Raw genomic sequence first — 121896 nt, 5'->3', positions numbered from 1 at the left:
CATGTAAAATTTTTATTGATAATTTCTCTGCAACCTCCCAGTGCTCGAGCCCACCCTTCCAGGGACCAATGGCACATCAGCATCATCTCCTGAGCAGTGAGCTCACCCCTGCTGAAACCTGCCAACTGAAAAAAAAAACGCACAATGTAAAAGTTAAAAGTTATATTTTATTCGGGGACCTTACTGAGGACTACAGCCCGGGAGACGGACTGTCAGGATAGCTCTGAGAAGCTGTTCCAAAGAGGTAAGGGAGGAGCCAGGATATATAGGAGTTTTTGCTGAAAAAAAAAAATGTAGTTGAACATCAAAAGGTTACTATTAGGGGACTTCCCTGGGGGTACAGTGGGTAAGACTCCACACTCCCAATGCAGGGGGCCCTGGTTCGATCCCTGGTCGGGGAACTAGATCCCGCATGCATGCCACAACTGAGGATCCCCCATGCCGCGATGAAGGTCCCACGTGCCACAACTAAGACCCGGAGCAGCAAAAATAAATACATAAATAAATAATATAATTAATTAAAACAAGACTACTGCTAATCACAAAAAAGAGACATCTCAAGGTAATGATTTTAGTGCTTGTCTGTGTATGGGAAAATGCAAGAGTCTGGGCTCCTTGGAATTATTCCTTAGATATGCATCTTAATTATCTAGGGCCGGTATCCTCTTTTTCTCTATCCTGAATTCCCCTCAGGGTGCACCATGGGGTGGCTGCGCGGCTGATGGCTTGATGGTGGCAGTATTTGTTGTTTACTGAAATGGCAGGCGACATTTTTTTTGTCAGCAAACCATTGGTATTTTCTACTCACTGCCCTTACTTTTTAAATTTTTTTTAATTTGGTGGGAGGGAGCATATTGGGTTTTCAAAAGCCCTGTTGGGTGAGCTTGCACTAGTCCAGTTAAATTTATAGCACTTTCTCTAGCTCCTCTTCCCCATCCCCCCATAAGCATGAGTGACCAGCTGGGCTATTAGTAAGACTGGTTGAAATATGGTGGCTTTGGTGGAAACTTCAGGAGAGTGAAGTCTCTGCTTTCCAGAAAAATAATTGTCACTCAAAGTGAATTTTTTCTTTGAAACAACTTTTTTAAAAAAGAAAAGAAACAGCTCTCAGCCTTAGTGCCATCTCCTGAGAAACCTCCGTGCCATGAGAGCGAAGTAGAGGAAGAAGCAAAGGTGCAGGCTCAAGCACAAAAGAAGAAAGATGAGGCAGAGGTCCCAGTAAAATCGTACACCCATGGAGGCCACAGGAGCAGAAACAAGGGAAGCCAGAGGCCAGGGATGCTGGTAGAAATTGTTGGGCTGCATACCTACTGTCTAGAACTTGTCTCAGTGGATCTGGAACATGTATGCCCATTCTGATTGCCTCGACAACCTTTGAGAGACTCACCTTGCTCACATCAAAACGACCCCTTTTGGTCCTTTGCCCTGGACCTGTGTCATTCTGTACTAGTTCTGTTCTCAGTTGCGGCTGAATGTAATGTGTACAGTAAATCATCTCTTTTGCTGTCTTAGCTGAAGAAAAAAAAAGAAAAGAAAAGAAGCATACACTTGGCCCTTGAACAACACGAGTTAGAACTGCAGGGTCTCCATATACTCAGATTTTTTTTTAATAGCAAATACTGCCTTACTACATGAATCCACAGATACGCGTCCAGAGGGTCAACTGTAGAGTTGTAGCTGGTTTTCTACTGCACAGAGGGTTGGCGCCCTTAAGCCCCACAGTGTTGGAGGACCAACTGTCTAATGCTAATTAGAATATGCATAAGGTCAGAATTCTACTCATAAGAGGGCCTGGCTCAAGGAAAAGATGAGCTCATAGGGAGCCTCAGCCCCCAGAGGACCTGCTGGAATACCAGACAGCAGAGCGTCTTTACAGCAGTAAATCTTCACTTGGCTTCAGAGGCATTTGTCTGCTGATAATTTTTTAGTTCAGCTTGTTTGGAAACATTAGACGGCTCTGCACTGTCCTATCCAATAGCCATTAGCCACATGTAACTTTACATTTAAATTAATTAGAATTAAATGAAATTTAAAATTCAGTTCCTCAGTCATACAACCACGTTTCAAGTGCTTGATAGCCACGTATGGCTCGTATCACATTGGACAGCACAGGTGTGGAACATTTCCATCACCACAGAAAGTTCAACTGGACATTGCTGTATTAGAAGGTTGTTACTGGGAAGACCTAGTCTATAAGCATCAATCCTTCCATGTTCTTGCGGAATCTCAAAACTTCTCCCTTTTATTTTACTTATTTATTTAGTTTAGTTTAAAGAAGGACTAGACACTTCCACTTCAGGTAGTATGACAGACTAGATATTCTAAAAACAATCAGCTAAAAACACCTAAACATTCTGGATGCAAAATTTAAAACATCCCTTTAGTTACACTCCTGTGCTCCCAAGAAAATAAAATTTTCAGAAACAAAAAATGTGGGAGCACAAATCTATAGAATAGTAAGTGGGTATTGAAGCTGAAGTTCTAAGGGTGATGGCTTGTTTCTAGAAATCCAGAGCCTCGGGCTTTAAAATGTGATGTTTAAGGCGCAGATCTGGGCTCATGCAAGCGAGGAGTTGGAAGAGAAAACTTCCCAGCGAGCCAAGATCTCTAAAGGGCACCCACCTCAATGAAAGGGCCAACTACTTAAAAAGTAAAAGAAAAGCTGCCCTACTAAAGGAGACAAGATGTTTAGGAAACTTATCTGCCTCAACATCTGGCTCCGGAGGGGAGAAGAAAAAAAAAAGACAAAAAACTCTGAAAATTTGTAATCACAGGCCAATCTCCATGCAGGTTTAGAATTCAGATTCATACTGCCTACATGATCCGGGAATTCAAACTGAAAAATCTATTTCAGCCAGTTTTGTATTCTTCACTGTTTACGCCAAATTGACTCCAGAAGAAATGAAAAATCTAAATAGATCTATAGCTCTTTAAGATACAGAAATTGGAGTTTTAAATCCGCCCCACTGCCCCCCTTGCAAAACACGCTAGGTCCCACTGCATTTACAGATTAGTCTTACTAAACATTCGAGGAGCAATTAATTCCAAGCTTTAACTCATCCATGAATAGAAAAAAGGGACCACTCCCCAATTATTTTAGAAAGCTGATATAACCTTGGTAACAGAGACAGAAAAGGATAATACAAGAAAGGATAATTATGGGCCAATCTTACATACGGATATACATGTAAAATCATAAAGAAAATATTAGCAATCTGAATCCTGCAATTTAAACAAAGGTAATAATACATCACGATCAAGATAAGTTTACCCCAGGAATATAAGACCAGCTTAACATTAGAAAATCTAATGTTATTCACTGCATTACCATTTAAAAGGGGGAAAAAAACATCATTTCAGTAGATGTGGAAATTTTAGAATATATTTCAAACCCATTCAACATAAGTAAAGCTCATAATCAACTAGAAACAACAGGAAACTTACAGCTTGTTAAAAAATATGTACCAAACCCAAAACGTACAACAGATACCACATATAACGGTGAAATGTTTGAAGCATTCCCTTTGAAATCATAATTTAGACAAAGTTGTCACTCTCAATATATTACTGGTGGTCCTAGGCAGCAGAGAAAGACAAGTTTTTGTTTTGTCTTGCAAATTATATGATTGTCTTTATAGAAACCCAACAAAGTCTATAGTCTTATAGAATAAATAATTCAGTAGTTTGCTTATGTTAAATCAATATGGGGGACTTTCCTGGTGGTCCAGTGGTTAAGACTCCACGCTCCCAATGCAACGGGCCCGGGGTTCAATCCCTGGTTGGGGAACTAGATCCCACATGCATGCTGCAACTAAGAGTTCACATGCCGCAACTAAAAAAAAAGGATCCCGCATGCCGCAACTAACACCCGGTGCACGTAATGAGAAGCCCACGCATCGCAACGAAGAGCAGCCCTCACTCAGCGTAACTAGCGAAAGCCCGCGCGCAGCAACGAAGACCCAACGCAGCCAAAAACAAATAAATTTATATAAAAAAAAAGACCCAGTGCAGCCAGAATAAATGAATGAATGAATAAATAAATAAATATATTTTTTTAAAAAAAACCTTTTACAGTAGCAACAGAAAATATGACATACTAAGGAATAAATCTCATAAAAAATGTGACTGACCAATATGGAAAAGATTTATAAAGTTTTTATTGAAATACATTTAAAGACATGAATAAATGGAGACATGCCATTTTTATTAGGAGAAAGATTCAATATAATTAAAACATCTATCCTTTCCAAATTAATCTCTCAACTCAATGTAAGTCCAACAAAAATATTAACTGGCCTTTTCCTGGAATCTGACAAACTGAATGAACAATTTACATGAAAGAGTAAAGGAACAGGAAGGGTGGAAGTGATTTTCATGATTAAGAGGAATGGGAAGAGCTGACTATTAAGTTATCCAGGTTTACTAACAACAACAGTACATAAGCCACGGTGCCACTGACACAGGGATACATCAACAAAGGGAGGAGGCTGGAGAACCCAGGAGCAGACCCTCACGTATGACAACGTATAACAGCAGTGACATCACAATCAGTGGGGAAAGGATGGACTAGTCAGTAAATAATGGCTATTCAAATAAAAAAAAAAAAAGTATCTCTAACTTATAAACCAAGAGCTACAAAAACAAACCCAAACAAAACATCCAGGTGGATTAAAGACCTAAATGTGAAATACTTCCAGAAGAAACTACAGGAGTAGGGAAGATTTCCTAAAGAAGACACAAAAAGCACAGACTACAAAGTAATAGATAAAAGTTTTCACATTAAAAAATAAAGCTTCTGTTCTTTAAAAGATACTGTTACATGGTGGTCATTTATTTTAAAACTCCTAATAATTTAGAGAGACATACTTAACTATTTAGAATAAAATAATACCTGCGATTTGCTTCAAAATGATCTTCGGGTGACTAATGGGTAAGGTTATTGTTAATAAAAGCTTATCTCTGAGTTGGTAATTGTTGAAAGTGGGTGATAGGTATATGGGGGCTCATCAAACTTCCTCCTTCCTTTTAGTGTATGATATATATATTTTTTTATAAAAAAGGCAAAAGGAAAAAAAGAATGTTATGACAATGGGATACCAGTGTTCATCCACCAGCTTATTAAACACTTAAAACACTGATAAGTCTAGGGAATTTCTTGGCGGTCCAGTGGTTAGGACTCGGTGCTCTCACTGCCAAGGCCCGGGTTGAATCCCTGGTCGGGGAACTAAGATCGCACAAGCCGTGCAGCGTGGCAAAAAAATAAAATTTAAAAAATCTGATAATTCTCAATGTTAGCAAGAACATGCAAAAGTGGCAACTCTTATGCACAAATGGCAGGAACATAAATTGCCCAACCAATCTGGAAGAAAATTTGGTATCTTCTACCAAACCTGAAAGTGCGCACTCTTCACTACCCAGCCGTTCCCCATCTAGGTTAAGTCCTAGAAAACCTTGCTCTTGGAAACATACACAAGAATGAAAATGCTCACAGGCTCATTGTTTTCAACAGCAAAGAAACTGGAAACAACCAGATGTCCACTTGTAAAAACACGTGCGACCGAACAGTGGTATATTTACATAACGGAATGAAAGTGAATTTACTGCAGCTCCATGAATCGATATGGACACATCTTACAAACAGGGCAAAAAAAAAAAAAAGAGGAATTTGCAGAATATAACACCATTTATGTAAAGTGTAAAACCATGTAAAAGTTAATATATTGTCAGGGATGCATACATATGTAATAAATTTCTAGAGAAAAGCTAAGAATGATCAATTCAAAATTCAGAATAGTGGTTACTTCTGGCGGGAGTAGGGAAGAGAATGTAAGGGCACAAAGGGAGCAACATGGGGATTGTGAGGTTTGGCTTCTAAGCTGGGTGTTGAGTACGTGAGTGTGCACTGCATTATTCTTTAGTCCTTTTGTATGTAATAAGATAATTTGTAATTAAAAATAAAATTTTTTCACAATATATACAAATAGAGAATCATGTACAGTTAAAACTAATATATGTCAATTATATCTCAATTTAATATATATATATATATATATATATATATACATTTTTTTCAGTAAAAGGAGGAGATGTGGTGGGGGAAGAGGGAGAAGAGACACAAAAGTACACATCAGGGGAATCATAAATTCATTTCAGTTCAACAGCCAAGTTTTACTAAGAACGGATGAATGAAACTCTGCCTGTCCTACAAAGTAGACAATCAATCTGCCAGAAGAAATGCTCTGATTCCTCTGAGTGCAGAGGTGAAGGAACTACTGTAAAAGCAGGAGTTCTAGCCAGATGCCTGATGAGGCCCCCATATGTCAGAGCATTGGTGGGTGGGCTTTTGATCCCAGCTAAAGGGTCTGAGCTTTCCTCCTCTTCACCCCACCTGCTCCCTCCCCTCTTCTGTCCCCTCTTCAGACTCATTTCTAGGTGTGAGTCTTTAATGACAGGCATGCAGTGAAAACAAATACAGGACAGTATCTGCCTGTAGACGTGCTGAGGGCATCTTCCACGCAGCTTTCGGAAGTGAACGACTCACTGGGAGACGCCGGCAAGAGTGTGAGTGTGAAAGACGCTATACCTGTTGTTCTCTCCTGACACCTGTTCAGGGCTTCCCCAGGCAACTGGGAAAACCACCCAGCTGAGGCGTGCAGTCCAGGCTTCCAGCTCCTTACTCAGGTGAGTCACCTCTTCAGGAGGAAGGCACCTAGACACCAGTGCCCGATTCCAGGGGAAGAAGACATGGGCACGATGTGCCAGGCTTCACGTCCAGTCACGCAGGAGGCAACGCGTGGGTGATGTCTTGGTATCATGCTTCCTTCCACCTCCACTTTCTGGCTTCCCCAGGCCTTCTTGGGGGAGTCCCCAGCTCCCTCACAGCCTTCCTGGGGGAGTCCCCAGCTTCCCCAGGCCTTCCTGGGGAGTCCCCAGCTTCCCCGGGGCCTTCCTGGGAGCCCACGGTTATGGAGGCCACGGACAATCTGATCCCAGGGTCACATACAAAGTGCGGCAAACTTACTCCTCACAACTTGGCACATCTATGGAACCCAGGGTCCTAGGCCCTCTCACTCCATTTCCAGCTTTGCTCCAACTGTCTGCATCCGTGTTGATGTAAGAAGTGTCAGCTGAGGGTCTGCAGATCTGAAAGGGACGAAAGAGAATCACATGGCTTGTCACCCTCCTCAAATCCCAGCATCTCTGTTTCCCCCACATGTCCCTGTCTTCGCTACCTTTAAATCTATTTTACTTCTAAACCCACTGTAATATAACGCCCCTCCCTGGATGCGCTTATGGTAGGCAATTCTTTCCTATTATTTTGTACCTGTTTGTGTTACTAAACCAGGGTCCCTCCTGGCATCTTCCCAGCTCTTGGTGGCCATCTCCAACCTGACCTCAGTGAGAGAAACCTAATACTATTAATACTAATAATGATAATAATGACTTATATTTATTGAGGACTTGATAATGAGCTAGGCCCGGCCTGTCACAAGTACTTTACGTGTGCCAGGCCATGTTCTGAATTTACTTAGTGTACATACTTATTTAGGTATATACTTATTTAGGTATTTAGGTATATAGTTAGGTATATAGCCTGCATTCTGAACTACAGGCAGACCTCAGAAATACTGCAGGTTCAGTTCGAGACCACCACGATAAAGCAAATATTGCAATAAAATGAGTCACACAAATTTTCTGGCTTCCCAGCGCGTATAAAAGTTATGTTCACACTTTTTTGTAGTCTATTAAGTGTGTAATAGCATTATGTTTTTAAAAACAATGTACGTGCCTTCGCAGAGAACTATATTCAATATCCTATGATAAGCCATAATGGAAAAGAATATGAAAAAGACTGTGTGTACATGTATCTATATATATCTATGTCTGAGTCACTTTGCTGTGCAACAGAAATTGACACAAACCTATTTGTGCCTGCTAAGTGCCCTAAACTGAAGCCTGTACTAGGCCACATTGGGTGTCTCCTAAAAGCCCAAGTAGAGCAGGCGCTATGGCTGAAGCCCCTTCCCCTTCTCCCTTCCCCGTAACTTACACCGCGTGACAGCCTCCTTGACTTGGCGAAAGCCACCGTCGGGACCCCAGCCGTTCACGAAGTACATGAATCGGAGCTCGGCGGGGTAGGCGGCTCGGCTGAGGCCTGACATCAGGGGGATGGTGCGGCCCTCCGCCCCGGGGGCCTCGCTCAGCGCCTGCAGCATCTGGTACCTGCACCACGGGTCCCGGAGGAAGCCCGGTGTGATGAGCAGCACGCGACAGTGGCTGTTGCTCAGCGCCTGGCACAGCTCGGACACTATGGCGCCGCCGGGGGCTGCGTCGCGAAGCTGCAAGAAGCAGCGCAGGCCGGCAGCGCTGCCCTCCAGGTAGGAGACCAGCTCCTGGGCGGCCGCCAGGTCCTCCTCGCTGTGGCACACGCACACATCATAGTCCTTGCTCCAGCGGCCGCTGCTGCTGCTACTGCTGCCGTGGGCGCCCAAGTGTGTCGGTGGCGGGGTGGGAGACACCTCTGAGCTGGGGCCCAGGGGTGGGGGCCTGTCCGAGGAGCTCGGCTGTGAACCGTCACTGCGGGTGTTTTCTGGGGAGACGGGCGTCTTTGTGGGCTTTCTCGACAGGGCCTGCCTGAACCAGTCTGCGGGGAAGAAGCACTGCTCAGGCCTGGAGTTTTCAGCAGGGGTCTCCTGGCGACCCCGCAGAGAGGAGCCACCGCGGGGAGGAGGTCAGCCCATCTCCCCTGTCCACCTTCTTCTCACTACTGCTGCTCTGCTACTGTGTACATCCCTCAGGACTTGCCCCAAAGTCTCCCTTATCTTTAAAGGTTTCGGGAACACATAAAAACTCTGGCAGCTTTATAAGTCGGCAGGGATGTAATGCGGCCTGTCTTACCATACCGCATATTCTGAAGGTGCCAAGAGAATAGATCTTAAAAGTTCTCATCCCAAGAAGAAAATAAATCTGTAACTATGTATGGTGATGGATGTTAACTAGACTTGTTGTAATGATTACTTCACAATGTATACGCATGTTGCATCATTATGCTGTACACCTGAAACCGATAGAATGTTGTATGTCAATTATACCTCAATCATTTTTTGTAAAGCTTTTGGTATAACAACAATATGAGGGGGAAAAAAGGAAGAAAGGAAAGGAGGGAGGGAGGGAGGGAGGAAGGAAGGAAGAAAGAAAAGAACTCTGGCTGTTTCACAAGCCTGATTGGGAAAGATGGCTTTGCTCCACACCCTTCGATTGCTAGTACCCCCCTAGCCTATCCTAACCAGAACTTCCCACAAGCTGACTAGTCAACCATCCGTGAGTCAGGAAGTAGAGCTACGTTAAGCTGGTACAGATCAATTAGGCCCCAAACCCACTTTCAGCATTGAGGGGAGGTGGGTTTAGATTAAGCGGCTACCCACTATGGGAGGGAGAGAGCCAGGGATTGTCATCTGTTTGGCCCTGAGAAATCCTAGCTTGTTGCTAAATGGGTAAAATGGAAATGTGCAAGAGGACCACTCACTGCCCAGGGTACCTGAAGACCTTAGAGCTGAGTGATCCGGGGCCACACTTTGGAGTGGGGCACACAGATTTGATTGTGGACCTGCTACTTGCTTTCTATACGACCATAAGCAAGTCAGTCTATGTCTCCACTTCCTCTTCTGTAAAATGGGTTCATTTTAGTTGTTGAAGATCAGCAGAGATAATGCAGTATCTGGCATATTGTGAGTACTCCAAATGGTTTCAGCTCAGCTTCCCCAGTTTTGACCGGGACAGAGAGTGTGGTGTCCTGGAGGTTGATTTGTTTTTTTTCTCTCTGCTTGGCTCCTACCTCTGAATGGTTCAGGGCGATTTAGTTAAAAAGAGACACCGTGTTAAGCACTCAGCACAGTGGTTTCCAGGCGGGGAAGACTAGCTGAGCACACTTGGGAAACCTGTGAGCCAAAAGGACTGAAGGCTCCCTGATGCACGCCCCCTCACTCCCCACAGAGCCTGTGGGCACTGAGGTCAAAGCAGGACCCCCCCACGCCCACCCCATCAGCCTCCCTGCGTCTCTCCAGGGCCTGTGTTTGGGGACCAGGCAGCCTCCTGGAATTAGGAGTCTGTGTCCACTCACCAGCCATTTTGCCCAGAGGCTTCTTGGACCTGGAACGAGGAGCTGGCACGGAGGTTGATGATGCCATAGTGGTGGGCTCCAAACTAACCCCATGAGATCAGGCATTGGTAAAGTGGGAGAAGGGAGGGGACCCAGTCTTGACCTCATCCAACATCCATCCTACAAGAGACGGAGAGAAAGGATCACAAAAGCTGTACTTAACCTTACTCCCAGTCCCAGTGGGTGGGCTCTGGCATTTCTTTCTCTCTTGGTGCCTGACAGAGGCTCAGTCTCTAAATCGGTCCCTCATCCCTTAGGGGATTAGGGACAGACACCACTGGGATCAGGGCTGGTTGCTAGCTGGACCCCGATCTGTGCAGCCGTCAGACTTACAGAGTATGAGCTCAGCATGACCAGCAGAGTGGCTGTTCTCTGTGCCAACTGGCCGGGGTCGCATTCGGGATCTGGGGAAGGGCGGCTGGCAGGTCGCGCGCTGTAAGAACTTCCTGTGTAAATGCTGAAATCAGAGAAGAAGGTCTGTTACTATTTGGACAAATAATTATGTATCAAGGTAGACAGATGTTGAGCAGTAGAGAGAGAGCACGTGTAAGAAACCTTGGGGAAGTTTTCCTCCAGGTCTGCCTTCCCCTGAATAACTCCCTCCCTCCATCCACCCACCCATCCTCCCTCCACTCCCTCCCTCCCTTCCTCTCTCCCTCCCTCCCTCAGCTGTACATAGTGGTAAAGGCCGCAGACTCTGCAGGCAGAGGTCCTAGATCTCATCTCTTATGAACTGTGACCTCTGGTAAACTACTTTACTCTTGCTAAACTTTAGCTTTTTTGTTTTTTTTAAATTTATTTTATTTATTTATTTTTGGCTGCATTGGGTGCTCGTTGCTTGCTGCATGCAAGCTTTCTCTAGTTGTGGTGAGCGGGGGCTACTCTTTGTTGCAGTGCACGGGCTTCTCTTCGCGGTGGCTTCTCTTGTTGCCGAGCACGGGCTCTACGGTGCGTGGGCTTCAGTAGTTGTAGCACGCGGGCTCAGTAGTTGTGGCTCGTGGGCTCTAGAGCGCAGGCTCAGTAGTTGTGGCACATGGGCTTAGTTGCTCCGCGGCATGTGGGATCTTCCCGGACCAGGGCTCGAACTCGTGTCCCCTGCATTGGCAGGTGGATTCTTAACCACTGCACCCCAGGGAAACCCTAAACTTTAGCTTTTCCATCTGTGAAATGGAAATAATACTACAGCCTGCTCAGCATTACTGTGAAGATTACATGAGATGATTTATGTAAAATGCATGGCTCAGAAAATAGTGTGGGTTAGTATGTATTTAAAATAATCTAGATATTGGAGGGATCTATTCAATGTTATTCCAAATTCTGGAAGGTTTTTGGTTTGGTTTTCTTTTTTTGGTGGTGGGGGGAGAGAAGGGATTGTCAAACGGCGTCTAAATTTATATGGAAATGCAAAGGACCATTAGACGGGCAACTCGCCATGGCCATGTTCTCTTCCCACCACAATGACCTGATGTCCCTGATGGTGGAGGCTCTTTCTGCCTAGGTTTCTGGGAGGACATTGTGTGGAGCAGAGCCCACCCTGGTCCAAGATGGAGCCACTGTGTTCTAGTGGTTTCTGAAGATGAACGGCTGGTGGAGAACTTGGTTCTAGAGCAAGGACTGCTTTCTCACTATTTGATGGATCTACAGAGGTCAAAACAACGCCCTCCCACATCCGGGAACTCACAGAGAAAATGGCTTGTCTGAATAGACGTGCTGAGATAAGAGTTTTCAAAATTTAAAGAATGTCCTTCAATGTTGGACAAAAATGCTTCATTCTGCTAAATGCTGAACACCCTTATGCCAAGCTGATGAAGAGAAGACAAGAGATACTGATGATTCATGAAAATATATCAAAGTTCAGAAAAAAGGAGAACTTCAGCTGCAGCAGCAGCAGGTGCAGGGGTGCGGGAGCAGAAGCAGGAGTGAGACGGACTCGGGACCAGAAGCACATTTGAAAGAGCAAAGCAGAGAGCTGCTAAGCGAGCCAAAAAGACGTGAAAAGGGGAACATTAACAAGGACATGCGTTTCTTTTCCTACCTAATATTCTTTGGATTTCAGCCCCTAAGTGGTGAGATTGAGGCAGTGCCTGATTAACCACTGTTAGGTTTTGAAATCCTTTTCCTGGTCAGGAGTCGCTGTTTCTTGACATCTTCATTTCAACCATTCAAGATGTCCTTCCCCTCCCCACCCCGCCCCCAGCAGTAGACACAATGTTACTTGCTTTTTATATTATTTAAATCTTTTTTTCAATTGTGTTTTAATCTGAAAATTCATCATTTGGCCTTGATACACTTAAAAACTGGAGAATCATTTGATATTTTTAATGACAGCCTAAAGGTTCAAAATTAACATAACACTTTACTTAACAGATGTAGATAGATCTAAGTTTCAGTTTCTCATTTTATCAAATGACGTGCCCTTTTGGCGATACATGCTGATTTGGGGTACTTGCCATTTTTCATTGCTTGTTTAAGAAGATATCCAATTGCCCAACAGCCACTGGAAGTGGATTGGTATAAGCCCTAGTGACTGATGTTATGGAAAAGTTCAAACACAGGAAATAGCATCTTTGACAAAGGATAATTGAGTAAGAATGCAGACCAGTTCCATTAACTGTACACACGGTCTACTTCCTAGAGTCTAAACCATACCGCATTTTCCTTGTTACTTTTTCAGTTCTGTACAGCTGAGGCTGTGGAGCAATCACATTCAAATACGATTAATCTTTACAAGATTTAATAACAGTCTATATCGAGATATGGTCGATATGGGAGACATAGTTGTCAGGCAGGTGAGAAGATAATGAACCCAAATCTCCAACTGGAAGCTCGCATCCCTCACTCTGTCTATTCTCTGATTTGTTATGTAGTCACTTTTCCCTGTGCTTTGAAGACATTCATCCAGTAGAATGATATAGACCTAAATACCTACTTTGTAGATAATTACAAAGACTTGATAGAAGATTAGTAAAGAGCTTCTTCAAAAGAAAAAGAGGGCTTCCCTGGTGGCGCAGTGGTTGAGAGTCCACCTGCCGATGCAGGGGACACGGGTTCGTGCCCCGGTCCGGGAAGATCCCACATGCCGCAGAGCGGCTGGGCCCGTGAGCCATGGCCACTGAGCCTGCGCATCTGGAGCCTGTGCTCCGCAACGGGAGAGGCCACAGCAGTGAGAGGCCCGTGTACTGAAAAAAAAAAAAAAAAAAAAAAAGCAGTAGCCTGTTACCATCATTGTTTTTAATGCTTTTTCAATATTACATGAAGGAACTTAATATGTGAGGTAAATACTGTAAAGTTTCACTGTATAAAATCCAAAGTGTATTAAGTATTATTCACTATCTAACTGGTCTCCAATATCTATTATATGGGGAATGTTCTGAAACCTGTGAAGGCGTATGAGTATGTATCTTATATAATTCGTATCCCATTTCTGTTAAGCTGGAATCACCGTCCGTGGTGACAGCACAGTGGTCCCTAAAGACACACACATCTTAATCCTCAGAACCAGTGAAAATAAGCTGCCTTACTTGGCAGAAGCTGACTTTGCAGATGTCATTAAGGGTCTGGAGATGGGAAGATTAGCCTGGATTATCCAGGGGGGCCAAATGTAATCCCAAAGATCTTAGAAAAGGAAGACAGGAGGGTCAGAGTGAGAGAAGAGATGTGACAACGGAAGCAGAGGTGGGTGTAGCGTGGGGCTGTGAGCAAGGAAGGTGGCAGCCTCTAGAAGGCGGAAAAGGCAAGGACCTGGATTCCTCCCTAGAGCCTCCAGAAGGGATGCAGCCCCGCTGATCCACTTCAGACTGTGACTGCCACAACTATAAGATAATCAATGCGTGTGGTATGAATCCACTACGTTTGTGGTACTTTATTACAGAAGCAATAGGAAACTACTACACCATGTTTGATTGCATGTGAGGCTAATGAATGGGGAAAGCATTGAATCTGAGTGCTAAAAACTGGTCTGCTTGGGACTTCCCTGGCGGTCCAGCAGTTGAGGCTCTGCGCTTCCACTGCAGGGCGGGGCGCAGATTCGATCCCAGGTCGGGGAACTAAGATCCCTGCATGTCATGTGGTGCGGCCAGAAAGTAAACAAACAAACAAAAACCGGGCCTGCTTAAAGATTTAAATTGTTTGAGGGAGTTTTTCACTTCTTTGATGGATAAATTATTATCTACTCTTCATGTGATTTTTGACTTTAAGAACACCGGTTTCAAAGGCTCCAACACTGGCTTCTCAAACATTTGCTGAAACACTTGTCAGGGCGGAGGCGTTAGAACTTGCAGGACAATGTCTGTAAACGTGCTGCAATTAACTGTTAATAGCTAGAGAGGTACAATACAGTGTTTCTGAGGAGTTACGGACTGTGGTGGATAGACCCTAAGGTAGTCCCGTGTTCATACCTGTGAGTGTTGGGCAGGACCCATGACTTCTTACCAATAGAATATGGCAAAGGTTGTAGTATGTCACTCACATGATTGTGTTATTCTGTAGGGTGTGTGTGTTTGCATATGTATATAAATGTATATACACATCATATATATGATAACAATTGTGTGTGTGTATATGTGTATATACATACAATACATACATATGGTATGTATATTTGCTATATAAGATGTGTGTAGGGCTTCCCTGGTGGCGCAGTGGTTGGGAGTCCGCCTGCCGATGCGGGGGACGCAGGTTCGTGCCCCGGTCCGGGAGGATCCCACATGCTGCGGAGCGGCTGGGCCCGTGAGCCATGGCCACTGAGCCTGCGCGTCTGGAGCCTGCGCTCCGCAAAGGGAGAGGCCACAACAGTGAGAGGCCCGTGTAACGCAAAAAAAAAAAAAAAAGGATGTGTATATATAAATATAACATATAAATGAATATTATGTACATATGTACGTATGTGCATGGGTGTAGGTGTGGGTGTAAAAATTCATCTTAGCAGACTGGAGAGAGACTCCCTTGCTGACTTGGAAGAATTTCCCATGTCATGAGAGGGCAAAGTGTCAAGGAACTTCAGGCAGCCTCAAGAAGCCAAGAGTGGTGTCCCGCTGATGGCCAGCAAGAAAGCAGACCTCAGTCCTACAACTTCAAGGAGGTGAATTCTGCCAACAAACAACAACCTGAGGGGGCTTAGTAGTGGGTCTTTTCCCATTTGCATCTGTGATGGCACCGCAGCCCTAGCTAACACCTGGACTGCGGCCGGGTGAGACTCCAGCTGAAGACTCAGCCAAGCCTTTCACGGGCCCTTGACCCACAGAAACTATGAGATAACAAATAGATGTTGGTTTAAGTTGCTAAATTTGTAGTATTTGTCATGCAGCACAGAAAATGAATACAGGGACCAAACAAAATGATGGGTTAAAATGCCAGTTCCCGGGCCCCATCCCAAATCTACCGAATCAAATCTCTGGGCGTAAGGCTTGGGAATGTGATTTTTAAACAAGTACCCCAGGAATTCCCTGGCAGTCCAGTGGTTAGGACTCAGCTGTCTCACTGCCGGGGCCCTGGGTTTGACCCCTGGTTGGGGAACTAAGATCCTACAAGCCGCGCAGTGTGTCACAAAAAACAAAAAAAAACCCCCAAAAAGCACAAAAGCCACAAAACAAAAAACAAGTACCCCAGGATTCTGACGTAACTAAGGATTGATCTAGTGGGCTGCAGCCGTGGCTCCTAAACTAAGCTGTATATCATTATCACCTAGAGGGCTTTTAAAAATATAGCTGCCCCTGTAAATTCTTATTCAATAGTTCAGAAGTAGGGCCCCCAAATCTGTATTTTTTAAGAGCTCTCCAGGTAACTCTGACACAAGGAACCACTCGTCTCGATTTATATAAGCAGTGGAATAATTGAAAATTCCTGGCAAATCTTGGGATTTGATTTTGTGAAATAAATTTCAAACTACTAATTTTGCTATAAAGTCAGATTTAAGATGGGACTCTAGCAGGCAGAAAACTGAAGTCTTATAGCCTGTATTAAAGTAAATCATTGTGCTGAAGTTTTGCTAAATATCTAACAAAGCACATATGCTTTCAGCACTACATTTTGTAAATTTTGAAGACTTTTAAACATGTCAAAAATTTCAAATATATGTGTGAGTGTGTGTGTGTATGTGTATATAAAAGCACCCACTACTTTATTTTTATTTAATATTTTGGCTGCGAGGCTTGCAGGATCTCAGTCCCGGGGCCAGGGATCACACCCCGGTCACAGCAGTGACAGCGCTGAATCTTAACCACTAGGCCACTAGGGAACTCCCTCAAGTTAATTATATATCAAAAGTATTGTTACTTTGGTTGTTAAAATCTAAAACCTTAGCTGTATTTTAGTCACATAGGAATATATCTTACTGACCAAACACGGAATGTGAAGCATTTTAATTAGTGTTGCTGTATTTTGCAAAACGTAGCAAATTGGTCTTTGGAAAACAGTTCCTTAGTTTTAAAAAACTGTCTTAGTTTTGAAACTATGCCACATGCGTACTAAAGGTCATTTTAAACTGAAATGGTGTGAACTTATTTTGTATTTACTTTGCTGTAGGTCTCAAGTAAATATGCAGGCATTGAATGTAATATAGATTGTGCCAGCAGTGAATTTAATGACGGATACAGTTTACAAATTATGCCTTTATACATTAGTTCCCTTTTGAGCTTACAAAATGACTGCTCTTTATATATTTTTGAAAAAGGCTTTGTGGGGGAGGGCGGTTAGATTTTTTTAAAAAACTAAGATTTTTAAAGAGGAACTTTAAGAGGACTTCCACTACCAGAATAATAAAAATTTACTATAAAGCAACAGTAGGTTTAAGATCCTAGTGGGATATCTGCATGGAGACACATGCCAAGCCATATGTTTAAAATGAGTCTGGAGTTGGAAGAAGGCGGCAGGGCCAGAATTATAGATGCGGTAGTCATCAGCCTGTATGTGACAATTCAAATCATCTGGGGAAAGCGTAGCATGGAAAGAGACAAAGCATTAAGGAATACCTACAGTTGAAAGACGGAGAGGAGCAAGTTTTACAAGCAGTCACATCAGGAGAACGCAATGTTATGATAGGCAAGGAAAGAGAGTTTTGAAAATGAGATGGTGTTTACAATGGTGTTGGTGAAAAATGTCAAATGGCCAGTGAGGATTAAGAAGAAGCATTTGAATTTGAAAATTAGGAGATGACCAACTGCCTACACAAAACCCCACTTTCATTTAGAACAGAAACTAGATTATGAAGAACAAATGATATGCCTGCCAGAAAATGAAGACAGTAATTATACACTTTTAAAGTTTTGCCTGTGAAGTGAAGGGAAGATGTAACATCATAGTATAAACAGAAAACAAGATTTACTGTTTTTTTTTCTTTTTCAGGAGATTTGAGTATGTTTATAACACTTTTAACTAAATAGGCTGACTACAAAATAGGTTGACTATCACACATAATTACTTATTGAAATACCATCCCAAGTTAAAGCGCAATGATTACGTCACATGCTTAAAAATTTAACAGAAGACTGGCATTATTTTCCAAAGAATCATGTCAGAGAACATGAATTGTAGGAATTGATTCATGAATAGTTGTCTTATTAGAGCAAATGAATCAGCAATGTTTAGCTTTAAGAGTCTGTTCCCTAACTTTTTATAATATCTTCATCTTTCATTAGCAAATACTTCATTAATATCTAATTCTGTTCATATTTAACCATAATCAGACAGAAAGTCTTAGTAATGTCTGGGGACCAAAGAAAGATGAAAATTTGCAATCTGTATCTTCCTAACAGAGAATAATTTCAAATAACTTAAAAGCATGTGTTCAGAAGTATTTACCAGAAGGAAATAATAGTAACTCTAGGCTATACAAGTCTATATTCTTATTGGAATACCTGCATTATTACTGCTATTTGTGCTATTTTAAAGCCAGACATTTTATTATTTTCACTGGGCCTTTCTTCTTTGTTAAAATCTACCTTCAACTTGGTTTCTTAGTAAGGACAGTGAAAGGCAATCTCCTGAGAGAAAGAAGATATTTTAAAAATACATATCCAATATGTCTCATATCCAGAATATTTAAGAACTCTTACAAACTGGTAAGAAAAAGAGAGACAACCTATTGGAAAAATGGGCACAAGAATTGAACAGACACTTCACAAAAGGATATCCAAAGGCCCAACAGATGTATGAAAAGATGCACAGTTCATTAGTCACCAGAGGAATGCAAATTAAAACCTCAGTGCAACCCCACTTCCCACTCACTCAGCAGAATGGCTACAATGAAAAAGAGAGACAATATCAAGTATTGGTAAGCATGTGGAGAAACAGAACTCATATACTGCCTGTGGGAGTGCAAATTGGTAGGAGGACTTTGAAAAACTGTCTGGCGCTATATTCCACTTCTAGGAATGGACCCAACAGCAGTGCTAACATATGCTCACCAAAACACAAACATAAGAATGCCCCAGCAGCACTATTTACAATAACCCCAAACTGGAAACAACAGCATCCATCAATCCTAGTATCCGGTAGAATATGTAGAAACAAATTGTGGTCTATCCGTACAGTGAAAAGTTACACATCAATGAGAATAAATGAACGAGTGCTAAATGCAACGGGGTTCAATCTATACATTGAGTATAAAACACCATACACAAAAGTACATAAGTAGGATCCCAAGTATCCAAAATTCAAAACCAAATAAAACTATTTTATGATGTTAGAAACCAGGATAGCAGTTACCCATGTGTGAAAGTAGTGACTGGAAGTGGGCATAAGAAGGCATCTGAGGAGTTCCCTGGTGGCCTAGGGGTTAGGATTCCAGGCTTTCACTACTGGGTGCCAGGGTTCAATCCCTGGTCAGGGCCTGAGATCCCACGAGCTGTTTGGTGCGGTCAAAAAAACTCTGGAGTGCGAGTAATGTTTTATTTATTCTGGGTGCGGGCTGCACGGGAATGCCACAGGAATGTGACACTGGGGAAGCTGTACACTTAAGATCTGTGCACTTTTCTGTGTGTGGGTTGTATTTCAATTTTTAAAAAAGGTTTTAAAAATAACTAGATGTGACTTCCTCTGACAATGGGTCATTCCTGACCCTCCGTGGCCCCTGGGTTAGATGCATCAGCTTGGGGAGTGTGTACTCCATCCTCCCCTCTCTTAGCTGCACTTGTCAGGGTGTGTGTGGTTCTAGTGTCGCCAGGTAGAGGACGAGGGCTGACTCTGTCCTGTTCAGTGCTGTCACACGATGCCCAGCCCATCGTAGAGGTTCGTGAAATGACTGTGGAAGGGATGGCTCCGTAGGCCTGTAACCCTAAGTAAAGCCCTGTTCTTGCTGAAACACTGTCAGAAAGGCCATCAGAAGAGCAGAGGGAGAGGCTGCGACAGAGCAGAGAAGGACGCTAGAGCCTGGAAGAAAAAGAATCTACAGTTCAAGACCGAAGCCACCTGAACCAGGCAGGCTCCTCAAGCTCAAGGAGGGCTCCCTGCACGAACTTCTTGGCGACAGAGAAGGTGACAGCTCTCTCCGGGGGCCTTTTCACCCGTTTCCGCGTTGTGGGTGCTACGAGCGGCCAGGTGAAGGGGCGCAGAGGGGACGGCGGTGAACCAGACGGAGGTGCCGCAGGGAGGGGGCAAATCCGGGACCGGGGACCGGGGACCGGGGACCGGGCCGCTAACGGGGCCGAACGCAGGGGTCCACTGCCCGCGGGAGTCCTGCCGGCCCAGCCGCCTGCCCGCCCCGCCCGTTCCCCTGCTCGCCCCTGCCGCGGGGCCCCGCCGCTCCCGCTCCCGCCCGCGCCTCCCCGAGCGCTCACCTGCGCCGGGGTGCGCGGGGCGCTACCTCGGTGCGGCCGGTGTGGGGCACGGGCTCCGAAGCCCGGCGGGCCGCTCGCCCACGGGAAGTGCAGCCGGCCGCCCGCTGCCCCGGAAGCGCCGAGGCTCCCGGCCCGCGGCTCCTCCTCCGGCCGCCGCTCCCACGCCCCAAGCCCGACCCGAGGGGGCGGCGGCCGGGCCCTCCGCGCCCGCTTCCCCGGTCTCGCAGGGAGGTTCGTGGGCATCTGCGCAGCTAAGGACCGGGCGGAAGCTTGGAAATAAGTCTTTCCTCCCGAGTTCCCCAAAAGCCACCAGGAGAACCTGCAGCCTCGGCCGTGTTCTCTGTCGCGGACACGGAAAGAAACTCCTTACTTCATTCATTGAGTCTTCTCGACGGCTTGCCAGGGAAGCGTTTAGACCTTTTTTCTTTTTAGGCAAGTGAGCAAGATGATGCCGGACTTTCCCAATGGCCACACACAGTCAGTGGTGAGGCGGAGAGGCCGGCGGCCTTGGCAGCCGTGAGGGCAGCCCCCGGGGCCGGGGCGCCTGGCACGCTCCCCTGAAGTTCATGGCCCAGCGGGCACGGCTCCGCGAGCACTAACGCCTGGCCGAGTGTGACGGGCAAACGGTGGCGAGGCCTGGCTTAGACAGAGTGAAGGGACTTCTTAGCGTCCTCGGGATGTTGATGAGCAGCGTGAAGCACCCAGGCGGGGATATAGCACCTGGCATTTCCCAAGCTTGTTTCACCCCAGAGGGAATGTCAGTATCTTCCTGAGAAGTGTTCCTCGCATGCCGGTTTGGGAAACACGCCTACTGCTGTGCAGGTGAAATGCTGGAGCGTGGAGGTGGTTTAATAGGGCCGATCTAAGATTCATGATCTCCCTTTCAATCTGATTTCCTGCTTTTCTCACCAGCCAGCGAAAAGGAATTAGTGCTACTCCTGGGAGGGAGTGTGGGGGGTGTAAGGCCATACCTGGGGAGCTCAGGAGTCACATGGCTGGGGTTCATATCCAGGGCGCATCATGTTAGAGGTGAGACCTTGGGGAAGTGCGGGGCTTGTCGAGGTTCACTTTCGTCATGGAAATGATACCTGGTTCCTAGTGTTGTGGGAAGGAGTAGATGAGATAAAGTCTGTCAGACAGCTAGCCTAGTGCCCAGGTGCTCAGAGTAAAAGGGTTCCTTTTACTCTGCATGGAGTATACCTCCGTTTTCCCTGCCCTGTGCCTGTGCTCTGAGGTCCCCTCCACCCAAGGTGTCCTCTCTTTTCCCAACTCTGCTCTTCAAAAACCCCCATCTTCTGACAAGGGTCATTTTTGCAGCTTATGCAGGAAAACTTTTCTTAACCCTGCCCTTCCCACCTTCTTCGCTGAGATCCCCTCTAGGACCTTAAGGTATTTGGAACTTGTTCTCAAGCAGCTTACCTCTGTTACAGTGAAAATTCCCTGAGGCCAGGGATCAATCTGGCTCCAGTGGAAGCAAAGAGGAACTCAGGTAAACACACTGAGAGCCAAGGATAGGACAAGCATAGGACAGCCAAGCTCAGTGCTGGGGCAAAGGTGAAGGCTAGGCCCCAGTGTCCCTCGCACAGGGAAGACAGGTGCAAGGGTAAGTGCTGTCCTGTAGCCTGAATAAAGCCCTGTGGGAGTGCAGAGGGTTCATTACCGCCTTCCTAACAAGTGCAGCATTTGTTGTCCTGGAGGAAGCAGCTTCTGGGGGAGGAGCCAGATGAAGGCCTTTTCCCTCCGGACCAGTAGGTAGGGGCATCTGTGCTGAAGGAAGGGTGAGTGGATACTGGGCACCAAAGGAGGCTGCCTTCAGGGTTAACACGGACGTTGGGTTTAGCCAGCTTCATCCTGGCCCCTGGCCCCTGGCAAGTTCCTGCCTCTCTTTCAGCATGAGTTCATTGAGTTCATTCCGCATTCAGATGGCTCCTCCTCTTTTGCTCACCGAACTAGTCCTGGTTCTTCCCCACCCATCCTCACCCCCCCAACTCAGGGGCTTCTACTGTTCCCAACTGATGATCGGGAGGTCCACCTCCATCTTTTGTTTCATTCTTCTCCCCACAGGCCACTTAGGGAGGGAGTGGGCACTTTACTAGCTGTCTCTACTCCCACTCACTTCTCCCTCCGAACAAGTATCCACACTCAACCCCACCGGGTGCATTTCTCCCTGGGGCTGCCCTCCGTAAGGTCCCCAGGGACCCTCTTGATACTGAATCCAGCCCTCATGTGTGTGTTTATACCACTGACACTTCCTCCCAGGCTCTGCAGACGCCTCACTTTCTGGGCTTTTCTCCTGCCTCTGGCCACCTCTTCAGCGTCCTCATCTCTTAAATATGGCAGGAGCCCCTCCAGCTTCCCCCCGCCCCACACCAGTCCCCTATTCTTCTCCCCTCCCAGGGTGATGCCGTCATTCTCCTTGACGCCCACATCTCTACCTACAGCCCACATCCCCCTCAGTGCAACCGTGAGTCAACCCCTATTAGATATTTCTACCAGACGTCCTGCAGGCAGAGCCTTAACATGTCCCAAACTGTCCCACTCACTGTCCCTCACACTGCTCATCTCTGCGAGAGGCATGACATCCATCCAGTTGTCCAAGCCAGAACGCCTGGAGTCTTACTTGACCCCCTTTACTCGCTGCTACTGTTGCCTCTCGGGTCTGTGCACCTCTTGCCGTGATGGTGCAGGCCTGGCTGTCTCTGCCACGTGGACTATAGTGACAGCCTGCTGTCTGGTCTCCTGCTTTGGCATCATTCTCTTCTCCACAAGGCAGGCAGGCTGATTTCTCTAAAAGGAGAATCTGATCATGTGGCTTCCCTTTTGAAAGCCCTTCAGTGGCCCCTGTGCACAGAAAAGCCAAGGTCCACAGCCGGCTCTTCAGACCCCGGGCCCGCTGTGCCCCTCACTACCTCTCTGTGACCCAGCGGGGACACACCACCTGAGTCCCTTGAATTTTGCTAATTCTTGCCCCCAGGCCTTTGTATATGCTTTTCCCTCAGCCTGGGATCACCCTGTGTTCACTGTGTTAAACTGCTCATCCTTTAGGTTCAGCTCAGAGGTCACCTTCCCTGGGAAACTTCAGGGAGAAACACCCGGCTGGGGTGAGGCGTCTGTGTCCTGTGCTTTCTCCCAGCACCGCAGGGGCTGCGCTGTAGCTGACCTAGGGGCGAGGGGCCGGGCACAGGTGAGAACTCTCCAGGGAGAACACATGCCATGCTTTGCCTGCTGGTATATCTCTAATATGTAGCCCTGGGCCTGCCGAGAGTTGGAACTGAATACATAATGAATTGATGAATGAACACCTTCCTTCCCTCCACAGTCCCCCCACCCCCGGTCAGGAACTCAGGAAAAGGAGGCACTAACGTGCAAACCAGACGCCTAACACCCGGGATTTAAGAGCGCTCCTGTGCTTCTCCCAGCCCGCTATCAAAGGCAAGTGGGGTAACGTGAGGTGAAAAGAGGAAGGGACAGAAGACTGAAAGGAAGGCGTTCATCACATTTCTTGATCGATGAATAGGGTAAGTAGACAAGTCCATAGACCTGGGCCAGGCTGCCCCAGAATGCTCCCTGCCTGGGCTCTGCCGAGAGGGGCAGAGGCAGTCTTTCTGGGTCGGTCCCACGAAGGAGCCAGTCCTGGGCCACGGTGCTCAGGTCCTCTGAGGTGTTCTGTCCGGCTGGGCTCCTGGTGGGTGGCATCAGCCTGGGCCATGATCAGTCCTGGGGTCCCACCCCATCGTTCTCTGTCAGCCTGGGCTTTAGGCAGTGGTTGGCCCACCTGCCCAGCCATACGGGGGCAGGATGGCCTGGACGAGAAGGGGGCGGAGGAGACCCTGGCATGGTGCTGGGGAGCAATCAAGCAGTGAGGCGGTGTGAGCATGGGCCAGGGCTGGGGCCCGGCGAAGAGCTCACAGGCTCAGATGATACAGTGCTCTTGGGCCTTCTCTCCCAAGTAAAAGCGGCTGAAGAGGAAGGGGCTCAGGTTGATGGTCTGGAAGTGGCCCTCCAGCATCACCTCTGCCACAGCCCGGCCCACAGCGGGGGCCTGCTGGAGCCCGTGGCCACTGAAGCCCGTCGCAAAGTACATGTTGACGACGAGGGGGTGAGGGCCCACCACGCCATTCTGGTCAAAGGTGTTGTAGTCGTAGTAGCCAGCCCAAGCGCGCCGCACCTGCGGGGCACAGGACGCTGTGCGTCGGGAGGGCTGCCCCGCGCTCCGCCCCACCCACTCCCGGCTGGGGTTGGCGCACGGTACCCTCCGCCACCGCTGAGCGCGCTCACGGGACGGGTCCTGCGAGGTGGGGGCCCCGACAGGGCCCAGATGCTCCGGGGTCATCTGTCTCCTTCCAGTTACCTTTAGAGTCTCAAAAGCTGGTACCCTCTGGGCCAGATGGGGCCACACCTTCTCCTGGAAGAAATCATGGTCCACTTCCAGGTTCCCTGGGTCTGGTTCCTCCTCCTGGGGGCAGAGGTGGGGACAAGGCTTACGTTGCCCGGGACACACGTCAGACCCAGGCCTCGCTGGCCTCTTTCATCTGTCCGCTTGGTAAGTGGCGGATGGGGGGAAGAGACCCCAAGTCAAAGCCAGAGGGGACCGTGACATCAGTACCAGCACTGGGCCCGCCAAAGAAGCCTGACTGCTCAGCGATATCCGGTCTCTGTCTTCTCCCTGGCACCCCGACCCCACAGAGCTCACCTCAGCGGGGCTACAGCCGCCCAGGTAGTTGTTGCCGAGTCCTTCCCGGCGGAAATAGGCTCCGCTGGGGTCTGCGACAAGCGGAGCCTCCAGGCCTGGTCCCTGGGGGCAGTGCCACAAGTACACATACCTGCCGTGACCAGCGGCGTTAGAAGCGGCGAGAACAGCAACTCCCCTCCCCGACTCTCCTCTCACCCCCATCCCGCTCCACGGCCCTGGGCAAGTCACCTTTTCCTCGGCTCCACGGGCAGCTTGGTGCCCTGAAGAGTACCAGACGGCCCCTTCCCAATGCCAGCCAGCTCTGCGATTCGCCCAGACCAGGCCCCCGCTGCATTGACCACTATGGCGCATTCCACGGGCTGGTACTCCTGGCTGTGGTCCACCTTCACCTATGGGCACCAGAGAGGGGGGCGGAGGGAGCAGTCCAGTTCTTCCTGAGCCTCAGTTTACCCACACTGGAAGTGGGTAGCAGAAGATCAAAATGACAGCTGTTACGTTTCTCATTTAATAAAGGAGATACCTAGGCTGGGAACTTACATGGACTTCATGGATCCTTTTCAAAGTCACCTTCTCCCCGATGGCGGTCTCCATGTGGTTAGATGAAGAGACGAAACCTGCATGAAAAAGGAAAGAAAATAAGCCCTTGAGGCCTCAAAGAGGAAGGAGATGGAGATTCCACTGATTTCCTGAGGAAAGAAGCTTTCCCACAGACACTGAAGCAAAGAGACAGGGTAACCGGGATGAACTTGGCCGCACGGACAGGAGGGTGCCAAAATCTTCAAGCAGATCACGAGTCACGGCCAAATGCAGTTAGGAGCCAGGGTCAGGATGCCCAGGACCAGTCCCCAGGGGAGAACTCCCTATCCTGAGAAAGCACAGGCCTTGCTCAGCCTGTGCGTGAAGGTAAGACCCTGTCTGGGCTGGCGTCCTGGCTGGCAGAGGTCACAAGCAGTGGACACGGGGCCGCAGACTCACGTGTCACCTCTCCGTGGCAGAAAAGGACCCCCATGGACTGGACCTTTCGCCGAAGCCCCTGGAGCAGACACCAGGGGTCAAACCAACCTTCGTTCTCCAACCCTGTGAGGAGAAAGAGGATGCGTGAAGGTGGGCTAGGACCCTCCTCTCCTGTTGTCTCTCCTGCACCCCTAACTCTTCTTTAGGGCTCGTAAGCTGGGGAGTCACATTGACCAACTGCACCAGAGTCAGATCCTGCGGAAGGACAGAGAGCCGGCCTGGCCCGGGGGAGGCCCTGCCAGCCAGGAGGGAAGCGTTCCTCCTTGACTTGGCTGCGGGGTGCTGAGACTCCTAACCTGAGGTGCCCCTCAACCCCTGACACCCTCTGCAAGCGAGCCTCACCATAAGATGCCAAAGCCACTCCCTCCGTGTTTATCCAGGGAAACTTCTTCTGAAGCTGCTCCGGAGACATCAGACAAACTTTGGCTCCTTCCTGCCTGGAGAAATGTGTGGGTCTACGTATGTGTGCTGGATGAGTGTATGGGGGGAGAAGTATGGGCCCCAGCTCCACAAGTCAACTCCTTCATGTCACTCCTCTGCCCCCAACTCCCCATGTATCCTCCTTGCTTCCTGGAAAAGAGCAAGCTCCTAGTCAAGGCTCTTCAGCATCTGACCCCCGTTTCCTTTATGACACTCTAGCCTCCCTTTGGCCACGCTAAACACCTTATCACCCGCTAACTGTTCCTCGTGCTTTCACAACAGGGCGGGTCACTCTGTTCCCTCCACTCCTTCTGCCCAGGACAGCCTTCCTGTCCACCTCCTAGAACAATCCTGCTCACCAGCACAACTGTCTCCTTCTGGGACCCTCATGCCCAAAGACAGCACTGTATGCGCTAAACGGCGACACTCACAAGGCGGACTGCCTGGTTCAAGTCCCAGCGCCACCACTTACTAGCTCCGGGGGCCTCAGTTTTCTCACATGTAAAATGGGCATGTTCTGATGATTAAACAAGTTAACATTTATAATGCATTTAGGATGTGACCTGATGTCACTAGTGAAACTCGTAGAAGGTTCTGCTAAAGGGTCTCAGGCACAGAGATCAGGCTGCCTGCGCAGCCATATGGGGGCAGGATGGCCTGGACGAGAGGAGGGTGGAGGAGACCCTGGCATGGTGCTGGGGAGCAATCCAGCAGTGAGGAGGTGTGAACGCGGGCCGGGATCACAGCCCAGGATGACAGATGGGGCGTTGGGGCCCAGTGATGAGCTCACAGGCTCAGGTGATAGTCCTGACTGACGGGTCATGAGACCCACAGCCTTTTACACGAGTCCCGGTATGGCCGGCAAAGCCTACGAGCTTAGCTCTCCGGCTCTTAGAGAAAACATTCGCAGATTTGTGGGCCCCTCCCCAGAGATCCTGACTTATTAGGAGGGATGTGTCCTGGGTGGTTCTCATCACCTGGGAATTTAGGAACCACCGCGGCAGTGCTTTGTCCGTGTCTGTGTTACAGCACTTAGCACAGGGCTTTGGAGGTCTGCCCGTGCGCGTCTTCCTGATAGACTGAGCTCCTAGGGAGCAGGGCCTGTCTTGTTGGCTCCGTCACCCCGGCTCCTAAAGTGAGTCAGAGCCCACTGTGTGTGGGCAGCTGAGACGCAGCATGGCAGCCATGCCGGGCGCCCACCTCTGCACTTTCACGTTGTTTTCCATGATCGTAGCCCCCTCCTCTGAAGCCAGAAAGAGGTAACCAGAGGGGTTGAACTGGAGGTCCAGGGGAGGGTCATCGACCACGGCCAGGTACTCCTGTGTGCAAAGAAAAGTTCCTCCAAGAAGCTGACTTCAAGAAGGGAGGGAGAGCTTTCCTGGCTTTCTCACCACAGCCCCCGGGCTTGGTACCCCGACCCAGAGGGAAGCTCTCTCCGGGCACCGCCGCTGGGAAGAAAACCGGGGGTTCCAACTCCTAGCTGCCCATATGCTCGCCCAGCCAGCTGGGCTGCTCCCCTCTCTGGGCTAAAGGAGGGGTCACCACCCCACCCCCAAATCTCACAGCACGTACATTGATGTTCCGGAGAAATTCGACCGAAAACAGGGAGAGCTGGATGTTCTCAGGCAATGAGAACTGCTGACGAATCCCACCCACAGAAAGCACGGTGGAGGCCTGGGAATACTGTGGAAAGACAAGAGAAGGCGATGTGGGCCCTGTTCCATGTGAGCAGAATACCGTACTGGAGGGTGAGAGTCACATACCCAAAGTTAATTTTTTTTTGGCCACGCTGCTGCTTGCGGATCTTAGTTCCCTGACCAGGGATGGAACCTGGGCCACCTGCAGCGGAAGTGCGGAGTCTTAACCACTGGACTGCCAGGGAAGTCCCATGTGCCCAAAGTTAAAGGGGAGTCCTACTTGTAAGTTTATAATCTAAACTTGCAGAAACCTATATGCAAGTCAACCAGCAGCCCAACAAGGACAATAGCTATTAAAATCCTTATTAGAAGATACACAGAGCAGAGAGGCTCAGTCAACTAAAAAGGGCTGGGTGCTGTCGTACAAAATGGTAATGGCCTGGAAGTACAAGGCAGGAGACTGACGTGGAAAACAGAGGGATGTGGCCAAAGGAGCAAGATTCGTGACTAGCTGGCAGTGCTAAACAGGAACAGTTAAAGAGCAGAAACCTCAGAAGTAACGTAACCTACAAGGGCGTTGTGACAGCTGTTTGTGTTAACCACAGCTTGAATGCAGGCCAGACCTCCGAGATCTCAAGACATACAACGTTGTGAAATTTGCTTCCCAAAGCAAAAACCTTATTGTCAAGGTCTCTGGTTTGAGGGAGGAAGAACATGGAGCTATTTCTCAACAAGGGCCAAAGCACAGTCCCTGCCCTTTGGCCCTGCAAACACTGAGGTCTTTCCTCTTCTCTCCTCCCCTCGAGTCCTTAAGAAAATACGAGTCTGCACCCCACTCCTGACTCTGCCCCACCCCAGACCTCACCGTGTGGTCCCGCTCCACCACCAGCACCCGAATGGCACCTTGCCGTTTCTCCAGCCTCTTCAGCCAATAGGCTACGGACAGGCCAAGCACCCCACCGCCAACAATCACCACATCGGAGTGTTCAGGGGGCAGGTGGCTGGTGTCACATAGCGGACTCCAGGCCCCTCCAGGAAGGACGGACTGGATCTTCTTCTTAATTTCCGACACCTTTCCATGCCAGTCTGTGGGATACAGTTATGGTCAAAGAGGGCCATACATCTCCTTTCCAGGAGGCGGAGGGGGGTGTGTGTTAGAGGATGGGCACAGGAAAAGGTGGGCTAAACGGAACACCGAGTGTTCAGCCCTCACTGCCATTCCTTCTCACGAGGTCAGCTCGTACCCAGCAGCACTCCACAGCTTGGCTTCATGTTCTCTACACCAGAGTCTCACTTCCTTTGAGTGCATTATACCCAGCACTGCAAGATTCAACTTCCTAAAACCGACACTCTCTGTTCTCTCCACTGGCTAGGGGACTTACACATATTCCTCTCCTGTGCAGACCTCTCTCTCCCCTGAGCCCAGGCTCCTGGACCAAGAGATCCCGGCACACCTAGAGCCGCACAGCCCTCTGAAGCACGGACCTCTGAGTGGCACCTTATCCTGGATATCCATCACCAACAGCAAACCTACATTCGTGTTGTCTGTTATCAAGTCTTGACGACTTTGCCTCTTAAGTATCTCCCCAATCTCCCCAATCTGTCCCCTTTTTTCCCCATCTCTACCACCACTGCCCTAGACCAAACCACGATGTCTCTCCCACCTAAACTGTTAAAAGCTCGTTTCCACTCATTCCCCTCTTGTCTAACCCCCCCAACTTCTTTTCTATATCACGGCTAGAATGATCTTTTCTAAGCACTAATTTAATCACACACTCTCTTGCTTAAAACCCTCCAGTGGGTTTCCATTACCCTAAGGATAAAAGTCCAAAACCTTTCACGTGGCCTGTGAGACGCTGCATGATCTGGCTCTTGTTTGCCCTGTCCTCCCCGAACCCTCCAGCCTCAGCCCCTTCATTCCTGCCACAGGGGATCCACACAGGTGTTCTCCCTGCTTTGAAACTCTGTGCCCACTTCTTTGCCCAGTTAACTCCTTGCTTCCTTTAGATCTCAGCTCAGTTATCATTTTCTCAGGGATGCCTTCTTTCCTGACCCCCTAGACTATGCCAAGTTCTCCTGTCATGCTATCTCATAGCTCCATGAACCGCTCTTTTGCAGCATGCAACACACTTGCAACTTTGAGTTTATCTGTGATTGCTTCATGCTGTACTATGTCTACCTTCTCCACAGAATCTCCAGTCTAGAACAGTACCTGGCACATCCTAAGTGCTCAACAAATGTCTTGAATACATGAATCCTTTTGTCTTTCACACCTAACTCACGAATCTCCAAGTCTTCTCTCACTGTCTTCAATTCAAAGTTCAAACTCTTCTCTGCATTCGAATCCTTCTTTGATCTGGACTTAACCTTACCTGTCCTGAGTACATTTCATACTACTACTCAAACTCTCTATCTGGATGGCCTTTGCTAATTCCTTGCACAAGAACAATACTTTTCTCCTCCTAACCTTTGCTCAGTTCCCCAGAACCTGGAACTCATGCTTTCCTTGAGCCAGTAAACATCATCTTTCAAAGCTGATCTCCGTTCCCACCTGTTCCATGTACTGCTATAATTACACTAGCCACTGGCACTGGCAGTGCAGGGTATCCTCCGAGCTGGGTTCTCTCCAGTCTTGAACCGGTCTACTAAAGCCTTCCCTCTCCAGCTACACTTCAGGCACCTGCAGGACATATATCGAATCCTCTCTTTCTCTTCTTTCCTCCTTCACGGCCACAACACTAAGCACAGCATCCTGCACACGAGCAGGACTTCATGCACTTCTGTGCCACCAATGAATCTGCCTGGCTGCTATTCTGGTGGTAAGTTCAAGCACAGAAGGATCTGGGATATGTCACCTGAGAAGGGCAACCCTGGGATCCATACCCCTGTCCAGGCTCTACAAGCTCCGGCAGGCAAGGTTACCTCCTGCTCCCAGCGACCCACTGTCTTCCCAACGCGGACCGGGACCTCGAGTCCTGAAGGTCACATGGCTGGAGATTGGGAACACCCCAGAACCACGATACCCTCCGCTGCCCTCAGCTTTACCCAGAGTAGAGCCTTCTCTGTGTGTGCCTAGTCCCCGGCCCAAGAGGCCCGGGCCCAAGCCGAGCCGCACCGCCCTCCGAAGCATGGCCCTGGGGCTCTCGGTAGCTAGGATTGGGGTGCCCTACCCCGGCAAGGTCCCAGCCCGCCGTCACTGCTACGCGTCGCCTGCAGTTCATTCGAGCGCGCCCATTGGCCAGCGGCCCCTCCGGGCCCCACCCCTCCACCCTATAGGCGGCCGTACTGTCCCTTGACTGCCTGAGAGCCCCGCCCAGGCCCGCCCCCACCCGCCATTGGCGTGCCCGGCGTTACGTCAGACCTACGCGTCCGCTGGCCGAGCTGGGGAGGGACCCAGGCTACTGCGCTGAACGGAAGTGCGGCTGAGCAGGTTTCCGGGGCCGCTGGTGTGACGTGTCCCGCGCTTGGCGCAGCAGGAAGCGGGGGCGATCGCGACCTGAGTTCCCGGCGCCGGCCCCGGCTGTTTTCCCGCTGCCGCCATGCTCGACTTCTTCACCATTTTCTCCAAAGGCGGGCTAGTGCTCTGGTGCTTCCAGGGCGTGAGCGACTCATGCACCGGGCCAGTTAACGCGTTGATTCGTTCCGTGTTGCTGCAGGTACTGCCCCCGCGGGATCAGAACTCTGGGCTTGTCCCCCTGACCCGGTCCCTAGTCCCCCCTCGACTGATCCCGCGCCTCCCTCCCACCCCGTCGGCCGACCTCAGACCGGCCGCTCACTCGTAACTGTGACTCCACTTTTTTCTCCCGCCCCCATCAGACCATCCCGCAACTTTGCGCTGTCCCCTCCCCCTCCTCTTTCTGGGACTCTGGCCGGAATCCGTAGTCTATTGAGACTTAGCGTCGTTCCCTCCATTCGCCCCCAGCAGCTTGGTTTTCCGTTGTTTCGAAGGCCGGGTGAGATAATGGCTGGAGAAACGGCCTTTAAAAACTGTAGATAGTGTACAGCTGCTAGTAAGTCTGATTGTTTATATGAGATGAGGACTCCTTCCCATCTGGCTCGCACGTGTCCTCCCCTCCCACCTCTTTGCCCCTTTCCCCCAAGCTCGGTGTCTCCTTTTCTCGCAGGAGGAATGCTGAAGAGCAGCTCCCCTGAATCTTCTTGCCCTGGGGACAGGTTTGAGTTTGGGGGAGTGTCTAGTTCTTCTCCAGAGGCAATCCTGGAGAGGCCCAAGTCTAGGTGTTGGGACAGTCTGAACTCTGAGACATACTCTTTTTCCAGGAAAGGGGAGGTAACAACTCCTTCACCCATGAGGCACTCACGCTCAAGTATAAACTGGACAACCAGTTTGAGCTGGTGTTTGTGGTAAGTGGGGGTATTTTAGAGGGGCAATGATTATAGTCACCACGGAGTCCTGATTATTCAGAAAACCCTGATTAATTGTACCCAGTGTTTATGACGAAGTAACTGAGAAGACACGGAGGGTGGAGGGGGAAAGGGGAGAAGCTCTCGGGCCCAGTCAGAGGGCTTGGCTGCTCCTAGGTCAGGGAAACCTGACAGGTGGCTGAGCCAGTCTCTGAAGGGCTAGGCTGAGTTGGCTTCCCTCTGTTCTGGGCTGGCATGTGAGCAGATCTCTTGGCTCTGTTTCTTTCCCTAAACAGGTAGGTTTTCAGAAGATCCTAACACTGACGTACGTAGACAAGTTGATAGACGATGTGCACCGGCTGTTTCGTGACAAGTACCGCACTGAGATCCAACAGCAAAGTGCCTTAAGTCTACTGAATGGCACTTTTGATTTCCAGAATGACTTTCTGCGGCTCCTTCGGTGAGAGGCCTCCCCTCTCCTAAATAGTCTCTGTGACTTGAGTTTCCTTCCTTCCTGAGGGCGGGTGGACGGCAGTATGTTGTGGATTGAAAGGCACTCCTGAGTTTGCTGCTCGGTTCTGGTTATCCTCTGGGTGTGAGGGCCCTTCTCCTGCATTTGGACTGTTCCCTTTTCTCTTTAGTGAAGCTGAGGACAGCAGTAAGGTCCGTGCTCCCACAACCATGAAGAAATTTGAAGATTCTGAAAAGGCCAAGAAACCTGTGAGGTCCATGATTGAGACACGGGGTGAAAAACCTAAGGAAAAAGCCAAGAACAGCAAAAAAAACAAGGGGGCCAAGAAGGAAGGTGAGTTTGAACTTGGACACCTGGGGGCATGAAAAGTCGTTAAGGTGGGCTGGAGTGGTTCCCCGCCCTTCCCTCGCTCCGGTGCCCACCACCCTCACCATCGTCCCCGGTCCTCGCGATCCCCTAGATGTTTGTTCCTAGTTTCGTCTTAATGATTTGGAAGGCTTTTCCCTATTTGTCTGTTTTGTTGGAATTTGGTCTTTTTTTCCCCAGTGAGTTTTCTCCTTGACAGGTTCTGATGGCCCTTTGGCTACCAGCAAAGCAGTCCCTGCAGAAAAGTCAGGTCTCCCAGTGGGGCCTGAGAACGGGATAGAACTTTCCAAAGAGGAACTGATCCGCAGGAAGCGAGAAGAGTTCATTCAGAAGCATGGGAGGGGTATGGAGAAGTCCAGGTGAGCATTCCAGCTTTTGCCATACGTACTGCTATCTAGACACATTGGGGGTGAGGGAGTCCTTGTCTCTGGGGTGGATGTTTCGTCTCCTGCTTCTTCATCGGAACCCTTTGTGCTGTAACCCTTTGCAGCAAGTCCAGTAAGTCAGATGCTCCCAAGGAGAAGGGCAAAAAAGCGCCCCGGGTGTGGGCACTGGGTGGCTCTGTCAACAAGGAAGTCCTGGACTATAGTGCTCCTACCGCCAATGGGGCCCCCGAGGGCGCCCCGCCCGAGGACATCAACTTGGTAAGAGGCAGCAGGGCCAGAGTGAAGGCCAATGTTAATAAGAACTGGGGGAGGAAGGAGAGATGAGGAGGGCAGTACTCTTGACTCCTTGGCGCGAGGGGTGAGTTACATTTGGAGCTTCCTGAATCGAAGAGGTGGAGCAGTGTAGACAGGGTAAATCCAGGCTTTTCCCCCCACAGCCCATCGTGTTCTTGATCCCATCTCCTTCTTTTCCGCATACCCTCCAGATTCGAGGGACTGGGTCTGGGAGGCAGCTTCAGGATCTGGACTGCAGCAGCTCAGATGACGAAGGGGCCGCTCAAAACTCCACCAAACCTAGGTAGGAGATCCGAGGTGGTGGCTGGTGGGTGTGGCTCCAGAACTGAGGAGACTTGACTGCTGCCTGCTGGCCATATGTGCATCTGTAACCTTCTGTGCCTGCAGTGCTACCAAGGGGACTCTGGGTGGCATGTTTGGTATGCTGAAGGGCCTTGTGGGTTCCAAGAGCTTGAGTCGTGAAGACATGGAATCTGTGCTGGACAAGATGCGTGACCATCTCATTGGTGAGTCAGGAACGGGTGGACTCGTGTTTCTGGGGTAGGGACGGTGGGGGCAGAATGGCTGTACCATAGGGGTTGTTCACTGCTGCTGGAGCACTCATGCCACGCCTTTCCCCCTCTTCTCAGCTAAGAACGTGGCAGCAGACATTGCGGTCCAACTCTGTGAATCTGTTGCGAACAAGCTGGAAGGGAAGGTGATGGGGACGTTCAGCAGTAAGTATCTCCCTGGACCTGGAAGTGCTTGGGTGGGCATCACACACCCCAGAAGGCCACCGCGTCCACCTCCGTTCTTACTAGGTGTGTGACTTTTGACGAATCCCGTAACATCTACGTTTCTATTTTGTAACTTGGACTTTGGGTGGTGATGGCCTCTAAGTTAGGAGGATTAAAATGAACTAATACTTGTAAAGTGCTTAGGATTCCTGGGCCGGCTCCCAGTTCCCTTAGCTCAGAAAGGGGCTGGGCATTCCCGGAGCACATTACTTGGGCTTCACTGATACACCTCTGCCCCCACCTCAGCGGTGACTTCCACCGTAAAGCTAGCTCTCCAGGAGTCCCTGGTGCAGATCCTGCAGCCGCAGCGCCGTGTGGACATGCTCCGGGATATCATGGATGCCCAGCGTCATCAGCGCCCTTACGTGGTCACCTTCTGTGGTGTGAATGGCGTGGGGAAGTCTACTAACCTCGCCAAGGTCGGTGCAGTTCCGCAGCCCGTCTCTGACATCATTTCTTCACTCTGCATTTCCTGGCACCTCTGGGTCTAGGTGACAGTTTTCTTTGCCTCTTTTGCAGATTTCCTTCTGGCTGTTAGAGAATGGCTTCAGCGTCCTCATTGCTGCCTGTGATACATTCCGTGCTGGGGCTGTGGAGCAGCTGCGGACGCACACCCGACGTTTGCGCGCCCTGCACCCCCCCGAGAATCACGGTGGCCGCGCCATGGTGCAGTTGTTTGAGAAGGGCTACGGCAAGGATGCTGCTGGCATCGCCATGGAAGCCATTGCCTTTGGTACAGTGCACAGAAAGCTGGGGGGCTTGTCTGGGCCCCTTCTCTCCTTGGGTTCTCTTGGAACTTGCAGAGGACCGGGGTTACCCTACCACCAACTTCCTGCGCAGTAACAGGTCAGGACTAGCGACATGCCGTGATCTGCTTTGGGGTAACAAGTGTAGTTGCAGGCAAACCTAGTATATTTGTTTATCTCTATTTGGTCACCTTTACCTACTGCCATCCTTTTCCTAAATATGCTTGATGGCTGAGCATGGGAATTTTTTCTCACACTACCTTGTAACCTAAGGAAATAAAACAGGTAGACTTCTAATATGGCCAGTTTGGGACTTCCTGAGAGGAAAGCTGGAAACGTGACAGTCCAGGAGTTTTGACTTGACCACTTTTTTTCTCTCTAGCACGTAACCAAGGCTTTGATGTGGTGCTGGTGGACACAGCTGGCCGCATGCAGGACAATGCCCCTCTGATGACTGCCCTGGCCAAGCTCATTACTGTCAACACACCCGACTTGGTGCTGTTTGTGGGGGAGGCCTTAGTAGGCAATGAGGCCGTGGACCAGCTGGTGAGGGCTAGGGCTTGGTTCTCTTTCCAACCTCAGCTTTGGCCACTTTAGGTGCACCTTATACTTAATGTCATGTTCCTCCTTTCCAGGTCAAGTTCAACAGGGCCTTGGCTGACCATTCTATGGCCCAGACACCTCGGCTCATTGATGGCATTGTCCTTACCAAATTTGATACCATCGATGACAAGGTAAATATGGACGACACAGGGCAGAGTGGGACTGGGAGAGGGGAATGGCCATCCTTCACAAGGGAGCAGAGGCTGTAAGGGCACACTGGCTCCAAAGCCTCCTGTTGCTTAGGGGGTGAAAAGAAGTGGCCTGGAGTTGACTGGGTATCCCCTTTCTCTGCTTCAGGTGGGAGCTGCTATTTCTATGACCTATATCACAAGCAAACCCATCGTCTTTGTGGGCACCGGCCAGACCTACTGTGACCTACGCAGTCTCAACGCCAAGGCCGTGGTGGCTGCCCTCATGAAGGCTTAACGTGGCTCTTGGCCAATACCAAATCACCGCTTCCCCCCAAAGCCCCCATCCCTGTATCAAGAATGTGCTTTAGAGTTTGTGAGCAACTTGTCTTCAGTGTAGTTCAAAGGCAGAGTGAGGGAGCTCCAGGCGAGGGCTTGCAGCCCCTCCTAACCCCACTCCCTGTTCAGCCCAGCCTCCCTCTGCAAGGAGGGCCTAATCATGTTACAGTCACTGCCCATTACCCGCCCCCAGCCCCATGCTCCTCCCCCTTCCTACTCACTCAGGCATCCCTTCACTCTGCCTACAGACTCGGTCTCATTACAGCTTTGACCAATGGTTAGAAGATCCAGCACCAGAGCTTTGCTAGTTAAGTGTGGTCATGGGGACGTCCGAGCATCATCCCCTGCTCCATTAGATAAAGAGACTTCCAGAGCCAGCTCTGGGTCTTGAGTGGCACCTCCCCCTAGGATATACACAGCTTTCAGGTCCCTGGGGCCAGGACGACACCCCCACACTGTGGCAGTGTATGGCCTGTTCTTAATTGCTGCTGATTCCAGGATGACCCCTGGCCCCGTTTCCCTGAAGCCTCAGCTAGGCCACAGTGATGTGTTACAGACGAGTGAAAGAGGAGTCCCTGCTTCCCTCAGAGATGAAGGGAGCCGAGCTGCAGTGCTGCACTGGGCTTCTCAGCCTCCAAGATCTCCTCCCACTTTCAGAATCCAGACATAACTTTGCATGTTCCCCTTCCCGGGAGAAAACCAACTGTCAGAAGGGGAGACACACTGCCCCCTGCCCCTTCTTCACCTGGGATGGATCCTGGCTTTTCCTCATCCTCTACAGTGCCTGGTAGACAAGTGCTACGTTGAATACAGACCTTGTTAAGACTTGTCCTGTAGCTTGGTATTACAGATGTGCTATTAGTGCAATAAGGTGAAGGCTGTCTGCCCAGAGAAATACATAATTTATATAAGAAAATAAATTTCATAAATAAATTGCCTTTTAGGTCTTGGAGTTATTTTACAGGAGGATTCAAAACTAAAACCCTACATCACACTGTAGTTCTAGGATTTATGGTAAGAAGGGAAACAGGAATTGATAATGCTGAGGAATCAGGTAAAAATAAGTAGTTGTCCCAAGAATGAGATCACCTTCCCCCAAGGTGAAAGAAGAGAACTTTTAAAATTTAAATTCGGCTTGTATCTTTGCAGGTTAGGAGTTTTCTAAAGTGACTCAAAGTAGAGCTGGGGCCCTGGGAAGTAAATGAACAAGCTTTTAATACAGCTCAATTATGTAAAAGACTGTACACTGTAAAAGATCTAGAAAACTAGAGCTTCAAGCCATGTTTTAAAAATGCCATTAAGCTTAATTGAAAAACCAAGTATAGAGTACAAAACTGCAACAAGGGCCGCGGCGATCCCGTGGCATCTAGATCCCGAGTCCTTCATGCAGAGCTGTGGCCACGGTCGGTAGAGATGTCCCGTGGATCTGCTGTGTGGACATAGGCCTGTCCAGCCTGGGGGTGGGGCGGGGCGACCTCCGGGTCCCTTGTCACTTGGGTATTGAACTGGAACAGGCCGCAGAGGATCAGGAAGCAGCCGGCACGGCACGAAGGGGTAAGCTGCGACACCCGCCCACTAACCCCGGCCTTCAACCTCTGCGTTCTTGTAGTTCCTAGGAGCTGTTTTGGGTTTTTGTGAGTTTACTTGTTAAACACTGTCCACGGTAGGCCCTTACAGCTTGGTCTAATGGTGGTGATTCCTCTAGCCCTCTCATGTACTACAGTCTGTGGAGAGAGAGAAGGGAGAGAGTTAAGTGAAGTTTCACAAAACAGGTTTACACATCTAAAGCTGCAGAAATTTAAGTCAAGCTTAACCCTTCAGAAGACAAGACACAAGACACTAGGAAACTTGTAACAGACTTGGTGGGAAAATACAGACGCTTTAACAGGTAGGAGAGGTTCACCAAGGTCTTAACTAAGTTCTGGGAAAGCATTTTCTGCTGACAAACTGATAAATAGTAGAACAGGAAACAGTATACCTCTCATTTCACTGTGTGCTGTCGATGAGCCATTTAGCTGGCCTTCTGAGCCATTTAGCTGGCCTTCTCTTACCATCCCTGCTAAACAGAACATACACCAGTATCAGATATTGGGCTGAAAAGCTAGAACTATTAATAATAGAAAAGCAACCAACTAAAGGGAGATGAAAGTACATGGTCTGACTAAGAAGGGTGCCGTTATTTAGGAATGCACACATTAGGCACGACAGTAAACCAGTTAGTCTTCACACTGCTGTATTAAACAACAGGGAAGCAGTGAGGTCCCTGAGTACACGGACATTACTTGTGAACAAAACAAGTGTGCTTGCTGTCCCTAACTAGTCCAGGAGGCCAAGTTTAGGTAAAAAAAACTACTCCAGCTGGGGTCAGGAAGCAGCGTGCAAGGAGGCAAATTCAACCAAGTACAAGAGTGAAAAGGAAGCAGCGTGCAAGGGGGCAAATTCAACCAAGTAGAAGAGTGAAAAGTAGCAGACACGCCCACACTATAAAATGGGTTTAGAGCTGTGCCGTCCCACTGGCCACATGTGCTGTTTAGTTTTAAATTAAATTAAAAATTCTGTTCCTCAGGGAACTCCCTGGTGGTCCAGTGGTTAGGACTCCAAGCTTCCACTGCAGGGACCTGGGTTCAATCCCTGGGTGGGGGACTAAGATCCCGCAAGCCAAGTGGTGCGGCCAGGAGAAAAAAAAAAATTCTGTTCCTCAGTCACACTAACCACACTTCAAATGCTCAATGGTCACATGCGGCTTGTGGATACAGTACTGGACAGAGAAGATTACAGAATATTTCTATCATTGCAGAAAATTCTATTGGACAGCACTGGGATAGATAATGTATAGGAAGAGGTTTAAATCTGAACACACGGGAGGAAAGAATAGCAATCAGAAACACGGCCAATTAGAATATAAACAAAAGACAGCACCCAAACACGCAAATTGGTATTCCTCTCTTGGAAAGCACTTTAGCAATATTTATCAACCACTAAAATGTTCATGCCCTTTGACCTAGTAATTATACTGAGAACCCATCCTACTGGCAAAAGGAAAAACTGTACCATTCATTACAACAGTGCTTACAATAGAAAAAACTAGATACTGCCTAACATAGGGGAATAATTAGGTAACTGTGACATCCACACTGGATTATAACACAGTCATTAAAAACACTGGTTATGGGCATTTTTTACAGAACCAGAACAAAAAATCTTAAAATTTGTATGGAGACACAAAAGACCCCGAATAGCCAAAGCAGTCTTGAGGGAAAAAAAAAGAGCTGGAGGAATCTGACTCCCTGACTTCAGACTATACTACAAAGCTACGGTAATCAAGACAATATGGTACTGGCACAAAAACAGAAATATAGATCAATGGAACAGGATAGAAAGCCCAGAGATAAACCCACGCACCTATGGTTAACTAATCTATGACAAGGGAGGCAAGGATATACAGTGGAGAAAAGACAGTCTCTTCAATAAGTGGTGCTGGGAAACATGGACAGCTACATGTAAAAGAATGAAATTAGAACACTCCCTAACACCATACACAAAAATAAACTCAAAATGGATTAGAGACCTAAATGTAAGACCGGACACTATAAAACTCTTAGAGGAAAACATAGGAAGAACACTCTTTGACATAAATCACAGCAAGATATTTTTTGATTCAGCTCCTAGAGTAATGGAAATAAAAACAAAAATAAATGGGACCTAATGAAACTTAAAAGCTTTTGCACAGCAAAGGAAACTACGAACAAGACGAAAAGAAAACCCTCGGAATGAGAGAAAATATTTGCACATGAATCAACGGACAAAGGATTAATCTCCAAAATATATAAACAGCTCATGCAGCTCAATATTAAAAAAACAAACAACCCAATCCAAAAATGGGCAGAAGACCTAAATAGACATTTCTCCAAAGAAGACATACAGATGGCCAAGAAGCACATGAAAAGCTGCTCAACATCACTAATCAGAGAAATGCAAATCAAAACTACAATGAGGTATCACCTCACACCAGTTAGAATGGGCATCATCAGAAAATCTACAAACGACAAACACTGGAGAGGGTGTGGAGAAAAGGGAACCCTCCTGCACTGTTGGTGAGAATGTAAATTGATACAGCCACTATGCAGAACAGTATGGAGGTTCCTTAAAAAACTAAAAATAGAATTACCATATGACCCAGCAATCCCACTACTGGGCGTATACGCAGAGAAAACCATAATTCAAAAAGACACATGCACCCCAATGTTCACTGCAGCACTATTTACAATAGCCAGGTCATGGAAGCAACCTAAATGCCCATCGACAGACGAATGGATAAAGAAGATGTGGTACATATATACAATGGAGTACTATTACTCAGCCATAAAAAGGAGCGAAATTGGGTCACTTGTAGAGACGTGGATGGATCTAGACTGTCATACAGAGTGAAGTAAGTCAGAAAGAGAAAAACAAATATCGTACTATATTAACACATGTATGTGGAACCTAGAAAAACGGTCCAGATGAACCAGTTTTCAGGGCAGAAACGGACACAAAGATGTAGAGAACAAACGTATGGACACCAAGGGGGGAAAGCCACGGGGGGTGGTGGTGGGATGAATTGGGAGATTGGGATTGACACATCTACACTAATATGTATAAAATAGATAACTAATAAGAACCTGCTGTATAAAAAATAAATAAAATAAAATTCAAAATAAATAAATAAAAGGTTACATTTTAAATTTAAAAAAAAAGGTCCATATGAAAAAAAATCTAAAAAAAAATACTGGTTATGAAGACTGCAGCCATGTGGGAAAATGTATGATGTATCACTGAATAAAAAAAAGGACCAGGGGGCTTCCCTGGTGGCACAGTGGTTAAGAATCCGCCTGCCAATGCATGGGACATGGGTTCGAGCCCTGGTCCGGGAAGAACCCACATGCCGCGAGCAACTAAGCCCATGCACCACAACTACTGAGCCAGTGCTCTAGAGCCCACGAGCCACAACTACTGAAGCCCACGTTCCTAGAGCCCATGCTCTGCAACAAGAGAAGCCACCACAATAAGAAGCCCGCGCAGTGCAACGAAGAGTAGCCCCTGCTCGCCACAATTGGAGAAAGCCCACATGCAGCAACAAAGACCTAATGCAGCCAAAAATAAGTTAATTAAAAAAAAAAAAGTACCAGGAGTGTATGTGTACTTTGTTTACAGCCATGAAGAAATGCACAAGGAAAACTTACCTGAAATATACCAAAGTAACTGCTTCTGTTACAGTAATGAATTATAAAAGATTATTTTCCTTTCCCCATTACTTGGTTTTTCTGAAATAAATGTACCGGGATCCTACAGAATCTTTTGAACCCAAGTAATTCTCACTATGCAAAAGCGAGTACACAGCACAATGCAAGGCACACAGCAAGAGGCCAGGGTTAAAAAAAGAAAACATCAGCAAAAGACCTCGGACCTCTCATCGGTATTTATCTATAGAGAATCAAAACATAACCACGGATGGAAGGTAAGCTTGACCTGTCTCAAAACAAAAAAGTGTTTTTAACCTAAAACCGCTCTGCTAGATTTTAGATCACAAACTTAGCTGACCATTCTAATAAAGCCCCTGGCCACGCTGAAAATCCTTGATTTTTAACAATTCACAATACCTTAATGAGTGATAACTTTGAGAAGAGCTGCTCTGTTAGGAAGCCCATGCAGCTAATGAAAGAGTCTGTGCTGCTCCACAATACTTCTGATGGTTTTTGTCAAGAAAAGACACAGTGTAAGAGGAACAGCTGTCCAGCAGGATTTTGTTCTTTTCCACCCTAGCATCTTCCCCGGGTGGAATAGCTCAGAACGCAGATCAAAAGAAATAAGTAGAGCTTGGCTATGTATTCCTTGCCCAGTGGAAAAAGCCTACCGAGAGTCCTATGTGTGGGCAAACAGCAGAAGAATCTGGAACACTGCAGGACAGCAGAAAACATACCCGCAAGAAAGAATAGCAAATTGTTTTCACAAAAGAGATAAACCAGAAGATTTGTCTTTTTAAGGGTTTTTTAAAAAAGTCTTCTGGAAAAAGGGTAGACTTAGTTTTCAGTGTTCAGTTATGGTGATGCCTTTTACAGACCTTGTTCCATCGAAACACAGCCATGGATAATAAGAGCTTATGGAATTTCTCATCACAGGAGAATTCCACTTGAAGCAATCTGATTCAGAAGAGAAACCTGGGATTGATTATTGGGTACAGGACAATTAAATCAATCTATTAATCTACTAATAGATTAATAAATAAATTAATTAATAGATCAATTTAATCTACTAAATTACCTGTACCTTAACAGGCTCCCTAACATGTATTCAGATTGACAATGAAAATGAATACTGGCACATGACTTTTCAAGAACATATTCTACATACAGCAGGAAAGTTCCTTTGGAACTGTGTGGTGAGTCAGAATGGCCATACCCTGAGGCCCGGCTTTATTCAAACTGAGATTTTAAAAAGCATTCTCCAATTTAGCTATACCAAAAGGTTTTGCATTTTGTAGATTAACTGAGAACTTGCCTGGAGCCATTAATAAACTGAACCTTTTTTTTATCCCCATTTGGCTTTCCTGTTAGAACCTGGAGGTAAAATGTCAAGTGAGTGGTACCCCTAACCTCTGACTTTAATTCCACCGTAACAGTTTCCAAATAGCATTTTCAAAGTGTGTTTTTTATTTTTCTGTTTATAAAGACAACGCATAATCATAGAAAATGCTAACATAGAAACAAAATATTAAAAAAAACACATTAAATCCTACTTCATAGAGATAACCACAGTTAATTTAGTAAACTTCATTCCAGATATTTCTCATACAAGCACACAAAAATAGACTATATCTACAATTTTGTATGCCAGGGACTGACCATGGTGGCATTTTACAACCGTTTTTTTTTTTTTTGTCACTCACAGTATTATATCTCTGACATTATTTTGGCCAGTAAAAGCATTTTTTCTTTTATGGCTTCTTATATATTTCATCAATTAATAAATGGCGTATTTATAGAATCCCCCATTTTCTGGAACATTTTAGATTGCTTCCAATTTTTGCCATTTATCTACAACACTGATTACATCCCTACACTTGTATCTTTGCGCAACTGTGTAGTATAATTGTGCAAGTATCCCGTGATCTCCTTAGGAGAAACTTCTCCTGAGATAAATTGTATCAAGTGGGATTTCTGGGTCAAAGGTTTTAAACTTCTGAACATATTCCAAATTTCCCCTTCAGAAAAGTTGTACTAACTTTACCTTCTCACCAATACTACATGAATGTATTTATTCCTTTCCTCACGGCCTTAGCCGAAAGGGAGTTATCATTCTTCTCTATTTTGAAATCTAAATTCTAATTGCATTTCACTGATTAATCTGAAGACTAAGCCGCCATCTCCCTTCATAATCTGGTTAGGATTATATTCCTCATCGGTGATGACTTTACCCACCACAAACACATAAGAGGCTGAAGAGCGGTTGCCCTCCGACCCCTCTCAGTCTCAAAACGCATCTTACCTGACCTTCCCCTTGTGGAGATCTCACATGTCAGTCGCTTGAAATACTCTGGAAGGTCAGCATATTCATTTCCATAGGAGATGACTTTAATCCCTTTGTCCAGCATGTTTTCTCGAAGCTTCTTGAACTCGTCCACGTCTCCTCTCCGAACCAGCATGAAATGTTCTAAGTCAGATTTGTGCTTGACAGCCTCCAGAAAAAGGGCTTGGAAAGTGGTGTCATCCACAGTCCAGCCACAGCCCAGGAAAAGGAACGACTTGTTTTCATAGAGCTTCTGAATCTCTCTCTTGTAGGAAAAGAAACATATTAATGACATGTGAAGACATGTCTGAAACAAGAGTCAACAAGGTCATAACTGCTGCATTTAGCAGACTGTGATGACCGATTAACCAGCATTTAAGAGGGGAGATGCATCCCCGTGAAGGAGTCTGACCTCCTCCTTGTTTATTATTGTAACTTGATGACTGTCCTAAAACTGTATCTTTACCTGGAATTCTCCTGCAGGCTCTCTGGTCTATGCCTTACAGTTTATTTTTTAGATCTATGTGTCCAGAGGCCATAAGGCAATGAGTAGTCTTCAGTATAGCTTACTCTTCCCATTTTCTTGAGCATATGTGCCTTTTTTGCTTAACAGAATAAGCCGTGGATAACTAGAGAATTCCATCACCAGATTTGCTCAAAGAAAGCCTGACACTTAGAATATTAATATATACATGTGTGTATACATTTATATACGCGCGTGTGTGTGTGTGTGTATATATATATCTCACACACTACACATATATAAATATAAAAATATTAGAAATGATAGTGATGACAGATGCAGCTATAACACATGTCAGGGAAAGAACAGGTGAAAAAAGCTCCCCTTATGCTTTAGAAAACATCACATTTTCTTGGTCTTTTTTCACAAAGAAAGCCTCCATTTTATCACCCTATCCAAATTTTTCTCTATGTTTTCCAGTGAGCAATAAGTGAATAAGTGTGATGATTCAATATAAAACCATCACCATTTATATAAAATCTCTTTAGAATGTATGCCCTAGTAGTGATTGGTCAGTGAACAGCTGCATAAATTAGTTTTGGCATAGAGAGGGCCATTAACACTATATATACCAAACGACGAAGGGCAGTAAGTCTTCTCTGTATGTGAAAATGACACCAATAACAGAGTGCCATCTGTTGGGTGTCAAACAAGAACAAAGTAAAACCTCAGAGTTTGACACCTGAAGAGATGTCTGACATTTCCAAAGATGGCATGTACACCCACAAGTTAAGAAGCACAGGAAAGAATGCTTGGCCTTCCTTTTTTTTTTTTTTCCGCCTTGCCATATGGCACGTGGGATCTTAGCTCCCCGACCAGGGACAGAACCCGAGCCCCTTACATTGGAAGCACAGAGTCTTAACCACTGGACCCCCAGGGAAGTCCCGGCCTTCCAGTTTTCATTAATGAGAAGAAACTGTTATCACTGGAAGACCAGTGGTGTATTTAGAGGTTTCCCAGGAAGGTTTTCCCGAGAGCGGCAAGGTCAGCACCACTCACCATAACTTCAGTGTTCCTGAGCACATTCTGATACCCAGCTGGGTGAAGGACAATGCCACTAGGGTTGGTGTAGACCCCATGAATGTGCAAGACGCTCAGCTTCCGCTTCTCCTGAGCCCACTCGAGGACCTGCACAACACAAACACAGCTCAGCCAGGCGGGCAGGGCTGAGCACTTGCTTCAAGGTCCCAATGGGTAAGAGGCTCTTCTGAGGACTAGGCTTCTGACATAACTCTCCAGCTTCCTGATACTTACAGGCCAAGAATGTGGCCACCCGACGTGGCCTCCCTTTCTACTTCAGGCATGACTGTTAGGAATGAGGGCAGCAAGTCTGGTGATTTCTCTTTGAAAGTAACAAGCAAAAATTAGAATTTGTTTGTCATAATTTGCAGGAACCACAGGGCTCTTTTCACTGGTGACATACATGACAGCTCTGGATGACCATTTCAGGAAGGACCCCCGAGAGGTCAAACCTTGTATCGATGCCCTGGTCTAGTCCCCTTTCACACTTACTCCAGGCTTGGCCACATGGCTTGCTTTAGCCGACGGGGCATTAGCAGACAAGAGCAGAAGCTTGGAAAATGTTGGCACAGTGAGTCTTCTTTCTCTTTTGCTGCTTGTGGAACCCAGCTACCATGTGAAGAAGCCTGATGGCCCAGCCGACTGCCTGCACCAACAGACATGCAAGCAAGGCCATCTAACACCACCTAGTCTGGCCCCCAGAGGACTGCAGCCATGTGTGTCACTTGCAAAACCGGCAGAACTGTCCAGCTGAGCCGATCAGCCCAGCTCAAGTAGCAAATTCACATTATCACGGGCAAATAAAACATTGTTTTAAACCACAAAGTTTTCAGGGTAATTTCTTGTGCAGCAATTGATAAGCGATAAAAGAATCACTTCAGTCACCTCCGAGTTACCTAAAAGGCTACCAATGAAGAACGATTATTTAGATGACAGTGATAATAAGGGCCAACTGGATCCCATGTTTCCATTTTCCCAAGGACTTGAGACAGTATAAATTTATTAACATTCTAGAGAAATAAGGTATGGATTAGGGAAAAACAGTCAGGAGGCACAGAGATTTAGAATTAGAGTATTACCAGGCTCTATTCTGACTGCCAGTCAATGGCTTTAACCCTTAAACTTCAATACTGCCCCTAATGTGGACTAAAATACAAAGCAAATCTTGAGACTCCAGGGTGAAAATGAGAAGGAAAATTTCAAGTCTGATTGATACCCATAACTTTAAAAAGGCCCTTATGCTTTTGATGCTGGTCATGATCTTTGGAGATTGTATCAGAAACAGCATGGAAGCTGTTTCTTGCCATTCATTTTTTAATTTCATTCAAACATTTATAAATTCAAAAAATATTTACTGAGCACCTACTATGTACCCAGTACTATCTTAGGCATTAGGGTAAGAAGGGCTGACATGGTTCCTGTCCAAATGGGGTTGCTATTCCTCTGGGGCAAACAGGCAGAAAACAAACAAACCAAGATGAAAATGGAAAGTTATATCAAGTGCTTCATTGAAAATATGAACCAATCCGAAAAAAAAAAAAAAAAAAAAAAAAAAAAGAAAATATGAACCAAAAAATAAGGGTGGGTCCTTTCTTAATTAGGATGGTCAGAGAAGACCTCTCAGAGGAAGTGATTCGTAAGTGAAGACTTGCAGGTGAAGAAGGAGCTGGCCATACAAAGCATGGAGGCAGCAGGTAGAAAACACTCCAGCCAGAGAAAACCAGTCTTTTTGGCACCATTTCTCTAAATTGGATTTCCTTTTACGACTCGACTTCAAGGTCAGCAAAATCACAAGACTGGCATTATAGCAGAGGCAGTACTGTGACATGAGTGCCCGTGGGGGAGTCATTTGTCTCTTCAAACTCTACTTAGCTGGGCCCTAAGTGGGACACAAAGGCAGGCTCCCAGGAAAACGAAGTATGAAGGCAAATTACAAAACCTACAGGGCAGGACAAATGAGACCCTGTGGCGGTTTATTATCTGTTTGGTTTTTTCCCCCCCCTCCTTCTTCAATCATTAAGTCTCTGACACCTTTTTATGGCAATGAAAACATTTTCCCTTTTATGGCTTCAGTGTATTTCATCAATTAAATGGTGTTATCTACAGAATATCCCATTAGTGCTAGATTTCAAATTACAACCTCTTGTGACCATTCTAATAAAAGCCTTCTCTCATTAGATGACATAGATGGACATCAGTAATTCCATATTATGGGAGATGGCTTAGGTATAGTATGGGCTACATTAAAAAAAGAAGTCTGCTGAGGTGTTCTTTGAATACTAATCTCAACCCAGCTGTCATTTGGCTTGAAACGTGCTCTTCAGACATCAAAAAGTAGCTTCCGTACATTTCCAACAGATGCCATGAAGAATATATCCTAACAGAGAACTCTAAATCAATACTGCACCCACCTGATATTATCTAGTGTTAAAAGATTTAGATTTCACAGTTCAAATGGCTTCCTATAATCTTGCTTAAAATCGGGTGAAACTGTCAAAACTCACAGAACTGAACACTTTTAAGATCTGTGCTTTTAAAGATGTACATTGATTTTTATCTCAAAAAACTAAAATCCAACCAGGGATAACAGTCTCCCTTTCTACCTCTCCATAAATGCCAGTACTATACAATATCCCAACCAGAAAACAGTATTTCTCATGAGGATACAATCCACTGGCCTGAAGAGATAAACTAATCCTTTACTTTTTACCTTCTTCTCATCAGTAAGGTCAAGGGATTCGAGTTGTTTTCCCTGATCTGCTGCATACAGTTCCAGGAGATTGTCAAAATTTGTAGTTAATACCAGGGCTCCATTTTCCATCAGGTGGAGAACTGACTGAAGTAGCTGTTTACCAGAATCTTCCATCTTTGACTCCAAGTCATCAAATACTTCATATAAACAGTCCTTGAAAAATGTGGATCGAACATTACTAGTACGCTGGGGAGGGATATAAGAGAGATAAGTTAGTTCTAGCATTTTGGTAGGTCATTTGTTTTCATTAAATAACAGCAACTTTTTGAAGAGTGCTTTGCACTTATACTGTCTCTGGGACTTCCCTGGCGGTCCAGTGGTTAAGACTCTGTGCTTCCACTGCAGGAGACACGGGTTTGATCCCTGGACGGGGAACTAAGATCCCACATGCCGCGCAGCATGGCCAAAATATTAAAAAAAAAAAAAAAAAAAAGTAAAATACTGTCTCCCTCACAGGGTTCTAATAAGGAAAACAGGAGTATACAGGCCAACTGCCAGCCCCACACTTCAGCACACAGCAAGTGATCCACACTACTACATCATATGCAAAGAAGCACACGCTCTCTAAATAGGCATTTTTATAGAATGAAGAAGATGGGCATGGCGAGGAGAGGTGACTACTGTCCAGACTAAAGGAAAACTGGGGCAGAAAGCACAGCTCCAACTACCCTTTGAGCAGGCCTCAGGTAAGAATACTTTCTGTTAAACTTTCCTTATCTAGGGAATAACCACTAAAAGACAGCTCTAAATGTGGTTTAACATGTCTTTTTCTAATCCTAGGTGCTTTTTACAGATGCTGATGGATTTAGGACAGACTGCTTACCTTCTCCCTGCCTGTTTTTTTCCCTGGTATAATTCAGCCACTTGTTTACAAGGCTGCTAGGGAGAATATTCAGTACACGATAATGGTTACCAAAAATCTTTATTTTGCAACTGTTAAAAATACCAAAACTAATCAGTTCTGAACAGACTCCCTATTTCTTAACAAATGGTTCATTTAGATAACTGTTTTCCCGGGTTTGTTTTGAATACTACATGTAAATATCCCTGAGAACTAATGAGGAAATATAATACCAATCTCAAGTGGGAAGTTGGCTTTCTAACTTAAAAGGCAAAGAGATCCCTAGGACAAAAGGAATTTGAAACAGGAAAGTAACTATGCAGTGTGCTATGACAAATATCTGATCCCTATCTTATTCTTGCAACACCATTCCATTAGATAATATCTAAGCAAGAATCAGTTCTTAAAGGCCCCATTATTCCCCATTCAAACTCCAAGTAACTGCAATTAGCTGCTAGATAGCAGACTAGCCATAATCCTCCTGTTATCCTCAAAGTAGTCTCCCTACCCTCCTGGTTTGCCTTGTATACCTTTCTAATAGCACTATGCGCCGATAAAGATCTGTTTCCACGGAACCACGTAAGTAGGTTCATAACGCACACTTCAATTTGCCAAATGTGCTTCCTATTTTTTTCAAAGTATTTTACAAAATTATCCATTTTTTCATTATACCTTCCAAGTGAATGGTAAATTATTTTCACAGGAGAAAAATGAGAGCACAGAGGTGAAACAGTACCTCTGCCTGGTGATGACACACCCAGAAGTTTGTCTAGTTCTGTCGATCGCTGTTCGATGCTCTACATTTACCACAAGACAGGCTTCTCACTGTACCCTGTTGTCAGTGGGCTCAGACTCCTTTCTAGGGCTAACTAGATGGAACAGCCCACGATTTATGTGGCTAAGAATGTGGGTCACGTTTTTCAACTTCTGTCCGCTCTCTTTACATCATGGCATAAATTATTACGTCACATATTAGCAGCCCACAGGCAACCAAGTAGGGACTCTTAACACTTAATCAGAATGAACAATCTGATCAGAAACGAACAGTGAAGAAACTGAATTTCACTACATGCAAGAGTCAACTACTATTGAATGCCAGGCACTGTTCTAGATTTGTTATAAAAAATATGGTGCCCCTTTAATGTCCATCAACATTACGATCCATGTACCCTATAATCTTGCAATCTCATTTTTAGGAATATATCCCACAGACGTAATTGCAAACAAATAAAATGACATATGCAACATTATCACTGCTCTGTTGCCTGTGACAGTAAAAGACTGGAAATAAGCCAAGTATCCATATACAGGAAACTGGTATGGAAAGATGTCCAGGATATACTGTCACATAAAACAAACAAGTACACAGCAGTATGTCTAGAATGCTACCTGTTGACATGGGGGTGGAAGCAATGAAATAAGAATAAATAGAATCCTATTTGCTTGTTTTTACAGAAAAGAACACTGGAAGGATACTCAAAAAGGGTGGTGACCAACTGGGGGCAAGTCGGGGAAAGGAGGCAGACAAAGCCATGGGTGCGAGTGAGATGCCATGATGGATGTACACCTTTTATATCATTTTGTATTTGTGCAATGTGTATAAACAATACAATACCCATTCAAAAACTGAAAATTAAGTTTAAAATTAAAGAATACGGTGACTTTAAGAACTTCCTCATCTTTCATACCTTCATTTTGTACTCTGGTTCATACACACACGGTTAAACAACATTAATAAGCCAGCACCAGTTTAATTATCATGCACACAGATAAACACCTGGGTATACGAACAGGTAAGCATGGGTGTGTGACTTCCTTGCTTCTAAGAAAAGAAATACAGAAGGTTAAATAAAGTCTGGAAATAAAAGTCATGAGCCACTTATTTTAGCTAACTATCTTTGGGTCCTCTTTCAGTTATTACATTTTGCATATCAACACAGACAGGAAGGAAAGCGGCTTCTATAGCTGCATCTACTTCCTCAGACTTAAAATCAACTTCTTCTCTCTTGAAACAGGTGACCCGAGAACTGAATTTCCCACAAATGGCCTCTCTAAGTAAAGACAAAAGAATGAAAACAAACAAGGAGGTTCCAAGGTCAAAAGGAAATGCCAAACTCCCACACATATTTACGGACATTTTCTCATTCATTTAAAACAGTGAACTGAATCCAATGTTGCTTCATTTCCTCCTACCCTGTAACTCCCATCCTTCTGATCCCAGACATAGTAAAAACTACAAAAAAAATCCTGACTCATTTTCACCAAGGTTATTAACATTTACAGTGCATTTACTATGTGCCAGACACTTCCCATACATTTTCTCACTTATTTTTCAAGTGGGATAAGTAGCATTATCCCAGTTTTACAGGTGCAAAAATAGATTCTGAGACCTTAAGTGATTTGCCCAGGGTTCCAGTGCCTTTAAAAATGGCACAGTCTTTCCAGTTCTGAAACCCAAAATTTTTGCAATGGCATTTCCCTACTGTAAGAAACTGGCTCAGTAGAAGGGCCTATTAACCCTGTCATGTCACTGTTGTTTGTTAGATTCTTAAAAAATAAACCAAAAAAACCAACAACAAAAAAAAACCCCAAAAAAGGACATTTTCAAAGACACACAAAAGTAAAAAGGAGAGTATTATCTCTCCCCGCTTCCACAGTGCTCCCCCCAACCCCCCTGCTCCCAAGTACCAATTTCAACAATTATCACACATGGCCAATCCTGTTTAACCTAAACTCCCCTCCACCATATCCCACCCCCTTCACTGAATTTTTTCTGAAGGAATTCCCAGGCATCATATCATTCAGACACTTCAACAGTTTCCTTAAAGATAAGGATTCTCATTTACATATAAAAAACAGTCTGCAAAACCACTATCACACCTAAAAAAATGCAATAATATTAATTCCTTAATAGCAAATACTCAGAGAGTCTTCATATTTCCCCAAATGTGTGTTATGTGTGTGTCTCTCTTTTAAGCCTTTGGGTTGCCTATATTTTTTCCTTACATATCCCCTATTGGAGTGGTTTTCAAAATGTGGCCCATGGATCCCATGGATTCCTAAGATTCTTTTTTTTTTTAAATAGTTTATTTCTTTACTTATTTCTTTTTGGCTGCGTTGGGTCTTCGTTGCTGCGCGCGGGCTTTCTGTAGTTGCGGCGAGCGGGGGCTACTCTTCATTGTGGTGCGCGGGCTTCTCATTGCAGTGGCTTCTCTTGCTGTGCGGCACAGGCTCTAGGCGCGCGGGCTTCAGTAGTTGCGGCTCGTGGGCTCAGTATTTGTGGCTCACGGCCTCTAGAGCGCAGGCTCAGTAGTTGTGGCGCACGGGCTTAGCTGCTCCGTGGCATGTGGGATCTTCCCGGACCAGGGCTCGAACCCATGTCCCCTGCATTGGCAGGTGGATTCTTAACCACTGTGCCACCAGGGAAGCCCTCCTAAGATTCTTTAAGGGGTCTGCAAAGTCAAAATTATTTTCATAATGGTATTAAGGCGATACTTGTCTTTCAAACTGTATTAATATTTACACTGATGGTACAAAAGCAATGGCAGGTAAAACTGCTGGTGCCTTGGCATGAATCAGGACACAGGCACAGTGGAACCCAGCTGTGCCAGTAATCACAGTAGTACTCTTCACTACCAAAGACTTACAGTAAGAAAAGAATGCCAGTTTCACTTAAGAATGTCCTGTAAAATGAAGCAGTAAAAAGTATTAATTGTACTAAATACTGACCCTCAAGTACATGTCGTAATATTCTGTGTAAAGAAAAACAGGAAGTACACACAAAGCACTTCCCTGATGGGGGTCTTGAGGCCAGACACTCACGTGATTATTTTGAGTTTTAAACTGAACTAGCCACCTTTTTTTCATCAAACATCATTTTTACTTGAAAGAATGACTGGCAGACAAACTATGATTATTCAGATTTGGGTATTCTCAGCATTCTTGCAAAAATAAATGAAGTGAGCCTGTCATTTCGAGGAAAAACTAGCCAATGATCGCTGCCATTGTTGCCAATGATGAAAGCTGAGCTTTCAAGCAAAAATCAGATTTTTAGAAAACTTTTATCTGCCACCATGAGCTTGACAGCTTCCAAATACCTTTGTGATGAGATTGGTGGTGATATTAATGGATGCAATTTTTTCGGATGGTGTAATGAAATGTGTCAAAATCTAGAAGATACGTACACCTCAGTGAAGCAGTATTTTCCCAATGGGTAATGTTACAAAACCATGCATGCGTAGAAGATGGATCATGGATCTTAATGCAACAGCATAAGGGAAGTTCAGATTCCATATCACCAATAACATGGATATGATCTGATATCAGATTCTTTATGGCTATTCATCTTTAGGAAGCCATCACTTACTGAATTTTTGGTGTAGTATCAACAACGAGTATCTACATTATCCAAAAAGACTATTAAAATACTTTTCTCTTTTCCAAGTATGTACCTGTAAGCCCTAATTTTTTTTGTATAGTCAAACCAAAACCTTCACAAAGACACCTGACTGACTACGTAAAGCAGATACGAGAATCCATTTTCAATTAAGCCAGACATTGAAGAGATTTGCAAAACGTGAAACGATACCACTCTTCTCACTAATTTATTTTTGTTTTTGGAAAATATAGTTGCTTTTGATAAGTACGTTGTTTATGTTAGCATGTAACAGGCTTATTATTATTTTTAAGTGAATTTAACATTTAAAAAATGTCTCAGTTTTAATTTTCAATATAGTGAATATGAATAGACATAACCCACATAAACAAGAGCTGTTTGAGATTCTCAGTAATTTTTAGGCGTATATAGGGGTCTTGAGACCAAAAAGTTTGATAATTGCTACTCTATTGGAACTGACACTACGACTACACTTTAAGGTGAATACTAAATCTTCATCCAAAGATAATTAGTGACTCCAGTTTGATGTTTGGTTGGTATACATTTATTGACACTGACTTTAAATCCTCTCATTACTTTCGATCATAACTAACCCACCTAGCAAGGTCATGCTTTCTAGTCTCAGGAGACCTTTTCAAAGGATGAATGAAGGGTCCAGCCAAGTGGCACGGCACCAGGCAGACAAGACTTGCTGGACTAATACAGCACTCTTTGTCCTCATGAGCTCTTTCTTTCTTTTTTCCCCCAGAAAGACAACATTTTTATTACCGGGCTGACACACTTCTTTAATACTTTTCCCTTATATTTTGGGTCTATATACTCTTTAATTACCTTTTTATATGACAACAATTTTGTATTTGTTTGAACATTAAAAAATTATGCTTTCTTCTTCTTTTCTCTCAAGTGTACTTCACAGATATTAACACAGCCACCCTCACTTTCATTGACTACTGTTTGAATCATACAGCTTTTCCATCCTCTTACCTTTATTTTTAACAGCTTTATTGAGATATGGTTCACATAACATACAATTCACCTATTTGAAGTGCACAATTCAGTGGTTATTTGTATATCCACAGATATGTGCAACTGTCACCACAGTCAATTATTATTATTTTTTTTGGCTGTGCCACGCGGCTTGCAGGTTCTCAGTACCCCGACCAGGGATTAAACCCCAGCTGCAGCAGTGAAAGCCCGAAATCCTAACCACTAGGCCACCAGGGAACTCCCCATCACAGTCAATTTTAGAAAATGTTCATCTCAAAAAGAAATCCCATCCCTTTAACTATCACCCTCCTGCCCTCCATCCCTGCTCCAGTCCTAGGCAACTACTAAACTACTTTCTGCTCTAACAGATTTCCCTACTCTGGACATTTCGTATGAGTGGAATCCTCTAACATGTGGTCTTTTGTGACTGGCTTCCTCTCGGCATAATGTTTTAAAGGTTCATTCACATTGCACCATGTATCAGTACTTGATTCCTTTTTATTGGCAAGTAATAGTCTATTGTGTGAATATGCCACATTTTGTTTATCTATTTGACAGCAGTTGGACATCTGCACTATTTCCAGCTTTCGTCTATTATGAGTAATGTTATAAGATCTGTTTATAAGTCTTTGTATGGACATACACTTTCATTTCTCTTGGGGGTGTGTGTGTGTGTGTGTGTGTATGCACAAGTGGAATCGCTGGGTCATATGACAACTCTATTTATTTGTTTGAGAAACGGCCAGACTATTTTCCATCCTGTCTGCACCACTTCACAATCCCAGCAGCGTACGAGGGTTACAGTTTCTCCACAGCCTCGTCAACATTTATTACCCAACTCTTTGATTCTAGCTGTCCCAGTGTGTGTAAAGTGGTATCTGACACAGTTTCTGATTTGCATTTTTCTAATGACTAATGATGTCAAGCATCTTTTCATACACTTATTGGTTATTTGTATATCTTCCTTGGAGAAATGTCTATTCAAATCCTTTGCCATTTAAAAACTGGATTATTTTAAATGCTGGAGAGGGTGGGGGTGCGAATGTAAACTGGTGCAGCCACTATGGAAAACAGTATGGAGGTTCCTCAAATAGAGCTACCATATGACCCAGCAATCCCACTCCTGGGCATATATCTGGAGAAAACTCTAATTCAAAAAGACACACGCACCCCTATGTTCACAGCAGCACTATTTACAATAGTCAAGACATGGAAGCAACCTAAATGTCCATCCACAGATGAATGGATAAAGAAGATGTGGTACATATACACAATGATACTACTCGGCCATAAAAAAGGATGAGATAATGCCATTTGCAGCAACATGGATAGACCTAGAGATTACCATAGTAAGTAGGTCAGACAGAGAAAGACAAATGTCATATGACATCACTTACATACGGAATCTAAAAAATGATACAAATGAATTAATTTACAAAACAGAAACAGGCTCAGAGACATAGAAAACAAACTTATGGTTACCAAAGGGCAAAGCAGGGGAGGGATAAATTAGGAGTTTGGGATTAGCGGATACGAATTACTATATAAGACAGATAAACAACAAGGTCCTACTGTATAGCACAGGGAACTATATTCGACATCTTGTAATAAACTATAATGGAAAAGAATATGAAAAAGAATATATGTATAACTGAATCATTTTGCTGTACACCAGAGACTAATACAATGCTGTAAATCAACTATACTTCAAAAACAAATTAAACTGAAAAAACTGGATTATTTGCGTTTTTATTAAGTTATAAGAGTTTTTTTATACATTCTGGACACTACACCCTTATCAGATATATGAATTGTCAACATCTTCTCCCATTCTGGGGGCTGTCTTCTCACTTTCCTGATAATGCTCAGTGAGCCTAGTAGTTTTTACAACTTTGGTGAAGTGCAGTTTATCTATTTTTTCTTTTGATTCTTGTGCTTTTGGTGTCATGATTAAAAAACTACTGCCAGATCCAAGGTCATGAAGCTTTAAAACTACGTTTTCTTCTAAGAGTTTTATAGTTTTTAGCTCTTACATTTAGGTCTTTAATCCACTGAGCTAATTTTTGTATATGGTATGAGATGGAGGTCCCATGAGCTCTTTAAAGTCTATTAATTTTTTATACTGTTCTAGGTTAGTAACATTTTACCCCAATTAAGCACAAAGAAATGAAAAGACAAGTAAAAGGCCCTAAGTTTTTGAATGAGTCATGATCTAGGAGGGAATTATCAATACTTTTAAATGCCTTTCAGGTTAACACTTAATGACACTTCTTTCCTATAGGCCCTAGGGCGTAGGGGGAAAAATCAACACTGATAATTGACTTTTTAAGGCATAAGAGTTACATTTTTTTTCAAGGTGCACTTAATTCATTAAGCTTTAAAATATGCTTTGGCTACTCTACTATTTCCAAATATATCTTAAGTGAATCCTGATTTTTAAGACATTTTTAAAATGAAGCAAGACAAAGAGGCCCTTAAATCATTCAGGAATTGATTTCCAGCTCAGTTTGCTAAAACGCAGCAAAATTCCATACATATATATGTATGACTGCCTTTAAAAGGAACATTAAAAACTGGCGCTGCTTCATCCACAAAATAAGAATTATCTCTAATCTTTCTGAGGTTCCCTGAAAGGCATGGATGCCAGGGAACACAGCTTTTATAGTAGTGAGTGTAGAAAAAGTAAATTTAAAACACAGCAATAATGGGACAGTGGTCTCATTTTGTACAAATAAAGGCCTCAACAACATTATCATCACCATCATCACCAACCCCCCCGCACCACCACCACCACAACACACTGAAATGAGGTCAAGGTAACTACCATGATTCGGGTCCATAAACTGACATTTTGCAGAAGAGCCAAATGTTATGCAAATCTATAGGCTAGAAACATAAATCTCCTTATTGCATTCAGCATGTGTGTCTGGTTTTAGGAAAGATCGAATGCCAGGGCTCACACAAGGGTACTCACAGGAGAGAGTTTCTGGATGAGGTCATGGGCAACATGGACAAGGTTCTTGTCTTCATGGAGACATTTCTGAAATTTTTTGCTCTCCTCATCTTCTAGAAGATCAAAATCAATGGCCGCATCCAGTAAGGCCTGAATCAACCCCTTCCAGGATTTCAGGGCTGGGACCTGGGGTGCGACCGCAGCACTGATGCCTGTTCCAATCACCAGCACGAGCTCCCGAGGCTTCTTCGCTTTCAGGCTTGGGAGCAGCTTCCTGAAAAAGTCAAACAAATGAGAGGACTGGGAACGTCCAACAGACACGAGGCACAAAGACCATCCAAAGCCACGGTTTTCAGCTCTAACTCCTACAGCCGCAAGGATGACAAGCACAGGCTTGACGCCTTTCCAAAGCAGTGTGAGCACAGTAGTGCCAGTGCGTGTTGAGAAGGTAGTAACCCTACTGTGGAAATCCTAAAGAGCCATCGTAAGACCGATCTTCTCCTTTGTAGTCCTCTCAACCTAAGAAAACCCGGTATCAGGAAAAGGTCCAACTATCACCACTCAGTTGAGTTTTGGTAACTAAACTATATTTTGAACAAACATAAATTTCAAAAAAAACATGTCTGATTTGATTTGGATTCCAGAGAGAAAAGAAACCCCCCACATGTCAAATTCCTATTGTTGAGAAATGCAAAACAGGAGATGAAAGAAAAGCCAATAAAAAAAACGTAAGCCCAAAGTTTGTGAACACGAAGACGAAAATGAACATGACTAAAGCTGAGTATGACATAGTCAAATATGGGAACACATTTGCCTTCGGCTTTGTTCTAGATATCCTCAAGCAGGGAAAAAAAAAAAAAAAATAGTGGCCAACAAAATTCTGAAAACACAAAAGCCTTACATACCTAAATAAAGCAACAACTATTCAACGGATATGACGGAAGGTGGAAAACATTCCTTTCTTCCCGTGATAAACACTGAGTTCTGTCCTGACTTCTGTGTGACATAAGTTTTGTGTTTTGGTACAAATTTTTGTGTTTTCTTTTTCCACGCCCCCTTCATCCTGAAACTATATTAAAATCTGTTTGAAATATGTTTACGCACTTTAATTTAAACACATGCTGATGGCATGTGTTTTCCTAAGAAACCGCCCTTCTCGACCTTTTGCTCACATAATACAATGAACAGAAAAAGGATTTGCATGTTGGCATAATGCAAGAAGGGAAAGGTACTTTTAGCCTTGAGAAAGCTGGTTTTGAAGAAACCACCTCTAGAACTGCCTTCCCTATTCCCAATTCCATGAAAAACTCATAAAGCACCATACACATGGAGTCCCTGGCTGCAAAAGCTTAGTCTGCTGGGGAAGACTGATAATAGACATTAGAAGCAAACAGTGAAAAATGCATTTAAGTTCAAGGGGATCAAGAAAGTGAAGCGCACACAAACATATACTTAAAATTTCTAGAAGGGAGGGACTAGCAGATGCAAACTACTGCACATAGTATGAATAAACAAGTCCTATTGTACAGCACAGGGAACTATATTCAATATCCTTTAATAAACCATAATGGAAAAGAAAAAAAAATTTCTAGAAGTATTCATAAGAACTGTAAATAATGGTTAACTCTGGGGATTGAGGAGAACAGGGATTTTTGCTTTCCATTTGAATGTGCTGTACTATTTGAATTCTTTACCTCATACATTATAGATCTGAGATGTGATTTTTCCAAATTTAAGACTTCCAGTTAAAAGGGAAAAATTTAACAGCTATGTTTCACCTCTGGTTCTTCCTAAAACACTAAGTAGTAGTAATTTTTTAAGAAGGCATACATTCATATAAAGCAGAATAGGAAAAGATGACAAAAATAGGAAAAGTAGACGAAAGAGGTCAATAGATTTTAGAAGCGGTCAAGTAGGAGCTGATCCCGTCTGCAGAAGCTTGGAAATGTTCAGGCACAGCTGAAGGTGGAGGGTCAATTCGCTGCAAGGCTGTGTCAGAAGTGGTCAGAACTCTAGGACAGGAGGCCTGTCCTCCAGAGAGCTTCCACCAGAGGGTTCTGTATCTGAGAACACCGTGCACAGCGTGGGGAGGGGGACTGTGTACATTCTGTATGAGAAATATGAGACTCTCCCCTGCCCCCCTCTCCTAAAGGAAGACTCCCAGACGTTGGCAGTCAACCTTATGCCTGCACCTCAACCTCATGGGGTCAGGAGATGGGAGGAGTTCCCTTTGGGGAAAATGGCCAGCATGAGAGGAAAGACCCACAGAGTCCAGCAGGCTGTGGAACCTGGCCCATGCTTGTTACCCACAGGGAGGCCCACCAGCCACCAAGCCCCTCGTCACACACACAGTCTCCATTGGCTTTTCAGTGTTTTCTCTTAAATATGAGCAGAAAAATAAGGGTCACCTTACCTTTGAACAAAATCCCCAGCATGAGAGTTATACCCAAACAAACCAGCAGATAGAAAGGAACTTGGGGGAAATAAGAGACAATCTGGGAAAGGGGAGAAAAACTGAAAAGGAAACAGTGACATCCTGACATAGATTTTTTTTTAAAATGGCATCTGTGCAACAGAACAGGATGCTATAAAAAAAACTGGGCAAACGAAAAGATTTCTTATTTCTATAAAAAAAAGACAGAAATAAAAAATTCATAAGGTTGGGAGATACAACTGAGAAAATCTCTGAGAAAGTAGAATGATAAAAACAAAAGTGATAGAAAGCTGTAAGAAAATTAGAGACTTATCCAAAAGGCCCAACATCTGAATACCAAGAATTCTACAAAGACAGAATACAGAAAGAACTGTAAAGGAAATTATCAAATAAGTAACCCAGGAAAATTCCTCCAAAGTGAAATTATTAGTAGCCTGCTTGAAAGAGTTACCTGATATCCAGATTCATATGAAGATGTATCATTGTGAAATTTCAGATTACTGAGAATAAAATAACCATACTTACAAGTTTCTAATAAGAAAAAGAGGTCATATAATACAAAGGACTAGGAATTAGAAGAGAGTGGCTATTGTGGCAGGAACACTTACGATGTTAGCAGAGAATGGGCAATGATTTCATTAGCTGTAAGGAAAATGAGTCCGTATCTAAAGTTCTACACTCAGCCAAATCATCAATGTAAGAGTACGATAAAGACATTTTCAAATGTCTCCCAAAACTTTTCTCCTCTGAATCCTTACTAAGGAAGCTAACGAGATGTTTTTCAGCAAAATGAAGGAGTACACCAAAAAGGAAGACATAAGATCCAGGAAACAGAGGATCCAATACAGGAGAGATGTGAAAGGAATTCCCAGGGTGACAGGAAAAGAAAACGGCAGACAGCAGCAATGTGGCAGGCCTGGAGCACAACAACTGCCCAGAGGGAAGGACCCATGGAGCAGCTTTAAACTTGCACATTACTGACGTGTGTCAGCAGATTAGGAGATTTACGCTCTATCACAGAGTTTGAATTTAAATTGATAGGTTCAAAGAAAACAAAGCAAACCAAAAAAAAAAAAAAAAAAAGACAATCTTTAATAACCTGGAGGAAAAAATGGACAAGGAAAGAAACATAATAACACATTAGGCTCAGCTATGAATACTATTTATACAGTCATACAATGTAAATATTAAACCAAAAATTGTGATATAAAACACACTAGGAGGCTGTGAGGAGAGTCTATGGTGTGTTTGGGGAGGGCAGCTGGGGATGGATGAGGGGAGGATTCAGGACAGCAAGCCTAATCCTTACCTTCCATAATTAGAAACAGGTAAAACCCAAAACTAAGAAACAGCAGTACACATACAGTATTAAAATTCTGGATGTAAATATTAGAAGAAACAGACAAAGTTGAAAGTGATTACCTCTGAGGAGGAGGTGAGGCACTATGAGCCTTAAAGAACTGTCTTTTAAAATTATATACATTTCTGACCTTGACAAAAAACAGAAATTAAATGCAAAATAAAAATAATTTTTATATGAAGGCCAATATTAATTAGTGATGCCAACTGGGATGTAGGGTAAGTTTGTTATTTTTCATTATCTATCATCAGCTGTGATTTCCTCTGTTCCTCGGATCCCCTTCCCTTGTTTACCTGGGCTTTTTGGTGGGAGGTGCGCCATCACTCAAGAGCTCCCAAATCTGGTCTATATCCGAGGCCTGGCTCCCTGTAGAAGCCATCCAGTTTCTAAAAGAGATTAAACACCACGGACCACAATTAGATGTGTAAAGTATATCATTCAAAATAGCACATGCGTTAAACAGTTTTAATAAGCTGTACATCCTAAAAAGTGTTCTAGAGGTATAACCGGCTTAACGGAAATTCATTAATTAATGTGTCCCAAATTTAAGGAATTAAATTCATCCAAAGGAAAGTAACCTCAAAATTATGACTTTGGAGCTCTATATTGTTATCCAAAGTATACAGATATATATAAGTTCTGAAGGCTTCCCCTCCCCCTCCAAAACCAAACAAAACCAACATCAACTCATGTCAATTGTTGGCCATCACTTTGTGGAGCCTAAGAAATACCTGCTATTCTCCCATGAGACAGGCTTGGGGAAGACTTTGAGGATAAAAATAACCCACGAGGATTTCCCTGGTGGCACAGCGGTTAAGAATCTGCCTGCCAATGCAGGGGACAGGGGTTCGATCCTGGCCCAGGAAGATGCCACATGCCGCGGAGCAACTAAGCCCGTGCACCACAACTACTGAGCCCGCGTGCCACAACTACTGAAGCCCATGCACCTAGAGCCCGTGCTCCCCAACAAGAGAAGCCACCGCAATGAGAAGTTCACACACTGCAGCAAAGAGGAGATCCCACTCTCCGCAACTAGAGAAAGCCTGGGCACAGCAACAAAGACCCAAAGCAGCCAAAAATAAATCAAAAAAAAAAAAAGATTTAAAATTAACCCACGGGTAAGTGTGCTAAATGCCCCCAATTATCCTTTACTTTCGCCTAAAGAAATCACTGGCTCAAGAATAGAATAATCAATACTAATTTGCTGATTGTTGAACATCCCTTGTTGCTGGACAATTGTGTCCTCACGGGCAGTGAGGCATGACTCTCTAGCTAAACAAAGACTGGGTTCTGAGACACTATGAAGAATGGGAAAGGTATTACCAAGCAATTATATTCAGGTGATAACTAGACAAAGTGAAAGAATTATCGTGGATTAGAATAAGACCAATAAAGAGAAGTTTTAACTGCTCAAAAGTTTACTAAACTTGCTAAATATAAGGACTGTTAATTCTAAAATAGCAATACATTAAATATTGTCCCCCCCAATAAACAGAAGACAATACATATTACCAGAGTTTTGGACTTTTTAAATTTATATTTATTTATTTATTGTTGGCTGTGTTAGGTCTTCGTTGCTGCGCGTGGGCTTTCTCTAGTTGTGGTGAGCGGGGGCTACTCTTCATTGCCGCGCGCGTACTTCTCATTGCGGTGGCTTCTCCTGTTGCGGAGCACGGGCTCTAGGCGTGCGGGCTTCCGTAGTTGTGGCACGTGGGCTCAGTAATTGTGGCTCACGGGCTCTAGAGCACAGGCTCAGTAGCTGTGGCGCACGGGCTTAGTTGCTCCGCGGTGGGTGGGATCTTCCTGGACCAGGACTCAAACCCGTGTCCCCTGCATTGGCAGGCAGATTCTTAACCACTGCACCACCAGGGAAGTCCCTGGATGTTTTATTACCTTACATTGTCAGTACTTAGAAACCAAACTACTAATAATTACTTGAAGCTTGCTGTTTTATCAGAAAGCTTTTTTCTTTCTTAAGACATTTTTAAAAGTTTGCTGAATTAGTTTTTCTGGTAAAGAGAAGGCTAATTTCCTCAACTCATATTCCATCACACATACTGGAATTCTTTGGTATCATAATCACTTGGAAAATAGGGACCACAAAATCCTAACAGTGAGTGAGGAAGTAGACCATCTTTCCAGTCAAATCTTTGGTTCTGTTGGTGAGAAAGCTGGGGCTCAAGAGAAGACAGATGAACTACTTAACTCAATAAACCTTGCCCTACCTTCATAATCATCTGAGATGCTTGTTAAAAGTATATATTCTTAAAGTCTATTAGTTAATTTAAAAGATAGTATATGTTCCCAGGCTCTACTCCTCAATTACTGAACGAGAATCTCCACAACCTTCAGGGTTCTTATGATGAGACAAACAGGGAACACCTAACTGAAATGCAAACCATTTCCCCGCAATCCAACGTTTTGCTAAATAAAGGATGCACACCACATGCCACACTCCCTTCTTTTAATGTACACATCACTTATTACAGTCTCACAGCTTCCCAGTTGCCAATACCAAGAGTTAGGAGTTAACTGCCATTAAAATATCTCCATGAGGTTTTTATTTCTCTGAAGTCTACCTATGCTCTAGACTGGAGAAGTCGTGGCAGGAGTGGGAATTTCTACCACATATGTGACAACCCAGCAGTTTGGGGATGTTTTTTAAAACAACACAAAGAAAAGTGTATATGCTTATGCTCTTTCCTTAAATATGGCTCTATAAACCCATCTGCAATCTGGACAAACTACACTCATGTAGAAAACACTGTGTCTTGAGAAAGCTGAAAGTAAAACATAGAGGAAAGTTAATTTAATGTTCATTAAGTTTTGAAGATGGACATCTTCATAATCCAATGTTTAATTCAGCTACTAAACCAGAGTTTTAACTCTTATATAGTGTTTACCACGTGCCAAGCACTATTTACAAATATTAACTCATGTTATCCCCATAACCTTATGAAGTACTATTACTGCCCCATTTTAGTGATGAGAAAACTGAGGCACAGAAAGGCTGGGTACCATAATTCAAACCAAGGCGATATGCCTTCCAAGTTCATGCTCTTAATCGCACTATTACAACCTAAAAACATTCTCCAAGTATTAGCTTCTCAGCTTTTTTCCCCCCGTTTTTAATTTACAGTCCAAAACTATCAAAGAACGGAGCTCCCACATTCTAGAAAGCAGATTTACTTGAAATAATTGTGATGCTTCGTAGCGGCTACATGATTAGGTGCTTTGTTGATGCAATCACGGCAGTTGGCTAAATTCAGGAGCTGAATGAAGCCATTTTTTCCCGGTGATAAGCACTACTTGTCACGTACCTCCCACCACCACCAACCTACCAGAGCCCTAGATCGGTCCCATCATTTTCTCCTGGAAAGTAGGCAAGGTCATTCTGCTGGATTCTCTTTTCTGACAGATGGTCAATTCTTAGTGTCAACACCTGAATACTAAGCTTTTTAATTTTTTTCTTTACAGAGCCAACTGTTATGAAGGTCCATTCCATCTACATAATTTAAGAGAATTAAATATGGCCGACAACTCTTGACAAGTTGTTACTGGAATGTTCTCGGTCCTCTTAGGAACTGAGCGAGAGGTGATTCAATATGCCCACATTAAATCTGACCATACATTCATTCTGTTTTCTAACAGGATAACATCTTTTCTTCAGTCTAAAAGATGCCTCATATGATACAATCTTACATGTATACCTCAGTGACATCTAAGCATAAACCGTATCTTATTCCTTTTAGAGTGTTATTTCAGGAAAAAAAAAATCTATTTTACCCCATTGTTTACTCTAAACAATCTGCAGGTGCTGCTGAAGAGGTTCTAAGCTAATTGCGAAAACCTTGCACAGAATTCCTAATATGCAGCAACTAGTTCACACGTTAATTTCTTTATGTGATCACTATTTGAGTTTTCATTTTAGTGGGACTTAGCAGAGGTGGAAAAAGCTTTTCTGCCACAAGAAAACAAAGGCAATTACCTGTGCCAGTGTCTTCATTACCCCAATTACTGCTAATAAGCCACTGAGAAATCCTTTAAGGCCAAAAGAGTTCAGCAAAATAAAACTTAGACGTTCGGTAAATGCCAAGACAAGTCACCTCATTAACAAACTTTTTAAGGCCTAAGTCTTCATATCAGATAGGATACTTCTACCTTGAAATCTGTCAGCTTGGCAAGAAATAGAATGCTTATATCGGGTGGGTGAAAAAGGGAAAAATCAAGGCAAGTGTTCTAGGAAAAATCCATTAAGAAACATGGAAAAGATAAGAGAAAAAGGATTGGTTATATGAATGAAATTAAGATCATATAAACTAGCAGTTGTAGATTTGAAAACATGAAAGAATTCCAGCTCCTCCTTTCACAACATCTTGGTGCTAGCGAAGATGGCAAAATCTGGCTGCTTTCTTCATGGAGGGATGAGAGTGGGGTCTCCCAGCCGCTCTCCTCACGCTGATCCGGGGGTCTCCCTGTGCTTCCAGCGTGTGGTCTTCAGCCCAAACAAACCACTGACATGCCAGAAGGAACACAGAATAATACACTTTCAGATATGGGTGGATGGAATAAAAAGGAGAGAAAAGTTCTAATGATGGCATTTTTGCCTGGAAATAAAAGATCTACAAATGACTAGCTTGCAAAGATGGTACATTTCTTGTTTTAAAAGATCAGTTGTATTTATAGCAAGCTTTCCCCTCTTCCATTAAAAATAAAAATAAAATAAAACAGTGACTGAAATAGAGACTGGTTTATTTCTCTATCATAAACATAGAAAAGGGTTAACTTTGTTTTTTAAGGGAAAAGACAGTCATCCTCCGACTTGGAAGAAACCAAGCCCCTCTGATTGTGGCTTTTGGACTAATTTCAACACATCTGTTTTTTTTAGCAACTATGGGAGACGAAAGAAGAAAAAGATAGCCAGTGTAAGGTACTACAAAAGAGCACCCGACAAGCTTGTTGACAATGTAACAAATTAACTAAAATAGTTTACTAAGGCAGTTGATGAATTCAGTTCTATAATGTAGATTGCAGCCTATCCTATTTGTTTTGTATAAAACAAAATTTCCATTTTCTTCCTTCTCATTCATACAAAGAAATGGAACTGATATATAAGAACTGTATCTAGATGTGCCAGGATGTGATCCCTCTGTGTACCCCAGTCTTGAAATCTTTCCTCTACCTCTGGTTAACCTAGTTTGCTCCTACTTTTATCCCTAAATTGTATGTGCCTGACACCCTCTACCTTCTGTTAGATAAGATCTGTATCACACTCATTTCCTGAAAATTTGCTTTAATACAGTCACTGACAAAATGCCAGATTGATACCACTTATTCTTGGGATTTCACCAGCAAACAATGACCTATCAATGAAAAATGTGAGAATGAACTCATAAGATATAGGGTTTCTGGAAAGACTTTAAGGATTGAGACGTATAATCACAAATTCCAGAAAGCCTTTTAACTCAAGTCCCAAAATAAACTACACTGGTATTCCAGGCTCAAGAGCTGAGATGTTGTTTATATCATTTATTTTCAATTATAAAACCAAAGTAACACAGCATGTACAGGGAACAAAAGTGTTTCAAGAAGGAGTAATGGAACATCCAAATTAAAATCTGCTTTGAATTAGAAGTTGGTGATGGAAGTTGATGATTTTACCATGCAAAGAATGATAACTAATAAATTCCTTCTTTGTCACTGCTTTCCCTCCTGTGAAGCTTCTGAGAAGCTTGTATCTGAGACAGTATATCCTGAAAACAATGACACATGTTGCTAAGGAAGGAGACTTTAAAAATATTTAATAAAAATATTTTCCATGGGGACTTCCCTGGTGGTGCAGTGGTTAAGAATCCTCCTGCCAATGCAGGGGACACAGGTTCAATCCCTGGTCCGGGAAGATCCCACATGCCGCAGAGCAACTAAGCCCGTGCGCCACAACTACTGAGCCTGAACTCTAGAGCCCGCGAGCCACAACTACTGAAGCCCTTGCGCCTACAGCCCATGCTCCGCAACAAGAGTAGCCACTGCAATGAGAAGCCTGAGCACTGCAACGAAGAGTAGCCCCCGCTTGCCGCAACTAGAGAAAGCCTGTGCGTAGCAACACAGCCAAAAATACATAAATAAAATAAAATTATAAAAAAAAAAGAAATATGGTCTTTATTAAAAAAATAATATTTTCCATGTATCAAGTAGTACGATGATACAAACAATTTCATCACAAGCGACCTAGGCAATTCATTAAAAATAAGATTAAATAAATCTTCAAGGGTAAGATTTTACATTCTAGCCAGTCCTTGAAAACTGAAGTCCCCTATTAAGACAGTGTGAATTACGAATGGCTGGACCCTCAACTGCTTGCTTCTCATGCCACCAAGAGGACACACAATGTGCCACATACAGACGTAGGTTCCTTCAAGTCTGGGCAAGCTCAGGCCATGTCACCATTATAGAGGATTTCTCTATGAGCTGAAATTTGACAAGTTGTAAAGAAGGGAAGACTTTCCTGTCATAATAAAAATTAAAATGTTTAGTAAGAATATCCCACCTAGTTTCCACTCCTTTTTACTTTCTTGAGGATTTCTGACTTAAACAGCACTGAGTTTGAAAAAATTTTTTTCAAGTTGCATTTTGACATGGAGCTTGGCAAATGTTATGGTTAAAAACTTCAAGTGTAGCTGAATGTTAATAGTGATTAAGTGAACTGTCAACACCGTGTGAGACATCTCAGAAGTCCATTGTGGCCATGTAATCCAAAACCCGTTCACAGTAAAACCAAGGACAGAATATAGGAAAGATACACAAAATAGACCTGTCTTTGCACACTATCTTAAACTGACATAACGGATAAAAAAGAACTGAATAGACACCCATCTTGGGTTCTTAATTATGTTTAAAACTCAATTATCAAAATACCCAGTAAAGAGGGATTTCGCAAGAAGCTTGCTGTGAGTGCATTCAATCTTTTCATTCTGTCATTCAACAGAGATTAAATGTCTATGAAGTGCTCGCTCCTGAACTTCCCACTCAGGATGGCAATGGAACTGGAGGTCTACAGAGGTCATGGCATTTCCTTTTCAAGAAAAAGAGGGCAGGGCTTCCCTGATGGCGCAGTGGTCGAGAGTCCGCCTGCCGATGCAGGGGACACAGGGAGCCGCTGGGCCCGTGAGCCATGGCTGCTGAGCCTGCGCATCCGGAGCCTGTGCTCCGCAACGGGAGAGGCCACAGCAGTGAGAGGCCCGCGTACCGCAAAAAAAAAAAAAAAAAAAAAGAAAAAGAGGGCAGACCATTACCTTTTGGGGTGATGCTTATGCAGTCCTATTTAAAAGAAGGAGAGAAAAGGCCTTGCAAATTTTTCTAGGGCCCGTCTAACTCAGTTATATTAACCTGTACCATTTTCCTTTTTTACTGTGAGATGAATGTAGAATGTTTTGTTTCAGAAAGTCAAAGACGTGTGCTTCTCAGCATTTTCTTTAGTGATCATACCTCATATTTAACCTCATGGGAAACTAAACTCAAAACAATAAACAGCAATTTCGCAGAGAGGACTCAAGTATGAAACAACCATGACAAATTGGGAAAGGAATCAGTAAGAAAGAAGTTTAAGAAACCACAAAAGGATACTCTGAAAAATAAAATTCAGAAACATGGGAAAAGATCAGTTATGGGCAAGTACGGCAGAACACCTCCCTGGATAAACTAAGCCTGGTTCTTCATAAAGAATACTGTGTATGCAAAACAAAGATGATACTGAATATACACACCAACACAATACACTTGACATGCGTGCAACTGTGGCAGCATTCTTCTATATTAGTATTGATCACATAACCTGCACCCCAACCCCGCCCAAGTACAAACGCCCCTCCCCGTCTCCTGCCTCTTGTCTGTAGAGAAGTTGAAGTCTCCCAGGCCTCTGAGTCACAAAGGAGCAGGCTCAAGCAGCTAACGATTAGGACAATAGAGTTACAGACTCAGTGTCTGATGCATGTTCCTGAGTGGTTTTACAGATACCATAACTGCCACCAGAAGGGAAAGGCTGACTGCATGATGACCAGACTGCACTTGTGACAGACCACTCCATCTTGAGCAGTACGGAATCTACGGCTAGCACAGCGCCAAGAAGTGACTTTAAGAGAATGGGATTAACACTACTGCTGAAAATAATCTGCATCTTTGTGGGCATCAAAATAATTGTAGCTTGTTCTGCCCCTGTATGGAAACGGGCAACTACAACTGTGAGAAAAGAGATGCTACAGACCCATGTCAACATCTTCCACTCTAAGAATACGACACCCTACGTCAGCAGGAAGAACAGAAGACAGACCTTTGCCCATGATCCCACAGAAATGGAATGATGTTCTGACAAGTGGGGATTTGTAAGCAGCATTTGGCAGGAAAGAGCTCTCTGCAGGAGGCCTCTTTGCCTTGTCACTAACCTTAAACCAGCCCCCAGCGCCCCCCACTCCCCCCACCCCAGCTCTGCTCATCTCCAGCCCTAGTACACCTTTCAGATCTTTTGACCACGTGATACCTTGCCTAATCCTAGTCTGTTGGTTCTTTCCATAGATCAAAGGAGTAGAAATGAAGAATAAGTAACAGATAACCAGATCTCTTCCCCAGCTTCCCCTTCAGTAATCCGGCAAACAAACTGTGAACACGATAGCATCTAAAGAAAAATCAAGGGAATTCCCTGGCAGTCCAGTGGTTAGGACTTGGCGCTTTCACCGCCATGGCCCAGGTTCAATCCCTGGTGGGGGAATAAGATTCCCACACGCTGCACAGCTGGGCAGGGGGGCGGGGAGGGATCATCACAAGACATCAGCAAGCCTGCACACAGTGGGATGTCGATGACTGTGACCCGCTACGTGAATGACTGACTGGGATTACTTCCCTTTTTCCCTTTAAAAACTTTCACAGCCAATCAGAATCTTTGGAGATGGTTTTGGGGGGACACTGAGTCCACCATCTCTGCAGATTGCAGGCATTCTATAATTAAAAGCAACTTTCCTTTCTACCAACATTTCTCTCTCTCTTAATTGATTTCTGAGTGGCCAGCAGCCAGACCTGATTTGGTAACAGGACCTTATGAAAGTAGTGTGCCTGATTTAGGTCGCAAACTTAAGAAACACATGGAAACTCTCACTGAGTCAAAGAACAGAAAATATAGATCACCAAATGAAAATGTTAAAAAAGGATTTGGAGCAACTGAGCTTGAAAGAAATAAGGGAGGTGACCAAACCTACTCTTACAGGGCAGTTTCTCCCAGACTCGGCCCAATGTTCACCCCCATCACTGCCCCTCTTGGAGATAACGTGCATTTGGCACCTTTGCCATCCTTTGCTGTAAAACAAAGCCTTTGGCTTTTAACCTGAGATCTCTAAATTGGAAAGGTAAATTTTCAGCTTTTACTAAATGCTAGGTCATATGAGCTTGTGATCTAACATCAGTTTCTCATTCACAGAAAAAGAGATTTTTTGCTTGTTTGTTTAGTTGCCCTCTGAAATGAATTTAAGAAACTTTCGTGTTACTTTGGAATTACCTAAATCAAGTTAAGACATGAGTCAGGGTATTTATAGATTACCACCTGCAGAGCATTCACAGAATGAAAATTCTTTCCCTAATTTATTCACTTATTTTGGCTTATGAACTTTTGAATTTGACTGAGATGCCTGTTCCTAAAAGGCTGAGGAACTCCCTCCCTCCCTCTAGACCTGCTGGCTTCTTTACTGTTCCTCAAACAGGCCTGGAGCACTCTGGCCTTGGGGCCTTTCTTTGTATGACTGTTCCTTCTGCTGGATCTTCACCACCTCCCTCCCCCCCGCCGCCCCGCAAATCCGCACAAGTTTCCAATCCTCTGCTCAAGTCAGACCTTCTCAAGGATGCTACCCTGACCACCGTATCTGAAGCTGCAGGCTCCTCACTCGCTGTGTCAACTGCTCTGCTTTTAATTTCATAGCACGTACCACCCCCAGTATACCAGTTATATTTATTAGTAGTATAATAAAGATATTAATTACGCTTATTATTTGCCATCTGCCTCCTCCCACTGGAATATAAACTCCTCAAAGGTAGGGATCTTTGTTTAGTTCACAATGCAGCCCGAGATGCTAAACGGTGCCTGGCACAGAGTAGGCACGCAAATACTTACTGAAATGAAGTAACTGAAATCTAAGATGTTGCTCACGATCAGAATTACAAGAAAGAAATTTATCATGCGACAGAGAATGCATTTCTAATTAAAAGAAACACTCTGTGACTGCTTTTAATGCAACTAGGACCATAAAAGGCCATTTCTTTTTAAAATGGAACAAATGGGAAAAGACAAATTCCTGTGAAAATTGCGTGCACAGTAAATCAACATTCAGGCTATCATTTTTCAGATACACCAACAGTCACAACAGGGAGTGAAGGTAATCTGATTCCAGCAGGCAGAAGAAGGATTTCAGACTTAAAAGTTTTAAGACTATCCCTCTGACACTAAATGAAAAATTTTAGACGTAAATCATTTTATTTTTGTAACTCAAGTTTCTGATATCTAAGATGTAAACTGATGTAGATCCTTAACGCAGGAACTCTTTCTGGCAAACAACTCAAGGATCTTAGTATTTAGGGCTAAGAAATCAGTTTCTTTTATTTAATATATTAAATCTATCCTAAGTGTTTTACAACTAGAGAGGAAGAAAGTCTTTTGTAGCAGCAAAAGGGATTTCAAAACACAAATTGGATCAAGTCATGGTTTAAAATCACTCAAAGGCTTCTCGGGGTTTAATAATACAAAACTCCTCATCCTGCCTGCAAGACCTGGCCTGGCCTCTCCAGTCCTCTTGACAACATCCCTTCCAGCCCTCAGCCTCACCCACACAGAACACACCACACACCTTCCCGGCTCACACAGTCTTTGCTTAGAGTGCTATACTCTGCCAGTGAAACAGGAGGGAAAGGGGCAGGCACCACCTTTGAAAGAATAACATAGCCTGAGGACATGACATAAACTGATTAGAACCAAATGGGTCCAAGATGGCAGACAAGTCGACTTCCACTACACCTTGAGCCTCAGTATACACTCACCGTAACACAGCAGCAAGCTAAATGACACACCCACAGGCGCCATGACAGTTCCAAGGATCCATAAGGATCAAAAAGTGGGCGGTGGCCCCATCCCTGGAAATCCCCGCCCCTTCCCTAAATAGCTGGAATACTCCTCCCACTCATTAGCCTATGAAATTATCCACCCCTATAAAAACTGACAGTCCCATACCCTGGTGCCTTTCTCACCTTCTGAGATGGCCCACACTCTGTGCAGTGTGTTTCTCTCTAAATAAATCCACTACTTACCTATCACTTTCTCTCTCACTGAATTCTTTCTGCAATGAGACATCAAGAACCTGAACTTCAGTAAGTCCTGAAAGCAGGTGTGTGATCTCAGTTGGAAGACTGTGGGTTTTGGCTGGGTTCAGTCCCAATCAGGATTTAGGCTGGGTTCAAGTCTCGGCATGTGAGTTCAAGTTCCTATCTGAGTTTTACACAGTTTAAAAGCTACATGCAGCGAATTCTCAGTCCCCTGAGTTCTTCCTCTGGCCTGGCACGATTATATTCTGTATATGCTGGTAGAGTTTAAAATGACTGGAACTGTACTAGCCACAGCAAATCCACTGGTTTGCAGTCACAAGTTGTTGAATTTTCATGTTAAAATACCTGTTAAATGCCAGGCATTGGGCTAAAAGTGATACTATTACCGCATCCAGTTCACCTCCGACAAACACCATGCAGTGTTTACAGTGAGCCAGGCACTTTTCTGCACTTTACAACGTTCACTCCTCTATGAAGCAGACACCATCACCGCCACATGTCACAGATGTCACAGATAACGGAGGCACAGAGACATTAAGTAACTCGCTAGCGGTCACATGGCTATTTATTACACAGTAGATACGGGACGCTGATGCCAGAGTCCACGTTGTAGAGACACAACTCAATACTGTCTCACCAAAGATGACTAACGTCATACCCTTAAGGGCCAAACCCTTGAAAAGTCTCCATCTTTTAGCGGCAACGGAACTGTAAACATATACTTACCATTATGGCAAAATTCAATGAAATAGTTGAGACTTATTTTCCTTTACCTCTTGGAAGCATCTGACACTTAATTCCATTCTCATCTCCCCTGGATACTGTGTTTTCCTGGCCTTCCTCCCAACCCTGTAGGGAAAGCTCTTCTTCCTCTGCCCATTCCCTGAATGTGGACTGTCTTCATGGCACCATCTGAGGCTCTCCAGTTTAACCACTTTACCTACTCCCTACTCTCCCTACCCCACTTACTCTGATGGTTTGGCCTCCAACGAGGCCAACTAAATGCTAATGACTCCCAAATTTGTATCTTCAGCTCAGATCTCTCCTGTGTTTCAGACCCATGAGATACCTACTCAGAAGTTTCATTACAGCCCTTCAATACTCAAACATACTTTTAGACAGTCCTATTTCAAACTTAAAGATCAAAACACAGTTCAAAAACCTGCTCCTAATCATTGGAGGACTCTGAATGGCAGAAATAATCTCTGGGAGATAGGATTACAGGTGATTATTTCCTTCTTTCTGTCTCAAGCACTAACACAAGTATTTATTGATTTTGAAAGAACTGTCATCTACTTTAGGAAAGTTCTTGCAAGTACCTTCCCTGGATCAATCTCAGTAATCCCTCAAGAACAAGAGAATGATGGATCAGTGGGAACGTAGGAAAGTGGCTAAGCTTGTAACTGTAAACTAGCTGATGTTCCGTTCAGGGTATTTGGATTTCTTCCTAATAAAATTAACTGAAAAATATTCTCTTTGATCTGTAAATGAACTGAGGGATGAAAGCACTGTTTAGACCTGAAACAAGAATCTGAAAGCTCCAAAAAGAGGTTATTATCTGCCACAGAGGCCCACCAGAGCTAGAAAGACTAGGCTGATAGAAGAAACAGCTTTAAAAGCATTGCTTTGCAGAGCAGGCGGCATCAGTCTTAAAAAGTGGCCAGTGAAAATAATTAAGGAAAAAAGAAAGATGAGAGAAAAACAGGTTAGGGAGACCTAAAAACATACTTTAATAAAGAGCGAAGGAGGTCAATGTAAGACTGAGGAGTCACAGGGAGAGACAAGAGGGCTGGATGGCCTGGGCCCCGAGGTGGGGACAATGCATGCGGGCGGAGGGAGTGGGGGAAGGCACTTCTGTTTTCTGAGAAAACGAACAGGTTGCATGTAGGCACCCAGGAATAAGTTTAGGGTACAGCGAAGTAGAAAGAACAAGTGATCCCATTTGGTTCTGTGAAGAAAAGCAGTTTTCAGGAGGAACTCTTGGAGCAAGTGTAAGCATCCCGGTTTCATGCTGACATCAATTCAAAAAACTGTATTCTTAAGAGTCTGCCCCTGCTTTTACACCACACGTTTTCTTATACGTAAATCCCCTTCGGGGTTTTTTTTTTTTAACTTTTCTTCCTTCATTTACCTTAGTGTCTTAGTAAAATTAACTTTTTAAAATACTAAGTACTTGTGGATTCACCCAAAGAGCAGCAGAGCATGTTTCTAGAACAGAAGAAAGAGAGAAGCAGTGCATTTCTAGTGACTGAGGCCAGTGGGCGAGTTGGGGTGATGGAACCGGAAGTGAGCAGAGGGCTGGACCCTCCAGGTCCCCGTGGACATGCCTTAGTGGGGTCTAGAGAGCTGTGCTGAAACGCTAAGTTCTTATCACATTCATTCTGGCAATAGATCTCAAACCTGCTCCAATGCGGAGGGCAGGAAACTGAAAACTATAATGGGCTCTCATTAAAGCTGTCATATCCATATGACAAGAATGGATATTATGAAAAATGATCAAAGGAAAAGAAAAGATCGGGAGAAAAATCACAGGAATCATAGAAGAAAATGTCCCAGGATTGAAGGACATGAATTTCCAGAATGAAAGGGTCCACGGAGCACTCGGAATAGTCAATGATGAAATGCCTGCACCAGGGCACATCATCGTGAAACTCCAGACCACCAGGGACAGAGAGAGTATCTTCAAACTTCCAGTGAGGGAGAGAAGAGAAACCAAACCAACAAAGCAAGGTTTCTTAGAAAAGGTGTGAACCACCACACCTCCAGGGCACTTACAGATACCGGGAAGTACAACGAGGCCTTCAAAACTCTGAGGGAAAATTATTTCTAACCTGGGACTCGATTACACTTCCAAACTATCAAACAAGTTTGTGGGCAAAATAAAGTCTTTCAGATACTTCTTAGGATGTAAGATGTGAGCCAAGAAATGGGATGGCATGGGGGCCAGCCCAGGAGGAGAATAAAGGTCAGTTCCTGCATGATACTGACAGGAAGCAGCAAAAGGAGGAGGAAGGTGATGCAGGGCTCCAATAAAAAATGGAAGTGACACATTTGAGCCCAGAGATAATGTTACTGATATGAATGTGATTAATACATTAGAGCATTTGGAAAAAAATTAACATAGGTAAGTGAAATAACCAGGCAAACGTGAACCTACACACGTGGCACAGCAACGTAGGATCACCTGGCTCAACCAACGGTGGACGACATTGGGCAGAGGTATAAATACAGGAGTGTCTGCTGGGCGGGAGGGAGGGAGGGAGACTGATTCCTGGGCCCTAACTCAGCATTCACGGAATCAAAATTTCTAGAGGAGTGATCTGTAGCTTTAAAAGTACCTCAGGTGATTCTTATCATCAAGCAAGTTGGGGAAATGCTGACTAGTACTTTGGGGTCAGTAAACTTAGAGTGGATTTGGTTTTCTGAGTCAGTTAACAGTGCAGCTCTCTTTATAACAGCTAGTGTAAGTCATTTTCATTAAACCGACAATAGCATTAGAACAAACACAGCATATTCCAATCGCTAACAATTAATACACACATACACACACACACACACCCAATCCACATCTTTTTATATGGTCAATTAATCTATGACAAAGAAGGTAAGAATACACAATGGGGAAAAGACAGTCTTGTCAATAAATGTGTGGGGAAAACTGGACCGCTACCTGCAAAAGACTGAAAGTGGGCCACTTTCTTACACCATATACAAAAATAAACTCAAAATGGATTAAAGAGTTAAATGTAAGGCCTGAAACCAAAAGCTCCTAGAAGAAAACATAGGCAGTGCACTCTCTGACCTTGGTCTTAGCAATGTTTTTTGGATCTGTCTCCTCAGGCAAGGGAAACAAAAGCAAAATAAACAAATGGAACTACAGTACATCAAACTAAAAACAGCCTTTGCACAGTGAAGGAAACTATCAACAAAACAAAAGGCAGCCTATGAATAGGAGAAGACATTTGCAAACAACATCAGGTAAGGGGTTAATACCCAAAATATACAAAGAATTCATACAACACAACATCAAAAAAGCCCAAACAACCTGATTTAAAAATGGGCAAAGGACCTGAATAGACATTCTTCCAAGAAGATATACAAATGGCCAACAGGCACATGAAAAGATGCTCAACATCACTAATCATCAGGGAAATGTAAATCAAAACCACAATGAGACACCATCTCATACCTGTCAGAACGGCTATCATCAAAAAGACAAGAAGTAGCAAGTGTCTTTATGGTGAGAATGAGAGAAAAGGGAACTCTCGTGCACTGTTGGTAGGATTGGAGACTGGTGCATCTATTACAGAATATTGTACAGAGGTTCCTCAAAAAATTAAAAACAGAATTGCCATATGATCCAGTGATTTCACTTCTGGGTATTTACCCAAAGAAAAAACACAAATTCGAAAAGACACATGCACACCAGTGTTCACTGCAGCATCATTTACAATAGCCAAGATATGGAAGCAACCTAAGTGTCCACCGACAGATGAATGGATAAAGAAGATACACACACACACACACACACACACACACACACACAAATATTACTCAGCCATAACAAAAAAGAAATCATGCCACTTATGATAACATGGATGGATCTAGAGAGTATTATGCTAAGTAAATAAATCAGAGAAAGACAAATACCATATGATCTCACTTACATGTGCAATCTAACAAAACAAAACAAAATGAAAGCAGACTCACAGATACAGAGAACAACAGGTGGTTGCCAGAGGGGAAGGGGGGTGGAGGTGGGGGAGAAATAGGTGAAGGGTACGAAGAGGTACAAACATCCAGTTATAAAATAAATAAGCCACAGGGATGTAACATACAGCATAAGGAATATGGTCAATAATATTCTAATAACTTTGTATGGGGACAGATGGGTAACTAGACTTAATGCAGTGATCATTTCATAAAGTATGCAAATATCAAATCACCATGTTAGCACACCTGAAACTAACATACCACTGTATGCAAACTATATTTCAATTTAAAAAAGCCACATCTTTAACTTACTGATGAAATTTTCCAAATGCTACAGAAAATAGGTTTATTCAACTTAACGAACTATCTGTTGCAAAGACCTTGAATTTCTCTAGGGATCCTCATATCCTCTTTTATCAACATGGTTGAATAATGCCTCAATTTTCCATTGTCCATGTTCTGGAAACAGTTTCCAGGTTCACCCTTCCAGTGTATATTCCTTTTCCCATAAGATACTTGGTCATCTTCATTTATATACATGCTACAAAATACACAGCTCTTTAAGATGTTGAAAATGCTCCAATGTAACATTCTTGTTTTATAATCATAAAATGCTGACTAATAATGTGAGTACCTACTACACAGTAGGAACCAGATATACTTATCTTGCTGCTCGTCACAACAATCTTATCAGGTAGGTATTATTGGTTCCATCACACATATGAAGAAACTGAAGCTGAGAAGATTAAACGCTTGTAAATAACAAAGCATGATGCAAATCCCAGTCTGTTTTTGAAGCTCATGCTGTTTCTAAAATACTAAGCCTGCCTCATTTCCTGCAAGCACTGGAATTTCAGCGATCGTCAGGTTGTTTACTCCACCCCCCTTTTTGGACGAGAAATTTAGGGTACAAAACTTTGAAGTGATTCCCCTAAATGGCAGAATGAAACCAAATTCCATAGCTCTTGACTCTTACTCTATTTTTATTCCACAAATCTATGCACTGATGCTATACTAGGTGCTGGACAGGGCTAGTATTTATTGAGCAGTAACTACGTATGGGGGCTCTACAGGGCTTTAACCTGCATTAACTCACTCGATCCTCATGGTGGTCTTAGGGTAGATATTCTTCCCATTTTACAGGACAAAAAAAACAAAAGTGAGAGAGATTAAGTAACTTGCACAAGGTCACACAGCTAGCTAGTGGCAGAGCTGGATCTGAAACCCAGCCTACATGACTCCGAAGTGCAAGCTCTTAGCATCTCCAAGGTTTACAGTCCACATTATCTCTTCTGAATGCCCATATGGTTTTAGTCTAATTAAAAGTGTACACATGATGTGTGGACCCTTCTTTCAACCTGATGATTCAAACAAATGAAGTGTTAGAAAGTGAGACCAACAGGAAAATCTGTACACTGACTGGTTGCTTGGTGATACCAAGGAATACATTTTTTAAGGTGTGATGATGGTATTGAGGTTACGTTGAAAACTAGTTCTTATCTTTGACAGATACATACTGAAGTGTTTACAGATGAAATGATTATTTCTGGGATTTGATTCAAAACCATTTGGGAGTTTGGGGTGTAGAACAAGACTGGCCCCTGTGTTGGCTGGATGTATTAGAAGCTGGCTCATGGGTACATGGGGTTTATTAGAGTTTTCTCTATCATGTAAACGTTTGAAAATTTCCACAATTCAGAAAGAATGCACACACACACAAAAAAGAAAAAGATGAGAAAAACCATGTTACTTTAACAGTATTTGGGAAACAGAAATACGAATGATTTTCCCCCACTCTACTTTTTGTATTTTCACATTTTCTATATTACTTTTATAATGGAAAACATAAAATAAGCTACTTAAAGAAATTCCCCCCCCAAAAAAAGAAATTCCCTATCTTCTAAAAATAGGCAGAGCAAGTCTGCCCATAATCTAATGAGGTCAAAGCATCATGACGAAAGCATTTCCCACCCCTTTATCAGTTAACTACCATTCACACACTTTAAAAAAAGCCATTTTTTAAGGACAAGTATGGTCTTTAAATATTAAACTAGCCAAGTGCATAAAGGCACATAAGGGCAAAACAGATTAGACACAGACTTAAGAAAAATAATTATGGTAACTAGACTTGTGGCAGTGATCACTTTGTAGTGTGTATAAATGTTGAATTATAATGCTGTACAACTGAAACTTAAATAATAATAATTTAAAAAAGAAATTAACCCCACAAACCAGATATGGTCAGGTAAAAATGGGTTACATTTCAAGGGATAATTAATATATAACATGCTTTGGTTTAAAAAAAAAAAAAGACTAACTAGTGATACAGTTCCTCTTGATAGTTAGGCAGAGTTTGGGACAAAGACTTTGAATGTGTAATGCTGACCTTCCTAATGGTCACATGGGCCACAGGACAGGGATCTCCTCGCCAGTGTATGGCCAGGTGGGGATGGGACAGCCACAGATCACAGGCCAGCTGTCTTCTGTGGGTCGCCGCCAGTTTTCCTCAGTGACACAACAATAATTTCCTTGTGTGTCACAGTACGAAAAAAGTTTGGGAAGCAGTGTTAAAGCTAGACCTGCCCTGACATTGCTCAAAAGCTGAAAAAAAGTGAAACAAGGGGCAACAGTACAACGGAATCTCTTTGAAATGCTGGCATGGAAAAAAGAACTAACACACATGGTATAGGTCAATACCATTGTTTTCTATTTTTTTTTCTATCTGCACTCCTTTCCACAACCCACCTAGGAAATCTGAAGGTGTATTCCAGCAGCACTCAATGAAGTAACCTCCAAACATAAATGTTAGCTCAGTGGCATAAGGTTAAATTGTGGGGACAGGATTAAAATCCTGGTTCTCTGTGCCAATGCTAAATGTACTCAAGGTTAAGTCTGAAATAAATTCCACTTGTTAAGAAAGAGAAGCACTTAAGTGTCAGTGGAAAATCTTGATAGAAGCTTAGAGCTAGTAAGGATCTTCTTTTAAAAGACAAATAACTGAAGCCCAAATTACTCGCTCAAGTTCACAAGCAGCTGAACTGGGACCAGGCCCCAGATCTCCCAGCTGCCGACAACTGCTCTTTCCAGGGCACCTCCAGAGAACTGCTAATTGCTTCTTTGAATCTCTCTAAAGCCATAAAACAATATCCAAGTACTTCCTGCTCCTCAGGGAAACTGAATCGCTGGTTAATCTGCAACTAGCAAATCGCTGTTCAAGGAACCAGAATTTAACCTCATGCCACTAATTAACCTTAAATTTGGGATATTTAGACACAAGTTCTTTTGTTAGTCCCTGTTTGTATTTATGAAATAACAAGAAGGCTTTGTTGTTCTTGCACAGGTTAGAAAATATCCTTAAAAACAAATTATCAAGTTCTTCTTTATATGGTTATGGGGGGGCACATATTATGATATATCAAGATCTAGGTAGATAAGCCACGTTCGTACTCTGTAAGAATGAAGACACCACTAACAGAATTTCCCTCCTTATACTGAGAAAACCGTCCAGATAAGAAGAGTCCCCAACCAAAAAGAGAATATGAGATTAGTGCAGAAGTGGAAAAATGCGCTATCTAAAACAGGATTACCTGAATGAGGAAGAGAAAGGAGGTAATATATATCTTTACATAAATTCTTGTGTACTGAGAGCAACTCTATTTCAAATCAACAAGTGGCCAGGCTCAAAGGATAAACAGTAAGGAGCCAAACTTCTGTACCCACATTGGCTAAAGCTGTACTGTGATACCAAGCAAACAAAAACTCTGAATTCTTCAAATTTCTCTTACAAAGTTTCAACAAGAAAAACCTAAAAGTTCCTTCTCCAGAAAAAAAGAGACCAGTGTTTTTATGCCTAGGCACTATAGTGTGTGCCTTGGGTTAACCTGAAACCCAAGAACACAAGCTCTGTGTCACTGACAATGACATCTGAGTTGGTTCTTCATTTTGTTTCCTGCCACAGAAGGCCAATTCTGCAGGAACAGGGGTCACTTCTTGAATGCCATTAAGGACAGGTTAAGGCAGAAAAAGGCTCCCCAGCCCCCCCCCCCAAAACCATAAAAGTCCTACACCTAAAACAGGCTTGTAATTAATGTAACGATACGAATTTAAGTCCTGATGTCCAAATTTCAGAGTCCCTGGAAAGGAGTCTTCACATACTTATGTAACACGTGATGTGTGACTGCTCAGTGAAATTAGAACCTGGGTCTGGGACATTATCAGTAAAAGGTAGTAATTCTCAACTTCTCTAGATCTGTGTCTTTCCTGGGAATTTGCAGGGGGGAAAAAACAGTAGGAGAGAAGCTGTTTCTCAATCTGCCTTCGAATTCTTCACATTTATACCCCGATCACCTCTCTTATTACAGAAACATACACAGGTCTTCTTTCCCCCTCTTTACAAATACATGTACTCCTACCTCCAATCTTTAGGTCAAAAATAGACAGAAATTAGATCATTCAAAATGTTCAGACACACCTAACCCATGCCTCTGACGCACTTCAGCCAGCCAAGGGATATTTGTGAATTTACTCTGTACCAGATGCGGGGGATAAAAAAAATGAATGAGTCCTTAAGGCACTCACAGTTCAACAGCAGCTGTCAATAGTACATCTTGACCTGTACAACTCAAAACCAATTCACACTCAAAGGACAGTACAGTGTAGGGAAAAAGACCAGTGAACGGGGCTTCCCTGGTGGCGCAGTGGTTGAGAGTCCGCCTGCCGATGCAGGCGACACGGGTTCATGCCCCGGTCCGGGAAAACCCCACATGCCGTGGAGCGGCTGGGCCCATGAGCCATGGCCACTGAGCCTGCGCGTCCGGAACCTGTGCCCCACAACGGGAGAGGCCACAGCAGTGAGAGGCCCGCGTACCGCAAAAAATAAAAAAACCAGTGAACGAAGCACAGCCTTTCTACTGAGCACTCAGATTGCAGCTTCCTAGCTGATTTCCCAGTTATCAAAGCCCTCTCCTTTTCAATCTGTCCTGCATTCAAATGCCAGATTCATTTCCAGAATTCCACTTCCAAGGAGTCTCTCTCCTGCTCTAGCATCTTCAAAGACTCCTCCCTACTTACCACATCTAGTTCAAACCCTTCTTCCAGTTAAAAGTCTTCTATAGGCTAGCTCCACTTACCTGTTCAACTTTATCTCATGCTCTACAGGGCTCCCTTCTGCCAATCCTTTTTAGAGGGGTAGGACGCAAACTTAATTCCACTACCTCCTCTAACTCCTCAGGCAGCCTTCATCCTAAGCAGTCTTAAAAACCGTTTCCTCTATCGTCAGCACAGATGCGTTACTTTCCTGAGATCTCGTCAGGGCTCGGCATCAGCTTTTTTCTTAATAAATGGCAGGTCTGTTCCCAGGTTCCTTTAACATTACTATCCCAACCAGATGTTCCTCTTCCCTGCCACCCCTTAGTGAAGTCCCAGGGTCTTGACTTAGTGAAGTCCCTGGCAGTTTGGGCATGGGAGTCCCAACACCGCACCTTGTAAGAGAAGGAGAGGGTCTGGAGCAAGTTACAAACCAGGGATGGAGAAAACGAAAGAAGTGGAAAAGGGAAGGGAAGATTCCTGCTCTGTACTTTGTCTTTTCTTTGGAAGCAGTGGGGGGAGGGACGGAGGAGACGCCACGAAATGAATTCTTGAAGAAGGCAGAAGAAACTCAAGGTGCTCCCTAGGAAGAAAATATGGACCCGTGGATAACGGAAGGGCTCCCCATCACCCCTGGGAGAGAAGGACTAGTTACAACGTGAAACAAAGAGGTTGGGAGTCAGGAGATGAGGGGTGGAGAGGCTTCAGAGATCCCGCGTCTCCGAAGGTCGAGCGGTAAGGAAAAAAAAAAGGACGCGAGGCGTCCCTCGAGGGATTGGCCGAGCACCCGGGACGTGGCTGCCAAAACGGACGAGGTGGGCGCCTCAGACGGCTCTGGGGCGAGTGTTCATGGGGCACGCTTCTCCCGGGGGCGGGGAGGCAGTTTTGAGTGGGGTCGTCTCTTAAAGGGAGAAACCGTTTCCCAAGATAGGGATCTCCGAGAACGGAAGCGCTGGAGACGCGGAAACGTTAAAGCGTTGAGGCACCGGCATTTCCCAGCCCCAACCCGGCTTCTCCACACACTCACCGCGTCTCCTCCGAACACAACCGCTCCAGTTGCAGCTACCGGCCAACGCAGCCGCACTTAGCGCGCATCGCCCCCACGTGACTCGCCCGGGACCCCGCCCCGACCGCCCCACGTGACCCTCAGGGCCCACCTACTCCTTCCTCCCTCTAGTCCGTCTTCTGTGCGTGGGCTTAGCTCGGCAAGATGGCGGCTCCTAGCTGTAGTGCGCCTGGCGTCTGGGTACGGGGTTCCTGGCAGCGTCTGGGGAATCTCTTCACTTTCGTCTCAAAGCCACTTTGTTCCGCTGCTGCTGCCTCTCGGCCCCTGGATGCCCAGCGATTAGCGGAGAGGCTTCGAGCCCAGAAACAGGAACAAAAGACGAAGAAGCCGGTGAGCCCAGAAGGACCACAACTCCCAAGAGGCAGTGCGCTCACTGGTTTCCCAGGCCGGGAGGGAGGTGGGAGGGTCCTCTGACACATGTCAAGTAATCAATGTCGAGGACTTGTGGTGGGAGAATGGGGAGAAAGCGGAGGGGAGAGCTCAGAAGGGTGCGGTATCTTCCTGTGGGCTGGGTCTCTGGCTCCTGCCGACCCCGGCCCTAAGCACTACGTGGGTACAGGCGAGACACACCCACCCCTGCGCTCAAATCACTCGGGGACGGGGCGAGTCTAATGCAAAAATACAGGCGTTCCCTTCCCAAATTCTCACCCAGACTTACTGAAAGTCCTCCCCACCAGGCATTTACCGTCGCTCCTTCTCTCCCCGCAGGTGCCCACAAACCCTGTTCAAAGGAGAGTGCAAGAACTACTGCAGTTCACAGAGCAGCTGCAGCGCGTCCACCCCAACGTGCTTGCTAAGGCGCTGAGCCGAGGACTTATCCACCAGGACAAGGACCTTGTGGTCATCAATAAGCCCTACGGTCTCCCTGTGCATGGTAAGCAGCATGTGGGGAAGGGAGGCGGGCCGCTGCTGCTTTGTGCTACACGTAGGGGCAACTCTAACATTACTCGGGGGGCTCTCTGAAGCCTTGCTTTCAAAATAATTAAACTTTTGTGGGGTACTGTCCTCTGTGAGGAACCAGTAAGGACGCAGAGATAAATAAGACAGTCCCCACCTTCCAAACATCTGGCAGCCAGCAGTGATTTATGGAATTTGCTGTGTGCAGACCTCCACCGAGGATTGCTATAGAGAAGGACAAAGGCTGTGTGGTTCCTGTCTTCAGATTATTTTCCATCAGAACTGGGAAAGAGGACATAACATGTGTTGGTGTATACCTAACAAAACCCCAGGGTGCCTAGAACTTAATGGAAACCCTAATGTTTTTGAATAAATGTTAAATGTAGTCAGAGACAGCTAGGGTGAGTCAGGAAAGACTGATAGAAAAAAATGCATTTGTGGAAAGGGTTTTGCTGGGGGAATAGGCATATTTTAGCTAGAAGAACGAATGTTTTGGGGGGAGGTATGGAGAAGGTTGTACATGAAAACAACGAATTAAATCAGACATTGCTGAGTGCTTTGTATGGTTTTTTTCTCTCTTGATCCTTCCAGTAGCTTGCCTTTCCGTTCCCCAAGAGATAACTATTATCAAGATATTTACATTTTATAGATGAGAAAACTGAAAGTTGGAAAGAGTAAGTAATCTGTCCAAGGTCAATGGCTAGTTGTGAGGGTCCATAGGATGGAACCCAGGAACGTCTCACCCCAAAGCCCAGCCTCTCAGCTCTTCTGTAATGCCTCAGGAAGGCCTCATGGTCTTGCATTTCTCACTAGGGTTTACTTGGCAAATTCTCAAGCCTTTGTTTATATAGTGAAATATCAGATCTCATCATTTTGGTTGCTAATTTTAGTATGAGTACATAAGTAGATTAAATATATATATATATATATGTATACACATATAGGTCTGAGGAGAAAGCCACGTGCTCTAGGATGGTGCTTTTTAAACTTTAATATGCATATGAGTCACTTGGGCCTTTTGTTTAAATGCAGATTTTGATTAATTAGTCTGGGTTGGAGGCCTGAGATTCCTTTCTAGCGAGCTCCCTGGGCAGACTGATATGTTTCTAGTCCTTGGACCACAATTCAGTAATAAGGCTCTAGAAAGCATTTACTGTTAATCCAGTAAGGACTGTTGTCCCAGGTAGAGGTCTTTGGTGAGATCTTTTCCTGGCCACTCAAACCTCTGGCTTTTTCCTTCTTAGGTGGCCCTGGGGTCCGGCTCTGCATCAGTGATGTACTGCCTGTCCTGGCGAAGATGCTTCACGGCCACAAGGCAGAGCCCTTGCATCTGTGCCATCGGCTGGACAAGGAAACTACAGGCGTAATGGTGTTGGCTTGGGAAAAAGACGTGGCGCATCAAGTCCAAGAGTTGTTTAGAACCCGTCAGGTGACAAAGAAGTACTGGTATGAAGCCCATCGATAGCGGTCGAGGTGGTGTAGGCACCCTTCCATCTATTCATCCGTTCATAGAGCAGGAACTCCTAGTAATAGAAGGCACTGTAGTCAGACGTGTGGGCATATAAAAATTATAGGAAACAGGTTTAGTGCTTAGAATATTAGAGTCTGGTGGCATAGTGGGTCCTAATTATGGCTGTACATAAAAATTATTAAAAATTAATTATATGAGTATACATGATTTCATTCCTTTGGTAAAATGTCAGACAACAGCAGTAGTGTTAGGTCGTTAGAAAGGGTCAACTCATAGTTCCAACTCAGTGTAAGTATGATAGAATGTATCAGATAGCAGCCTAAACTGCTACCAGTCTGCAGTGGGGTGTCCAGGGTGCGCAATGTTATATCTGGGCTTGTGACTCCTGGGCCAGTGATTCTGTGTTAGGCCACCAAGTACCCAGGAGAGCTGATTGACTGACTGGAAGAGGCATGGACGTAAGGACAGATTAAAGAGTCTTCTGCCTGTCTGTGGTGTGATGGAGGGAAACCTCCAACAAGAGGGATTTACTGAGCTGTGGTTGGGATTCCTGAGACTCTTCTGAGCACAGTTCCTCTGTTTTATTGACCTGGCAAATAGGCAGGAGCGGTCCTGTGAAATTTTCACTCAATTCATTCATTTATTCATTTATTCCATATGCAGTTCGAACTTACCATCTTTTATTATTTAAAAAAGAAAAACAGGATACAAAACTGTATTACCCTAGTTTTACTTTAAGCTGTACATACTCACTTTTAAAGGCTGGATGAGTGACCGTGTTGTTAATACAGTTTTTTTCTTGTTTTTCTGTTTTTTCCCCAAATATTCTACAATCAGCACATATTAGTTTAGTTGTAAAAAAGATAAGCTTATAAGGATAGCGTCAAACTCTCAGGCTAAGCACTATGCCAAGAGATCATTTGGGACCCTCTGATCTTAAGAACTGACCGCAGTAGTGCAGGAGGTCCAGAGTTAAAGCCTCTAAGTAGCCGATGCAAGGAGAGCCTCACTCACCTTTGTGGCTTAAGCAAGGGTCTGTGTGTGTCCCCTCAGGGCCATCACGATGCGCGTCCCGGTGCCCTCAGCGGGAGTCGTGGACATTCCCATCATTGAGAAGGAGGTGCAGGGCCAGGAACGCCACCACAAGGTGGGTGAGCGCCTCCAGAGGGATGGGTTTGCTGCTCTTTCTTCGAAATTGTGTCCTGATTTCTTTGGCTCCAGATGACGCTGTCCCCGAGCTACTGCATGGACAATGGGAAGACAGTGAGGGTACGGACCAGCAGGAATGCACACCTGGCTGTGACTCAGTACCGGGTGCTGAGCAGCGCCCTCTCCTCCGCCCTCTTGGAGCTCCAGCCTGTTACCGGTGAGGGTGCCAGTGTTCTGCAGTGGGTGGAGAAGCCCCACTGCCCCTCAGCTTCACCCAGGGCCTTGTGCCAGGCTCCGCCCCTCCCCTGAGCAGCTGGTATTATGGGGGCTCTGGGATTGCGCCAGAGTGTGCTTCCAGTGCTGACCTGAGGCTGGGAGCTTCCATAGGGATGATTGTTAAAAACAGTAGGTAGGGGCTTCCTGGCGGCGCAGTGGTTGAGAGTCCGCCTGCCGATGCAGGCGACGCGGGTTCGTGCCCCGGTCCGGGAAGATCCCACATGCCGCGGAGCGGCTGGGCCCGTGAGCCATGGCCGCTGAGCCTGCGCATCCGGAGCCTGTGCTCCGCAACGGGAGAGGCCACAGCAGTGAGAGGCCCGCGTACAGCAAAAAACAAAAAACAGTAGGTAGCAGAAGGATACAAATAGTTTGCTTTAGGCAGACTCTACTCTTAATCAGTTTCCTGGGTGGGTGAGAAATATTCAGTTAAAATGATAGAATAAATCAATTCTTCCCTTCAAAAAATAATAAATAAATAAATGGTTTACTTACGTTTATTTAAAAATTTGCAGATTGATTCCTCGAAACATGAAGCATAGGATTACCCTATGCTCCAGCAATTCTGCTTCCTGTGTATATGCAGGAGAATTGAAAACAGGGATTCAAAGAGATAGCTGTACGCTGGTGTTTATAGCAGCACTATTCACAATAGCCCAAAGGTGAAAACAACCTACATGTCCATCAACAGATGAGTGGAAAAACAGAATGTGGTACATCATGCAGTGGAATGTAATTCAACCTTAGAAAGGAAGGAAATTCTGACACATGCTGCAGCATGGATAAACGTTAAGACATTATGCTAAATGAAACACAAAAGGACACATACTGTATGATTCCATTTATATGAGATACCTAGAGTAGTCAGATTCATAGAGACAGATAGTAGAGTAATGGTTACCAGGGGCTGGAGAGAGCAGGGGGCGGGGAGTTATTGTTAACTGGGTACGGAGTTTCAGTTGGGGGCAATGGAGAGGGACTGTAGTAGTGATTGCACAACAATGTGAATGTACTCAGTGCCACCGAACTGTACTCTTAAAAACGATTAAAATGGGACTTCCCTGGTGGTGCATTGGTTAAGAATCTGCCTGCCAATGCAGGGGACACAGGTTCAATCCCTGGTCCGGGAAGATCCCACATGCCGCAGAGGAACTAAGCCCATGCGCCACAACTACTGAGCCTGTGCTCTAGAGCCCGCGAGCCACAACTCCTGAGCCTGTGAGCCACAGCTACTGAAGCCCACACGCCTAGAGCCCGTGCTCCGTAATGAGAGAAGCCTCTGCAATGAGAAGCCCGTGCACCACAACGAAGAGTGGCCCCAGCTCGCCGCAACTAGAGAAAGAAGACCCAACGAAGCAACGAAGACCCAATGTAGCCAAAAATATATAAATAAATTTATATTAAAAGAAAGGGTTAAAATGGTAAATTTTAGGTATATTTTGCCACAGTAAAAAAAATAAATGTACAAAGCAATACTATTTAGTGTTATACAACACAATTATTAAAAAAAAAAAAGCATGGCAATGATAGACACCAAGTTGATAGCAGTGGTTATCTGGTGGAAAGGGAACTGTGGTGGCGAGGGGTACTTAGAGGCTTAACAGCATTTATAATGTTTATTTCCTAATAGCCTATTGTTTGCTATATTATTCTTTATACCTTATTGTAGTTGGGGCTTTGCCCGTTTTACTGTCCTTTGGTTTAATATGGTTAGAAGCAGATGCCACCAGTGGTATTGTTTCAATAGCTACTCCTAAGTTTCCTCCCTCTCTTTTTTTAAAGGAATAAAACATCAGCTTCGAGTTCACCTGTCTTTTGGATTGGATTGCCCGATCCTTGGTGACCACAAGTACTCAGACTGGAACAGGCTGGCCCCCCAGGTAATATACGTTTGACCCAATATGCAGCAGAATAAGGGGGAGAACTTATGCTTCCCCCTTGTTAAGTCCCTGAAGTGAGTCACAGCAAAGATGTGTTGATTGTCTTCCGACACAGTACCATGCTAGTTATCTAGCTTCTGGAGAAATTGAGAAGCAGTTAGGAGACTTTCTGAAGGCTCAAAGCAGGCTTTCATGCTACAGCGAAAGAGCCTTGGTGGGAACTTTGTTTTTTGCTGTTACAGCCCATTCTCTTGGAAAGCCAGAGAATTGGCCAAGGAGAACTTCCCTGGTGTGGTGGGTTTTCTCATACATGGGCTCTGAACTCTTCCTAGAAATGGCCCCGAAGCAGGCTGTCCATCACTGTGTCTTCTGGGAGTTAGTGAGGGGGCCCCTTGAGTGGAGGTCTTCTGCCCCCGCACACTGGAGCTGTTGGCCTTGCGCTCACGAGCTCTTTCCTGTGCACAGAAGCTGTCCGCCTGCATCCTGAAGAAGCTGGGGCTGCGGCAGTCCAAGGCCCGTCACATCCCCCTTCACCTGCATGCCTGCCAGCTGACTCTGCCTGCCCTGCAGGCCGGGAAGGAGGAACTCAACTTGGTCTGCAAGCCTCCTCGATATTTTGTCCATTCCCTGCGCCGTCTGGGCTTAAAGATGCCGAGTCGGGATCAAAATGGGGACGAGGAAGCCACACACTCAGGAGCACAGTGAAGACAGTTGGGCAGTTTGCCCTGAATTCTTCTCTCTGTTTAAGGGACTCTGCTAACTTCTCACTTGGGACAGACTCCAGAAGAGCCAGGTGTGATGAGTTGAAAAAACAGCTGCTTCAGGGCTCTTACTGGGGACTAGTGTCTGTTTTTCGACACTCTGGCCACATGCTGGAAAAGCCAGCAGGCAGTCTCCCTGCTTCAGTGTGGAAGAGAGCTCAGGACCAGGAGAACTGAAGCACAGAATCTGTGATCAGGAACTGTTTTTACCCAACAATAAAGCTCTTGTTCTGTCAGGAAAGCTCCTGTGGTTGGAGAGAACATAATGGTGGTCTAGCTCATAGAGATTCAGAAGCAGCTTCTGCTGTCCTCGTGGAGCTGCAGGATCTATCAGCAAAGCCTTCCTGCTTTATTTGTTCAGTCTCAGATTTTGTAGCCAGCGATCATAGACTACAAGGATTCCCTTCAGCCTCAGCTCGGGCCCCTTACTGTGCTAGTGACTGTGGAGCCTGCGAAGGGGTGTTCAGTGAGCAAGCAAAGCAGGAGTGAATGGCAGGCAGGTAACAAAAACGAGTGGAGCAAGCAGGGTGTAAGGCCATGGTGGGGAGCACCCACATGTCTAAAGAGGGCAGTTGTTAGCTCCAGCTGAGGGTTGCTCTGTGGGAACAGATTTTCTAACTTTTTAAATTATTTATTTATTTGGCTATACCAGGTCTTAGTTGCGGCACGCGGGATCTTTGTTATGGCATGCAGGATCTTTAGCTGTGGCATGCGAACTCTTAGTTGTGGCATGTGGGATCTAGTTCCCTGATCAGGGATCAAATCCGGGCCCACTGCATTGGGAGTGCAGAGTTTTAACCACTGGACCACCAGGGAAGTCCTAACTTTTTTCAGAGTCAGGAAACCCAGATATTTATGTGAAATCTCCCAGTATATTGCTAACTAAATCAGAATTTTTAAAAAAACACTTGGATAGCCAAGCAGAACATATTTGTAGGTTGGATTTGGTCTGCAGGCTGCCTGTTTGCAATCTAAAGAATGGTGTAGGGCTTCCCTGGTGGCGCAGTGGCTGAGAGTCCACCTGCCGATGCAGGGGATACGGGTCCGTGCCCCAGTCCGGGAAGATCCCACATGCCACGGAGCAGCTGGGCCCGTGAGCCATGGCCGCTGAGCCTGCACGTCCGGAGCCTGTGCTCCGCAACGGGAGAGGCCACAACAGTGAGAGGCCTGCGTACCGCAAAAAAAAAAAAAAAAAAAAAAAAAAAAAACAATGGTGTAGAAGTTTGGGGAAAGGGATCATCTTGAAAGTTCTGGATCAGTAGTTGACATTTTAGCTCCATGTAGCATCTGTCCTTTCTAGACTAGGGGATGGCTTTGATTAATCTGTAAATATGTGGTTGTGAGGGGGCTGCCGGCGTTTTGAATCTCCTTTGTTTTGGAAGCAAGCCTATCCTTGGGTCTCAGGAGGGAGATGCTGAGCCGAGCACCCTGCGGGAGGAAGTTATCTCGGCCATCCAGCTAGCTCCCATCTTATTTCTTGCAGCAGTACCATCTTGCAAACAAATACACCTCATGTTACTTTGGCTGAGCTGAGAAAACTCGGAGTGACAGCACAGTTGGGGAGAAGCCCCAAGAACAGTCGTTAGGTGTTCTCTCTGTGTTGATAATACAGCTTTCTAAAAACCCACTTTCCTGTTTCCATGATGCCTTTTACCATGCATGATGGATTGAACTTTAAAAGCACAGATGAAATAACTGTCCAGTAAGTCCCCTGCATATGAACGAGTTCCGTTCTGAGAGCATGTTTGTAAGTCCAATTTGTTCGTAAGTCCAACAAAGTTAGCCTAGGTACCCAACTGACACAGTTGGCTATATAGTACTGTACTATAATAAGTTTAAAACACTTTTCACACAAATAATACATAACAAACAAAAAAACATTTTAAATCTTACAGTCCAGTACCTTGAAATGTATAGTAGTATACAGTACAACAGCTGGCATCCAGGGGCTGGCATCGAGTGAAGAGGCAAGAAGAGTTACTGACTGGAGGAGGGAGAGGAGGTGGGAGGCGGTAGAGCTGAAGGATCGTCAGCAACAGGAGACGGAGGGCAAGCTGCAGTACCAGCTACATCACCACTGCTTTTACTCTTGCTTCCAGACATCTTGAGCTTGAAATAAAGACACTGTACCACTATACTTTATACAGTACTATACAGTAAAGTGCACAGAAGCACAACCACTTACAGAGGATGCAGGCATGTGACAATGTATGCCAGACATGTGAACTAACTTACGTGATTGGACATGCAGACGCACGTTCGCATCTTTGTAAGTTCGCAACTTGAAGGTTTGTATGTAGGGGACTTACTGTATTTGTTTCTGTAAGGCCTAAAACTGTTGGCTGTTGTTTCTATTTCTAGTAAACCATGCTCCTCGAGATAAAGGTACAAGAACGTGACACTTAGAAAATACTGATAATTGACTTTGAATTGGGGAGGCAATTGAAGAAGACCCCTGGTTTTGTGAGTGTTTGGAGAAACCCCAGGAACCTGGGAACCGCCCCCAAAGGGACCAGGCAGTCCAGATGTAGGGCAGCCCGGGCTGCAGGTGTCGTCTGGAAGAGGTGGGACAGCACCAGCCTGCAGCAGTCTGCTCGCGGCATTCCCGACTGCTGGGCGGCTAGGGCAGGGCGCGGAGTGACAGTGCTCTCCCCTTACCTGTCTGTGGTTTCTAAGTCTTGCTGGGTATAGCAGTTATCCAGGATAATCTAAGAGAACTTTTATCCCAGGTTGGCGTGGCCTGGGAAGGTGGGCTACATCCAAGGGAGGCTGGAACATGCCTAAAATGAAACATTGGTTAGAGCCGGTGAAAAGATTGGATTTGGTATTAAATCATATAATTAATAAGAAAGTAGTTTTTCATTCTTTTTATTAAAGTTCTACATGCACATGATTTTTTTAAAAATCAAGAACTAAAAGGCTTATAATGAAAAACAGTATCCCTTGCCCATCTGGGCTTTTATTTTTAGCTTCCCCACAAATGCCCACTGTGAGCCTCTGGGAAGAGCCAGCTGCTTTGCTTAGGGGGCTGTAGGGCAGACTCACCCCAGCACTCCCCACCTGCTGCTCGCCAGCTAGGTTTTTTCCAGGCTGGGCACCCCCCAGCCTGAGCCGGCAAGGCACTCTCCTCAATCATCACACCGTACCTTGTCTTTACATTTAGAACCCATCTCTCCTGCTCTGCCTCCTTGCTCGCTTTGATTCCGTGAACTCCTCTCGCATCTCCTCACTTGATTTCCTTCCAGGCTCCTTGAAGGGCTCCGGCCTCAGGGCTCCGTCTGTGCATCCAGTTTCTCACCCAGGTGACCTGGCAGCTGAGCTGGATCGGCTTTGGAAACCTCTGCCTGTATGCTGCTGCCTCTAAATCTCTCTCTGACCTTGGTCTCTCCTGTGAGCTCCTGATCTCTATATCCATTTGCCCATGGGCATCACCCCTTGAGATTCTCTATCGGCCCCCCAGATCGTGCTCACACCGCTCGTCTTCTCTCTCCAGACCTGGTCGTCCTCTCCTGCTCTTGCCTTAGTTAAATGGTATCACCACTGTCCTGGGAATCACCCTCAACTCCTCTCTCACACCTGCCCTCAAATCCAGTTAGTCACCAAGTCTGCCCTCCTTCCTTCTAAACCCATTCTCTGAATATGCACTTATGTCCTACTTCCCCGGGCACCAGTGTCACCCTCCCCAGCCTTCAACCACGACGGGATAGAGGGGGAAGGTGGAGTGGCAGAGCCGGTAAGAAGTAGGGTCACAGGCAACCTGCTCGTTCCCACAGAAACCAAGCTCAGGGTGTGCTGGGACCATCCTGGGTCCCTGGGCTCTGGACAGTGGAGGGCTGGTGTAACTACGACAGAACACCTCAAAACACACCCCCATGTTTTCTCAGTTGGCTGCCCTTGGCTCTCTGGGCCACTTTTAGCTAGAGCTCCCAGTAGGATATACAGACACGGCCTTCTGTCTGTGCTTGTGCGGAGCATGCCCTGTGGGTGCAGACACCTCTTCCCCTCTTCCGCTGTCAGTGGGATGGACAACGCAGTGTACTTCCCACACCACCTGCCCAGAGTGAGGCCAGATTCCACAGGTTAAGGGCACAGTGCTGCACGGGACTCCTGTCCAGACACCAGCTGCAAGCTCGGGGGTTCCCAGGCCACCGCACTTCCGACTAATCAAGGGGAGGAATGAGCTTTCCACGGCCCTCTTAGGGTCCCTGGCTGGGTCTAAAAATTGAACTGACAGATTAACAGGAGAAAAGCATACAAATTTATTTGATACAAGTTTTACGTGGCATGAGAGTTTTCATAAAGAAATGAAGACCCAGAGAAACAGACCCAGAAAAATACCTGTGTATTTTCACGCTAGCTTTGATGAAGAGTGGCCCATCAGGGAGGAATGTGATGGGTTAGGGGGAGGAAGTAATTGTAGTAACTGGGGGAAGCTTCACAAGGCCTGTTAGTTAGGATTCTTCTTGGCGACTCAGCCTTTGGAGATACGGATGCTCCTTTTCTCCAGGTATGGGGAGGGCACCTCTCACATGACGGTTTATGACCTGTTTCAGGGAAGAAGGGCAAGGAGAGGAGGAGGTCAAAACGAGTTTCCTGCTTCTGCTGTTTTCTCAAACTTCTTCAACTTAAAATATTCAAGGTGCCAGATTTTGGGGTAGCATGTCCTCAACCCCATCACCAAATAGCTAAAAATTCAGGGGTTCCTGCTACCTCCTCAGGCTCGATAATCCTCTAGAATGACTCCCAGAACTCAGGAAAGTGCTATACTTACTATTACAGGCTTATTACAGCAATAAAAGAATACAAATCAGGACCAGCCAAAAGAAGAGACTCATGGAGCAAAGTCTGGGAGGGTTCGAAATATGAAGCTACCATGGCCTCTCCCGGGGGAGTCAGAATGCATCACCCTCCTGGCACACGGATGTGTATTGCCAACCATAAAGGTCATGTAGCTTCAGTGCCTGGAGTTTTTACTGGGGTGTCATCATGTAGGCTTGATTGATTACATCACTGACCACTAGTAATTGAACTCAATCCAACTCCCCTTTCCATCTCGGAGCCCGAACCCTCTAATCACAAGGTTGGTCTATTGACATGGCCTCCACCCTGACACTCCCCACGGGTTACACAAATTGTCAGGGCCCCACCGTGAGTAACGAAGACACTCCTATCATTCCAAGGTTTTAGAGGCTTCCTTCCAGGAGCCAGGGACAAAAACCAGGCAAATTCCTTACTGTACAACTTTGTTTCCCCTCTGTACCCCCAGTTCCCTGAGTCATCTCTCCATGTCCTATATAGGGACCCCTTCACCTGTCTCCTTGGTGGCTGTCTGTATAGATGCCTCCATCAGCTGGGGCCTTAGGCTCCTCTTGGACCAGCAGTCTTGAGATATTTCTGTTCACTTCCTCTCTCGAACACCACGTGGTGCACTCTTCTGTGCTACGATCCACAGCGTAGATTAAATCCCTGGGGTTTTCATCAGGGGTGATCACACAGTAGGGTGAATCTTCTTTTGGGGGGATTTTCTATGCTGTGTGTTCACAGTTACAGTAAACATGTCCTAAATACACAGGTACCCCATGCCTTCCAGCCCACGTCAGTCCATACACGTGTGTACTCCACACACACCACAAGTCCACACTTCATATCACCTCCCTTTAACACTCCCCCCAACTCACCTCATTGCCACTCTTCACACCTGTGGGGCTCTTGACCTGCCGCTGCTCGCACTGTCGACTCCTCAGTGGGTGTGTGCAGACTGTCTTGTGGGAGCCGGACTAGGAGCGGGGAGACTGGTGAAGAGGCCCACGGCATGGCCCAGCTGACAAGTGACGGTGGCTGCACTAGAGTGGGGCCCTGGGCGCGCAGTAAACAGGCTCAAGATACAGCTGGGAAGGAGCATGGGTAGAGCTGATTAGGGGTTGACGTGGGTGGGGTAGGAGGAGCGTCTAGGGTGCCTCCCAGGGAGCCTGTCTGAGTGGTGGGGTAGATGAGGTGGGTTGACAGTAAAAGGGGGAGGAAGAGGTTTGGGGTGGCCGTCCCAGTCCTATGTCAGTGCTGTTACACATCCACGCATCCAAGAGGGAGGAGCGGAGGGTGGCGGTTACCCCGTGTCCCCAGAGCACCGCAAGGTGTGCCCATCTTCATCATTCCACACTTACTACAGCGCATCCTAACCATTACCTGTAATCATGTCTGCCTTCTCCCAGCCTGTGAGCTTCCCGGGGGCAGGCCCCAGGGCTTTCATCTTTGTGTCTGGCCCCCAAGCCCTATATCTGTAAACCCTTGTAAAGTGGCTACTGAACAGAGAGGCAGCCCTAGGTCTGTGGTAGCTCTCAGGCTCTGGAGCCAGATGGGCTTTGGGTTCAAATGGCGCTGATGTTTATTTGGTACGACCGTGGATAACTTATTTAACTTATCAGAGCTTCAGTTCATGCACCTTCAAAATGGGTATAATAATAGTACCTCTATGACACAGATATTTTAAGGATTAATTGAAATAATTCATGTTAAGTTCCCAGAAGAGTTCCTGACACGGCAAGCGCCCAATTAATGTAATGTTAGATTAAAGCAGGTTAAATTTGCCATTTTTATTGAGGTAAAATTCACATGCTTCATATAAAATTCATCCATTTAAAGTGTAAAATTCAATGGTTTTTGTATATTCCTAGAGTTGGACAACTATCACCCCAGTCTAATTTTCGAATATTTTCATCCTCACGAAAAGAAACCCGATATCCATTTAGCAGTCACTCCCCATTCCCGCTCAGCCAGAGCCAGCCACTCTCCTATTTCTGCCTCTATAGATTTGCCTATTTTCGGTACTTGATATACATAGAATCATGCAATATATGATCTTCTGTGCCTCTTCTACTCAGCACGTTTTCAAGATTCATCTTGTTGTAACATGTATCAGTATTTCACTTCTTTTAATTGCTGAATAATACTCCATCATATAAGTATGCCGAATTTTGTGTATCCATTCATTTGTTGATGATCGTTTCCCCTTTTTCGTTATGAATCATGCTGGTATGAACATTCATGTATAAGTTTTTGTGTGGGTGTATGCTTTCATTTCTCTTGGGTACATAACTAGGAGTAGAATTGCTGGGTCACATGGTAACTACGGGGCAAATGTTAACTCTGCTCAACACTCTGTAGAACTGCCAGCCTATTTTCCAAAGGGGTTGCACCACTTTACACACCCAATTTCTCACCAACACTTGTTATTACCTATCTTTCTGACTATGGGCCTCCTAGAGGATGTGAAGTGGTTTCTCACTGTGGTTTTGATTTCCGTTTCTCTGATGACTTATGATATTGAGCATGTCTTCATGTGTTTATTAGCCATTTATATATCTTGTTTGAAGAAATGTCTTCAAATCCTTTGCCCATTTTTAAATTGGGTTTTTTTTTTTATTTTTTTGCGGTACGCAGGCCTCTCACTGTTGTGGCCTCTCCCGTTGCGGAGCACAGGCTCCGGACGCGCAGGCTCAGCGGCCATGGCTCACGGGCCCAGCCGCTCCGCGGCATGTGGGATCTTCCCGGACCGGGGCACGAACCCGCGTCCTCTGCATCGGCAGGCGGACTCCCAACCACTGCGCCACCAGGGAAGCCCTGGGTTATCTTTTTATTATTGTAAAAGTTCTTTATGTGTTCTGGATGCTAGTCCCTTATCAGGTATATTATTTGCAAATATTTTCTCCCTTTCTGTGTGTTGTCCTTCCATTTAAAAAATTATAACATTTGCAACACAAAAGTTTTAGATTTTGAATTTATATCTCCTTTTGTTGGCTGTGCTTTTGGTGCCATATATAAAAAAAATTGCCTAATCCAAAGTCACGGAGATTTAATCCTATTTTTTCTTCTAATAGTTTTCTAGTTTTAGCTGTTACATTTTGGGCTATGATCCATTTTAAATTAATTTTTCAGTATGTTGTATTAAGGTCCCTAAATTTGCATGTGGGTAGCTAGTGGTCCCAGCGCCATTTGTTGAAAAGATTATTCTTCCTCCCATGGAATTGTTTTGGTAAGCTTCCATTTTTGAAGGTCACACTGGGTCAGATATAGATAATTTCATAGGGTACAATTTAGTTTTATTACAGTGTTAATGTGAATGAAGCAAAATGAGAAATAATTGTAGTTTCCCATTTTGCCACCAGATGGCAACAGTCTCCCAGATTTCTTATCCCTCACTGGGCTGAAAGTGGGAACACGTTTTACAATCAAGTATCCTCCACAAGAGTCTTTCCCTGTTTTTCTCTAACCTCCTGAAACCCCTGACACTGGCTTCCCCAGCATTGTAAATCTCGGTCCTTTAATTTTTAATTTAGCTTAAACGTGGGGTTTTCTGTTCTCAGGTGGAGAGTGAGGTAGTGGGGGGAGGTCATGGTTTAGGCTGGCCGAGTGTATTCCAACTAGAATATGACTCATAAACACTCAGTTATAAAAGTACTACAAGTTCATTATAGAAATGAAAAGTATAATCAAGCCGTTCTCAACTATCAAAAAGCCTAATGGCTACACTCAGATAAGAGTACATCTTAGGTGGGATGACAAAATGACATCCAGTCCTATAACGGGGGCCCTGCCTTATCAATCCCAGATCTGCATTATGGGCCCGAGCCCACCAATCATAGCACTGTCCCTGGCACACCAGGGGAGACGCGAGAGTGAGAAGTGAAAGATCTTGCCTACCTTCCTTTCAGGAATAAATAGCTTCTGCTCTGAAGGTATTTATTTATGCTCACTGGCCTCTCTTGCCTGTTTCTCAAAGTATTAGCCGTTCTGAAGTCCCAGAATCTACTGGGAGGAGTGTTGCTACATCCTCACCTCCGGGCTTCCTAACTGTGCACGGGGTTGAAGGGCCACCTTTCCTCCCAATTCCCCTAGAGACAGCAGATTTGACCTGTGAATTCTGTTGGTGGGGCCCATTCCATAGTCTGCAGGCTCCATTCATTTATAAGACATTGCTACTTTCAATTTTTCACCAATTAAAAAAAAAGCCTAATGGAAATATGCAATTACTCACCACGTGGTTGCACAGCTCAGCTGAAATATCAAGAGTTCTTAGCTTTTGGCTCAAGGTAGTAAAACATTGCCATCTCTTTGTTGATCAGAAGCACTGATTGATATGTATGATTTTGACTAACAAAAGCAGGTCGGTAAAATGTCATTTAATAAATAATGGGGGGAAATAAAGAAGGCAGGCTTGGAAGCCTGGGCTGCAATGATGTGCCGCAGGTGCCGGACATGTGTGCTCAGCTGCCGGCCTCCCCTTCTCCACCGTTGCTCTGGGGGCGGGCCTCATTCCTGCACCCCACGGGCTTTCTCACGTGGATTTCAGAGTCCTCAGCTCCCTCACCGCTCCCACACCTCCCACCTGCATCTGTGGGCTCTGAACCCCAGCGTCAGAGCAGACTGTGAACCCCCTTTTCCCAACACCCACTGAGCAGTCTGTCCCGGGGGAGCCGAGACAGTGGCTGCAGGAGAGGACAGCTCTGGCCGCCGGGGCTGTGCTAGCCTGAAGCTGCTCTTTCAGTGCTCTGGGAGCTATTGCCGTCTGTCCGTCAGCTTCAGGGAGCCAAAAGTGATGACCCGGACCCGTTCAGGGAGCGAGCAAGGGGAAGGGGTCCCCACTTTGACGTGAGCAACAGGGTCAGGGAGGGAGTAGGAGGTGAAAGCCAGGGCTGGGCTGCTGGCGGCAATCTCCTCTCCCAGCCAGGCCTCCACGCAGATGCCAGCTTGTCTTCAACACCCCTTTCATGTCTCCCTTCTCTGGGGCCAGGTCTCCGCCCAAGCCTCTGGACTGCCCTGGGCTCCTGGTCCCACCCCTCCAGCCCGTGTCCCAGATGTGGCCCCATTGCCTGCGTACACACCCTCCTCGGAGGGGGAGTGAGGCAGTGGGTGGGCAGGTAGTGCCCAGGGTGGGGACCAAACCCACCTGCTTCATCTGTCCTTGATTCTAAAGGGCAGGTGGTAACTGCTTCCTGCAGGAAGCACCCAGCCTGAGAGAGAAGAGAATCTTCCATTTGGAACCAGAAATCCCAGGGCCGGGAGGGATCTCTACCTTCTGCTACATTCGTAGCAGGCAGCTGCCCAGGCTGGCCTTGCACACTTGAACGGCAGGAACACTATCTCCTGAGGGTCCCGCACTCATGGGTGGAGGGAGGAGATGGGAGAACAGGGAGCGGGGCAGGGAGATGGAAGACAGAAGGACAGACAGAGGGAGAGAGCCACCGGCTCCCCTCACTGTGGCCAGAGTCACACACACACACACACACACACACACACACACACACACACATACCTCTTACAGCCAGGCCTGAAAGGCTGTCAGCAGCCGGGGAGTCTGGCCTTTTTCCTGTCTAAAGTTACAGAATTTTCCAGAAGTTTCCCTGTCTTTTTTTTCTTCCCTGGCGTTAGAAACCAGATTTTCTCCTGTCCCCCTACTTCTCTGGCCTAGAGAAGAAAAGCCAAAGAGGGAAAGCAAGCAGACAGAGGGCCTGTGGTCACACGGAAGGCCAACCCTTCCCTTCTTCCCTCCTACTTGGAGTTCCCGGAGCCTAACTGACAGTACCTGTAACATCCAACACCTGTTGCCCACACGGAGCGTCTTGCCTGTGTTAGCTTATTTAAAGGACAGCAGCCCTGAGAAGAGAGGAAAGAGCATCTCGTAATGGAGGATGATTCAGCTGCATGTTATTTTTATTCTGCTGATGGCTAGCTGGGTCACAATCTCTCAGGCCTCAGTGTCCTCACCTGTAAAATGGGTAGGATGGGGCAAAGTCTATGACCCCAGTCTCTAGCAAAGTCAATCTCTGAGATCACTTCTAGTTGCAGGGCCTTGAGTCTGATGGTTCTGAGACCACTCATTTGGAAGAAGAAACAATGCCCTCAGCCCCTTGCCTGGAACCCACAGGGTTTCTGCCTAAGAACCTTTAGCATTTCAGAGAAAGACAGTGTCATCACTCAGTATTTGGATCCAACTTCGGAGGCTTGCCTGTTGAGCCTCCCAGAAGGGCCTGGGGACATGGTGTCCTTAGCATTCTGCCCAGCACCTGGGCTGGGAGGCACGTTCCCACTACCCCAGACAGTGAGTGATCACAGGAGAATCAGAGCAACAGCGAGTAGCCTGTGCTGAGTACTCACTGTGTGGGCCGTGCTGTGTGTTTTATCTATGTGATCTCATTAAAGCCTCGTAGCACTGCCACATAGTAGGTGTTTTAGAGACCAGGAAATCGAGTTAGGCAAATTGCCTGGTGGCTGGTAGCTTGGAAGTGAGGGGGCTGAGAATTGCACACACGTTCTTATCCACCGTGCTATCGTGGGCCCGATTTCAGACGCAGTCTTAGATTTTCACCAGTTTTTCCAGAAAGGAGGTGGGTCTCTGGTTAGGCTCTTTGGGCCATTAGCATGATTTTCTGGAGTCCTCACAGGATGAAGAACAGCCCTAAATACGCTACCTTTACTACAGTTTGGGGGAGAAGCAGGAAAGGAAAAGGAGTTGGGTCCTCCCTACCTTGAGAAAGACTGGGGGCTTCCCTGGCGGTCCAGTGGTTAGGACTCCATGCTTCCGATGCTGGGGGCATGGGTTTGACCCCTGGTCAGGGAACTGAGATCCCACATGCCGCGTGGCGTGGTCAAAAAAAAAATAAAAAAAGAGAAAGACTGGAGTCCCAAGCTGGACCTGGGGGTTGCCAGGCAATGACTGAACAGTTAGAGCCTCAGGAGGGAATGTGAGGAACCCCCCACCGTAGCTCAGAAGATCACCCCGAGAACAGGGTGGGAACACAGGTGCTCCCCAAACTGGATGGTTCACCAGAGATGAAGCTGGAGACCTTGGGAGTGGAGGACATGGCAGCCACTCCCAGCCAAGCCCCGCTGCCGGGAAATGAGCAGATTCAAGGGACAGCACGGCATCACGGGCAGCCCCCGAAGAGCCTTGGATTCCTTGAGACGTGTGCGGTGGTTTGAAGGTGCTGATATGTGGCCAGGACTCCTGGGTTCCTGATTTGCAGGCCAGAAGCCCAAGATACCGGGGATAAGGGAACCGCCAAGATCTGGCCTCAAATCCTTTCCCTGTCCCAGAATCGGAGGGGGAGGGGAGAGGTTACTGTATCAAAAGGTTTCTTTCCTTCCCATGCTCCAAGCAGGTTCACTCAGCGCCCAGCATCACTCATCCCTGGGCAATTTATATGCCACCAGTGGTGCTGTCTGGTGCAGGGAGACGGAAGGGGAGGCAGAGCAGGGAGGAGAGCAGAGGGGAGCCCTGGGGCGTGGGGGACACTGGCGGCTTTGTCTCCCATGCCCACCTTTTGGGGGAGGGGCGGGGGTTGTCGGCAGCCCTGCACCCTCTCCGGCACACAGCCCTAAGTCTGGGTCAGGGAATTAGCTCTCCTCGCCTCCCCAGCATGAATGAGCCCTGAGAGGCCGTGACAAGAGCTGTCAGGGCTGGTGTCCTGTCCCAGCAACTGCTGACAAAGCCAGGCATCTCAGAACACCTGGGAAAGACAGGACCGGGAGAGCAGGGTCCAGGGCCCGAAGGGGCGGTGCAGATGGGGACACAGCAACCTTTGGGCGCACCTCACCAGCGCTGGCCATGGAGAGCTTCCTGCCAGGGGGCTCTGTCCCTGACCTGCCTCCCCACATCTGGACTCTGCACGCAGTGTCCTCTGCCCTCCATCCCCCTCCCTGCTTCAACACCTGCTCAAGGCCAGGCTCTCAGCTTCTCTGGAGAGCTCGTCCTGCAGGGGATGAGGGTGGGCACGAGCTTCAAGGTGAAGCAGGTGACAGTGATTGTCTTGGCCTTGGTCCAGTGCCTGCCCTCCTGGCCTCTCCTCTCAGCTCTGTGCTGGGCGATGCCAATCAGCCTGCCAAGTGCCGGAGGCTGAAGCTGAGAAGCGTGTGAACCGGTGGGGGATGTCCTCGTGGGTAGGATACCCGGATGACCCACAGACCCCCACGTGGGCCTGTCCTGGGAGGAAGCTGAGCCTCTGTGGGAGCTGGGCCTCCACCAGAGCGGAGCATAAACCGCCTGGGGATGGGCCTTGTCGTGGTCCCCAAGTCTTCCTGGGCCCTATGGTCCAACAACCCTACACGAGCAGGGGCCTTACTGGGCTTGCGTTCCTGCCTGGTGAGGACGATCTGGGCACTAAGGTTCTAGGCCCTGAGCCCCAGCCCAGCTCATCCCCAAACCAAGAGGCCAGGTGACTGCAGCAGCGGGCGGGGTGGGTGACAGCGACCGACAGCTTCTCCCCAATACGCTGGCTTATTAGCAGTGCATGGCCGCTGTCTCAGCAGGAAACTTGCCCAGGACTGCGTTCTACCCGCTCTGTCTCATATTGTCCAAAGAACAGTGCCCCATCACCAGCTGTCTCGTCCACCCCTCCTTCTGGCCAGCCCTAAAATCAACCTGTGGGCTCCAAGCCAGGGTCTGGGGTGGCAGGAGTGGGAGAAGGCATCTCTGACCTTGCAGCCCCTGCAAAGGGGTAAAGCCCCAGGGAGACCTGGAACCTTCCTGGTGCCTGGGAACTCAGGGTCCTGGGAAGGCCTCAGAGAATCCAGGCGGGTCCCCTGAGTCACAGCAAGGCTCCAACTCCTCTTGCCGTCAACAGAGCTGAACCTGGACAGAAGCATAGGAGCAGGAGGTACAGTTCCTGCACCCAAGGGGCTGGCACTCTAGTTGGAAAGACAAAAATGCAGTGCAGGGCTTCCCTGGTGGCGCAGTGGTTGAGAGTCCGCCTGCCGATGCAGGGGACGTGGGTTCGTGCCCCGGTCCGGGAAGATCCCACATGCCACGGAGCGGCTGGGCCTGTGAGCCATGGCCGCTGAGCCTGCGCGTCCGGAGCCTGTGCTCCGCAATGGGAGAGGCCACAACAGTGAGAGGCCCGCGTACCGCAAAAAAAAAAAATGCAGTGAGAACCGATCAGGAGTAACTGGTGAGCTGAGGCTTCTGACCTGACTGTGCCGTGTCTGTTCACTAACCCCACTGGGCCCAGGCTCTGTGCTGGGCAGTGGTGATGCGTGTGAAGTTGCAGCCCCATCCTGCAGAGCATGTTTCAGATACACACAGGGAGTTATGAGGCCCCAGGCAGTGCAGGTGCAGCCTGGAGGGTTGGAGCTCCAGGTGGAGGGAGGGGAAGGGCGTCTCCCAGGAGATAGCGGCAGGGATTACAGGTGGGTCTGCAGGGGGTTTGGTGTAGCTGGAGCACAGAGCTGGGGCAGGAAGAGGCATGGCTGGGGAGTGGAGCGAGGGCCTGGTGACCTGCAGGTAAGGGAGTCTGAGGGTGAGGCCGGGAAGCCCAGGGTGGTGGGCCGTCGTGGGCAGTCTTGGGTCTGAGCTATGGGGACCGGGAGGCCTGAGCCGTGCACTTAGGCTCCGGTGACTTAAGTACAGTTTCCTGAGCTGCCTGTTTTACTGTCATGGCCTCAGCAGCCGGAGACAGGCCACCTCTCAGTCTCAAAACCCCCAGAGATGCCCTGTCCTTGGCTCTTCTTGGGTCTGAGGTCCACACTCAGCCCTGCTATGTGCCACGTGGGCCTGGAAGGAGCCTGGGAGGGTCAGTTTGACTGGTGGTTCTTAGGGTCTTTCTTGCCCTCTCCAGGGGCTCTGTTCCTGATGCCCCACAGACAGCCCCACCCAGCTGGCTGGACCCTGGAGTCTCTGGCTGCAGCTGGAACCTCACAGAGATGATGGGGAGGCTTGCAGAGGCCTCTAGGGTTCCCATCAGAAAGATGGGAGAGGAAGGCATCCACTGACAGGCACACTCCTGGGTCCTGACCCGGGACTGAGGCCAAGAATTCTCATAGCAGAGTCAAGCTCTGAAATGTGAGGGGCTGCCCATCACCTGTCTCACTGCCTCTGCCGTTGTCTCTGCTGTGGCCTCTCCATCCCTTTCATCCTCTCTCACTCTGCCTCTGTCTCTCTGTCTTGCCCCATGCCCCGTCTCTGTCTCTCTGAATCTGCCTCTCTCTCTCTCTCTCTCTCTCTCTCTCTCTCTCCTCTCTCTCTTTCTCTCACAGCTGTTGTTTAAGTCCACCCCTCTGCTGTTCCCTATCTAGTGCCTTTTCCTTCCTATTTAGACCTGAATCTCCCCTCCTCTCTCTCTGCCCAAACCACCCCCAATTTCTCTGTCTTGATTGGCTTTCTTTGTGTGAAGTCCCTGCTCTCCTCTGGTGGCAGCTACAGCCACATCCTCTCTGCAGCCCCCCGTACAGCAGGGGTGGTGCAGGGCAGGCCCAGCAGCCTCACTTGTCCCCAGGACCCCCTCACGGAGACCAGGAGACAACCGGGCTCTCCTCCAGGCATTGGGAAGCCAGCTCTGTGGCTGGGGGGTAGTGGGCGGCGGGCTTTAGCTCCCTCAGCAAACAATCGAAGTACTAAGGTGCCTGCCCGGCTAACGTTTCCAGACCAGCCCCCTTGCCCTCTCTTCCAGAGGGGCTGCCTCCCCTAATTCCCTCCTGGGTGGAAATGCTGAGCCTCCACCACCCGAAGGCTGTCACCAAACCTACACTGAGTCCCCAGGTCCCACATACAGAGTGTCCCCTCTCTGCTGTGAAGGGGGAGGAGGGGGGACGGGAGGAGGGGGGAAGGGGAGGAGGGGGGAAGGGGAGGAGGGGGGAAGGGGAGGAGGGGGGAAGGGGAGGAGGGGGGAAGGGGAGGAGGGGGCGTCTGTGTGCGTGGAAGCTTCTCTCTCACCCCCATTGCACTCCCCTCCGCCACCAGGCCGGCTGAAGCCCCTCTTTCCGATGTCAGTATAAACGTCCCCATCTCCGAGACCACCGCCCAACCCTCCGCCAGACTCTGGGTCCTTCTACGCAGCCTGACGCCCCTGCCCCATCACATAGGCCCCTCTGTGTGATGTGCGTCCCCTTCAGACACAGCCCGCCTGCGGCTCAGGGGAGGGAGAGTTTACTGAAAATCTACAATGGGCCAGTTGCTAAACTAGGATCTTTCATACCATCTACCTGATTTAATCATCCCAGGAACTGTGGATGGAGGGAACCCGCAGGAGGGAACTGCGGATCAGAGAGGCGAACAGTCAGCCCCATTGCCAGGGTGACCCCCTTTCTCCACGGCCACCACCTCCTAGGACCCCGCCTGAAGGCATCAGCGCTGACTGCAAAGTTCAGTCTGTGCTAGCCTTCAACCCATGGTTCCCTGCATCTATAAATACCCGAGTCTAACAAACATTTTTTTTGAGCTCATTCTCTACCCCGGGCATTGGGCTAGTTTAGGGGCTGGACTTGCCAAACGGGATGTGGGTGGCACCTCCGGGAGGTCACCTGTCTGCCTCTGGACCTCTGTTCTCCAGCAAGTGTTTGTGTTGCCACCCGGCCAGGGCTGAAGGGAGGAGGGGCAGGTGTGTGTGTGTGTGTGTGTGTGTGTGTGTGTGTGTGTGTGTGGCTGTGGGTGAGAAGGGTGGGTGGAGGGGCCTGGGGTTAATGAGGTGACTGCCACTTGTAAATGAAACAGAAGGCGGCGCAGCTTGTGTGAACTCTGACCTCTCCTGTCCATCTCGCCTTTCATCGGGAGCTTTACGAGTGAGCAGCTCCCTTACCAGGGACCCACCGCAGCCTGGGGATGCTCAGTCCCGGGTAGGGAGAAGGAGGGCTGGGACTGGGGCTCAGGCTAGGGTTCACTGGAGCCCCTGCACCTCCCGCCTCCCTAAGAGGAGCTCTGGGAAATAGAAGCGGGGGCTGGGTTTCAGAGGCATAGACTGCAAACCTGGAGACTTCTAAAAATACAAACTCCCAGGTCCCATCCCCGGAGTTTCTGGTTCAGGAGGTTTGAGGTGGGGCTTGGCAACCTGTATTTTTAAAAAGCTCCAATGGTGATTCTTAAAAACAACCAAGTTTATAGGCAGCACATGGAAGCAACCTAAGTGTCCATCGACAGATGAATGGATAAAGAAGATGTGGCACATATATACAATGGAATAATTTCTCAGCCATAAAAAGAAATGAAATTGAGTTATTTGTAGTGAGGTGGATGGACCTAGAGCCTGTCATACAGGGTGAAGTAAGTCAGAAAGAGAAAAACAAACACCGTATGCTAACACATATATATGGAATCTAAAAAAAGAAAATATGGTTCTGAAGAACCTAGGGGCAGGACAGGAATAAAGACGCAGACGTAGAGAATGGACTTGAGGACACGGGAAGGGGGAAGGGTAAGCTGGGATGAAGTGAGAGAGTGGCATGGACTTATGTACACTACCAAATGTAAAATAGATAGCTAGTGGGAAGCAGCTGTATAGCACAGGGAGATCAGCTCGGTGCTTTGTGACCACCTAGAGGAGTGGGATAGGGAGGGTGGGAGGGAGACGCAAGAGGGAGGAGATATGGACATATATGTATATGTATAGCTGATTCACTTTGTTATAAAGCAGAAACTAACACACCATTGTAAAGCAATTATACTCCAATAAAGATATTTTAAAAATAAATAAGGGCTTCCCTGGTGGTGCAATGGTTGAGAGTCCGCCTGCCGATGCAGGGGACACGGGTTCGTGCCCCGGTCCGGGAAGATCCCACATGCCGCGGAGCAGCTGGGCCCGTGAGCCATGGCCACGGAGCCTGCGCGTCTGGAGCCTGTGCTCTGCAATGGGAGAGGCCACAACAGTGAGAGGCCCGCGTACGCAAAAAATAAATAAATAAAAAATAAATAAATAAGGTGAGCCCCTGTGGAAAAAAAACAACAACCAATTTAGTAAGCACTGTCTTCGAACACACAGCAACGTTGACTGGCCAGAATCATCCTCTCACCGGGCTAGGAAATTCCGGTTCTCAGGGATACTCGTTGGCTCCATCTATGGATGTCCCCACACATCAGATACTGTGCTTCATGTTTTACGGCCATTACCCCGCTGTGCCCTTCACATAATCCTGCAGGGTAGAAGGCATTATCTCTATTTCAAAAATGGGATGGAGATTAAATAACTTGCCCAAGAGGACACAGGACTGACATTTGAAAATGTTTCCACCTGACTCCAAAATTTCTGTTGTTAAGTAGATACTTATGCCATTGCCTTTATGGACCTATGTAAAGGTTGCCATTAATTGAGTTATCCAGTGTGTAGGAACCAAGAAATCATGGTCTTATTGCATTCTAAACATAGTCCTGGGGCCAGCTTTGGACTCCATGACTGAATACGGCCCCATGAGGCAGAGACAATTATCTAGCTCGTGATTACATCCCAGAGCTGAGCAAGGCCTGGTTCGTAGGACGTGCTTAATAAATCCTCATCAAAGGGGTAGTAAATACTGTAAAAAAGAAAAAAAAAAAATAGAAAGGACCCTTGATACAAAGTGTAAGGCGGCCCCTTCTACATTGGATGCCCCTTCATAAAACAAGAGTTGTCTCCTTTTTCTTTTGAGCAGCAGAAGTGGGTTTGGCTGAAAAGGATAGGCTCTGGGGAGGGTCCTGTGTGTGTCATAGCTATGGGGACAGCAGAAAGCGCCCCTTCCCTCTGGTCTGTCGCCCTTCTGCCTGCATCCCCGAGGGCAGGTTTCGGTGGGATCCACCGCCCTCAGTGCCACTCTTCCGGAGAGGGTATCATCCAGGGCTGCCCACACCTAGAGGCCGGGCTCTGCAGTGCCCACGCCCTGGGCGATGCACCGGCAGCTTTAGCATAATTTTGCCAGTGCTTTATTCATTCAAATATTACTTTTCAAAAAGCATCATTTCTGGAGCACCTCCTACTTTATATAGGCACTAGCTGTATAAAGTAGAAAGGATGTGGTCTGGGATGGTATAAAGCAGAGAAGATGGGGAGATGGGGCAGGGTAGAAATGAAACGTGAGGATTTGGGATTTTTCTGCCTGGGGAGGAGAAGGAAGGCTGCTGGCTGCAGGGGCTCCAGGGGAAAGTCACCACTGCCTTCAAAGATCTGTAGGGAGAGGCCTGGGGATGAGGACAGATGACATGGGAGGAGGTGAGGCCTTGGGGCCAGAGCGGTGGCAAAGTCCCACACGCTAAGATCTTCACACACGGAGCCAGGAAGGCTGTCCCAACGATTCTGCTGGCGGGCACAGCCTTGGGATGCTGGAGTCCTCCCCACAGACACTCCCCCTTTAGGCAAAGGGCCAATTAAATGCCTTACAAACCAGGATACTTTTAAGGACAAACGTGACACTCAACAATCACCCCCGGACACAGGCTTAAACCAAGACTGTCTGCAGGCAACCAGGACTGTGGTCACCCTACTTATGGGTCACCCCAGCATCAGAGTCGGGGGCCGTGGACTCCCGGCTCCTAGTTAATGGTAGAGCGAGTGGCAGCAGCGGGATGTGGAGTAGAGTCCTCCCGGGGAGCCTCGCAGGCCAGCGGGACGGGGGACAGGGAGGCAGGCGCTGGGCGGGGCTCTGAGCCCGGGCGCCAGGCTGTGGTGAGAGCGCTGCTCTGTGGGGCGCTGCGACCAACCCTACTCCACGCCGCAGTGGAGCAGTAAGTAAACAGACTCGGTAGCGTAATCGCCCCGGGTGGGGGGGTTTGCGGGGGGCTGGGTGGAACCACTCCTCTCCCACCACTGCGGGACAGCGGATCGCGGGAGGAGGTGTAAAGGGGCTTCGCAGCACACGCTTTCCCACCCTCCAGTCAGCCTGAAGCCAGCGATTCCTTTTTGTCGCCTGGACCCTCTGCAGAATCTTTCGAAAGCTGCCGGCCTTCTTAGAAAACGCAGAAGTGCGCTCCCACGTACTATTTTGCAGTTCCAGGGGATTCATGGACCCTAAGAATCTCTATCCTAGGAAATGATGAGCTTCCCCCAACAGCCTTACTGAGACTTCACAATACCATGAAATTCACCCGTTCAAAGTGTCCAATCCAAGGGTTTTTAGTATACTCACAGAATCGTGCAACCAATACAATTAATTTTAGAACATTTTCAGCACCCCGACACCCTGTATTCATCAATCCCAATCTCCCTTTTCTCCCCAGCCCTAGGCAACCACTAATCTGTGTTCTGTCTCTAAGATTGGCCTATCTGGACATTTCATATAAATGGAATCGGGAAAGCACACGGCTAGTGCACCATCACTCACCACATACCTGCCTCTGGTCACATCTCTTCCGACACGCGCTAAGTCTCTCCAGCATCCAGGTGTTCAGTGTGGTATCATTTCATCCTCTGCCTCTCACCTCTGGCACACACGTCTTTTGGTGTAAGCGGGTCTTGTGCCCACATTTCTTTGCCCGGGCTGATTCTGCCAAAGGCTCAGTGGGTGGTGGGCTCTTTCTGCCTCCTCTCTTGTGGCGTGAAGACGGGAAGATGATTCCCAATGATCTCTGTCTCCCGTCATCCCCACCCTGTGTAGTCCCCTCCCCTTGAGTGTGCACAGGACTTGTGAACTAACTTCTAACAAACAGATGCAGCAAAGGTGATGGGATGGCACCTCCTTGTTTGTGTTACATAAGGTGGTGACTCCCCTCTTGCTAGCAGACTCTCTCCATTGCCTTCTTGGCTTACACAGAAGCAAGTGGCCACTCTGGGGAGGCCCACTTGGCAAGGAACTGAGGGCTGCTTCAAACCAGCATCCCACAAGGAATGGAATCCTGCTAACAGCCTTTCTTGGAAGTGAATCCTTCCCTAGTTGAGGTTCAGCTGAGACCTCAACCCTGACCAACAAATTGATCGCAGCTTTGTGGGAAACCCTGAACCAGAGGACCCAACCAAGCTGTGCCTAGATTTTTGACCCACTGAAACCATGAGATAATAAATGTGTGTTGCTTTAACCACCAAGGTTGTAGTACTTACACAGCAATGGATAACTAGCACACCTCTCGTGTTAGTTTTTCCTGATGCCTGTGTTACTCTATCAAAAAGGATGTTCTTCCCAGACAAGGGGGCATGCTCCCAGATGCTACCATCTGTACTGGCTGTCAGTTAGCATCTGCAGAAGTATACATCTTGGCCTGGGAACCCCTGTCTGGGAGCCTTGTCCTGGCTGAGCTACCCAGCCATCCTAGAAAATGTGGCCACCTGGACAGCCCCAGCATAGGGGATAATGCCTAGGAATTGACAATTGTCAATGAGGATACAGTAAATGGCAAGAGAGAATTCACATCCCGAGATTCCTACGCCCATCCTCACAGTAGGGACCGATTCATATTCTTTGCTAGCCCCGTGTCTCTGGCATGTAGATTTGCAGTTAGTAGTTACTCAGTACACGCTTGCTGACTCATTTGATCCGGTCATTCCTGAAGTTAAGACTGGGGCTGATGAAGAAGTGCCAAACCCCACCTGTTACCTAAATTTCAGGACAGTCCATCTGGCACAAAGTGTGGGGGCAATGTTGGGCCTTTGAAGAGGACTTGTGGTCCTGGGAGTGTAGAGGGAGGTGTCTGGGCAAGAGAAGCCAGGTGAGAGATGGCCCAAGCTGGCATCCAAACCTGCAAGGAAAACACCTTTTCCGTCTAAGGCTTTCATCAGTCTTCACCTTGACCTGGAAGCCTTGGGGAAAGAGCAGAATGGTTTTGAAGAGACATCTCACTAATTTCTCTGGGTCTTCCACTTTCTCAGGAAGCAGAGGAGTAGAAATTGAAGGAGAGGATTGGAGATTTCAGCTGTTGGGCTCTGAGATTCTGGTTATGTTGGTAAGCTTTTCCATTTCCTTCTCAGAAATTAGAATTAGATGGAAGTAACCTTTGAACTCTAGAAGCCCAACCATCTCATTGCATAGATAAAGAAACCAAGGCCCAGAAAGGTGAACAGACTCACCCAGGGTCACACAGCCAGTTGGTTGCAAGGCTGATCCAGAAGCCAGTGCCTCTCCGTATTACTCCCTTCTCTCTTCCCCTTGAATGGGAGCAATTCATAGCCATGGGAGCCAGGACATTTTATGTAGATGCGACCACAGCCAGGGACTTTCCACACACAGGGTGAAGCCGGCTGAGAACAAATATGGGAGTGCCTGGGACGTGGCCTCTCTCCCTGCCCTCCTTGGAGGTGGTAAGAGTTAGGAGTTCGGCAGCAGCGTGAGGCATCTTGTTCATATTTTCTCGGCTGGGCAGTCCTGGCAACATCTCTTCATTTCCTGTAAGGGAATGACTTTTCATCTCTGAGCTCAACCTCACTTAAGATGGGATGGGGTTTGGGGCAGAAAAACGGAATCCCCCAGATTAGAGCCCCTTCCCCCTGACCCAGGGCACTCTGGTGGGCTGGTGGAGCCAGCAGTTGAAAGCAAGGGGCCCTGTCCGTTGGGCTCTGGGCCGAGATCTGAGAGGCTGGAGGAGCAGAGGCAGAGCAGGGCCACTCCTCCAAGGCGTCCGCCCAGCCTTGGGCTCATAGTAAAGAGCCTGGGTCTTTCCTCTTTCATTTAAGACTAGCTGGAGGCTAAAAATCATTTTCTCCCGCCCCAGCCATGCCCATGTTGGCTCTCATTTCAGATGATGTCATCTGGGATCCTCTTTGGTCCCCCAAGTCTCATGAGGTACCCTCCTGGGTCCATACACCCATGGTGACTGTGCTGCCCCCCTTTCAACTGTTGCAGATGCCTGCCTGCCTGCCTGTCTGCATCCGCCCACCACCCAGACTCTGATGGGGAGACATCCCGATAAGCAAATGAGAATGATGGGATGAGGGAGGGAGAAGCCGATCCCCTCATCTGGTCCCACCAGGCCCCTGGAGCTGGGATGCCCAGAGGTGACAAGGATGCCAGGCCTTACTTTCCCCAGCAGGCCACCCACTGGGAGGAAGTTGACCTTGGGCCAGGCAGCTCGCAGTGAGGGTCAGGGTGTGAGCCACCTGCCCGCCGGCATCCCCTGTAGCTGGAGGATAGGTCTGTTGACCTTGAAGAGGGGACCTGGGCTGAGCCCCACTGTATCACCTTGAAGATGGAGACTTTGATTGCCATGGTAACACAGCACATTACCTGAGAGTTAAGAGGTATTCCATAATTATTCGAGAGGTAAATGAAACATAGCATTTCAGGGGCCTTTCTTCTCTGGCTAAAAATGCCAGATAAACATTCCTCACATGCTATGATTTCCAGTGCTTGCCTCGTCCTGGCTTCTGTCTCCTTTGAGTGAATCTCTCTTAAAATGCAGCCCCCCAGAACCCACAGCAGTTCTCCAGGGCGGTATGACCCACAAAGCTGAGCTGCGTTGTCATGTTGCCAAGTGTAGATACTGCTTTTCTAGAAGGCGACCTGAGGTTTTTAGCAGCTTCGGAGAACTCAGCCTCCTGTTGTGCCTGTAACTACCAGAATCCGGAAGTTTTTCTTCCCAAATTCATTCTACTGGCTTCCCTGTCTCACCCTTATAAATGTGTGTGTGTGTGTGTGTGTGTGTTTGAGAGAGAGAGAGATTGAGATCTAAGTGCAGGACCTTGCATTTGTTCCTATTAAATTTTATCTTGCCTGACTTGTGCTATACATCCAGCCTACTGAGATCTGGAGTTTTTTGACCAAGAAGTTTTCATTTTGCTCTCAGACTCCCACCTGTCTCTGACTCTCTCTCCAAAATTGCCAGTGCGTACTGTGTACTCAGCACGTGCCAGTAGGAGCCTGATCACTTTACGTGGATTTTATTTTATCCTCCTCACAACAACCTATGAAGTAGATACTTTTATTGGCTTCATTTTATAGATAAAGAAACAGGATTCCCCAAGGTTACAAGACTTAAAATTGTGGATCAGGAGTGTGAACCCATCTATCTGCCTCTAGCCCATTCTTGTAACTACCACAGCATATGATCCCAATATTTTCATCCAAATCATCCACTAAAATGATGGGGAGGAAAGACTCAGGGACAATACTGCCGCGGCAATAAACATGGAAAAGCACATAAGCAGGGAGCTACCCGCGTCAGAGTGAAAATTCCAATACACTAGAATGCGAAGGGAGATGAAATCGTCTATTTCGTGCCACACATACCCATTTGCAAGGCACCCAGGAACTCCATGGAAAAGAACTCAGATATCTACACAGATGGCCAGATCCATCTACAAATCTGTAAATGCAGGGAGGCAAAATGGGACCGAAAAAAATCACTCAAAGCCAAAAATATTGACCATGGCCTTTGTACATGCAGTCCCTTTACCTGGACGCCTGTTAACGCTCCTCACCCCCCCGGCCCCCTCCTCCCGCCAGTCCCTTTGCCTAGCAAACTCCTATCGATAGCTTAAATATCACTCTTTCTAGAAATTCTCCCCTGACTCCCCAGACCATTTAGTGCAGTTGGTATAAGTTCCTGGAGCACCTTGCGCATCTCCTAAATGCTCGGCACCCTTGGAGTAACTCACTCTTTGTCTGGTTTCTGCTAGACGATGAGTTCCATGAAAGTAGGAACCTTACCTGTCCTGTTCTCTACTCTGACCCGGCTCCTAGCCTGGCCCAGAGCAGGCTCTTCTTGGAAAATCAGTGAATAGATTTTGAAAACAGTAGGTGGAGGCAGAAGGAGGGAGGCGGCTGCCAAGTCTCTCCTATGCGGCCCTGGCCCCAGGCGCTCATCGTCCTCTGCCATCTCCCCCAGCCCTCACCCCGCCTCTCCCGCACGCCCTTGCTTGGGCTTTGCTTGATGCTCGCTTGAACTGGTTTTCACCATCAACTAATGTTAACAGGAAAGGGAGGGCCCGCAGAGCTCAGGTCAGCCTCTGCCTGAGCATGGCCCTGCCCAGGGAACGCAGCTGCGCCTTCCTTCTGCTGTAGGATATTGATGCTTTCTGTCTCAAGCCTGCCGGCTTGGTCCGGCTGTGACTCTGAGATATTTTTGGTCTGCCAGACCAAGTCGGTGTTGGGAAGCTTTTAAAAATGGCATTCATATCACAGCCATCCACCAATGACTCTGAAAGTGAGACTGGGCCTTGGGGAAATGGGGCTGTCCCTGTGCTGAGAATACAGCACCCTGAGAGTTACCACCTGGACTCTGCACCTGCATGTGGCCGTTTTCTGATCACAGCACCAAAATGAGGCCAAGCCTCATGGGTCTTCCTTGCATCCCGCTGGAGCAGCGCCAATTCCCCAACGAAAGGGAACAAAAGAAGCCAGCGAATGATTATGTACTTAACATAGAATGTTAGGACTCCTGGCGCCCTTACACTTGTATTAGTTTTTAGTCAATTAGTGTTGACTGCTGTGTGACAGACATTACACTGTATGTCATCTCATTTCTCCTCACAACTCTGTCCTGGATCGAATAAAGATCACTATCTCCATCTTGCAATTGAGAAGACTGAAGCTCAGTGCAGTTATATGGACTGGCTTCTGGGCCTCCCATCTTTGCTGGGTCCCACGCTCCCTCTGCTGCGCCCCGCTGCTAGCTCCAGAGGGCATCCCCTACTGCCCCGGCCTTGGGGCTACTGGGTGCGGAGTTGCTTTCGACTAGGGTCAGATGTAGAAGCCAATCAAAAGCACCACCAGGCACAGAACTCTTTTGGGGAGCTGGCAAGTTCCTTCCTCGGCCTTGGAAACATTTTCCAAATATGGGGAGCCATCTGTTTGATGATGTGAGAATTGGGCAACTTCTACCCTCATCACGAGCTTGGCAGCAATGGGAAGCAGGTCCAGGAAGAGCCCTCGTGTATCATAAAGGAAATTTAAGACGTATGTTTCTCATTCATTTACTCCTAAGTCATCAACATGTTGGTTTTAAAGAGGCCTTTGATGTCCAACTCACTTTCTGCTCTTTTATGGGGGAGAGAGAGAAAGGAAGTCACGATTCTTTAGCTGTAAATTGCCCAGTTTGGGCAAAGCTGGAGATGATCCAGGACCCCAAACACCTGAAGAACCGAGGCAGCTCCAGGCAGGGGGATGTTTTAGGAATGCAGACAGGACTCATTCTCATTCCAAAAAATGCACATTGAATACTTGGTGTCAGGCATAGTGACAAGTACCAGGTAAACAAATCAAGAGCCTCTCCCATCAGTATTAGGGGAAAGTAGGAAGACAGACACCTAAATAAGTTACCGTGCGGTTCTCCGGTAGGTGACTCCCCTGCCTGCAGTCAGCTTCTGCACCTGTAGCCCTGAGCAGCAATGCTGTGATGAAGAAATCGTGGCTGAGAGGACAGGAGCCATGACCGAGGTTACCTATGCAGGGGATGCAGTCCTGGAGCTGGGACTGGGATCTCGGGATCTCAGCCGTCTTTCTCGAGAGCTCCTGTTCTTAACCTCTGCTCCCTCTAGGGGAAGAGGCGGTGTTACCTAGGCAGGGAGAAAGGAAAAGAACTCTCCAGGTGGAGGAAACCACCCCTGAGAAGGGCCCCAGCAGGGAAGGGCATGTCACATGTAAGAAACAGAAAGGCCAGGGTGGAGAGCGCAGGAGAGGGGCCCAAGGGGGAGGCTGGAGAAGCTGGGGAGGGCCGGGCCTGAGGGCCTTGGTGCCAAGGCAAAAGCGTGACCTCTAACCTAAGAGCAGAGGAAAAGCACTGGAAGGTTGGGAAAGCTCTCCAGGTGCCTCAGGGTTGAGGCATTCAGGGTTGAGAACCACTGGGGCTAAGGCGGTGGCAGTAAAGGCAAAGGAGGAGTGGACAGACCGGAGAAGGACCGTGGGCTTCAGTTTATAGGACTTGGAGTGTTGCCTGGCGGGAGGTCAGGGAGGTATTGAGGATGAAGGGGGGAAGGTAAGTGATGGAAATAGAGACTCGCCAGAGAAGGGTCCGGAGACATTGGATTTTAGGAGGTGACTGCTGCGCTGAGGCTCCCGTTAGCACCAGGGCTTCTGTCTGAGGAGTGAGCGCAGCTGTGCCCTGAAGGTTGTCCAGGCTTTGAAATCAGATCACTTTTGTCCTTGGAACCCAAACAGCCTAATGAATTTGTTTTTAATATGACATGGCAAGTGTCACAACAGAGAGAGAAATATCAATAAAATGCTAGAGCTGCTGAGTGAACCGAGGGACTAATTCTGCCGGGAACGTCAGGGAACACTTCACTACGGAGGTGACATCTGAGAGGTTCTGGAAGGGTCGTAGCTGTTCTCAGGCGAAGAAGGAAGAGGGTGTCCTAAGCACGTAAGAGGGCACAGGGTTGTAAAGGACCCGTCGAGTCTGGGAAACACTGGGAAGTTCAAAGTGGCAGCGATGTAGCTGTGTCTGGGAGAATGACCAGGATGTGATGGAGAGACAGGCTGGGACCAGCTGAGAAGGGCTGTGGAAGCCAAACAAAGGATTTGGATTTTCATTTTGGTTCCGCTCCTCTAATTTCTAAGTTCTCCTTCTCACAGGACTTGGCCTTTGACCTTCTGTTGGGGGCCTATGAACACAAGAGAATCCTTGGCACCAATGGGCCCTTGGAAGTTCATCTTATCCGTTCTGCTGTCCTTTGGGGTGCCAGATCTCAACTGTCCTGGACACAAGAGAAACTTTCCTGTATTTGAAGCATTTTAAAGGAGATCCTACCACTTCACTGGGTCATCCATTCTTTGACAGGAGCTCTCATCCTAATTCTTTTCCTTTACAGTTTCAACTTATTTTTTGTAGATTCTCAAAGGAATGGAAATAGCCACCATTTTCTGTAATGAAAGATTCCCACATTCTTAGGCAATCACCAATGAAAAACATTTATTGGACTCTTACTATGTGAAAGGTTCTGTGCAGACCTGATTATAAAGAATTAGAAGACACATTCTTTGGCTTTGACTTACTCATATCTGGCGAGTCAGGAAATAAAAAAGAACACTTGTAACACCAGGCAATATAGGCTTAGTGGCAAATGAAATCTTCCTGATTCACTTAGACCTGGGTTGTTCTCTGCCTGTGCTCGCCTTGTTCCTGGTACACACGTTAGTTCCACATAGCAGTTGTCCTGTGATAGCACGGCTGTTTGTTTCCATTTTGTTTGCCCAGCAGGCTGAGTTCCATAAGGCAGAACAGCCTCTTCCTCTTTGTGCGAACCCTTCCTGTTTATGTGAACCCTTCCTCCCTAGCTCAGTATCTAGCTTACACTGGGTGCTCAATTAATGTTTGATAGATTAATAAATGAATGGTAAAGACTGTACGTTTCTCCTAAGAGTTCGGAGGAGGTAGGGATCTCTCTGCACCAGAACGGTCAGGAAGTTTGACAAAGACAGTGAGGCACGTACCGTATGCCTAACTTTCAGTGGTGGGAAGTGGGGACCAAAATAATGAAGTTAGAAAGGGGTAAGCTGGGTAGGAGAAGGGTCTGCCATCACCAAACTCCAGCTAATATCTTCCAGTTGGAGCCATGGCCACTTACTTGAAACACAATGGATTCTGGGACAATTGACCAGTGGATTGTTCAAATGGGTGGCCATGCATCGAGTCACGGGGATCCTGAGTCCATCCTGGGCATTCTCTTGGGTCCTGGAGCACCAGAGGTTGCTCTGGTTTTTCTGGAGTTCCCTGGGATCCCACTCTCTCCACCAGAGACTGTGCCCCCTTCTGAGTGAGTCCCTTACTCTCTCCCTCAAATTAAAACAGCTAATTTTAGACACTCCCTGATTACTCCTCTCTGGGTCTCATTAGTGGAATTAAAACCTTTGGAACCTCAGCCGGAGGAGGAGCCACTTTCATTGGTCCTGGTCTGTTTTCCATCTCCACATGGCTGTTGATGTTGGCTGCCTTGGAGAAAAGCAAAATGAGCTCTCTCCCTAAGAGAGCGGACCACAGGCTGTTGGCTGAGTGCCTAAACCAGTGGGTGATGGGTGAAGGCACACATATCCAAGGGGATATGACCACCTCTGGTGGCAGGCGCATGTTTTGCTCACAGTACATCTGAAAAATGCATAGGCATTCTTTGCTTCATTTATATACTCATTCAACATTTAGTGATCGCCTAGCATACACCAGACACTAAATTATCCCATGTCCCAGGTTCTTAGGATACAAAAGCATCCAACAAATGGGTCCTGCTTGTCAAGAGTTTACAGTCAGGTGGATGTGATGGAAAAGCATTTGACTACCAACCCACGGGGCCCACGTACAGGTATGTGAAGGGCACTCATCTTTGAGTGTTACGGTCCAGGTTTTCTAAGGATTTTACATGAATTTACTCACTTAACTCTCACAATAACTCTATGAGCATTGGGAAGGACTACCTAGCTTAGTGCAGAGTGGGAGCAAAGAACAGGTACAAAAGGGAAGCAAGAGCATTCCAGGCAGAGGGACTTGCATCCGCAAAGATGTGGAGGCCCCATGTGCAAATCAAGTATGGGGATCTGTTTACCTCTTCCTGCAATTCTTTTCCTCTGTCCCAGAGGAAAAAAAATCCCTGCAGATATCTTGCAGTTGGTGATACCTGTTGATTACAGGACGGATTTCAAACATCTCCAGGGCATTTTTATTCCACCGAAAACAGTCTCCTGCAATAGCTCTTGTCTCCTGCTGGATTTGCACCTTATCTAACAGCAACCCGGCTGGGAGCCTATTAATCTGCTCACCCCCACTGTCGCCATTTCCCTCTTTCTTGCTCCTCTCTCTGCTCGTGTAAATTGATCCCAGAAGCATTCTTTTCTCACTTTTGGTCTAGAGCCTCCTAGGTTGGCTCTTTCCCCTCCACTAACATAGCTCGTTTTCCCATGAAACTCATCATCGGGGTCGCGCTATCACCTCTTCTCTTCGAGCCCTAGTCACCCTGGGACTGTCCTGAAGCAGGATTAACAGCCACGAGACTTCAACAAATACAAGATCAATGGGAAGCAGAGCAGTGGCGGTTGGTGTGCATCCATGCATGGCCTGGGCTGGACACCGTAGAGTCCAGTGTCTTCTGTCTGACAATGCGACGCCCAAATCAGGATTTATGTGGAATCTACACCAAAGCTTTACGTGGTACCCAAACCCTAGCGTAGGAAACGGAGAGGGGATTTGTAGAGGGAGGAGAATCGCCAGCACAATTTCAGTCACAGAGGAGATACTTCTGGAATCACTGAGAAAAGCGATCCTGGGAAGACAGGAAAGTTACAAATAATGATGTTTCCCATCCCGGGTCAGACGGCCTGAGAATCTCAGCACATCTGACCTTCACTGCCACTTTTCAGGAACTTAAAGGGCCAAGGAGACATGGCCCTTTTCCTCTCTTCTGCACGTCCTTTGTCCTAAATCATAGAGAAGTTCTGAGCCCCAGCCTGGGATGAGGGAGATGGGGAGCCCTGAATCTGCCCTCAGAGGGGAGAGGGTGGTACCTCTCGAGAAAGCCAGCTTCCCTCCCCCCTGAGGTCTTGGCTGCACGTAACGATCCTCTCCAGAGCACTTGAGGCCTAGAGTCCTTTTTAATGGGAACAAGAAACTTGTAAGTCCCCAAGCCAGACTCCCGTGGAAGCTCCTGGCTCAGCGCTCGCCTCCTGGGCTCCCTGCCACGGGAAGCGTCTCCCATCTGCCCACCCTCTCTCCCTGCAGACTTCATGCATTGACTCCTGACTCTGGCCAGGCAGCCTCTACCGCCTGGACAAGGCCTTGGGCCTGCTCTGGTTAAGATGGGTGAGCATCTTTGGGCAGAGCTATAGCCCTCAAGTCCTTCTGAAACTTGAGGTTGTTGGATCGAGAGATACTGACCCAGCATTTCGAGGAAGGTCTGAGAGATTAAGTTTGGAGAGGTCCCAGACAGCCATCAGACCAGGAAGAGCTTAGGTGAGATCTACCTACAGTCCCCTTTCCTCAAGTGGAGGCTCTGGCACCCAGGTCCCCCCATTCCTTCTGTGGCCCCATCCCAGAGGGCTGATCCCCCTCCAGGTCCAGCCATCTGTCCGGGAGTCTGCCTCTCTTCCACTCTGATAAGGGGGCTCCTGGCCCCTCCCCTCCCCTCTTCCTTTTCCAGTCACTTTTGTCCTTCGACCAGAGGTCATGAGCAGAGACGTCCAGGTGCAGCCTCTGCTGGGCTGAGGGCAGTCAATCACACACTGTCAGGCAGATCTGTCAAGAGGGCTTTAGGGTTTGTAATTAGGAGGGCCAGCTGGCCTCCTTCTTTAGTCTTTTCTGGCCTCTCACCCCTCCACCCAGCACCACTGGCTTGTAACTTGACTTTTTAAGGTGGAATCAAAAATTAAAAAGAAAGAAAAAAACGAAGGACGACTAACCTCCACCCCCTCCCCATGTTCCAAAAATTGCCTTGTGCCGGGTCTTACTTCTTGACTCCTGGTATCTTTAGATGTCCTCAGAATTTGCAGGGGAAAGTTTCTGATGGAGGAAACTGATTCCTGGAAGTCGTCCGAGGAGGGAGGTTTCTCTCCTTTTTGTTATAGCAGGTCAGCCATGGGGCTGGGCCTGGATCCCAGACATCCCCGTGTTCCGGCCTTGATTGGAGCTAACCGGGTGGAAACAACCAGGAAGGCACCGGGAGCCCTGGGCACTGGTCAGGCTCAGGCCCTAAATTGCAGGACGACCTTGGACCAGATTTTTCTTCTCTCTGGACCTCAGAGTGTTTTCACAGAAATAGGAGAACACTTCTGCTTTTGAAGGTACTTCGGATAAGCGGCTGCAGGAAAAGGAGTGATGGTTGCTAGTAGCAGTTCATGTCATAGGTAGATGGCGTCTTAAAGGATTTCATGATGGAGCTGGACTGTTTTGATTTAAACATGGAGAGGAGGGGACTTCCCTGCTGGCACAGTGGTTAAGAATCCACCTGCCAACGTAGGGAACACGGGTTCAATCCCTGGTCCGGGAAGATCCCACATGCTGCAGACCAACTAAGCCCGTGGACCACCACTACTGAGCCTGCACTCTGGAGACCGCGAGCCACAACTACTGAAGCCCACGTGCCACAACTACTGAGCCCATGTGCCTAGAGTCCACGCTCCACAACAAGAGAAGCCACTGCAGTGAGAAGCCCACGCACCTCAATGAAGAGTAGCCCCTGCTTGCAGCAACTAGATAAAGCCCGTGCACAGCAACGAAGACCCAACACAGCCAAAAAAATAAATAAACAAGGAGTTGGCCTTGGGGGCCGGGAGGTGGGTGGCGAGAGCGGCTGGCTGGAGAAGGTGGCTGAGGCGGGACCTGCTGGAAGTCCCCGAGTCCAGGCGGGTCCAGGCAGGTCCACGGCCTGTTTTTGAAGATCCATTTCCTCTCCCAGGCCCGTTCAGAGGAAACCAGACTACGTGGGCACAGAGTTCTAGAAAAGAGTTTCTTGACTGTTACGGCAAATCTGCCTGCGGCTCTCTGTCTGCACCTCCTGGGTCTCACTGTCTGTGTGGGAACCTCCCCGCTTTGGGACTCAATTACTGCAACCTCTAGGAAAGTTTAATTGAATATTTGTTTTGAAAACAGGAACCGGGGCCCAGGCCCCTGATTCGGCGAAGCCGGGCACAAGAGGAGACCTGTGCCTGCTTTTCACTCCGGATTAGAGAACTTTAATTGTGCTGAGAGCAGACAGGGGGAC

The 121896-nt window shown here is 46.4% G+C and overlaps 5 protein-coding genes and 1 long non-coding RNA gene across 19 annotated transcripts; 3 read left to right on the top strand and 3 right to left on the bottom strand.

Moving 5' to 3' along the window:
• Nucleotides 1–4139: 4139 nt before the first annotated feature.
• TIRAP (TIR domain containing adaptor protein) lies at nt 4140–20494 on the bottom strand. The gene is made up of 5 exons (XM_022556220.2): nt 19933–20494; nt 10493–10616; nt 10121–10279; nt 8051–8644; nt 4140–7143 (listed from the first exon to the last, which is right to left on the bottom strand). Exons 3-5 carry the CDS (start codon nt 10185–10187, stop codon nt 7124–7126), a joined length of 681 nt encoding a protein of 226 aa, XP_022411928.1. The 5' UTR covers nt 10188–10279; nt 10493–10616; nt 19933–20494; the 3' UTR covers nt 4140–7123.
• Nucleotides 20368–26609, top strand: LOC115804207 (uncharacterized). Of its 2 annotated transcripts, none has more exons than XR_016393953.1 (2): nt 20368–20754; nt 23252–26609. It is a non-coding gene; the product is annotated as an uncharacterized LOC115804207 (long non-coding RNA). The 2 variants fall into 2 exon arrangements; XR_016393952.1 differs by having other exon boundaries at nt 20368–23116.
• Nucleotides 23637–30867, bottom strand: FOXRED1 (FAD dependent oxidoreductase domain containing 1). Of its 8 annotated transcripts, none has more exons than XM_089915799.1 (11): nt 30742–30867; nt 28562–28782; nt 27632–27742; nt 27260–27378; nt 25982–26076; nt 25601–25702; nt 25163–25239; nt 24854–25014; nt 24626–24755; nt 24284–24412; nt 23637–24100 (listed from the first exon to the last, which is right to left on the bottom strand). In XM_089915799.1, exons 1-11 carry the CDS (start codon nt 30824–30826, stop codon nt 23846–23848), a joined length of 1485 nt encoding a protein of 494 aa, XP_089771925.1. In that variant the 5' UTR covers nt 30827–30867; the 3' UTR covers nt 23637–23845. The 8 variants fall into 8 exon arrangements, with proteins under 8 accessions (XP_089771925.1, XP_022411926.1, XP_022411925.2 ...); XM_022556218.3 differs by having other exon boundaries at nt 24284–24388; XM_022556217.3 differs by lacking the exon at nt 30742–30867 and adding an exon at nt 30619–30735 and having other exon boundaries at nt 24284–24388.
• Nucleotides 30868–31114: 247 nt separating this feature from the next.
• On the top strand, nt 31115–37101 carry SRPRA (SRP receptor subunit alpha). Of its 2 annotated transcripts, XM_022556178.3 has the most exons (14): nt 31117–31352; nt 31975–32058; nt 32355–32518; nt 32700–32863; nt 33096–33255; nt 33387–33540; nt 33768–33859; nt 33964–34082; nt 34206–34292; nt 34599–34771; nt 34872–35085; nt 35481–35644; nt 35734–35832; nt 35999–37101. In XM_022556178.3, exons 1-14 carry the CDS (start codon nt 31236–31238, stop codon nt 36125–36127), a joined length of 1920 nt encoding a protein of 639 aa, XP_022411886.1. In that variant the 5' UTR covers nt 31117–31235; the 3' UTR covers nt 36128–37101. The 2 variants fall into 2 exon arrangements, with proteins under 2 accessions (XP_089771917.1, XP_022411886.1); XM_089915791.1 differs by lacking the exon at nt 31975–32058 and having other exon boundaries at nt 31115–31352.
• SIRAL1 (SIR2 antiphage like 1) lies at nt 37022–83400 on the bottom strand. 4 transcript variants are annotated; one of them, XM_022556185.3, is made up of 8 exons: nt 83287–83400; nt 61273–61365; nt 57207–57459; nt 47967–48194; nt 45236–45364; nt 43693–43978; nt 38147–38227; nt 37022–37892 (listed from the first exon to the last, which is right to left on the bottom strand). In XM_022556185.3, exons 2-8 carry the CDS (start codon nt 61356–61358, stop codon nt 37879–37881), a joined length of 1077 nt encoding a protein of 358 aa, XP_022411893.1. In that variant the 5' UTR covers nt 61359–61365; nt 83287–83400; the 3' UTR covers nt 37022–37878. The 4 variants fall into 4 exon arrangements, with proteins under 4 accessions (XP_022411893.1, XP_022411889.1, XP_089771926.1 ...); XM_022556181.3 differs by lacking the exon at nt 83287–83400 and adding an exon at nt 83157–83260; XM_089915800.1 differs by lacking the exon at nt 83287–83400 and adding an exon at nt 83157–83259 and having other exon boundaries at nt 38147–38224.
• RPUSD4 (RNA pseudouridine synthase D4) lies at nt 83301–96668 on the top strand. 2 transcript variants are annotated; one of them, XM_022556180.3, is made up of 7 exons: nt 83301–83525; nt 83904–84069; nt 85337–85538; nt 86617–86710; nt 86785–86929; nt 88768–88865; nt 89334–96668. In XM_022556180.3, the coding sequence occupies exons 1-7, from the start codon at nt 83340–83342 to the stop codon at nt 89568–89570; spliced, it is 1128 nt and encodes a 375-aa protein (XP_022411888.1). In that variant the 5' UTR covers nt 83301–83339; the 3' UTR covers nt 89571–96668. The 2 variants fall into 2 exon arrangements, with proteins under 2 accessions (XP_022411888.1, XP_022411887.1); XM_022556179.2 differs by having other exon boundaries at nt 83302–83525; nt 89331–96668.
• Nucleotides 96669–121896: the final 25228 nt, after the last annotated feature.

The sequence above is a fragment of the Delphinapterus leucas genome, chromosome 7 (genome assembly GCF_059928025.1).
Source record: "Delphinapterus leucas isolate spDelLeu-1000000601 "Yukka" chromosome 7, BTC_Dleu_Yukka2, whole genome shotgun sequence".
Lineage (NCBI taxonomy): Eukaryota > Metazoa > Chordata > Mammalia > Artiodactyla > Monodontidae > Delphinapterus > Delphinapterus leucas.
This window is presented reverse-complemented; position numbering and strand designations above follow the sequence as displayed.

Coding starts and splice junctions, on each gene's coding strand:
- FOXRED1 (XM_089915799.1), bottom strand. CDS start 30,826: ATGCTTCGGAGGGCGGTGCGGCTCGGCTTGGGCCCGGGCCTCTTGGGC. Junction 25,703..25,981: donor AGTGGCTTTGGCATCTTATG/GTGAGGCTCGCT, acceptor TTCTCCTCACAG/GGTTGGAGAACGAAGGTTGG. Junction 24,413..24,625: donor GCGGCTGTAGCCCCGCTGAG/GTGAGCTCTGTG, acceptor GGGCAACGTAAG/CCTTGTCCCCACCTCTGCCC.
- TIRAP (XM_022556220.2), bottom strand. CDS start 10,187: ATGGCATCATCAACCTCCGTGCCAGCTCCTCGTTCCAGGTCCAAGAAG. Junction 8,645..10,120: donor GCCTCTGGGCAAAATGGCTG/GTGAGTGGACAC, acceptor TCTTCCCCGCAG/ACTGGTTCAGGCAGGCCCTG. Junction 7,144..8,050: donor CAAGGAGGCTGTCACGCGGT/GTAAGTTACGGG, acceptor CGTCCCTTTCAG/ATCTGCAGACCCTCAGCTGA.
- RPUSD4 (XM_022556179.2), top strand. CDS start 83,340: ATGGCGGCTCCTAGCTGTAGTGCGCCTGGCGTCTGGGTACGGGGTTCC. Junction 83,526..83,903: donor AACAAAAGACGAAGAAGCCG/GTGAGCCCAGAA, acceptor CTCTCCCCGCAG/GTGCCCACAAACCCTGTTCA. Junction 85,539..86,616: donor CAGGTGACAAAGAAGTACTG/GTATGAAGCCCA, acceptor GTGTCCCCTCAG/GGCCATCACGATGCGCGTCC.
- SRPRA (XM_022556178.3), top strand. CDS start 31,236: ATGCTCGACTTCTTCACCATTTTCTCCAAAGGCGGGCTAGTGCTCTGG. Junction 32,519..32,699: donor GACTTTCTGCGGCTCCTTCG/GTGAGAGGCCTC, acceptor TTTTCTCTTTAG/TGAAGCTGAGGACAGCAGTA. Junction 34,083..34,205: donor GATGCGTGACCATCTCATTG/GTGAGTCAGGAA, acceptor CCCTCTTCTCAG/CTAAGAACGTGGCAGCAGAC.
- SIRAL1 (XM_022556185.3), bottom strand. CDS start 61,358: ATGGCTTCTACAGGGAGCCAGGCCTCGGATATAGACCAGATTTGGGAG. Junction 57,460..61,272: donor CCTCCCACCAAAAAGCCCAG/GTAAACAAGGGA, acceptor TGACTTTTTCAG/GAAGCTGCTCCCAAGCCTGA. Junction 45,365..47,966: donor ACCTTACTGATGAGAAGAAG/GTAAAAAGTAAA, acceptor TGTGTTGTGCAG/GTCCTCGAGTGGGCTCAGGA.